Below are 143,346 nucleotides of genomic sequence, written 5' to 3' on the forward strand. Positions count from 1 at the left end.
CAGTGTCCCTATGTCACATAAGAAAACATTGCCCTAATGAACAACACTGTTTCCAGGGGAACACAACATTGAGTTAGACGAGGGCACCGAGCAGAGGATCCCCGTTGCCAGAGCCATACCCTACAACCTGTACGACCCGGCAACAGGTGACAGTGACATCGCCCTGCTGCGTCTGAGCGAGCCTGTAACTCTGGGCCCTAACGCTGTACCCGTCTGCCTGCCTCAGCAACACTTCGCCAAGAGTGAGCTTGCGGCCGTCCGCTTCCACACCCTCAGCGGCTGGGGGAGGCACACCAACGGGGGCAACGATCCCCAACCCGGCACCAAGCCAGCCCCCTCCTCGCCCTTCCTCCGCAGGCTAGCCACACCCATCCTGCCCAACTCCGAGTGCACCCTCAAGAGCGGCTTCAACTTCACCCAGAACATGCTGTGTGCCGGCTACTTGGTGGGGAACCAGGAGGCCTGTAGGGGGGACGATGGGAGCCCCCTGGTCACTTACTATGGGGCCACCCACTTCCTGATGGGCGTGGTGGCCTGGGGGAAGGGCTGCCCCAAACAGGGTTACTATGGCGTCTACACTAACGTAGCCAACTACCTGGACTGGGCTGAGGAGGTGATGAATGCTCCTCCAGTCAGTGCCCCGGTGCCTTCAGTCAGTGCCCCGGTGATGCCATTCCTGCTAGAGATGGCATTAGATGAGGTTCAGATTCAGCAGGCTACGGAGAAGTTAGTGCCACCACCTCCCATTGAATATGAGTAGCGAATATGGCTAACTCCCATTAGATTTGTCACCAGTCACCACACAACACCAAACGTCACTACAGTGATTCTAATGCTAGGTGTTGTCACATCACATCAATAAAGATTTTCATATTAGATGGAAGCTACAGTATATCATGCTACTGGTGTAGCATATCGTCCTGTTTCATCGCTTTGTAAACAGACATCTTTTCACTCTGCTATTCTTTTCATTTGACTCTTAATGTAAAGTGTAAGTTTCATGACCACTTCATGAAGTGGTGATTCAGATGACCTGATGCCATACGGTATGTTTGACCTGATGCCATACAGAATGTTTGACCTGATGCCATACAGAATGTTTGACCTGATGCCATACAGAATGATTGACATGATGCCATACAGTATGTTTGACCTGATGCCATACAGAATGTTTGACCTGATGCCATACAGTAATGTTTGACCTGATGCCATACAAAATGTTTGACCTGATGCCATACAGAATGTTTGACCTGATGCCATACGGTATGTTTGACCTGATGCCATACGGTATGTTTGACCTGATGCCATACAGAATGTTTGACCTGATGCCATACAAAATGTTTGACCTGATGCCATATAGTATGTTTGACCTGATGCCATACAGTATGTTTGACCTGATGCCATACAGTATATTTGACCTGATGCCATACAGTATGTTTGACCTGATGCCATACAGAATGTTTGACCTGATGCCATACAGAATGTTTGACATGATGCCATACAGTATGTTTGACCTGATGCCATACAGAATGTTTGACCTGATGCCATACAGTATGTTTGACCTGATGCCATACAGAATGTTTGACCTGATGCCATACAGAATGTTTGCTTCCCAAGACGTACATTTACTTCCAAAGATTCCTCTCTGATATCTGAAGAATAAATATTACTTGCTGACAAACTAAATAATTGGCTCATTTGTGTTGCTTGTGTGTGTGAATGAATGAAAAGTCCAAATGTATCCATAGCCACACTTCAGCAATAGCTTATCTACATGGTTGTTTTTTCTCTGAAATGCATATTAACTGAATCATACGCATTTCTTTAGATTTGCCATTTAAGGCTCTCACCACAACACAGCAGTGTTGACCATTGGAATAGATGTCACAGATCCTTTAGTGTCAATATTAGCTCAGTGATTTGGACCTCAGAACACTGATCACATGATCACTGGGGACTTTCTGCCCCTTCCTGAGAGCTGTTCTGATTGGCTCAAATAAGGGCTGTTTGTCATGCTGAAGAGTGCAGAGCAAAATGGTGGAGTAGACACGGCCTTGCGTCTCTGAGTGGCGAAGACTGGATTTGAAGTGAGTTCTCCCTTTCTCTTTCTCTCTCTCTCCCCTTCTCTCTCCACCCTTTCTCTCTCAAACATCCCTCTTTTTTTACCCTCTCCATTGTCCTCCCGCTTTCTCTCCCTCTTCCCCCCCACACACACACATTCCCCCCTCTCCCTCTCCCTTCAGCATGTTCTCTCCCTGTTTCTCAGGTCATTGCCCTCCCTCTCCGCCTGCTCTCTCCAGAGTTGTGCTCCACAGAGCAGCCAGGAGTAGAGAGGCGCCTCACCCAGAGATTCGGCCATGTTTTGGCTCTCCCAGACCTGTTTCTTTCTCCTGCTGCTGCACAGCGTGGCCTCCGAGGGTACGTTCAAACACCCCACCATATCAAACGGTTGACAAATGGTTATGTAGAGAGAAAGTGAGGGAAACTCTGGGGTTTAGTCAGTGTCAGTGATTGGGGTCAGTGTGTGAGTACGGGTGAGGGCAAGTGACTGGGATGTTTTGGTGTGTCTGTATCTCTGCTTGCTTTGATGATTGTGATGACTGTGTGCAAGACAAGCATGTTAAGATGACAACAGCCTAATTGATGATCAAGGTGAGAAAGATGATGATGGTGATGATGATAATGATGATGGTGATGATGATAGTGATGATGATGAAAATAGTGATGATGGTGATGATGATGATGATAATGATGATAGTGATGATGATGATGATGTGGTGATGATGGTGATGGTGATGATGATGATAGTGATGATGATGATGATGATGATGATGATGGTGATGATGATGGCAGTGGTGATGATGATAGTGATGATGATGATGGTGATAATGATAATGGTGATGATGATGGTGCTGATGATGATGATAATGGTGATGATGGTGATGATGATGATGTGATGGTGATGATTGGTGATGATGGTGATGATGATGATGATGATGATGATGATGATCACAACAACGCCCTGCTGCCACTGATGATGATTTTTCCCTGTGTCCCCAGTCTTCCTGAACAGTGACGATGCTAGCCAGATTCTGAACCGGCGGCGGCGGGCCAACAGCCCATTTGAGGAGTGGCGGAAGGGAAACATGGAGAGAGAGTGTATCGAGGAACGCTGTGACAGAGAGGAGGCTAGGGAGATCTTTGAGGATGACAAACTGACTGTAAATTCCCTTTCTCCATCTTGGTTTCTCTCTATCTATCTCTCTTTAAACCAGAAACACTTACATGTCTGTTCGCGTCACATTCACATAAATCACATTCCTGTTTAGTCACTCACTCACTTTGCACTCATTCACACCACCTTTACACGCTCATGATTCCAACCCGAAATTCCTGTGTGTTTGGAATCATGACCTTTCTGGTTTGAATTTGTGACGGTTGTGTTTCTTTTTACCTCTTTCCCTCAGACTGAATTCTGGAACAAATATTACGGTAAGGCCCAGGAGTCTGTTGAGGCTAAGGGTTGGCGCAAGAGGCTGGGGTTGGGATCACATGGGGTTTGCTGATTAGCGCTGGGTTGGAGTCAGGTTGGGGTCAGATTGGGGTCAACCTAGTCAGTTCAGGAATTGAAGGACTCACGACCACAAACCAAAATAATGGGCCATTTTCAATTCATGAATTGATTGTTTGCAGTGTGTTTGGTGTTGCTGTGCTGGTAGGTCCATGGCGAGAAATAAACTATGTTTCATACAGTGAGGGAAAAAAGTATTTGATCCCCTGCTGATTTTGTACGTTTGCCCACTGACAAAGAAATGATCTGTCTATAATTTTAATGGTAGGTTTATTTGAACAGTGAGAGACAGAATAACAAAACAAAAAATCCAGAAAAACGCATGTCAAAAATGTTATAAATTTATTTGCATTTTAATGAGGGAAATAAGTATTTGACCCCCTCTCTATCAGAAACATTTCTGGCTCCCAGGTGTCTTTTATACAGGTAACGAGCTGAGATTAGGAGCACACTCTTAAAGGGAGTGCTCCTAATCTCAGCTTGTTACCTGTATAAAAGACACCTGTCCACAGAAGCAATCAATCAATCAGATTCCAAACTCTCCACCATGGCCAAGACCAAAGAGCTCTCCAAGGATGTCAGGGACAAGATTGTAAACCTACACAAGGCTGGAATGGGCTACAAGACCATCGCTAAGTAGCTTGGTGAGAAGGTGACAACAGTTGGTGCGATTATTTGCAAATGGAAGAAACACAAAAGAACTGTCAATCTCCCTCGGCCTGGGACTCCATGCAAGATCTCACCTCGTGGAGTTGCAATGATCGTGAGAACGGTGAGGAATCAGCCCAGAACTACACGGGAGGATCTTGTCAATGATCTCAAGGCAGCTGGGACCATAGTCACCAAGAAAACAATTGGTAACACACTACGCCGTGAAGGACTGAAATCCTGCAGCGCCCGCAAGGTCCCCCTGCTCAAGAAAGCACATATACAGGCCCGTCTGATGTTTGCCAATGAACATCTGAATGATTCAGAGGAGAACTGGGTGAAAGTGTTGTGGTCAGATGAGACCAAAATGGAGCTCTTTGGCATCAACTCAACTCACCGTGTTTGGAGGAGGAGGAATGCTGCCTATGACCCCAAGAACACCTTCCCCACCGTCAAACATGGAGGTGGAAACATTATGCTTTGGGGGTGTTTTTCTGCTAAGTGGACAGGACAACTTCACCGCATCAAAGGGACGATGGACGGGGCCATGTACCGTCAAATCTTCGGTGAGAACCTCCTTCCCTCAGCCAGGGCATTGAAAATGGGTCGTGGATGGATATTCCAGCATGACAATGACCCAAAACACACAGCCAAGGCAACAAAGGAGTGGCTCAAGAAGACGCACATTAAGGTCCTGGAGTGGCCTAGCCAGTCTCCAGACCTTAATCCCATAGAAAATATGTGGAGGGAGCTGAAGGTTCAAGTTGCCAAACGTCAGCCTCGAAACCTTAATGACTTGGAGAAGATCTGCAAAGAGGAGTGGGACAAAATCCCTCCTGAGATGTGTGCAAACCTGGTGGCCAACTACAAGAAACGTCTGACCTCTGTGATTGCCAACAAGGGTTTTGCCACCAAGTACTAAGTCATGTTTTGCAGAGGGGTCAAATACTTATTTTGTATATATTGTCTCTCACTGTTCAAATAAACCTACCATTAAAATTATAGACTGATCATGTCTTTGTCAGTGGGCAAACATACAAAATCAGCAGGGGATCAAATACTTTTCTCCCTCACTGTAGATGGAGATGCCTGTGAGTCTAAGCCATGTGTCCACAACGGGGTCTGCAAGGATGGGATTGGGACGTACACCTGCTTCTGTCTCGCTGGATTCCAGGGGTACAACTGTGAGATTGGTACGTCTCTGTCTTCTTCTCCCTTTCCTCTTCAACTTTGATGATCAATCTCATTCCCGACTCCAACACAGACGCTAGAAATATCCCGACTCCAGGTCACTCCGTAGTCAGGAACAACACCTGGCCCTAATCATGACTCTAGTTTGTCTAATCTGTATCCTTGATGTGATGCTGTTCTGCAGACATTCCTGAGCTGTGTGAGAATAACAATGGAGACTGTGATCACTTCTGCCACGTGAAGAAGGACAGTGTGCAATGCTCCTGTGCCGATGGCTACTATCTGGACACAGACGACAAGTCCTGCCTTTCCAACGGTGAGAGGAGGGAGAGATGGAGAGAGAGAAAGAGAGAGAGAGAGAGAGAGAGACAGAACAAAAGACAGACAGACAGACAGACAGAATGACAGAGACAGAGACAGAGAGAGATAGAGACAGAGAGAGACAGACAGACATAACGACAGAGAGACAGAGAGAGGGAGAGAGACAGACAGAACAACAGAGAAACAGACAGACAGAATGACAGAGACAGAGACAGAGAGAGATAGAGACAGCGAGAGACAGAAACAGAGGGAAACAGACAGACATAACGACAGAGAGACAGAGAGAGGGAGAGAGACAGACAGAACAACAGAGAGAGGGACATATACAAATTATCTATGGGGGTAGAGAAGCTGCAGCATCGTTGATCTCCATTAGTAGGTTGTAGGTTGGGCTTAGTTAGTACCTAATAACATTGTTGTCCTTTTGTCATTGAAGAGGCCTTTAAGTGTGGCTTCGTGGTATCCAAGAACACCCGCACCATCTTCATCTACCAGCCTAACACCACTGCCACCAACACCACTGAAAAGACCAACATGATGGAGGACCCTATCAGGGAAACGGCCAGGAACGTAACCCAACAGAGAGAAATCCAATTTACATTTGAGGATGGAGTTATCGACATGGTGAAGGAGAAGCCAATCTTTGCCGAGGCGAGAGGCGAAACCCGTATTGTCAATGGGGAGGAGTGTCCCCCAGGAGAATGTCCCTGGCAGGTATAGGAGAGTAGATACACCTCTAGTGGGGTTCCCTCTAAATAGCATTCAGGGTTGTTCGTTTCTGCAACTCTCTCTTTCTTTCTCTCTCCCTCTCTCTCTCTCTTTCATTCTTTCTTTCTTTCTTTCTTTCTTTCTTTCTTTCTTTCTTTCTTTCTTTCTTTCTTTCTTTCTTTCTTTCTTTCTTTCTTTCTTTCTTTCTTTCTTTCTTTCTTTCTTTCTTTCTTTCTTTCTTTCTTTCTCCTTCTCTGTCTATCTATCTCTCTTTCTCTCTTTCTCTCGCTCCCTCTATCTTTCTCTCTATATATATATCTCTCTCTCTTTCATTCTTTCTCTCTATTCTCTCCCTCTCTCTCTCTCAACAGGCTTTCCTGGTAAACCACGAGGACAGGGGCTTCTGTGGAGGAACAATCCTGAATAAGTACTTCATCTTAACTGCAGCACATTGCATGAACCAGACACGCTCCTTTTACGTTGTCCTCGGTAGGTACCGTTAACCAAACACCTTTAACTGTGGTCTCTACATCTAGGAATGCATTCGGAAAGTATTCAGACCCCTTGACTTTTTCCTCATTTTGTTACGTTACAGCATTATTCTAAAATGGATTACGTCGTTTTCCCCCCCTCATCAATCTACACACAATACCCCATAATGACAAAGCAGAAAACAGGTTTTTAGATTCCCCCCCCCAAAAAAAAATTAAATTAAACAAAAATGAAATATCACATTTACATAAGTATTCAGACCATTTACTCAGTCCTTTGTTGAAGCACCTTTGGCAGCGATTACAGCCTCGATTTTTCTTGGGTATGACGCTACAAGCTTGGCACGCCTGTATTTGGGGAGTTTCTCCCATTCTTCTCTGCAGATCCTCTCAAGCTCTGTCAGGTTGGATGGGGAGCGTCACTGCACAGCTATTTTCAGGTCACTCCAGAGATGTTAGATCAGGTTCAAGTCCGGCCTCTAGCTGGGCCACTCAAGGACATTCAGAGACTTGTCCCAAAGCCACTCCTGCATTGTCTTGGCTGTGTGCTTAGGGTCGTTGTCCTGTTAGAAGGTGAACCTTCACCCCAGTCTGAGGTCCTGAGTGCTCTGGAGCAGGTTTTCATCAAGGATCTCTCTGTAATTTGCTCCGTTCATCTTTCCCTCGATCCTGACTAGTCTCCCAGTCCCTGCTGCTGAAAAACATCCCCACAGCATGATGCTGCCACCACAATGCTTCACTGTACATTTACATTACATTTTAGTCATTTAGCAGACGCTCTTATCCAGAGCGACTTACAGGAGCAATTAGGGTTAAGTGCCTTGCTCAAGGGCACATTTACGTCATTTAGCAGACGCTCTTATCCAGAGCGACTTACAAATTGGTGCATTCACCCTATAGCCAGTGGGATAACCACTTTACAATTTTTTTTTTAAAATTATTATTATTATTATTATTATTATTATTATTATTATTATTATTATTATTATTATTATTATTATTATTATTATTATTTATTTATTTATTTATTTTGGGGGGTAGAAGGATTACTTTATCCTATCCCAGGTATTCCTTAAAGAGGTGGGGTTTCAAATGTCTCCGGAAGGGAGGGATGGTAGGGATGGTGTAGGGATGGTGTAGGGATACTCACTGTAGGGATGGTGCCAGGTTTCCTCCAGACGTGACACTTGGCATTCAGGCCGAAGAGTTCAATCTTGGTTTCATCAAACCACAGAATCTTGTTTCTCATGGTTTAAGAGTCTTTAAGTGGCTTTTGGCAAACTCCAAGCAGGCTGTCATGTGTCTTTTACTGAGGAGTGGCTTCCATCTGGTCACTCTACCATAAAGGCCTGATTGGTGGAGTGCTGCAGAGATGGTTGTCCTTCTGGGAGTTTCTCCTATCTCCACAGAGGAACTCTGGAGCTCTGTCAGAGTGACCATCGGGTTCTTGGTCACCTCCCTGACCAAATCAAATCAAATCAAATCAATCTTATTGGTCACATGCGACGAATACAACAGGTGCAGACATTACAGTGAAATGCTTACTTACAGCCCTTAACCAACAGTGCATTTATTTTTTACAAAAAAAGTAAAAATAAAACAACAACAAAAAAAGTGTTGAGAGAAAAAAGAGCAGAAGTAAAATAAAGTGACAGTAGGGAGGCAATATATACAGGGGGGTACCGTTGCAGAGTCAATGTGCGGGGGCACCGGCTAGTTGAGGTAGTTGAGGTAATATGTACATGTGGGTAGAGTTAAAGTGACTATGCATAAATAATTAACAAGGCCCTTCTCCCCCGATTGCTCAGTTTGGCTGGGCGTTCATAAAGGCAAAGGGTGTCTACTTTGAAGAATCTCAAATATAAAATATATTTTGATTTGTTGAACACTTTTTTGGTTACTACATGATTCCATATGTGTTATTTCATAGTTTTGATGTCTTCACTATTATTCTACAATGTAGAAAATAGTACAACTAAAGAAAAACCCTGGAATGACTAGGTGTGTCTTTTGACAGTATGTAAATAAGGTATTTCTGTTTTTTATTTTTAATACATTTGCAAAAATGTCTAAAAACATTTGCAAAAATGTCTAAAAACATTTGCAAAAATGTCTAAAAACTGGGTATTGTGTGTAGTTTGCTGAGTAAAGAATGTTATTTAATCAATTTTAGAATAAGGCTGTAACAAAACAAAATGTAGAAAAAGTGAAGGGGTCTGAATGCATTGTAAATTGCTGTGTACAGCATAGTTGTTTATGGGGTGAAATAAGAACAGTCAATAACCATACCACACACACATAGCCTAAGTTGTAGCAGCCTATCAAGTTAATTGAATTCAATTGATTGAAATCAAACCTCCCCATTGGTCCGTCTGTCTGCAGGAGAGTTTGATACGGAGGTGAAGGATGGACGGGAGGCCATACACCAGGTGGAACAGGTGTTCATCCACAAGGCCTACATCTCCACCACCTATCACAACGACATCTCCCTCATCATGCTGAAGGACCCTATCAAGTTCACCGAGTTCATCCTCCCCGCCTGCCTGCCCGAACGCAACTTTGCCGAGAAGGTCTGTAGCATGATGTACTACCCATAATGCTCTGTGTAACATATCCAGTTTTATCCAATGATGCATATAAACATACAGTATATAATTAATCTGTCTATGTTTCATATCTTAGTAAAGATGTTCCTGAACCTAACATAATGGTGTCCTGTCTACTTATCAATACAAGGTGTTGATGAAACAGTCAGACGGCCTGGTGAGTGGGTTCGGTCGTGTGGGGGAGGCCAAACAGCCGTCCACCATCCTACTGCGTCTGACCGTGCCCTACGTACCCCGGGCCACCTGCCTTCAGTCCAGCCAGCACAAGATCTCCAACCGCATGTTCTGCGCCGGCTACGATAAGGAGAAGAAGGACGCGTGCCAGGGGGACAGCGGCGGACCCCACGTCACCCGTTATGGGGACACCTGGTTCGTCACGGGCGTGGTGAGCTGGGGCGAAGGGTGCGCCCGCGAGGGCAAGTACGGCATCTACACGCAGGTGTCCAAGTACATCGACTGGATCCGGGCAGTCATGGGGAAGTTTCTCCCCAAGGAGGGGGGGAGGAAGACGAGGGGGGCGGGTCAAATGCACTCAATGATGTGGGTTTGAGGGAGACAGAGGAGAGAGGAGAACCAATCAATAAAGAGGCTTGAGGAATTATGGGCAAGAAACTTGTGTGTTTTGTTGTTTTTTCATTGTTTTTCACAAAATGTCTCTGAGACCAAGTAACTTATGCTAAAAAAACAAACATGTTTTGTTTGAATGTCCATTCATCACATACCAACATGAAACTACATCACACACTATAAAGTTGAGTCAGGACTGCCATTAGGCAGACATTTTCCTACTGTTCCAGTTTTTTAAAAGTACAAACTGAATCGATCGCATCAGAAAAACAGCAGGGTTCAAAGGTCACCAGTGACTTGAATCACTGCTGGTGTAAGTACCGAGCACACACGGATAGGTGGGTTCTCTGTTTGCTCTATTGTGTGTACAGACTAGAGTCCATCTGTGGGACGTTGTGTTTGTGAAGCCCTAATGTGATACAATGAGTTTTACTGAGTATTCAGAACGTTTCATCTCAATTTATCTTCATAACATATTAGCATATTAGTAGCATATTTGGTAGCTATTACATTACATACAATTACTAATGAGGTACCATCTTTAAAATGTCTAGAGCTGGCACCAGCTACATTAACTACGTCAGGTGACAGGGAGGTCCACATAAATGACACTATCCTGGAGAAATTCACGACATAAGCACAACTTTGTTGGCGTATACAGCAATGACTAAAAACGGACATTTCGGCTGGCAAGCGGGTGGGGGGTTTACCTGGCAATGTTAACCTGGCAGCGTGGATGTGTGTGTCAGACAGAAAGGGAGTGAGAGAGCGCAAGAGAGAGAGAGATAGACAGGGCTGCAGACAGGATCTTGGCACAGGCAGAGAGGCTTGTGGGCACTGTGTGGATGTGTATTATAATGGGCTCGTGGAGGCGATGGTGGTTTCTGTCTCTCTCTCTTCTGAGCAGTGTCCTCCTGGTCCACAGCTATGGGAGAGGTAAGCCGCTGCACTGTGAAAGCTACAGGACCAACATTTAGTTAATCATACGTTCAGGCTGACAATGACTTTGCTAGCATGGTTTTCCAGTCTACCGCTATGGTTAGCATGGTGTTGGGTATACAGCAGTGGAGGCTGCTGAGGGGAGAATGGCTCATAATAATGGCTGGAATGGAGCGTAATGGATGGAATGGAGTGAATGAAATGGTATCAAACCCATGAAAACCATGTTTTTGATACAATTCCATTGACTCCATTCCAGCCATTATTATGAGCCGTTGTCCCCTCAGCAGCCTCCACTGGTATACAGGAAACAAACTGTTCTGTATTTAATTCAGTGGCATGAACTCAGTGATGGGACCACTTAAAGTGAATCATCTTCACCATAATCCCATTGCTCTATGTATTATTTTCCACCATTTGCAATATTCTCCTCAACCTGGAAGTTAAAAAAAAAATACTGAGTCACTTCTGGTTTGTCTCACTTTCAGTTGTTGTTGTTCCCTATGTCTTCCTCCTCCTCCTTCTCCTTCCCCTCCTCTGCATGCTCCTCCTCTCCTCCTCTTCATCCACCTCATCCTCTCCATCCACCTCCTCCTCCTCCCCCTCCTTCCCCTCCTCTCCTCTCCTTCATCCACCTCCCCCTCCTCCTCCTACCCCGCCTCCTTCCCCTCCTCCATCATGCTCCTCCTCTCCTCCTCTTCATCCACCTCCCCCTCTTCCTCCTACCCCGCCTCCTTCCCCTCCTCCTCATGCTCCTCCTCTCCTCCCACCTCCTCCTCCTTCTGCTCCTCCTCTCCTCCTCTTCATCCACCTCCTCCTCCTCCTACCCCTCCTCCTTTTCATCCACCTCCTCCTCCTCCTCCTCCTCCCCTTCATTCACCTCCTCCTCCTCCTCCTCTTCATCCACCTCCTCCTCCTCCTCCTCCTACCCCTCCTCCTTCCCCTCCCCCCCTCCCTCCTCTCCTCTTCATTCACCTCCTCCTCCTCTTCATCCACCTCCTCCTCCTCCTCTTCATTCACCTCCTCCTCCTCTTCATCCACCTCCTCCTCCTCCTACCCCTCCTCCTTCCCCTCTCCTCCTCTCCTCCTCTCCATCCTCCTCCTCTTCCCTGACCCTCAGTGTTCAGACCCCCTGCGCACGCCAGCACGGTCTTCCTACGATCGAAGCGAGCGAACGCGTTCTTCTTGGAGGAGATGCTTCAGGGGAACCTGGAGAGGGAGTGTTATGAGGAGTCCTGCAACTACGAGGAGGCCAGGGAGTACTTTGAAGACACACCCAAAACTGTGAGCAGTTTAGGCCTATAGGGTGCATCTCAATAGTCTAAAATGTATTCCTTTCCTTCAACTGCACTGATCTGACAACATAGGCTATCCCCTTATCCATAACTAATGCAGTAGTTTTCTGATTTAAACCCTGTGTCCATTGTCTCTCTCTCTCTGTTATACCTCAATAGGACACTTTCTGGAATGTCTATGTCGGTAAGTCTCGTTCTTTTGAATCGCAGCAGAGGGGTGTTGGGTTTTCTCCCGAGTCCAGATATTGAATCCTTTCCTCCCCCTCTTCTTCTTCCTCCTCCTCCCCAGATGGGGACCAGTGCAAACCCAATCCCTGTCTCCATGGCGGCAGCTGCAAGGACGGCGTTGGAGGTTACACCTGTAGCTGCACAGACCTGTACCATGGGAAGAACTGTGAAATAGGTCAACAGAACACCTACCTTAGAACTCTTTATGAGTGTGTGTGCGTGCATGCGTGTGTTCATAGTTGTGTGAGTAGGCTAAGAGATATGTTTGTGTGTCACAACAGATAAATCTCAGTGCCCCACCAAGGGGCCCTTTTCCTGTGACCACTTCTGCAGTCCCAAGTTTGAAGCATACCAGTGCTCCTGCACCACGGGGTACAAGATTCACAGTGATAATGTCACGATCGTCTGAAGAAGCGGACCAATACGCAGCGCGTGGAGTGAACATGATGACTTTATTTATTAAAGCAACCACGAAAAAACAACAAACAAATGACGATAGTGAAGTCCTCTGTAACACTGACAGAAACATGGAACAAAAACCCACAAACACACAGTGAAACACAACAGTTTAAATATGGCTCCCAATCAGAGATAACGAGCCGACAGCTGACACTCGTTACCTCCGATTGGGAGTCATTGACCAAACATAGAAAAAACAACCTAGACTAACCAACATAGAAATACACCCAAGTGAAATGAACAACCCTGGCTCAAAATAAAAGTCCATAGAGCCAGAGTGTCACAGTACCCCCCCCTAAAGGTGCGAATTCCGGGCGCACCAGCATACCGTCTAGGGGGGGGTCTGGGTGGGCGTCTGTCCATGGTGGCGGCTCTGGCACTGGTCGCGGTCCCCACCCCACCATAGTCACTACCTGCTTACGTAGCCTCCTCCAAATGACCACCCCCCAACTAAACCCCACAGGATTAAGGGGCAGCACTGGACTAAGAGGCAGCACCGGACTCAGGGGCAGCACCGGACTAAGGGGCAGCACCGGGCTAAGGGGCAGTACCGGACTCAGGGGCAGCACCGGACTAAGGGGCAGCACCGGACTAAGGGGCAGCACCAGACTAAGGGGCAGCACCAGGATAAGGGACAGCACCAGGATAAGGGGCAGCACCAGGATAAGGGACAGCACCGGGCTAAGGGGCAGTACCGGACTAAATGGCGGATCCTGGCTGGCTGGCTCTGGCGGATCCTGGCTGGCTGGCGGATCCCGGCTGGACGGCTCTGGCGGATCCTGGCTGGCGGAAGGCTCTGGCTGATCCTGTCTGGCGGAAGGCTCTGGCTGATCCTGTCTGGCGGAAGGCTCTGGCTGATCCTGTCTGGCGGACGGCTCTGGCTCCTGTCTGGCGGAAGGCTCTGGCTGATCCTGTCTGGCGGAAGGCTCTGGCTGATCCTGTCTGGCGGAAGGCTCTGGCTGATCCTGTCCGGCGGAGAGCTCTAGCGGCTCCGGTCTGGCGGACGGCTCTGAAGGCTCATGGCAGACGGGCGGCTTTGCAGGCTCAGTACAGACGGGCAGTTCAGACGGCGTTGGGCAGACGGACAGTTCAGACGGCGTTGGGCAGACGGGCAGTTCAGGCGCCGTTGGGCAGACGGGCAGTTCAGACGGCGTTGGGCAGACGGACAGTTCAGGCGCCGTTGGGCAGACGGGCAGTTCAGACGGCGTTGGGCAGACGGACAGTTCAGGCCCCCTTAGGCAGACGGCAGACTCTGGCCGTCTGAGGCGCACCGTAGGCCTGGTGCGTGGTGCCGGAACTGGAGGTACCGGGCTGAGGACACGCATCTCAGGGCTAGTGCGGGGAGAAGCAACAGGGCATGCTTGGCCCTGGGGACGCACCGTAGGCCTGATGCGTGGTGCCGGAACTGGAGGTACCGGGCTGAGGACACGCATCTCAGGGCTAGTGCGGGAAGCAGCAACAGGGCATGCTTGGCCCTGGGGACGCACCGTAGGCCTGATGCGTGGTGCCGGAACTGGAGGTACCGGGCTGAGGACACGCATCTCAGGGCTAGTGCGGGGAGAAGCAACAGGGCATGCTGGACCCTGGGAACGCACATAAGGGCTAGTGCGGAGAGCCGGAACAGGGCATGCTGGACCCTGGGGACTCACATTAAGCCTAGTGCGGAGAGCAGCAACAGGACGCACAGGACTCTGGGGACACACAGGAGGCTTGGTGCGAATAGCCGGAACGGGCTGGACCAGGCTGGCGACTCGCACCCCTGGTTTGGTGCGAGTGGCAGGAACAGGCCGGGCCGGGCTGGCGACGCACACCGTAGGCTCCGTGACGTGACGCAGGGACAGGCCGGGCTGGGCTGGCGACGCACACCGTAGGCTTCGTGACGTGGCGCAGGAACAGGCCGGGCTGGGCTGGCGACGCACACCGTAGGCTTCCTACGTGGCGCAGGGACAGGCCGGGCTGGGCTGGCGACGCACACCGTAGGCTTCGTGACGTGGCGCAGGAACAGGCCGGGCTGGGCTGGCGACGCATACCGTGGGCTTGACGCGTGGAGTAGACACAGGCCGGTCCGTACTGGGAACACACACCACTGGCCTTAACCGGGGCTCAGGAACGGGCCGGACCGGACTGGTAACACACTTCAGCCTCTCACGCCGTGCCACAACAACTTCCCTCCCTCTACTCGCCAATGGCTCCCGTACTCGGTAGCCTTCTCTCCACGTCTACCTGTGGCAGCCTCCTGCTGCCCAGCCGCCCAAGTCATGTGCCCCCCCCCAAAAATTTCTTGGGGTTGCCTCTCGTCCACGGGCTTCCAGCCTCGCCTCCGTGCTGCCTCCTCATACCACCTCCTCTCGGCTTTGGCTGCCTCCAGCTCTTCACGAGGGCGGCGATATTCTCCCGGTTGTGCCCAAGGACCCTCTCCAGCCAGTATCTCCTCCCATGTCCATGAATCCTTTACAGGTGGATACTGTTGCCGCTTGACACGCCGCTTGGTCCTTTGGGGGTGGGTTTTTCTGTCACGATCATCTGAAGAAGCGGACCAATACGCAGCGCGTGGAGTGAACATGATGACTTTATTTATTAAAGCAACCACGAAAAAACAACAAACAAATGACGATAGTGAAGTCCTCTGTAACACTGACAGAAACATGGAACAAAAACCCACAAACACACAGTGAAACACAACAGTTTAAATATGGCTCCCAATCAGAGATAACGAGCCGACAGCTGACACTCGTTACCTCCGATTGGGAGTCATTGACCAAACATAGAAAAAACAACCTAGACTAACCAACATAGAAATACACCCAAGTGAAATGAACAACCCTGGCTCAAAATAAAAGTCCATAGAGCCAGAGTGTCACAGATAAGAGGAGCTGCATACCTGCAGGTTAACGTCTACCTATTCTTTTGAATTAGACATCTGCAACACTCCCGCTCTCACACACACTTTATATAGAGACGTCTCTGTTTCCTTAGTTAAGCACCCCTGTGGAAGACTCCAGCCAACAAACCAAATAAACATAGCCTATCACGTCTGTCCACACAACCGCTGTCCGTGGCAAGTAAGTCCCTCCCCTACCAGCACAACGTAGAGCAAGGTGAGTTAAAGGGGAAGTTTGGGACCATGGATTACAGTTTCTCCTGGCCTATAGACTACTTTCAAGGTGAGGAACATTAAGTTGTGAAATATTGAACTTCCCCTTTTAACCTGTGGCTTTGTGATTGGCAGGTGGTGTTTGTGGATGATGCTGGTGCGGAGCTGTGTAGCGGGGTGATCCTAGGGCGTCATGCAGTCCTGACATCAGCTAGCTGCCTGTACATGGGAAAGAAACTCCACAGCATGCATACAGGTGAGTCCCACAGCGATCAAAACACTGAGGTTTGATATGGTTAGTGTATAAACCTCCAGCTCAGGCAGATTCAAATCTTTCTGAAATCTAACAGTTTCCTTCATCCCCTAAGGTGCCTCAAATAATAGTGTGAGGATCCCTCTATCGACCCAACTGTACATTCACAACCGCCACAAGAGGGGCAGTCTGGAGGACGACCTGGCCTTGGTGAGACTAAATGAGCCCTTCCCCTTCGGCCCCTCTGTCTCCCACCTGTGCCTGCCCACTAAGGATTTCTGTGAGAATGTGTTGATGAGTCCAGGAAGGGAGGGGGTGGCCAGGGGTCCGGACAAACTCCGGGGGGAATCCCACGGCCACCCTGTTCTCTCCTACCTGCATGTGGAGGGCTGTCAAAACCAGGTGAACTTCTCCCAGCTGCTCAGTAACAAGATGTTCTGTATGGGTCGCCAAAAGTGCTTCTGTCGGACTGAGTTGACTAGGTTTAATGAGACAGACCTCAAACCAGGACTAACGAGGAACCGCAGCCTCTTGTCCGGGACCCCCGTTGTGACTGTGGAGAGGCATACAGCGTTCCTCACAGGCCTGCTCCTTTCACCACCCACATCACATGACTGTGGACAAACCCTGGTGTTCACAAAGCTGTCTCGCTACTTGCACTGGATCCAGCAGCACCTGGACATGACAGAGGTGAGGATGACACCACAAATTACCCAAGATCCACCTGGACCTTATGGGGTAACCCCAACCTAGGGTTAGCCTGATCCCTACCTGCACTGGACTTAAAGCCAACAGGGCTGCGTTCAAGATTGAAGTTGTTTCTGCAAGGTTAACAATGTAAATGAGTGTAGTTATATTGTAACGTGTACTATAATTATATACAATTATTAATCTCCCACACTTCCTTTATAAACAAAAATATTGTACAAGGAGTACAAACAATCACTTTTATTCCAAAATCACAAAATATGACAAAATAAAATGCAACCTAAATAATAAGGAAATATATTTCTGGGAACATTTTCTGGGTGAAGGGGATTCTGGGATACGTAGATTAGGAAGATGATGAAAGCAGGGGGAATGGATTGGCCTTGCTGACGACCAGTTTCTGGTGCTGGTGAGAGATGTAGCCCTTGATGTGACCCTAGAAGAGGAACAAGAAGGGAGGTAATCTGCTGCTTCATGTCTTACGACTTTCTGAAATATCAGGTGTAGCGCTTAGTATGGTCAGAGAAAAAGGTCAGTGTGTGTGTGTGTGTTAGTGGTGGTATCTCACCTCACAGATTAGGTTGGCCAGGATACACTGCACCTCGTCAATGTCCACCTCTTCCACCTGCATCATTTTTAGAGCTACCAGGAAGGCATCTAGGGGTAACTGGTGAGTCTTCAGCAGCTGGTACCTTACACAAACATGTTAACAAAGAGTCAATATCGCTCTTAGGTTAACACACATTAAGTTCATACCACAAACACGTTAACAAAGAGTCAATATCGCTCTTAGGTTAACACACATGAAGGTCATACCACAAACATGTTAACAAAGAATCAATATCGCTCTTAGGTTAACACACATGAAGTTCATACCACAAACATGTTAACAAAGAGTCAATATCGCTCTTAGGTTAACACACATGAAGTTCATACCACAAACATGTTAACAAAGAGTCAATATCGCTCTTAGGTTAACACACATGAAGTTCATACCACAAACATGTTAACAAAGAGTCAATATCGCTCTTAGGTTAACACACATGAAGTTCATACCACAAACATGTTAACAAAGAGTCAAAATCGCTCTTAGGTTAACACACACACACCAATTCCTACTCCACTAATGCAGATTCACACTATAGGGCTGAACCTGAATCGTACTGTGCTGGCTCAGATCATTTATTTTCACACTGACCTTTCAGTGCGGTTCCAGCAACTATGATGGATGTGTAACCAGGCCAGCCCAGTACAGCTGGACTTGGCTCAGTAGTGTGAAAATTGTACAAGACTCACACTTTCTTGAAGAGGTTCCGGTAGGTGATGATCTTGAGCTTCTCGAGGATGAGGAAGATGCCACAGCGGATGAAGAAGGTCTCGTGCTTGGCCAAGGCCTCGTTCAGCAGCAGCAGGTTGCCCTCACTGTTACACAGACAGACAGACAGACAGAGAGACAGACAGACAGAGAGAGAGATGAATGATAGAAAAAGAGAGGAGGAAGTAGAGAGAGAGATGGCGAGGAGTGGGAGGGTGGTGACTCACCTCACAGCTTTCGTGACGTCGGCAAACTGCATGAGGTCATACTTCCTGAGCAGCTGGTGATTAGGCATGTGACCCTGAAACAACATGAGCAACACCAGTCTCAGTCTCTGATTGACAATCAAGCTTTTTGAATTTGATTTGAATTGAGACGTGTGTGGCTAGATGAGCACATGTTAAGGCTCTCTCAGTAAAGCTCTGTCTCACCAGCAACATCTTGACAGGCAGTAGGTAGATGAGGATCATGCGTTTGTTCCTCTGGCTGGAGCGGTGGCAGTGCTGGAAGGAGAAGGACAGGTACTCCTCGGCTGGTTTGTAGTCGCTGTCGAACATGGCCTTACGGCCTACGTAGTATTTGTAGGTGACTCTCTGGGCCATACTGTAATCATCCTTCAGGTTGGAGCTGTCGATGGCCCGGATCAGTGGCTTACACAGGTGTAGCTTGTTGATCTGGACACACAGAACCATTTAGACACACAGAGATGTACACACATACACACACACGAAGTAGGCCCTATTCACACTACTGCCTTACCTTGAAGTATATCTTGAAGAGCTGATTGATGAGAAACAACATCCCCCACTTCTTGGAGTCGTCAATACCAGCCCGACTGTAAACGATAACAGTCAAGACATAATGGGTAAGGGGCTATGGTTGCTACAGTAAAGGCTGTGAGATATATAGTTTAATATGCTGTCAATGGTGTCCAATGCTGTGAGATATATAGTTTAATATGCTGTCAATAGTGTCCAATGCTGTGAGATATATAGTTTAATATGCTGTCAATAGTGTCCAATGCTGTAAGATATATAGTTTAATATGCTGTCAATAGTGTCCAATGCTATAAGATGTATAGTTTAATATGCTGTCAATAGTGTCCAATGCTGTGAGATATATAGTTTAATATGCTGTCAATAGTGTCCAATGCTGTGAGATATATAGTTTAATATGCTGTCAATAGTGTCCAATGCTGTGAGATATATAGTTTAATATGCTGTCAATAGTGTCCAATGCTATAAGATATATAGTTTAATATGCTGTCAATAGTGTTCAATGCTGTGAGATATATAGTTTAATATGCTGTCAATAGTGTTCAATGCTGTGAAATATATAGTTTAATATGCTGTCAATGGTGTCCAATGCTGTGAGATATATAGTTTAATATGCTGTCAATAGTGTCCAATGCTGTAAGATATATAGTTTAATTTGCTGTCAATAGTGTCCAATGCTGTGAGATATATAGTTTAATATGCTGTCAATGGTGTCCAATGCTGTGAGATATATAGTTTAATATGCTGTCAATAGTGTCCAATGCTGTAAGATATATAGTTTAATATTGTCACAGTTCCCTCAGCCAGAACCCAGAAGCAGACCAGGACAAGGAGAGTTGAACGAAAGTGAGGGTTTATTCGGATACAACAAAAGGTGCAGAATAATCCAGGGACAGAGCGGGCGGCGTGGATGAGTAGTTGGGGGTGCAGTATAGGTCAGTGATGGCTCGGGCAGCCGGACCATCAGGCAGAGGTGGGGGTGAAGGTTCGGACGGTGATGCAGGTGGAACAAAAACGGAGGTAAGGACACAAAAACTCAACAAAGTACAAAAATAACAAAACTCACGCTAGATATCTGAACTGATACACAGATACACCTACTGTTCATGGCTAACGATCCGGCAGGAACTGGATGTTGGGCCAGAGCCAAGAAGGGGATGATTAGGCCCAGGTGTGCAGATTGCTGATGGGAAGCAGGTGCGGAAACCAGAGCGCCCGAGCGTCCGAACCCTCGGAAACTGAGATTACGACAGGAACACAGTAAGAAGGAGACTCAGACAGCGGATAAACCGACGAACGCCACCGGGTGGACTCCCGGAGCGCCAGGATGGAGGGGAAGAAGTCCTGATGAGATCCGGATCTAGGACCCGTCGCCGCGAATCAACCCTCTCTTCAGGACCATACCCTCCCAGTCCACGAGATACTGGAAACCCCGGCCCCGCCGTCTGGAATCATAACGCGACGCACCGTAGGCAGGACCACCTCCAATCATCCGAGGAGGAGGAGGAGGAGGCGGAGGAGGCAACAGAGGACTGAGGAAGACAGGCTTGAGGCAGGAGACATGAAAGGTGGGATGGACTCTGAGCGCCCTCGGTAGTTTGAGCTCGAACTGCCACTGGATTGATCACCTTCTCCACCACAAACGGACCAATGAACTTCGGTAACAATTCCTAGACTCAGTCCGTAACGGAAGATCCCGGGTGGCCAACCAAACCCCATCTCCGACGGTATAGGTGGGAGCGGGATCCGCGACGATTCGCGGAGCGATAGGAACCCTAAGGAGGCCTTCTGGCCCGATGCCAGGTCCGGTGGCAACGACGAATATGGGCCTGAACAGAAGGCACTGAGAGCCCTTCTCCGAGAAGGGAACAGGGGAGGTTGGTAGCCATACAGGCACTGGAAGGGAGACATCCCAGTGGCAGATGTAGGAGAGTATTGTGGGCATACTCAACCCAAGGCAACTGAGAGGCCCAGGAGGTGGGGTTGGAAGAGACCAGACAGCGTAGCGTGGATTCATCTTCTGGTTGGCTCTTCCGCCTGACCATTGGATTGGGGGTGAAAACCAGATGTGAGACTGACTGTAGCTCCAATGGCCGAACAGAAGGACTTCCAGACAGCAGAGGTAAACTGAGGGCCACGGTGGAAACGATATACTGGGCAAAACCGGGGACCCTGAAAACCTCCCCTAACCAGGATCTCGGACGTCTCCGAGGCAGAGGGAAGCTTGGCAATAGGCACAAAGTGGGGCGAACTTGCTGAACCTGTCCACGAGTAGTCAGAACGACCGGTCTCAGAATCGGGCAACCCCGTGACGAAGTCCAGGGCCAGATGCGACCATGGACGCCCGGGAATAGGAAGGGGGTGAAGTAGTCCAGAGCTGGGGCGATTGGTACTCTTATTCTGCGCACACACTGGACAGGCAGCAACAAAACCCCGAGTATCCCGGCCATGGCAGGCCACCAAAAACGTCTGCGAAGAAACGCCATTGTCCGAGCCACGCCAGGGTGACAAGCCATCTTACTGGCGTGGGATACCATTTGAGAACAGCAGGACGAACCGACTCAGGCACAAACAACCGACCGGGTGGACTGCACCGGGACCGGGCTGAGTCCGAAGGGCCGCCAGCACCCTCCCCTCAATCTTCCACATAACGCTCCCACGACGCAGTTCCGGGGGAGAATTGTCTCGGTCTTGGACCCACTCTCCTCCGTCTTGGAGAACATCCGGGACAAGGCGTCCGCCTGCCGTAGATCCAGGTCGGAACGCCAGGACAAACTTGAATCGTTCCGAAAAACAACGCCACCTGGCCTGACGGGAGTTGAGACGTTAGCCGATTGCACGTAAGCAAGATTCTTGTGGTCAGTCCAGACAATAAACGGTTGCTCCGCCCTCCAACCAGTGGCGCCACCCTCCAAGGCAAGTTTCACCGCGAGAAGCTCCCGGTTACCCACATCGTAATTCCTCTCCGCAGGTGAAAGGCGACGAGAGTAGTAGGCGCAGGGATGGAGTTTACTGTCCGTGGAGCATCGCTGCGACAGGATGGCGCCAACTCCCACATCAGACGCGGCCCACTTCAACGACTGAACTGACGGGCCGTGTCCGGTTGAGAGAGAATCGGTGCGTTGGTGAATCGCCTCTTCAAATCCAGAAACGTCGATCCGCCTCCGGATTCCACTTGAAGGTCCTGATGCTGGAAGTCAAGGCAGTTAATGGAGCGGCCACACGGCTGTAATCCCGGATGAATCTGCGGTAGAAATTCGCAAACCCCAAAAATCTCTGGAGCTGCAATCTCGCACCGGGCTGGGCCCATTCCAGAACCGCTCTAACCTTCTCCTGGTCCATCCCTAATCTCACCCCTGGAGATGATGTACCCGAGAAAGGATGTCGTGTGGGCGTGAAACTCGCACTTCTCGGCCTTCACGAACAGGCGATTCTCCAATAATCGCTGCAGAACCTGCCGGACATGCTGGACGGGTCGGAAGGTTCCTTCGAGAAGATCAGAATGTCATCCAGGTAAACAAACACGAAGAGACCGATCATATCTCTCAGGACGCCGTTCACCATACTCTGGAATACAGCGGAGCATTGGTCAGTCCAAACGGCATCACCTGATACTCGAGTGCCCCATCGGGTGTATTGAAACCCGCCAACCACTCGTCCCCCTCTGATCCGGACCAGGTGATACGCATTGCGAGGTCTAACTTGGTGAACACCGCAGCACCCTGTAAGGAGTCGAAGGCAGAACTCATCAAGGGCAGGGGATACTTGTTCTTGACCGTGATGTCATTCAACCCCCGATAATCAATACATGGTCGAAGAGAGCCATCCTTCTTACCCACAAAGAAGAATCCTGCCCCAGGGGTGATGACGAGGGACGAACCGAGACCAGCAGCTAGGGACTCTTGATGTAGGTCTCCAACGCCTCACGTTCAGGTCGGGAGATACTGTATAACCTTCCCTTGGGGTAGACAGCTCCAGGGACCAGGTTGATGGCACAATCATATGGTCGGGTGGGGAGGGAGTGACAGAGCCTTCTGCTTACTGAAAACTTCCCCCAAATCGTGATATGTCTCGGGAACCAGGGACAAATCTGGAGGTTTAGCCTCAATCACCTGACTGGGAACCGAATGGGGGCAGGCAGTCTTGAGACAGTTAGCATGACAATCCAGGCTCCAATCTCGTTACCTTGCCCGTCACCCAATCGAACGTGGGATTGTGTTCCCTTCAGCCAGGGGTATCCAAGGACCAGAGGAACATGGGAAGACGGCAGAATGAAAAAATGAAATCATCTCAGAATGATTCCTGACAACCGGATCTTAACCGGTTCAGTCCTCATCGTGATACGTGCCAGACTACTGCCGCTCAGAGTGGTCGCTTCAATGGCTTCCGCAATTGCTCCTTGGAAAGCCCCAGCTGTTCCACCAACTCGGCATCAAGAAAGCTTCCATCGGCACCTGAATCGATAAAAGCGTTAAGCGCTAAGCTCTGATTCCTGTTCACAAGGGTAGCCGGGAAGCGGGGTCTGACAGAGGTACTGAGAGGTTGAAACTGGCTCAAGCTAAAAGTCCTCCCAACTTTAGCGAGCCGGGCAGTTTGACGACCGCAGGGAGCAAGTGGAGATGTAATGTCCCGAGCGACCACAGTAGAGGCAGCAGTTGGTCCCACGTCCATGTTGACGCTCCTCCTTGGTTAACCCGGCGCGCCCCCACTTGCATGGGTTCAGAATCGGGAGAGAGGTCCTCTCCACTACTCCTTTGTGGTGGAGAATGATCGACGTGTTCTGGTCCACCACCCGACCCGACTGGGAACTGAGAAGCTGATCGATTGGACGGACCCCATTGCTTCTCCCTCCTTCGCTCTCGGACTCGATTATCCACCCGAATAGACAAGGCTACCAAGCTGTCCAGGTCACTAGGCTCCGGATAGGAGATCAACTCATCCTTGCTGCTCCGACAGACCCTGGTAAAAGGCCGCTTGCAAAGACTCCTCGTTCCACCCACTCTCCACAGCCAACGTCTTGAACTCGATCACGAAGTCGGCCACGCATGCGAGTTCCTTGGTGAAGAGAAAACAGGCGCCTAGCTGCGCCCCTCCCTCGGACGGGAATGGTCGAAGAGCTTCCTCATCTCGGCCGTGAACCCCCTGGTATGAAGCCATGCAGGGATCCTGTGTTCCCAAACGGCTGAAGCCCACTCCAGCGCCGACCACGCAGCAACTCAATCACAAAGGCTATCCCTAGCCTTGTCTGTGGCATAAGAGTAGGGCTGTAGATCGAACACTAATCCACACTGCATAAGGAAGGAACGGCATCCTCCCCAGCTCCCCCTCATATTTATCCGGCGCCGGAACCTTGGGCTCACGGAGGGACACAACTTCAGAAGCGGCAGGCGAGATGGGTGAAACCGGTAGTGGATCCTCCACCGGACACTGGCGTTGGTTCTGGACCTCCATCAGGCCGGTAGATAGGTTCCGAACTGACAACGCGATCTCCCTGTAGTACGTGCTAGATGGCCCAACATCTTCTCCTGCTGGGTAATGGCATGGCGAACTGAGTCCAGGTCCGCTGGGTTCATAATTGGCCGGATCGTTCTGTCACAGTTCCCTCAGCCAGAACCCAGAAGCAGACCAGGACAAGGAGAGTTGAACGAAAGTGAGGGTTTATTCGGATACAACAAAAGGTGCAGAATAATCCAGGGACAGAGCGGGCGGCGTGGATGAGTAGTTGGGGGTGCGAGTATAGGTCCAGTGATGGCTCGGCAGCCGCCGACCATCAGGCAGAGGTGGGGGTGAAGGTTCCGGACGGTGACTGCAGGTGGAACAAAAACGGAGGTAAGGACACAAAACTCAACAAAGTACAAAATAACAAAACTCACGCTAGATACTCTGAACTGATACACAGATACACCTACTGTTCATGGCTAACGATCCGGCAGGAACTGGATGTTGGGCCAGAGCCTAAGAAGGGTGATGATTAGGCCCAGGTGTGCAGATTGCTGATGGGAAGCAGGTGCGGAAACCAGAGCGCTCCCCGGAGCGTTCCCGAACCCTCGGGAAACTGGAGATTACGACCAGGAACACTAGTCACCAGACAGGACCCGACTCAGACAGCCGGGATCGTTACAAATATGCTGTCAAGAGTGTCCAATGCTGTGAGATATATAGTTTAATATGCTGTCAATAGTGTTCAATGCTGTGATATATATAGTTTAATATGCTGTCAATAGTGTCCAATGCCGTAAGATATATAGTTTAATACGCTGTCAATAGTGTTCAATGCCGTAATATATATAGTTTAATATGCTGTCAATATTGTCCAATGCTGTGAGATATATAGTTTAATATGCTGTCAATAGTGTCCAATGCTATAAGATATATAGTTTAATATGCTGTCAATAGTGTCCAATGCTATAAGATATATAGTTTAATATGCTGTCAATAGTGTCCAATGCTGTGAGATATATAGTTTAATATGCTGTCAATAGTGTTCAATGCTGTGAGATATATAGTTTAATATGCTGTCAATAGTGTCCAATGCTGTGAGATATATAGTTTAATATGCTGTCAATAGTGTTCAATGCTGTGAGATATATAGTTTAATATGCTGTCAATAGTGTCCAATGCTGTGAGATATATAGTTCAATATGCTGTCAATAGTGTCCAATGCTGTGAGATATATAGTTTAATATGCTGTCAATAGTGTCCAATGCTGTGAGATATATAGTTTAATATGCTGTCAATAGTGTCCAATGCTGTGAGATATATAGTTTAATATGCTGTCAATAGTGTCCAATGCTATAAGATATATAGTTTAATATGCTGTCAATGGTGTCCAATGCCGTAAGATATATAGTTTAATATGCTGTCAATAGTGTTCAATGCCGTAAGATATATAGTTTAATATGCTGTCAATAGTGTCCAATGCTGTGAGATATACAGTTTAATATGCTGTCAATAGTGTCCAATGCTATAAGATATATAGTTTAATATGCTGTCAATAGTGTCCAATGCTGTAAGATATATAGTTTAATATGCTGTCAATGGTGTCCAATGCTGTGAGATATATAGTTTAATATGCTGTCAATAGTGTTCAATGCTGTGAGATATATAGTTTAATATGCTGTCAATAGTGTTCAATGCTGTGAAATATATAGTTGAATATGCTGTCAATGGTGTCCAATGCTGTGAGATATATAGTTTAATATGCTGTCAATAGTGTCCAATGCTGTAAGATATATAGTTTAATATGCTGTCAATAGTGTCCAATGCTGTGAGATATATAGTTTAATATGCTGTCAATGGTGTCCAATGCTGTGAGATATATAGTTTAATATGCTGTCAATAGTGTCCAATGCTGTAAGATATATAGTTTAATATGCTGTCAAGAGTGTCCAATGCTGTGAGATATATAGTTTAATATGCTGTCAATAGTGTTCAATGCTGTGAGATATATAGTTTAATATGCTGTCAATAGTGTCCAATGCCGTAAGATATATAGTTTAATACGCTGTCAATAGTGTTCAATGCCGTAATATATATAGTTTAATATGCTGTCAATATTGTCCAATGCTGTGAGATATATAGTTTAATATGCTGTCAATAGTGTCCAATGCTATAAGATATATAGTTTAATATGCTGTCAATAGTGTCCAATGCTATAAGATATATAGTTTAATATGCTGTCAATAGTGTCCAATGCTGTGAGATATATAGTTTAATATGCTGTCAATAGTGTTCAATGCTGTGAGATATATAGTTTAATATGCTGTCAATAGTGTCCAATGCTGTGAGATATATAGTTTAATATGCTGTCAATAGTGTTCAATGCTGTGAGATATATAGTTTAATATGCTGTCAATAGTGTCCAATGCTGTGAGATATATAGTTCAATATGCTGTCAATAGTGTCCAATGCTGTGAGATATATAGTTTAATATGCTGTCAATAGTGTCCAATGCTGTGAGATATATAGTTTAATATGCTGTCAATGGTGTTCAATGCTGTGAGATATATAGTTTAATATGCTGTCAATAGTGTTCAATGCTAGAAGATATATAGTTGAATATGCTGTCAATAGTGTTCAATGCTGTAAGATATATAGTTTAATATGCTGTCAATAGTGTCCAATGCTGTGAGATATATAGTTTAATATGCTGTCAATAGTGTTCAATGCTATAAGATATATAGTTTAATATGCTGTCAATAGTGTCCAATGCTATAAGATATATAGTTTAATATGCTGTCAATAGTGTCCAATGCTGTGAGATATATAGTTTAATATGCTGTCAATAGTGTCCAATGCTGTGAGATATATAGTTTAATATGCTGTCAATAGTGTCCATGTCCTGTGAGACTCACTTGTCGCTGGCACACTGTCACGATCGTCGTATTGAATAGACCAAGGCGCAGCGTGATGAACGAACATGGTTAACTTTATTATCTTTAGTGATAATAGAAACAACAATCAACAAAACAACAAACGACTCGTAACGTCCTAGGTAACAATGACCAACTGGAACAAGAACCCACAAACACAAAGGGAAAATAGACAGTATAAATATGGCTCCCAATCAGAGACAACCAACGACAGCTGACACTCGTTGCCTCTGATTGGGAGTCACTCTAGCCAACATAGAAATAAACACAACTAGAACTACCAACATAGAAATCTAACACATAGAATGAACACACCCTGGCTCAACATATAGAGTCCCAGAGCCAGGGTGTGACAGTACCCCCCCCTAAAGGCGCCGACTGCGACCGCGCCTCAACTAGAGCAAAACAGGGGAGGGCTGGGCGGGCATACCTCCTCGGCGGCGGTTCTGGCTCCGGCCTTGACCACCACCCTCCAATAAACCCCCCATAGCGCCCCTGGTCCAGTCTGGCCCCGCTGGCTGGAGCTGAACTGGACGTAGCAGGGGCGGTTAGCTTCAGCTCCGTAGTGGAGCAGTTGACCGGTACCTTCCCAGGCACCGGTGACCCAGGCACGGGTTGTGCTGGACTGACGACGCGCACCCCGGGCTTAGTGCGTGGAGGAGGAACGGGCCTTACCAGGCTGACGACTCGCACCCCTGGCCTGGTGCGTGGAGGAGGGACGGGCCTTACCAGGCTGACGACTCGCACCCCTGGCTTGGTGCGTGGAGGAGGAACGGGCCTTACCAGGCTGACGTCTCGCACCCCTGGCTTAGTGCGAGTGGCAGGAACAGGCCGGGTCGGGCTGGCGACGTGCACCGTAGACTTGGTGCGAGTGGCAGGAACAGGCCGGGCCGGGCTGGCGACGCGCACCATATACTTGGTGCGAGTGGCAGGAACAGGCCGGGCCGGGCTGGCGAGCCAGCACCGTAGACTTGGTGCGAGTGGCAGGAACAGGCTGGGCCGGGCTGGCGACCCGCACCGTAGACTTGGTGCGAGTGGCAGGAACAGGCCGGGCCGGGCTGGCGACGCGCACCGTAGACTTGGTGCGAGTGGCAGGAACATGCCGGGCCGGGCTGGCGACGCGCACCGTAGACTTGGTGCGAGTGGCAGGAACAGGCCGGGCCGGGCTGGCGACGCGCACCGTAGACTTGGTGCGAGTGGCAGGACCAGGCCGGGCCGGGCTGGCGACGCACACCGTAGGCTTGGTGCGTGGAGCAGGGACAGGCCGGACTGGGCTGGCGACACACACCGTAGGCTTGGTGCGTGGACCAGGGACAGGCCGAACCGGGCTGTGGAGACGGATAGGAGACCTGGAGTGAAGAGCGGCCACAACCCGGTCCTGGCTGAATGCCTACCCTCACACACTCTGTGTGAGGCATCCGCACAGGACGTACAGGGCGGTGTACCCGTACTGGCATAACAGCACGTGACACTGGAGCAGGATATCCGGGACCGCGGAGAGGCATTGGAGACCACGAGCGTTGAGCCGGCACACTCCGTCCTGGCTGCATACCCCCCTTCGCACGACACGTGCGGGGTGCTCGCACAGGACGTACAGGACTATGCCGGACCACTCGTGGCACAGTACGCCGCTCCGCATACCGCGGAACCTGCCCCGTCCCATGCTGCCATGCCTGAGTACGGGAAGTTGGTTCCGCTCTCCATCCAGGCTCCGCCAACCTGCCTTCTGGCCCCCCTAACCCGGTGGCCTCCTCTCCAAATCGCCCTGTGGCAGCCTCCTGCTGCCCAGCCGCCCATGCCGTGTGCCCCCCCCTAAAAATTATTTGGGGTTGCCTCTCGACCGTCCGACGACGACCCTGATCACGCCGTTGCTCCTCTCTCCGTCGCCTCTCTACAGTCTCACTCCATGGCCGGCGATCCATCCCGGCCAGGATTTCTTCCCAGGTCCAGGACCCCTGCCCGTCCAGAATCTGCTCCCACGTCCAGGCTGCCTGCTCCTGGACACGCTGCTTGGTCCTTGTATGGTGGGTTCTTCTGTCACGATCGTCATATTGAATAGACCAAGGCGCAGCGTGATGAACGAACATGGTTAACTTTATTATCTTTAGTGATAATAGAAACAACAATCAACAAAACAACAAACGACTCGTAACGTCCTAGGTAACAATGACCAACTGGAACAAGAACCCACAAACACAAAGGGAAAATAGACAGTATAAATATGGCTCCCAATCAGAGACAACCAACGACAGCTGACACTCGTTGCCTCTGATTGGGAGTCACTCTAGCCAACATAGAAATAAACATAACTAGAACTACCAACATAGAAATCTAACACATAGAATGAACACACCCTGGCTCAACATATAGAGTCCCAGAGCCAGGGTGTGACACACACACTCTGAAACAGCCCATCAGTTGTTCAGCAGCTTTCTCCAGCATGTCTCCCAGCTTGCCTTTTCCCTTCCTCGGGAGCTGCTGCTCCGCCTGGACAATAAACACTACAATCATCAAACCCCTCCTATAGGACATGACTTATCCATCACTGGATCAGAAGCATTCTAGAGCACAACTGTTTATGTTCACTTACATTATTGGCAAATATCCGTAAGTCCAGCGTAACAGCGAACATCACTTGCAAGGCCCTAAACAGCACATATAGAGCAGTTATCCCACAGACGTGTATATGTAGAATAGAAAAACATTAAGGCCAAATTGATATTTTTTGGCATGCTTATCCTTACCAGTTCTCCTCTTTGTGAGATTGGAAGGCCCTCAAGAATGACGTAGAAAGTCAAGGAGGAACCGCAGAGAAACCATGACAGAACAGTTTGGAAATGTACTAGTCTACATTTTTGTGTGTTATAAGAAAGGGATAGTCCATTGGCTAGCAGGCCAAAATGTACATATTTGTCCGCTTTGGGGTGGCAAAATTAAATGATGATTTTCATTAAGGTCCATATCTTTGGGTTACATTTTAGTATGATAGCCACATATCGGAGGTAGCTAAATGTGGCTATCACTGCATTATATGTTATGACCCCTATGTGGTTAGTTGGGCCAACAGGATTGAGGGTATGAAATGTAATTTTGTATTATCAGGGAACAATCTCCTCAAACTAAGGCAATTTGATAAGTTATTAACTTCATGATACAACACATTAAGGGTTGAAACAATAAGAATGGTAATGACGTTTTTTGGGGGGCCCACCTTGGGGGTCAAAGGTCCTACATGTATGCATTTTGGGGTATATCAAGCCAGAATGGACAGTACTGGGATGTGATCTGTTATCACATGGTACCATAGATGATACCCTAGATTATAACTAAATTCACACAGAACAAGGGAGACCAATTGGGGCAGTTGTTTAGCTATATAGAGTCATCATAGATTTGGTCTATAATCAGTCCCAGCAGCCTATTTTCAAAATGGCAGCCATTAATTTCAATGGGGAGGAACTGCATTGATTTTGCATGGACATAACTGAATAAATAATTGCAATAATGGCTTAAAATGTGTGTTACAATGAGGACACCTCAAAATGATGGCCCAAGTATGTCAGTTATATGTATTTAGGTAAATATGACCAGAATAGTGGTAAAAATATGACAAAAAAGCTGTCGGAATTGCTGAGTGTTGTAGGCGTTTCAAATATATTACGTTAAAACACTTAGAAAATGTTGATATGAAATGCAATACGATTATGTAAATTGTGTTAAAATGAAGAAATGTGATGTGAAACCTTCCCTGTATATTGAACCCTAAATGATATCCCACACAAATGTATTACGTCCAGCAAAGAGGTACAGGCAACCCTTTTTGGCAAAATGCCTTCATAATGAGTGTGTAGCACATGGGGATGTGTGAAACATACTCCTCAGCCTGAAGTGTCCTCACAAGAGCCATCAAATAGCTAGCTTTTCAGGTGGGGCTGACTGGTAAGACGCTTTAGGAGGGCGGTCGAGTGTGCTGGGCAGAGGTCCAAAGTTCACACCAGGTGTGGGCCGAATCGGGAGGATGTGGTACTCACTAAGCAAGCAGCGTGACGTCCTTTACAAGTGCACCACCGAACTTTACATAAAGCTAGTAAAATTCTAAACAATGATGCCTAGCTATTAGTGATTTAGCATAGTGTACACATTTACCCAAATGGCTGCCAATCAGCTCCAATTGGTTTTAATTGGATTGGTCTGTCATTGACAGGTGTAATATGCCTAATCATAATAACAAATATATTATAGTTATGCTGATAACACAACCAAATTAGGCAGGGTTGCAAAATGAATAATCTTTGTAAAATATTAGCAAAATTGTTCCAAAAATGTGCAAAAAACACTATTCATATAATTGGTTCTGGTTATCATTTACATCCCTAATTTCTGTATTTTATTTTCAAACAATTAAAAATGGATTTATACAATTCCTAAAGGGTTCTTTCACTGGTTTGTAGTGATTATAATGATTTACAATATTATGCCATATTGTTAAATGTCAAATCTAAGTCTTGAATCCTGACATTCCAACATAACATTCTAACAAACTGCCTGATGATGAGGCTGGTTAAGTATTAAAGCCTTTATAGATAGTGTCTAGTTACACTATTTATGGTGAAAAATGATATTGTAGTATAAGGCCATCTGAAATATGTATTGGTTAATGGCTACTGAGGGTTGTTGAGGGCATCAGCAAACCAATTGCTTAAAGGCTGGATTTTTACTAATCACCAATTGCATCATTTCTATTACATTTTTCAGCTAGCAACTGAACTAATGGCTACAAAATGATTAGGTAACATATTTCATGAAATAACTTGTAAGGTTAGAGAGCATAATTTCAAAATCATGATGGTCAGTGACAGAAGAGATTATAATCACCGGTGTTAATTTTTTGAGATAATTTGTGTTTACATAAATCTTCATGTTAACTTGCTGGAACAACTCAACAAATGGCAGATCACACCTTTAATTTTAGCATGCTGAGTATTGCTATACAACAGACTATTACAGGTGGCAACAATAAAACCAATATGCTACCAGATTTAGATCTCTTGGACATAGATCTCTTGGACTCCCAGTTTGACCAATTTCCCTAAAACAAATATGTAGATCTGCTATTTGTAACATTGTTGTTTCAATGATGAGCCAGTCTAGGTAAATTATTAGATCAAATGGCAAACATTAACCAAATCCCGTGGTTTTTAAGATGAGATCCACTCAATAGAATGTTCCATTATTGTTTCATATAGTCATTTTCAATGACCATGTGAACATTCCAACTTGTCTCAACATTCCTTTATCAGCCTGCGAACATTCTATTGCTTAAACTCCCATACAACAAGATATCTAAAGGTGTGGAAAACATAGAAAGCTACTTTTTGGGAGAGAGGCTATCATATATTAATTTGATCAGGGGCTTGTGGGGAACAATTTAATACTATCAAACCTTTGCCACCCCAAAGTGGATTTTTTTTTCCCGCTGGCCCATGGACTAGGACAGGCATTGAAGCAAGCAAGCAATTCTATAAAGTTGGTTGAATCCTTTGTAGCCTAGCTACTTTCTCCTGTTGTGCATCAGTTGGTCTATTTACACTGGAGGTACTTTTGGACCCTCCAAACAAGCGATAGGCCATAGCTACATCATTCAATGATGCATATCATGAAATCACATACACTGTTTGTTCAGTTCTAATGAATGAGACTGAGACGTTCAGAGTTCCACTTAAAATGTGAACGATTATGATATTGCAAAGTATAGTGAAATGCATTATAACAGGTAAATATAGTGTTCAAACAGATAAACTGCATGGCCAAAAGTATTTGGACAGCTGCTCGTCGAACATCTCATTCAAAAACTATTGCCACAAAGTTGGAAGCACAGAATTGTCTAGAATGTCAATGTATGTTGTAGCGTTAAGATTTCCCTTCACTGGAACTAAGGGGCCTATTCCGAACCATGAAAAACAGCCCCATACCATTATTCCTCCTCCACCAAACTTTACAGTTGGCACCTAACTTTACAGGTGGCACTATGCATTGGGGCAGGTAGCGTTCTCCTGGCATCTGCCAAACCCAGATTCGTCCATCGGACTGCCAGATGGTGAAGCGTGATTCATCACTCCAGAGAACGCATTTCCACTGCTCCAGAGTTCAATGGCGGCAAGCTTTACATCACTCCAGCCAACGGTTGGCATTGTGCATGGTGATCTTAGGCTTTTGTGCGTCTGCTCGCCCATTTCATGAAGCTCCCGACTAACAGTTATTGTGCTGATGTTGCTTCCAGAGTCCGTTTGGAACTCGGTAGCGAGTGTTGCAGCCGAGGACAGAAAATGTTTAAGCGCTATGCGCTTCAGCACTCGTGGTTATGTTCTGTGAGCTTGTGTGGCCTACCAGCTCCCGGCTGAGCCGTTTTTGCTCCTAGAAGTTTCCACTACACAATAACAGCACTTACAGTTGACCAGGTCAGCTCTAGCAGAGCAGAAATTTGAAGAACTGACTTGTTGGAAAGGTGGCATCCTATGATGGTGCCACCTTATAAATCACTGAGCTCTTCAGAATGGGCCATTCTACTGCCAATGTTTTTGTCTATGGAGATTGCATGGCTGTGTGCTCGATTTTATACACCTGTCAGCAACTGGTGTGGCTGAAATAGCCGAATCCACTAATTTGAAGGTGCGTCCACATCCTTTTGGCCATGTAGTATAAGACATAGGCCTAATCCTCTGGTTCAGCTCCGGTCACCATCACCCAGCTGTGGCAACTGTTTCTAGAGCAGTGGTAGTGAGATGTTGGAGTGAATGGGAGTCATATGAGCAGGCAACGTTTTAAAAGCTGGCAATGTACCTCAAATCTCTTCAGTTTTGGGTGATTCATGTCCGACACGATGCTGCTGAAAACATTTTGCGGACTTTGGTCCATTTCAACTGTCATTTCTGCCGCTGGTAAGTTTGTTTCACAAACATATCTTTTGAATCTAGCATTACAGTTAGTTAAATTAGAAAGTCATTTTTTTTAAGATGAAGAGATGCCAAATTTCAGTTTTCTTTCTTTTATGGCTTGTCAATTTAATGCTGAAGTGTTCTTGGAGAGGGATGATGCGCACGTGGTGCTTGACAGATCCAGGCGCGCCAACAGCGGCTACTTGGAGGAGATGAAACAGGGCAACCTCGAGCGTGAGTGTGTCGAGGAAATTTGTGACTATGAAGAGGCTCGGGAAGTTTTCGAGGACGACGGCCGAACGGTGCAATTTTGTAGTAATTTCAGTTGGGAAAATATTTGCAATTACTCTGATTGAAGGACTATTTTAATTACACTTAATGAAATATTTAGCAATACATAGGAACATGTGAGAATTCCAGAGATAACTCTTAAAACTGACAATGTATGTTTGTATGTTTGTTTCCATAGAAAAGTTTTTGGTTGACATACACTGGTAAGTCGGATTTTTGCATGTGGACTGTACACAAATAGTTCCAACCAGCCTACAAGATATGATAGAGTATTGCTTTCAAATGGGCTTTCAGTCATTTTCATAAAATGCTAATGTTATTGTTGTTTAAAATCCAATATGGTGCTACCATGTCTGTTATCACATTCCTAATTTATTTGCACAAGATATGTCCAGCATGTCAAATAGCAAATGTCATAACCTTTACCCTATTGATCGCTCTAAGGTCGTGACCCCTGCCTGGTCAACCCATGCAAAAACAATGGAACTTGTGTTAACATGGACAACTCTTACTCATGTCAGTGTCCTGAAGGCTATGAAGGAAAATACTGTCAGACAGGTAGGAAGAGAATTCCTAGCTGCCATTTTTATACTAATAGGTTACGCCAGTGTTTTTTAATCCTGGTCCTGGGGACCCAAAGGGGTGCACATTTCGTTTTTTGCCCTAGCACTGCACACCTGATTCCACTAATCAAATGTTAGATGATGAGTTGATTAGTGGAATCAGGTGTGCAGTGCTAGGGCGAAGACCAAAATGTGTACCCCTTTGGGTTCCCAGGACCAGGATAAAAAAACACTGGTTTTCACAATAGTTTTATACCAATAGATGATTGTAATTACACAGCAATAAGAGCACTGTAATGTGAAGTGTTGCCCACATTTGCTAATGAGCTGATATTATACGTTGACCTCATTCTGCTTATCCTACTTGCCTTTCCCCTATCTTCCAACATAGTATTTGAGGCCACCCTGAAATGCCTCTACCTTAACGGGGAGTGCGAGCACTTCTGTGACGATTCTGGGCCAAGACGCAAGTGTTCCTGTGCTCCTGGTTACGCCCTGGGAGAGAATGGAACAAATTGTGTCGCCCAAGGTACTAACTGTAACTGACCGTAGATGAGCCCAGATGTTTTGTTAAAGACTGGAAATCCCTGTTTCTTACAAACAGACTGTAATATTTACAATACCAAAAGGAGCCAACATGTGTATGATGTTAATGTATGAATAGACTTAGAAACAGCAGCTCACATGTCTGTCTGTCCATTATCAGTTCAGTATCCGTGTGGTAAAATCCCAAGCTCGGACGCTCAGATGGGCCAGGCACAAGCCAGGATAGTCGGTGGGAACCACTGTCCGAAAGGAGCCTGTCCATGGCAGGTAACGCATCAACACCTGGCTGTGGAGCACAACGGCTCCATCCACCTCATTCACATTTGATTAGCCAATACTACCCTTCTAGTCATTTAGCAGACACTCTTATCCAGAGTGACTTAGAGTAGTGAGTGCATTGCTTGTGCTTGTCCCCCATGGAAATCGATCCCACAACCCTGGCGCCATGCTCTACCAACTGAGCCACACAGGGCATTATGATACAGTAACTTAACTACAGTCATTCCCATACAACCACTGTCCTTGAATGCAAGTCAAAGGGTGTAACTTGGTTAGTATCTATTACCACCTCATCCATAAGGCATTATATAATTCCACAGTATTATTTTGGTTTATGTGCAATGAGATGTGATGGATAAGAGTGGCCAATTTGTCTTTGTGATGGGACTGGTGGTTGCAGGTCCTGTTGAAGCATAAAGGCTCTAGTCTGTGTGGTGGGGTCATAGTTCATCCTGACTGGGTCATCACTGCTGCCCACTGTGTCCTGGATAGAGACAACAAGGACCTAATGGTGGTCGCAGATAGGTTACGGTGTGGGTGTGGGTGTGGGTGTGTGCCTTTCATAGAGTTTCTAGAAACATATAGTGAGGACATTGTGCATTGTTTGTGTCCCTATGTCACATAAGAAAACATTGCCCTAATGAACAACACTGTTTCCAGGGGAACACAACATTGAGTTAGACGAGGGCACCGAGCAGAGGATCCCCGTTGCCAGAGCCATACCCTACAACCTGTACGACCCGGCAACAGGTGACAGTGACATTGCCCTGCTGCGTCTGAGCGAGCCTGTAACTCTGGGCCCTAACACTGTACCCGTCTGCCTGCCTCAGCAACACTTCGCCAAGAGTGAGCTTGCGGCCGTCCGCTTCCACACCCTCAGCGGCTGGGGGAGGCACACAAACGGGGGCAACGATCCCCAACCCGGCACCAAGCCAGCCCCCTCCTCGCCCTTCCTCCGCAGGCTAGCCACACCCATCCTGCCCAACTCCGAGTGCACCCTCAAGAGCGGCTTCAACTTCACCCAGAACATGCTGTGTGCCGGCTACTTGGTGGGGGAACCAGGAGGCCTGTAGGGGGTAACGCGATGGGAGCCCCTGGTCACTAACTATGGGGCCACCCACTTCCTGATGGGCGTGGTGGCCTGGGGGAAGGGCTGCCCCAAACAGGGTTACTATGGCGTCTACACTAACGTAGCCAACTACCTGGACTGGGCTGAGGAGGTGATGAATGCTCCTCCAGTCAGTGCCCCGGTGCCTTCAGTCAGTGCCCCGGTGATGCCATTCCTGCTAGAGATGGCATTAGATGAGGTTCAGATTCAGCAGGCTACGGAGAAGTTAGTGCCACCACCTCCCATTGAATATGAGTAGCGAATATGGCTAACTCCCATTAGATTTGTCACCAGTCACCACACAACACCAAACGTCACTACAGTGATTCTAATGCTAGGTGTTGTCACATCACATCAATAAAGATTTTCATATTAGATGGAAGCTACAGTATATCATGCTACTGGTGTAGCATATCGTCCTGTTTCATCGCTTTGTAAACAGACATCTTTTCACTCTGCTATTCTTTTCATTTGACTCTTAATGTAAAGTGTAAGTTTCATGACTCAAGTGGTGATTCAGATGACCTGATGCCATAGAGAATGTTTGACCTCATGCCATACAGAATGTTTGACCTGATGCCATACAGAATGTTTGACCTGATGCCATACAGAATGTTTGACCTGATGCCATACGGTATGTTTGACCTGATGCCATACAGAATGTTTGACCTGATGCCATACAGAATGTTTGACCTGATGCCATACGGTATGTTTGACCTGATGCCATACGGTATGTTTGACCTGATGCCATACAGAATGTTTGACCTGATACCATACAGAATGTTTGACCTGATGCCATACAGAATGTTTGACCTGATGCCATATAGTATGTTTGACCTGATGCCATACAGTATGTTTGACCTGATGCCATACAGTATGTTTGACCTGATGCCATACAGTATATTTGACCTGATGCCATACAGTATGTTTGACCTGATGCCATACAGAATGTTTGACCTGATGCCATACAGAATGTTTGACATGATGCCATACAGTATGTTTGACCTGATGCCATACAGAATGTTTGACCTGATGCCATACAGTATGTTTGACCTGATGCCATACAGAATGTTTGACCTTTTGCTATACAGTATGTTTGACCTGATGCCATACGGAATGTTTGCTTCCCAAGACGTACATTTACTTCCAAAGATTCCTCTCTGATATCTGAAGAATAAATATTACTTGCTGACAAACTAAATAATTGGCTCATTTGTGTTGCTTGTGTGTGTGAATGAATGAAAAGTCCAAATGTATCCATAGCCACACTTCAGCAATAGCTTACCTACATGGTTGTTTTTTCTCTGAAATGCATATTATCTGAATCAAACGCATTTCTTTAGATTTGCCATTTTAGGCTCTCACCACAACACAGCAGTGTTGACCATTGGAATAGATGTCACAGATCCTTTAGTGTCAATATTAGCTCAGTGATTTGGACCTCAGAACACTGATCACATGATCACTGGGGACTTTCTGCCCCTTCCTGAGAGCTGTTCTGATTGGCTCAAATAAGGGCTGTTTGTCATGCTGAAGAGTGCAGAGCAAAATGGTGGAGTAGACACGGCCTTGCGTCTCTGAGTGGCGAAGACTGGTTTGAAGTGAGTCCTCCCTTTCTCTTTCTCTCTCTCTCCCCTTCTCTCTCCACCCTTTCTCTCTCAAACATCCCTATTTTTTTACCCTCTCCATTGTCCTCCCCCTTTCTCTCCCTCTTCCCCCACACACACACATTCCCCCCTCTCCCTCTCCCTTCAGCATGTTCTCTCCCTGTTTCTCAGGTCATTGCCCTCCCTCTCCGCCTGCTCTCTCCAGAGTTGTGCTCCACAGAGCAGCCAGGAGTAGAGAGGCGCCTCACCCAGAGATTCTGCCATGTTTTGGCTCTCCCAGACCTGTTTCTTTCTCCTGCTGCTGCACAGCGTGGCCTCCGAGGGTACGTTCAAACACCCCACCATATCAAACGGTTGACAAATGGTTATGTAGAGAGAAAGTGAGGGAAACTCTGGGGTTTAGTCAGTGTCAGTGATTGGGGTCAGTGTGTGAGTACGGGTGAGGGCAAGTGACTGGGATGTTATGGTGTCTGTATCTCTGCTTGCTTTGATGATTGTGATGACTGTGTGCAAGACAAGCATGTTAAGATGACAACAGCCTAATTGATGATCAAGGTGAGAAAGATGATGATGGTGATGATAGCTCAGCTGGTCCTCTGTAGCTCAGCTGGTAGAGCACGGCGCTTCTAACGCCAAGGTAGTGGGTTCGATCCCCGGGACCACCCATACACAAAAAAAAATGTATGCACGCATGACTGTAAGTCGCTTTGGATAAAAGCGTCTGCTAAATGGCATATTATTATTATTATTATTATTATGATGATAATGATGATGGTGATGATGATAGTGATGATGATGATGATAGTGATGATGATAATGATGATAGTGATGGTGATGATGATGATGATGATGATGGTGATGATGATGGCAGTGGTGATGATGATAGTGATGATGATGATGATGGTGATTATGATAATGGTGATGATGATGGTGCTGATGATGATGATAATGGTGATGATGGTGATGATGATGTGATGGTGATGATGGTGATGATGATGGTGATGATGATGGTGATGATGTGAATGATGATGATGATGATGATGATGATGATGATGATCACAACAACGTCCTGCTGCCACTGATGATGATTTTTCCCTGTGTCCCCAGTCTTCCTGAACAGTGACGATGCTAGCCAGATTCTGAACCGGCGGCGGCGGGCCAACAGCCCATTTGAGGAGTTACGGCAGGGAGACATGGAGAGAGAGTGTATCGAGGAACCCTGTGACAGAGAGGAGGCTAGGGAGATCTTTGAGGATGACAAACTGACTGTAAATTCCCTTTCTCCATCTTGGTTTCTCTCTATCTATCTCTCTTTAAACCAGAAACACTTACATGTCTGTTCACGTCACATTCACATAAATCACATTCCTGTTTAGTCACTCACTCACTTTGCACTCATTCACACCACCTTTACACGCTCATGATTCCAACCCGAAATTCCTGTGTGTTTGGAATCATGACCTTTCTGGTTTGAATTTGTGACGGTTGTGTTTCTTTTTACCTCTTTCCCTCAGACTGAATTCTGGAACAAATATTACGGTAAGGCCCAGGGAGTCTGTTGAGGCTAAGGGTGAGCGCAAGAGGCTGGGGTTGGGATCACATGGGGTTTGCTGATTAGCGCTGGGTTGGAGTCAGGTTGGGGTCAGATTGGGGTCAACCTAGTCAGTTCAGGAAGTGAAGGACTCACGACCACACACCAAAATAATGGGCCATTTTCAATTCATGAATTGATTGTTTGCAGTGTGTTTGGTGTTGCTGTGCTGGTAGGTCCATGGCGAGAAATAAACTGTGTTTCATACAGTGAGGGAAAAAAGTATTTGATCCCCTGCTGATTTTGTACGTTTGCCCACTGACAAAGAAATGATCTGTCTATAATTTTAATGGTAGGTTTATTTGAACAATGAGAGACAGAATAACAAAACAAAAAATCCAGAAAAAACGCATGTCAAAAATGTTATACATTTATTTGCATTTTAATGAGGGAAATAAGTATTTGACCCCCTCTCTATCAGAAACATTTCTGGCTCCCAGGTGTCTTTTATACAGGTAACGAGCTGAGATTAGGAGCACACTCTTAAAGGGAGTGCTCCTAATCTCAGCTTGTTACCTGTATAAAAGACACCTGTCCACAGAAGCAATCAATCAATCAGATTCCAAACTCAATACTCCAAAAATGGCCAAGACCAAAGAGCTCTCCAAGGATGTCAGGGACAAGATTGTAGACCTACACAAGGCTGGAATGGGCTACAAGACCATCGCTAAGCAGCTTGGTGAGAAGGTGACAACAGTTGGTGCGATTATTTGCAAATGGAAGAAACACAAAAGAACTGTCAATCTCCCTCGGCCTCGGACTCCATGCAAGATCTCACCTCGTGGAGTTGCAATGATCGTGAGAACGGTGAGGAATCAGCCCAGAACTACACGGGAGGATCTTGTCAATGATCTCAAGGCAGCTGGGACCATAGTCACCAAGAAAACAATTGGTAACACACTACGCCGTGAAGGACTGAAATCCTGCAGCGCCCGCAAGGTCCCCCTGCTCAAGAAAGCACATATACAGGCCCGTCTGAAGTTTGCCAATGAACATCTGAATGATTCAGAGGAGAACTGGGTGAAAGTGTTGTGGTCAGATGAGACCAAAATGGAGCTCTTTGGCATCAACTCAACTCGCCGTGTTTGGAGGAGGAGGAATGCTGCCTATGACCCCAAGAACACCATCCCCACCGTCAAACATGGAGGTGGAAACATTATGCTTTGGGGGTGTTTTTCTGCTAAGGGGACAGGACAACTTCACCGAATCAAAGGGACGATGGAGAGGGGCCATGTACCATCAAATCTTCGGTGAGAACCTCCTTCCCTCAGCCAGGGCATTGAAAATGGGCCGTGGATGGATATTCCAGCATGACAATGACCCAAAACACACAGCCAAGGCAACAAAGGAGTGGCTCAAGAAGAAGCACATTAAGGTCCTGGAGTGGCCTAGCCAGTCTCCAGACCTTAATCCCATAGAAAATCTGTGGAGGGTGCTGAAGGTTCAAGTTGCCAAACGTCAGCCTCAAAACCTTAATGACTTGGAGAAGATCTGCAAAGAGGAGTGGGACAAAATCCCTCCTGAGATGTGTGCAAACCTGGTGGCCAACTACAAGAAACGTCTGACCTCTGTGATTGCCAACAAGGGTTTTTCCACCAAGTACTAAGTCATGTTTTGCAGAGGGGTCAAATACTTATTTTGTATATATTGTCTCTCACTGTTCAAATAAACCTACCATTAAAATTATAGACTGATCATGTCTTTGTCAGTGGGCAAACATACAAAATCAGCAGGGGATCAAATACTTTTCTCCCTCACTGTAGATGGAGATGCCTGTGAGTCTAAGCCATGTGTCCACAACGGGGTCTGCAAGGATGGGATTGGGACGTACACCTGCTTCTGTCTCGCTGGATTCCAGGGGTACAGCTGTGAGATTGGTACGTCTCTGTCTTCTTCTCCCTTTCCTCTTCAACTTTGATGAACAATCTCATTCCCGACTCCAACACAGACGCTAGAAATATCCCGACTCCAGGTCACTCCGTAGTCAGGAACAACACCTGGCCCTAATCATGACTCTAGTTTGTCTAATCTGTATCCTTGATGTGATGCTGTTCTGCAGAAATTCCTGAGATGTGTGAGAATAACAATGGAGACTGTGATCACTTCTGCCACGTGAAGAAGGACAGTGTGCAATGCTCCTGTGCCGATGGCTACTATCTGGACACAGACGACAAGTCCTGCCTTTCCAACGGTGAGAGGAGGGAGAGATGGAGAGAAAGAGAGAGAGAGAGAGACAGAACAAAAGACAGACAGACAGACAGACAGAATGACAGCGACAGAGACAGAGAGAGATAGACAGAGAGAGACAGAGAGAAACAGACAGACATAACGACAGAGAGACAGAGGGAGAGAGACAGACAGAACAACAGACAGACAGACAGACAGAATGACACAGAGAGAGACAGAGAGAAACAGACAGACATAATGACAGAGAGACAGAGAGAGGGAGAGAGACAGACAGAACAACAGAGAAACAGACAGACAGAATGACAGAGACAGAGACAGAGAGAGATAGAGACAGCGAGAGACAGAAACAGAGAGAAACAGACAGACATAACGACAGAGAGGGAGAGAGAGGGAGAGAGACAGACAGAACAACAGAGAGAGGGACATATACAAATGATCTATGGGGGTAGAGAAGCTGCAGCATCGTTGATCTCCATTAGTAGGTTGTAGGTTGGGCTTAGTTAGTACCTAATAACATTGTTGTCCTTTTGTCATTGAAGAGACCTTTAAGTGTGGCTTCGTGGTATCCAAGAACACCCGCACCATCTTCATCTACCAGCCTAACACCACTGCCACCAACACCACTGAAAAGACCAACATGATGGAGGACCCTATCAGGGAAACGGCCAGGAACGTAACCCAACAGAGAGAAATCCAATTTACATTTGAGGATGAAGTTATCGACATGGTGAAGGAGAAGCCAATCTTTGCCGAGGCGAGAGGCGAAACCTGTATTTTCAATGGGAAGGAGTGTCCCCCAGGAGAATGTCCCTGGCAGGTATAGTAGAGTAGATACACCTCTAGTGGGGTTCCCTCTAAATAGCATTCAGGGTTGTTCGTTTCTGCAACTCTCTCTTTCTTTCTCTTTCTCTCTCTTTCATTCTTTCTTTCTCTCTTTCTTTCTTTCTTTCTTTCTTTCTTTCTTTCTTTCTTTCTTTCTTTCTTTCTTTCTTTCTTTCTTTCTTTCTTTCTTTCTTTTTCTCCCTCTTTCTTTCTTTCTTTCTTTCTTTCTTTCTTTCTTTCTTTCTTTCTTTCTTTCTTTCTTTCTTTCTTTCTCTCCCCTTCTCTGTCTATCTATCTCTCTATCTCTTTCTCTCTTTCTCTCGCTCCCTCTATCTTTCTCTCTCTATATATCTCTCTCTCTCTTTCATTCTTTCTCTCTATTCTCTCCCTCTCTCTCTCTCAACAGGCTTTCCTGGTAAACCACGAGGACAGGGGCTTCTGTGGAGGAACAATCCTGAATAAGTACTTCATCTTAACTGCAGCACATTGCATGAACCAGACACGGTCCTTTTACGTTGTCCTCGGTAGGTACCGTTAACCAAACACCTTTAACTGTGGTCTCTACATCTAGGAATGCATTCGGAAAGTATTCAGACCCCTTGACTTTTTCCACATTTTGTTACGTTACAGCATTATTCTAAAATGGATTACGTTGTTTTTCCCCCCTCATCAATCTACACACAATACCCCATAATGACAAAGCAGAAAACAGGTTTTTAGATTCCCCCCAAAAATAAAATTAAACAAAAATGAAATATCACATTTACATAAGTATTCAGACCATTTACTCAGTCCTTTGTTGAAGCACCTTTGGCAGCGATTACAGCCTAGATTTTTCTTGGGTATGACGCTACAAGCTTGGCACCCCTGTATTTGGGGAGTTTCTCCCATTCTTCTCTGCAGATCCTCTCAAGCTCTGTCAGGTTGGATGGGGAGCGTCACTGCACAGCTATTTTCAGGTCACTCCAGAGATGTTAGATCAGGTTCAAGTCCGGCCTCTAGCTGGGCCACTCAAGGACATTCAGAGACTTGTCCCAAAGCCACTCCTGCATTGTCTTGGCTGTGTGCTTAGGGTCGTTGTCCTGTTAGAAGGTGAACCTTCACCCCAGTCTGAGGTCCTGAGTGCTCTGGAGCAGGTTTTCATCAAGGATCTCTCTGTAATTTGCTCCGTTCATCTTTCCCTCGATCCTGACTAGTCTCCCAGTGTCTGCCGCTGAAAAACATCCCCACAGCATGATGCTGTCACCACAATGCTTCACCGTAGGGATGGTGCCAGGTTTCCTCCAGACGTGACACTTGGCATTCAGGCCGAAGAGTTCAATCTTGGTTTCATCAAACCACAGAATCTTGTTTCTCATGGTTTAAGAGTCTTTAGGTGGCTTTTGGCAAACTCCAAGCAGGCTGTCATGTGTCTTTTACTGAGGAGTGGCTTCCATCTGGTCACTCTACCATAAAGGCCTGATTGGTGGAGTGCTGCAGAGATGGTTGTCCTTCTGGAAGTTTCTCCTATCTCCACAGAGGAACTCTGGAGCTCTGTCAGAGTGACCATCGGGTTCTTGGTCACCTCCCTGACCAAGGCCCTTCTCCCCCGATTGCTCAGTTTGGCTGGGCGTTCATAAAGGCAAAGGGTGTCTACTTTGAAGAATCTCAAATATAAAATATATTTTGATTTGTTGAACACTTTTTTGGTTACTACATGATTCCATATGTGTTATTTCATAGTTTTGATGTCTTCACTATTATTCTACAATGTAGAAAATAGTACAACTAAAGAAAAACCCTGGAATGACTAGGTGTGTCTTTTGACTGTATGTAAATAAGGTATTTCTGTTTTTTATTTTTAATACATTTGCAAAAATGTCTAAAAACATTTGCAAAAATGTCTAAAAACTGGGTATTGTGTGTAGTTTGCTGAGTAAAGAATTTTATTTAATCAATTTTAGAATAAGGCTGTAACAAAACAAAATGTAGAAAAAGTGAAGGGGTCTGAATGCATTGTAAATTGCTGTGTACAGCATAGTTGTTTATGGGGTGAAATAAGAACAGTCAATAACCATACCACACACACATAGCCTACGTTGTAGCAGCCTATCAAGTTAATTGAATTCAATTGATTGAAATCAAACCTCCCCATCGGTCCGTCCGTCTGCAGGAGAGTTTGATACGGAGGTGAAGGATGGACGGGAGGCCATACACCAGGTGGAACAGGTGTTCATCCACAAGGCCTACATCTCCACCACCTATCACAACGACATCTCCCTCATCATGCTGAAGGACCCTATCAAGTTCACCGAGTTCATCCTCCCCGCCTGCCTGCCCGAACGCGACTTTGCCGAGAAGGTCTGTAGCATGATGTACTACCCATAATGCTCTGTGTAACATATCCAGTTTTATCCAATGATGCATATAAACATACAGTATATAATTAATCTGTCTATGTTTCATATCTTAGTAAAGATGTTCCTGAACCTAACATAATGGTGTCCTGTCTACTTATCAATACAAGGTGTTGATGAAACAGTCAGACAGCCTGGTGAGTGGGTTCGGTCGTGGGGGGGAGGCCAAACAGCCGTCCACCATCCTACTGCGTCTGACCGTGCCCTACGTACCCCGGGCCACCTGCCTTCAGTCCGGCCAGCACAAGATCTCCAACCACATGTTCTGCGCCGGCTACGATAGGGAGAAGAAGGACGTGTGCCAGGGGGACAGAGGCGGACCCCACGTCACCCGTTATGGGGACACCTGGTTCGTCACGGGCGTGGTGAGCGAGGGGTGCGCCCGTGAGGGCAAGTACAGCATCTACACGCAGGTGTCCAAGTACATCGACTGGATCCGGGCAGTCATGGGGACGTTTCTCCCCAAGGAGGGGGGGAGGAGGAAGACGAGGGGGGCGGGTCAAATGCACTCAATGATGTGGGTTTGATGGAGACAGAGGAGAGAGGAGAACCAATCAATAAAGAGGCTTGAGGAATTATGGGCAAGAAACTTGTGTGTTTTGTTGTTTTTTCATTGTTTTTCACAAAATGTCTCAGAGACCAAGTAACTTATGCTAAAAAAACAAACATGTTTTGTTTGAATGTCCATTCATCACATACCAACATGAAACTACATCACACACTATAAAGTTGAGTCAGGACTGCAATTAGGCAGACATTTTCCTACTGTTCCAGTTTTTTTTAAGTACAAACTGAATCGATCGCATCAGAAAAACGGCAGGGTTCAAAGGTCACCAGTGACTTGAATCACTGCTGGTGTAATTACCGAGCACACACGGATAGGTGGGTTCTCTGTTTGCTCTATTGTGTGTACAGACTAGAGTCCATCTGTGGGACGTTGTGTTTGTGAAGCCCTAATGTGATACAATGAGTTTTACTGAGTATTCAGAACGTTTCATCTCAATTTATCTTCATAACATATTAGCATATTAGTAGCATATTTGGTAGCTATTACATTACATACAATTACTAATGAGGTACCATCTTTAAAATGTCTAGAGCTGGCACCAGCTACATTAACTACGTCAGGTGACAGGGAGGTCCACATAAATGACACTATCCTGGAGAAATTCACGACATAAGCACAACTTTGTTGGCGTATACAGCAATGACTAAAAACGGACATTTCGGCTGGCAAGCGGGTGGGGGGTTTACCTGGCAATGTTAACCTGGCAGCGTGGATGTGTGTGTCAGACAGAAAGGGAGTGAGAGAGCGCAAGAGAGAGAGAGATAGACAGGGCTGCAGACAGGATCTTGGCACAGGCAGAGAGGCTTGTGGGCACTGTGTGGATGTGTATTATAATGGGCTCGTGGAGGCGATGGTGGTTTCTGTCTCTCTCTCTTCTGAGCAGTGTCCTCCTGGTCCACAGCTATGGGAGAGGTAAGCCGCTGTACTGTGAAAGCTACAGGACCAACATTTAGTTAATCATACGTTCAGGCTGACAATGACTTTGCTAGCATGGTTTTCCAGTCTACCGCTATGGTTAGCATGGTGTTGGGTATACAGCAGTGGAGGCTGCTGAGGGGAGAATGGCTCATAATAATGGCTGGAATGGAGCGTAATGGATGGAATGGAGTGAATGAAATGGTATCAAACCCATGAAAACCATGTTTTTGATACAATTCCATTGACTCCATTCCAGCCATTATTATGAGCCGTTCTCCCCTCAGCAGCCTCCACTGGTATACAGGAAACAAACTGTTCTGTATTTAATTCAGTGGCATGAAACTCAGTGATGGGACCACTTAAAGTGAATCATCTTCACCATAATCCCATTGCTCTATGTATTATTTTCCACCATTTGCAATATTCTCCTCAACCTGGAAGTTAAAAAAATAATACTGAGTCACTTCTGGTTTGTCTCACTTTCAGTTGTTGTTGTTGTTCCCTATGTCTTCCTCCTCCTCCTTCTCCTTCCCCTCCTCTGCATGCTCCTCCTCTCCTCCTCTTCATCCACCTCCTCCTCCCCATCCACCTCCTCCTCCTCCCCCTCCTTCCCCTCCTCTCCTCTCCTTCATCCACCTCCCCCTCCTCCTCCTACCCCGCCTCCTTCCCCTCCTCCTCATGCTCCTCCTCTTCATCCACCTCCCCCCCTCCTCCTACCCCGCCTCCTTCCCCTCCTCCATCATGCTCCTCCTCTCCTCCTCTTCATCCACCTCCCCCTCTTCCTCCTACCCCGTCTCCTTCCCCTCCTCCTCATGCTCCTCCTCTCCTCCCACCTCCTCCTCCTTCTGCTCCTCCTCTCCTCCTCTTCATCCACCTCCTCCTCCTCCTCCCCTCTTCATCCACCTCCTCCTCCTCCTCCTCTTCATCCACCTCCTCCTCCTCCTACCCCTCCTCCTTTTCATCCACCTCCTCCTCCCCTTCATTCACCTCCTCCTCCTCCTCCTCCTCTTCATCCACCTCCTCCTCCTCCTCCTACCCCTTCTTCTTCCCCTCCCCTCCCCTCCTCTCCTCTTCATTCACCTCCTCCTCCTCTTCATCCACCTCCTCCTCCTCCTCTTCATTCACCTCCTCCTCCTCTTCATCCACCTCCTCCTCCTCCTCCTACGCCTCCTCCTTCCCCTCTCCTCCTCTCCATCCTCCTCCTCTTCCCTGACCCTCAGTGTTCAGACCCCCTGCGCACGCAAGCACGGTCTTCCTACGGTCGAAGTGAGCGAACGCGTTCTTCTTGGAGGAGATGCTTCAGGGGAACCTGGAGAGGGAGTGTTATGAGGAGTCCTGCAACTACGAGGAGGCCAGGGAGTACTTTGAAGACACACCCAAAACTGTGAGCAATTTAGGCCTATAGGGTGCATCTCAATAGTCTAAAATGTATTCCTTTCCTTCAACTGCACTGATCTGACAACATAGGCTATCCCCTTATCCATAACTAATGCAGTAGTTTTCTGATTTAAACCCTGTGTCCGTTGTCTCTCTCTCTGTTATACCTCAATAGGACACTTTCTGGAATGTCTATGTCGGTAAGTCTCGTTCTTTTGAATCGCAGCAGAGGGGTGTTGGGTTTTCTCCCGAGTCCAGATATTGAATCCTTTCCTCCCCCTCTTCTTCTTCCTCCTCCTCCTCCTCCCCAGATGGGGACCAGTGCAAACCCAATCCCTGTCTCCATGGCGGCAGCTGCAAGGACGGCGTTGGAGGTTACACCTGTAGCTGCACAGAGCTGTACCACGGCAAGAACTGTGAAATAGGTCAACAGACCACCTACCTTAGAACTCTTTATGAGTGTGTGTGCGTGCATGCGTGTGTTCATAGTTGTGTGAGTAGGCTAAGAGATATGTTTGTGTGTCACAACAGATAACTCTCAGTGCCCCACCAAGGGGCCCTTTTCCTGTGACCACTTCTGCAGTCCCAAGTTTGAAGCATACCAGTGCTCCTGCACCACGGGGTACAAGATTCACAGTGATAAGAGGAGCTGCATACCTGCAGGTTAACGTCTACCTATTCTTTTGAATTAGACATCTGCAAAACTCCCGCTCTCACACACACTTTATATAGAGATGTCTCTGTTTCCTTAGTTAAGCACCCCTGTGGAAGACTCCAGCCAACAAACCAAATAAACATAGCCTATCACGTCTGTCCACACAACCGATGTCCATGGCAAGTAAGTCCCTCCCCTACCAGCACAACGTAGAGCAAGGTGAGTTAAAGGGGAAGTTTGGGACCATGGATTACAGTTTCTCCTGGCCTATAGACTACTTTCAGTAGTTGAACTTCCCCTTTTAACCTGTGGCTTTGTGATTGGCAGGTGGTGTTTGTGGATGAGGCTGGTGCGGAGCTGTGTAGCGGGGTGATCCTAGGGCCTCACGCAGTCCTGACATCAGCTAGCTGCCTGTACATGGGAAAGAAACTCCACAGCATGCAGACAGGTGAGTCCCACAGCGATCAAAACACTGAGGTTTGATATGGTTAGTGTATAAACCTGCAGCTCAGGCAGATTCAAATCTTTCTGAAATCTAACAGTTTCCTTCATCCCCTAAGGTGCCTCAAATAATAGTGTGAGGATCCCTCTATCGACCCAACTGTACATTCACAACCGCCACAAGAGGGGCAGTCTGGAGGACGACCTGGCCTTGGTGAGACTAAATGAGCCCCTCCCCCTTCGGCCCCTCTGTCTCCCACCTGTGCCTGCCCACTAAGGATTTCTGTGAGAATGTGTTGATGAGTCCAGGAAGGGAGGGGTGGCCAGGGGGTCGGACAAACTCCGGGGGAATCCCACGGCCACCCTGTTCTCTCCTACCTGCATGTGGAGGGCTGTCGAAACCAGGTGAACTTCTCCCAGCTGCTCAGTAACAAGATGTTCTGTATGGGTCGCCAGAAGGGCTTCTGTCGGACTGAGTTGACTAGGTTTAATGAGACAGACCTCAAACCAGGACTAACGAGGAACCGCAGCCTCTTGTCCGGGACCCCCGTTGTGACTGTGGAGAGGCATACAGCGTTCCTCACAGGCCTGCTCCTTTCACCACCCACATCACATGACTGTGGACAAACACTGGTGTTCACAAAGCTGTCTCGCTACTTGCACTGGATCCAGCAGCACCTGGACATGACAGAGGTGAGGATGACACCACAAATTACCCAAGATCCACCTGGACCTTATGGGGTAACCCCAACCTAGGGTTAGCCTGATCCCTACCTGCACTGGACTTAAAGCCAACAGGGCTGCGTTCAAGATTGAAGTTGTTTCTGCAAGGTTAACAATGTAAATGAGTGTAGTTATATTGTAACGTGTACTATAATTATATACAATTATTAATCTCCCACACTTCCTTAATAAACTAATATATTGTACAAGGAGTACAAACAATCACTTTTATTCCAAAATCACAAAATATGACAAAATAAAATGCAACCTAAATAATAAGGAAATATATTTCTGGGAACATTTTCTGGGTGAAGGGGATTCTGGGATCCGTAGATTAGGAAGATGATGACAGCAGGGGGAATGGATTGGCCTTGCTGACGACCAGTTTCTGGTGCTGGTGAGAGATGTAGCCCTTGATGTGTCCCTAGAAGAGGAACAAGAAGAGAGGTAATCTGCTGCTTCATGTCTTACGACTTTCTGAAATATCAGGTGTAGCGCTTAGTATGGTCAGAGAAAAAGGTCAGTGTGTGTGTGTGTGTGTTAGTGGTGGTATCTCACCTCACAGATTAGGTTGGCCAGGATACACTGCACCTCGTCAATGTCCACCTCTTCCACCTGCATCATTTTTAGAACTACCAGGAAGGCATCTAGGGGTAACTGGTGAGTCTTCAACAGCTGGTACCTTACACAAACATGTTAACAAAGAGTCAATTTCGCTCTTAGGTTAACACACATGAAGGTCATACCACAAACATGTTAACAAATAGTCAATATCGCTCTTAGGTTAACACACACACACCAATTCCTACTCCACCAATGCAGATTCACACTATAGGGCTGAACCTGAATCGTACTGTGCTGGCTCAGATCATTTATTTTCACACTGACCTTTCAGTGCGGTTCCAGCAACTATGATGGATGTGTAACCAGGCCAGCCCAGTACAGCTGGACTTGGCTCAGTAGTGTGAAAGTTGTACAAGACTCACACTTTCTTGAAGAGGTTCCGGTAGGTGATGATCTTGAGCTTCTCGAGGATGAGGAAGATGCCACAGCGGATGAAGAAGGTCTCGTGCTTGGCCAAGGCCTCGTTCAGCAGCAGCAGGTTGCCCTCACTGTTACACAGACAGACAGACAGAGAGACAGACATACAGAGAGAGAGATGAATGATAGAAAGAGAGAGGAGGAAGTAGAGAGAGAGATGGCGAGGAGCGGGAGGGTGGTGACTCACCTCACAGCTTTCGTGACGTCGGCAAACTGCATGAGGTCATACTTCCTGAGCAGCTGGTGATTAGGCATGTGACCCTGAAACAACATGAGCAACACCAGTCTCAGTCTCTGATTGACAATCAAGCTTTTTGAATTTGATTTGAATTGAGACGTGTGTGGCTAGATGAGCACATGTTAAGGCACTCTCAGTAAAGCTCTGTCTCACCAGCAACATCTTGACAGGCAGTAGGTAGATGAGGATCATGCGTTTGTTCCTCTGGCTGGAGCGGTGGCAGTGCTGGAAGGAGAAGGACAGGTACTCCTCGGCTGGTTTGTAGTCGCTGTCGAACATGGCCTTACGGCCTACGTAGTATTTGTAGGTGACTCTCTGGGCCATACTGTAATCATCCTTCAAGTTGGAGCTGTCGATGGCCCGGATCAGTGGCTTACACAGGTGTAGCTTGTTGATCTGGACACACAGAACCATTTAGACACACAGAGATGTACACACATACACACACACGAAGTAGGCCCTATTCACACTACTGCCTTACCTTGAAGTATATCTTGAAGAGCTGATTGATGAGAAACAACATCCCCCACTTCTTGGAGTCGTCAATACCAGCCCGACTGTAAACGATAACAGTCAAGACATAATGGGTAAGGGGCTATGGTTGCTACAGTAAAGGCTGTAAGATATATAGTTTAATATGCTGTCAATAGTGTCCAATGCTGTAATATATATAGTTTAATATGCTGTCAATAGTGTCCAATGCTATAAGATATATAGTTTAATATGCTGTCAATAGTGTCCAATGCTGTGAGATATATAGTTTAATATGCTGTCAATAGTGTCCAATGCTGTAAGATATATAGTTTAATATGCTGTCAATAGTGTCCAATGCTATAAGATGTATAGTTTAATATGCTGTCAATAGTGTCCAATGCTGTGAGATATATAGTTTAATATGCTGTCAATAGTGTCCAATGCTGTGAGATATATAGTTTAATATGCTGTCAATAGTGTTCAATGCTGTGAGATATATAGTTTAATATGCTGTCAATAGTGTCCAATGCTGTGAGATATATAGTTTAATATGCTGTCAATAGTGTCCAATGCTATAAGATATATAGTTTAATATGCTGTCAATAGTGTCCAATGCTGTGAGATATATAGTTTAATATGCTGTCAATAGTGTTCAATGCTGTGAGATATATAGTTTAATATGCTGTCAATAGTGTCCAATGCTGTGAGATATATAGTTGAATATGCTGTCAATAGTGTCCAATGCTGTAAGATATATAGTTTAATTGTCACGCTCTGGCTCCGGGACTTTGTATTATTGAGCCAGGGTGTGTTCATTTTTGTTGTGTTTGGGGATTAGTTGGGTTGTTATTGGTGGTTTCATTGTTTGGTCCAGTGACTCCCAATCAGTGGTAACGAGTGTCAGCTTTCGGCTCGTTATCTCTGATTGGGAGCCATATTTAAACTGTCATTGTTCACCTTGGGGTTGTGGGTTTTTGTTCTATGTTCAGTCGTTGTCACTGAGGACTTCATGATCGTGTTTTGTTTTGTATTCTCGTGTATTGCATTAAAGTCAATATGTTCGCTACCAACGCTGCGCTTTGGTCCTACTTCATAGACGGTCGTGACAGAAAAACCCACCACAACGAGACCAAGCAGCGTTTCCAGGAGTTGGATGACGAGTGGTGGAGACAGAAGAGCGAAGGTTGGGAGAGGACTATAGAGGCCTGGTCCACGGAGAGGAGAGACCCCCAGAAAATTTTTAGGGGGGCTCACGACGTCGGGGCAGCAGGAGTACGGGGGTAGAGGAGTGCAGTAGGTTGGCAGAAAAGGCCGCCAGGTTAAAGGGGGCCACTGGTCACGAAGGGGAAGGAAGGTGTGGAGGCACGGCGAAGGGTACTGGGGTGTGTTACCAGTCCGGTCCGGCCCGTTCCTGATCCCGTGTAGGGCCAGGGGTGTGTGTCCTCAGTGCGGTCCTGTCTGTTCCTGTGCCTCGCATGGAGCCTGTGGTGCGCGCCGCCAGCCCGACTCGGTCTGTTCCTGCTCCCTGCACCAAGTCTGTGGTGCGTTTCGTCGGCCCTGTTCGGCCCGTGCCTGCTCCCCACACCAAGCCAACGGTGTGCGTCGCTAGGCCAGCTCGACCTGTTCCTGCTCCCCGCACCAAGTCTGTGGTGCGTTTCGTCAGCCCTGTCCGGCCCGTCCCTGCTCCCCGCACCAAGCCAATGGTGCGCGTCGCCAGCCCAGCCCGGCCTGTCCCTGCTCTACGCATCAAAACTACGGTGTGCGTCGCCGGCCCAACCCGGACTGTTCCTGCCACTCGCACCAGGCTAAGGGTGCGAGTCGTCAACCTGGGTCAGCTCGTTCCGGCTACTCGCACCAAACCAAGGGGGCGAGTCGTCAACCTGGTTCAGCCTATTCCTGCTACGCGCACCAAGCCAGGGAGGCGAGTCGTCCAGCCTGAGGAGGTCCGTTCGGCTGCACGCACCAAGCCGAGGATGCGTATCGTCAGCCAGGTCCGGTCCGTCCCTGCCTCACGCGCCAAGCTAGGGGTGCGGCGTCATCAGTCCGGATCCAGCCAGCTGGGTTGGATCGGACCGGGGGCCATTACGGGGGATGGATGTAGGATGGTGGTCAAGCCCGGAGCCAGAACCGGAGCCGCCTCCGAGGAGCAACACCCACCCAGCCCTCCCCTATTTGGGTTCTTTGAGGCGCGGTCACAGTCCGCGCCTTTAGGGGGGGGTACTGTCACGCTCTGGCTCCGGGACTTTGTATTATTGAGCCAGGGTGTGTTCATTTTTGTTATGTTTGGGGATTAGTTGGGTTGTTATTGGTGGTTTCATTGTTTGGTCCAGTGACTCCCAATCAGTGGTAACGAGTGTCAGCTGTCGGCTCGTTATCTCTGATTGGGAGCCATATTTAAACTGTCATTGTTCACCTTGGGGTTGTGGGTTTTTGTTCTATGTTCAGTCGTTGTCACTGAGGACTTCATGATCGTGTTTTGTTTTGTATTCTCGTGTATTGCATTAAAGTCAATATGTTCGCTACCAACGCTGCGCTTTGGTCCTACTTCATAGACGGTCGTGACATTAATATGCTGTCAATAGTGTCCAATGCTGTGAGATATATAGTTTAATATGCTGTCAATAGTGTCCAATGCTGTGAGATATATAGTTTAATATGCTGTCAATAGTGTCCAATGCTGTGAGATATATAGTTTAATATGCTGTCAATAGTGTCCAATGCTGTAAGATATATAGTTTAATATGCTGTCAATAGTGTCCAATGCTGTAAGATATATAGTTTAACATGCTGTCAATGGTGTCCAATGCTGTGAGATATATAGTTTAATATGCTGTCAATAGTGTCCAATGCTGTGAGATATATAGTTTAATATGCTGTCAATAGTGTCCAATGCTGTGAGATATATAGTATAATATGCTGTCAATGGTGTCCAATGCTGTGAGATATATAGTTTAATATGCTGTCAATAGTGTCCAATGCTGTGAGATATATAGTTTAATATGCTGTCAATAGTGTCCAATGCTATAAGATATATAGTTTAATATGCTGTCAATAGTGTCCAATGTTGTGAGATATATAGTTTAATATGCTGTCAATAGTGTCCAATGCTATATGATATATAGTTTAATATGCTGTCAATAGTGTCCAATGCTGTAAGATATATAGTTTAATATGCTGTCAATGGTGTCCAATGCTGTGAGATATATAGTTTAATATGCTGTCAATAGTGTTCAATGCTGTGAGATATATAGTTTAATATGCTGTCAATAGTGTTCAATGCTGTGAGATATATAGTTTAATATGCTGTCAATAGTGTCCAATGCCGTTAGATATATAGTTTAATATGCTGTCAATAGTGTCCAATGCTATAAGATATATAGTTTAAAATGCTGTCAATGGTGTCCAATGCTGTGAGATATATAGTTTAATATGCTGTCAATAGTGTCCAATGCTGTGAGATATATAGTTTAATGTAACGATCCCGGCTGTCTGAGTCGGGTCCTGTCTGGTGACTAGTTTTCCGGTTCGTAATCTCCAGTTTCCCGGGTTCGAGGAAGCTCGGGGGAGCGCTCTTGTTTTCCGCACCTGCATCCCATCAGCAATCTGCACACCTGGTCCTGATCATCACCCTTCTTAGGCTCTGGCCCAACATCCAGTTCCTGCCGGATCGTTAGCCATGAACAGTATGTTTGTCAGCGTATCAGTCTCTGAGCCATTAGTGTTAGTTTTGTTGTTTTGCACCTTTTTTGACTTGCTGTGTACTGACCTCCGTTTTGTTCTGTCTGCAGTCTCTCACCCGGAACCTTCACCCAACCTCTGCCTGATGGTCGGCGGCTGCCGAGCCAGTACTGGACCAACCACTGCACCCTCAACAACCCATCCACGCCACCCGCTCTGTTCCCTGGATTATTCAGCCTCACTCGGAATCTATTAATAAACACTCACCTTTGTCCCAACGTACCTTGTCCTGGTCTGCTTCTGGGTTCTGGCTTAGTTAACCGTGACAGAACGATCCGGCCAGTATGAACCCAGCGGACCTGGACTCTGTTCGCCATGCTATTACCCAGCAGGAGAAGATGTTGGGCCATCATAGCACGGTACTACAGGAGATCGCGTTGTCAGTTCGGAACCTTTCTACCGGTCTGACGGAGGTCCAGAACCAACGCAAGTGTCCGGTGGAGGATCCACTACCGGTTTCAACCATCTCGCCTGCCGCTTCTGAAGCTGTGTCCATCCGTGAGCCCAAGGTTCCGACGCCGGATAAATATGAGGGGGAGCTGGGAAGATGCCGTTCCTTCCTTATGCAGTGTGGACTAGTGTTCGATCTACAGCCCTACTCTTATGCCACAGACAAGGCTAGGGGTAGCCTTTGTGATTGAGTTGCTGCGTGGTCGAGCGCTGGAGTGGGCTTCAGCCGTTTGGGAACGACAGGATCCCTGCATGGCTTCATACCAGGGGTTCACGGCCGAGATGAGGAAGCTCTTCGACCATTCCGTCCGGAGGGGACGAGCTAGGCGCCTGTTTCGCTCGCCAAGGAACTCGCTGGCGTGGCCGACTTCGTGATCGAGTTCAAGACGTTGGCTGTGGAGAGTGGGTGGAACGAGGAGTCTCTGCAAGCGGCCTTTTACCAGGGTCTGTCGGAGCAGCTCAAGGATGAGTTGATCTCCTATCCGGAGCCTAGTGACCTGGACAGCTTGGTAGCTTTGTCTATTCGGGTGGATAATCGAGTCCGAGAGCGAAGGAGGGAGAAGCAATGGGGTCCGTCCAATCGATCAGCTTCTCAGTTCCCAGTCGGGTCGGGTGGTGGACCAGAACACGTCGATCATTCTCCACCACAATGGATTAGTGGAGAGGTCCTCTCTCCCGATTCTGAACCCATGCAAGTGGTGGCACGGGTTAACCAAGGAGGAGCGTCAACATAGGCGTAAGACCAACTGCTGCCTCTACTGTGGTAGCTCGGGACATTACATCTCCACTTGTTCCCGGCGGTCGTCAAACTGCCCGGCTCGCTAAAGTTGGGAGGACTTTTAGCGAGCCAGTTTCAACTCTCTCAGTACCTCTGTCAGACCCCGTTTCCCGGCTACCCCTTGTGAACAGGAATCAGAGCTTAGCGCTTAACGCTTTTATCGATTCAGGTGCCGATGGAAGCTTTCTTGATGCCGAGTTGGTGGAACAGCTGGGGCTTTCCAAGGAGCAATTGCCGGAAGCCATTGAAGGCGACCACTCTGAACGGCAGTAGTCTGGCACGTATCACGATGAGGACTGAACCCGGTTAAGATGCGGTTGTCGGGGAATCATTCTGAGATGATTTCATTCTTCATTCTGCCGTCTTCCCATGTTCCTCTGGTCCTTGGATACCCCTGGCTGAAGGAACACAATCCCACGTTCGATTGGGTGACGGGCAAGGTAACAGTTGGAGCCTTGATTGTCATGCTAACTGTCTCAAGACTGCCTGCCCCCATTCGGTTCCCAGTCAGGTGATTGAGGCTAAACCCCTAGATTTGTCCCTGGTTCCCGAGACATATCACGATTTGGGGGAAGTTTTCAGTAAGCAGAAGGCTCTGTCACTCCCTCCCCACCGACCATATGATTGTGCCCATCAACCTGGTCCCTGGAGCTGTCTACCCCAAGGGAAGGTTATACAGTATCTCCCGACCTGAACGTGAGGCGTTGGAGACCTACATCAAGGAGTCCCTAGCTGCTGGTCTCGTTCGTCCCTCGTCATCACCCCTGGGGCAGGATTCTTCTTTGTGGGTAAGAAGGATGGCTCTCTTCGACCGTGTATTGATTATCGGGGTTGAATGACATCACGGTCAAGAACAAGTATCCCCTGCCCTTGATGAGTTCTGCCTTCGACTCCTTACAGGGTGCTACGGTGTTCACCAAGCTAGACCTACGCAATGCGATCACCTGGTCCGGATCAGAGAGGGGACGAGTGGTTGACGGGTTTCAATACACCGATGGGTCACTTCGAGTATCAGGTGATGCCGTTTGGACTGACCAATGCTCCAGCGGTATTCCAGAGTATGGTGAACGACGTCCTGAGAGATATGATCGGTCTCTTTGTGTTTGTTTACCTGGATGACATTCTGATCTTCTCGAAGGAACCTTCCGACCACGTCCAGCATGTCCGGCAGGTTCTGCAGCGATTGTTGGAGAATCGCCTGTTCGTGAAGGCCGAGAAGTGCGAGTTTCACGCCCACACGACATCCTTTCTCGGGTACATCATCTCCAGGGGAGAGATTAGGATGGACCAGGAGAAGGTTAGAGCGGTTCTGGAATGGGCCCAGCCCGGTTGCGAGATTGCAGCTCCAGAGATTTTTGGGGTTTGCGAATTTCTACCGCAGATTCATCCGGGATTACAGCCGTGTGGCCGCTCCGTTAACTGCCTTGACTTCCAGTATCAGGACCTTCAAGTGGAATCCGGAGGCGGATCGAAGCGTTTCTGGATTTGAAGAGGCGATTCACCAACGCACCGATTCTCTCTCAACCGGACCACGGCCCGTCAGTTAAATCGTTGAAGTGGGCCGCGTCTGATGTGGGAGTTGGCGCCATCCTGTCGAGCGATGCTCCACGGACAGTAAACTCCATCCCTGCGCCTACTATCTCGTCGCCTTTCGCCTGGAGAGGAATTACGATGTGGGTAACCGGGAGCTTCTCGCGGTGAAACTTGCCTTGGAGGAGTGGCGCCACTGGTTGGAGGCGGAGCAACCGTTTATTGTCTGGACTGACCACAAGAATCTTGCTTACGTGCAATCGGCTAAGCGTCTCAACTCCCGTCAGGCCAGGTGGGCGTTGTTTTGGGACGATTCAAGTTTGCCCTGACGTTCGACCTGGATCTAAGAACGGCAAGGCGGACGCCCTGTCCCGGATGTTCTCCAAGACGGAGGAGAGTGGGTCCAAGACCGAGACAATCCTCCCCGGAACTGCGTCGTGGAGCAGTTATGTGGAAGATTGAGGAGGAGGTGCTGGCGGCCCTTCGGACTCAGCCCGGTCCCGGTAACGGTCCACCCGGTCGGTTGTTTGTGCCTGAGTCGGTTCGTCCTGCTGTCCTCAAATGGTCCCACGCCAGCAAGATGGCTTGTCACCTTGGCGTGGCTCGGACAATGGCGTTTCTTCGCAGACGTTTTTGGTGGCCTGCCATGGCCGAGGATACTGGGGGTTTTGTTGCTGCCTGTCCAGTGTGTGCGCGAGAGAATAAGAGTACCAATCGGCCCAGCTCTGGACTACTTCACCCCCTTCCTATTCCCCGGCGACCATGGTCGCATCTGGCCCTGGACTTCGTCACTGGGTTGCCCGCTTCTGAGGGGAACACGGTCGTTCTGACTATCGTGGACAGATTCAGCAAGTTCGCCCACTTTGTGCCTATTGCCAAGCTCCCTCTGCCTCGGAGACGTCCGAGATCCTGGTTAAGGGAGGTTTTCAGGGTCCACGGTTTGCCCAGTGATATCGTTTCCGACCGTGGCCCTCAGTTTACCTCTGCTGTCTGGAAGTCCTTCTGTTTGGCCATTGGAGCTACAGTCAGTCTCACATCTGGTTTTCACCCCCAATCCAATGGTCAGGCGGAGAGAGCCAACCAGAAGATGGAATCCACGCTACGCTGTCTGGTCTCTTCCAACCCCACCTCCTGGTCTCTCAGTTGCCTTGGGTTGAGTATGCCCACAATACTCTTCCCTACATCTGCCACTGGGATGTCTCCCTTCCAGTGCCTGTATGGCTACCAACCTCCCCTGTTTCCTTCTCAGGAGAAGGAGCTCTCAGTGCCTTCTGTTCAGGCCCATATTCGTCGTTGCCACCGGACCTGGCATCGGGCCAGAAAGGCACTCCTTAGAGTTTCGGACGGTATCAGCTCCAGGCGAATCGTCGCCGGATCCCCGCTCCCACCTATACCATCGGAGATAGGGTTTGGTTGGCCACACGGGATCTTCCGTTACGGACTGAGTCTGGAAGTTGTTACCGAAGTTCATTGGTCCGTTTGTGGTGGAGAAGGTGATCAATCCAGTGGCAGTTCGACTCAAACTACCGAGGACGCTCAGAGTCCATCCCACCTTTCATGTCTCCTGCCTCAAGCCTGTCTTCCTCAGTCCTCTGTTGCCTCCTCCGCCTCCTCCTCCTCCTCCTCGGATGATCGGAGGTGGTCCTGCCCTACACGGTGCGTCGCATCATGGATTCCAGGCAGACGGGGCCGGGGTTTCCAGTATCTCGTGGACTGGGAGGGGTTGGCCCTGAAGAGAGGAGTTGGATTCCGCGGCGACAGGTCCTAGACGCGGACCTCATCAGTGACTTCTACCGCCTCCATCCTGGCGCTCCGGGAGTCCGCCCGGTGGCGTTCGATCGGAGGGGGTACTGTAACGATCCCGGCTGTCTGAGTCGGGTCCTGTCTGGTGACTAGTTTTCCGGTTCGTAATCTCCAGTTTCCCGAGGGTTCGGGAACGCTCGGGAGCGCTCTTGTTTTCCGCACCTGCATCCCATCAGCAATCTGCACACCTGGTCCTGATCATCACCCTTCTTAGGCTCTGGCCCAACATCCAGTTCCTGCCGGATGCGTTAGCCATGAACAGTATGTTTGTCAGGCGTATCAGTCTCTGAGCCATTAGTGTTAGTTTTGTTGTTTTGCACCTTTTTGACTTGCTGTGTACTGACCTCCGTTTTGTTCTGTCTGCAGTCTCTCACCCGGAACCTTCACCCAACCTCTGCCTGATGGTCGGCGGCTGCCGAGCCAGTACTGGACCAACCACTGCACCCTCAACAACCCATCCACGCCACCCGCTCTGTTCCCTGGATTATTCAGCCTCACTCGGAATCTATTAATAAACACTCACCTTTGTCCCAACGTACCTTGTCCTGGTCTGCTTCTGGGTTCTGGCTTAGTTAACCGTGACAGTTTAATATGCTGTCAATAGTGTTCAATGCTGTGAGATAAATAGTTTAATATGCTGTCAATAGTGTCCAATGCTGTGAGATATATAGTTCAATATGCTGTCAATAGTGTCCAATGCTGTGAGATATATAGTTTAATATGCTGTCAATAGTGTCCAATGCTGTGAGATATATAGTTTAATATGCTGTCAATAGTGTTCAATGCTGTGAGATATATAGTTTAATATGCTGTCAATAGTGTCCAATGCTGTGAGATATATAGTTCAATATGCTGTCAATAGTGTCCAATGCTGTGAGATATATAGTTTAATATGCTGTCAATAGTGTCCAATGCTGTGAGATATATAGTTTAATATGCTGTCAATAGTGTTCAATGCTGTGAGATATATAGTTTAATATGCTGTCAATAGTGTCCAATGCTGTGAGATATATAGTTCAATATGCTGTCAATAGTGTCCAATGCTGTGAGATATATAGTTTAATATGCTGTCAATAGTGTCCAATGCTGTAAGATATATAGTTTAATATGCTGTCAATAGTGTCCATGTCCTGTGAGACTCACTTGTCGCTGGCACACACTCTGAAACAGCCCATCAGTTGTTCAGCAGCTGTCTCCCAGCTTGCCTTTTCCCTTCCTCAGGAGCTGCTGCTCCGCCTGGACAATAACACTACAATCATCAAACCCCTCCTATAGGACATGACTTATCCATCATTGGATCAGAAGCATTCTAGAGCACAACTGTTTATGTTCACTTACATTATTGGCAAATATCCGTAAGTCCAGCGTAACAGCGAACATCACTGGCAAGGCCCTAAACAGCACATATAGAGCAGTTATCCCACAGACGTGTATATGTAGAATAGAAAAACATTAAGGCCAAATTGATATTTTTTGGCATGCTTATCCTTACCAGTTCTCCTCTTTGTGAGATTGGAAGGCCCTCAAGAATGACGTAGAAAGTCAAGGAGGAACCGCAGAGAAACCATGACAGAACAGTTTGGAAATGTACTAGTCTACATTTTTGTGTGTTATAAGAAAGGGATAGTCCATTGGCTAGCAGGCCAAAATGTACATATTTGTCCGCTTTGGGGTGGCAAAATTAAATGATGATTTTCATTAAGGTCCATATCTTTGGGTTACATTTTGGTATGATAGCCACATATCGGAGGTAGCTAAATGTGGCTATCACTGCATTATATGTTATGACCCCTATGTGGTTAGTTGGGCCAACAGGATTGAGGGTATGAAATGTAATTTTATATTATCAGGGAACAATCTCCTCAAACTAAGGCAATTTGATAAGTTATTAACTTCATGATACAACACATTAAGGGTTGAAACAATAAGAATGGTAATGACGTTTTTTGGGGGGCCCACCTTGGGGGTCAAAGGTCCTACATGTATGCATTTTGGGGTGTATCAAGCCAGAATGGACAGTACTGGGATGTGATCTGTTATCACATGGTACCATAGATGATACCCTAGATTATAACTAAATTCACACAGAACAAGGAGACCAATTGGGGCAGTTGTTTAGCTATATAGAGTCATCATAGATTTGGTCTATAATCAGTCCCAGCAGCCTATTTTCAAAATGGCAGCCATTAATTTCAATGGGGAGGAACTGCATTGATTTTGCATGGACATAACTGAATAAATAATTGCAATAATGGCTTAAAATGTGTGTTACAATGAGGACACCTCAAAATGATGGCCCAAGTATGTCAGTTATATGTATTTAGGTAAATATGACCAGAATAGTGGTAAAAATATGACAAAAAAGCTGTCGGAATTGCTGAGTGTTGTAGGCTGTAGGTTTCAAATATATTACGTTAAAACACTTAGAAAATGTTGATATGAAATGCAATACGATTATGTAAATTGTGTTAAAATGTGATGTGAAACCTTCCCTGTATATTGAACCCTAAAGGATATCCCATACAAATGTATTACGTCCAGCAAAGAGGTAAAGGCAACCCTTTTTGGCAAAATGCCTTCATAATGAGTGTGTAGCACATAGGGATGTGTGAAACATAGTCCTCAGCCTGAAGTGTCCTCACAAGAGCCATCAAATAGCTAGCTTTTCAGGTGGGGCTGACTGGTAAGACGCTTTAGGAGGGCGGTCGAGTGTGCTGGGCAGAGGTCCAAAGTTCACACCAGGTGTGGGCCGAATCGGGAGGATGTGGTACTCACTAAGCAAGCAGCGTGACATCCTTTACAAGTGCACCACCAAACTTTACATAAAGCTTGTAAAATTCTAAACAATGATGCCTAGCTATTAGTGATTTAGCATAGTGTACACATTTACCCAAATGGCTGCCAATCAGCTCCAATTGGTTTTAATTGGATTGGTCTGTCATTGACAGGTGTAATATGCCTAATCATAATAACAAATATATTATAGTTATGCTGATAACACAACCAAATTAGGCAGGGTTGCAAAATGAATCATCTTTGTAAAATATTAGCAAAATTGTTCCAAAAATGTGCAAAAAACACTATTCATATAATTGGTTCTGGTTATCATTTGCATCCCTAATTTCTGTATTTTATTTTCAAACAATTAAAAATGGATTTATACAATTCCTAAAGGGTTCTTTCACTGGTTTGTAGTGATTATAATGATTTACAATATTATGCCATACTGTTAAATGTCAAATCTAAGTCTTGAATCCTGACATTCCAACATAACATTCTAACAAACTGCCTGATGATGAGGCTGGTTAAGTATTAAAGCCTTTATAGATGGTGTCTAGTTACACTATTTATGGTGAAAAATGATAATGTAGTATAAGGCCATCTGAAATATGTATTGGTTAATGGCTACTGAGGGTTGTTGAGGGCATCAGCAAACCAATTGCTTAAAGGCTAGATTTGTTCTAATCACCAATTACATCATTTCTATTAAAATTTTCAACTAGCAACTGAACTAATGGCTACAAAATGATTAGGTAACATATTTCATGAAATAACTTGTAAGGTTAGAGAGCATAATTTCAAAATCATGATGGTCAGTGACAGAAGAGATTATAATCACCGATGTTAATTTTTTGAGATAATTTGTGTTTACATAAATCTTCATGTTAACTTGCTGGAACAACTCAACAAATGGCAGATCACACCTTTAATTTTAGCATGCTGAGTATTGCTATACAACAGACTATTACAGGTGGCAACAATAAAACCAATATGCTACCAGATTTAGATCTCTTGGACATAGATCTCTTTGACTCCCAGTTTGACCAATTTCCCTAAAACAAATATGTAGATCTGCTATTTGTAACATTGTTGTTTCAATGATGAGCCAGTCTAGGTAAATTATTAGATCAAATGGCAAACATTAACCAAATCCCGTGGTTTTTAAGATGAGATCCACTCAATAGAATGTTCCATTATTGTTTCATATAGTCATTTTCAATGACCATGTGAACATTCCAACTTGTCTCAACATTCCTTTATCAGCCTGCGAACATTCTATTGCTTAAACTCCCATACAACAAGATATCTAAAGGTGTGGAAAACATAGAAAGCTACTTTTTGGGAGAGAGGCTATCATATATCAATTTGATCAGGGGCTTGTGGGGAACAATTTAATACTATCAAACCTTTGCCACCCCAAAGTGGATTTTTTTTTCCCGCTGGCCCATGGACTAGGACAGGCATTGAAGCAAGCAAGCAATTCTATAAAGTTGGTTGAATCCTTTGTAGCCTAGCTACTTTCTCCTGTTGTGCATCAGTTGGTCTATTTACACTGGAGGTACTTTTGGACCCTCCAAACAAGCGATAGGCCATAGCTACATCATTCAATGATGCATATCATGAAATAACATACACTGTTTGTTCAGTTCTAATGAATGAGACTGAGACGTTCAGAGTTCCACTTAAAATGTGAATGATTATGATATTGCAAAGTATAGTGAAATGCATTATAACAGGTAAATATAGGGTTCAAACAGATAAACTGCATGGCCAAAAGTATTTGGACAGCTGCTCGTCGAACATCTCATTCAAAAACTATTGCCACAAAGTTGGAAGCACAGAATTGTCTAGAATGTCAATGTATGTTGTAGCGTTAAGATTTCCCTTCACTGGAACTAAGGGGCCTATTCCGAACCATGAAAAACAGCCCCATACCATTATTCCTCCTCCACCAAACTTTACAGTTGGCACCTAACTTTACAGGTGGGACTATGCATTGGGGCAGGTAGCGTTCTCCTGGCATCTGCCAAACCCAGATTCGTCCATCGGACTGCCAGATGGTGAAGCGTGATTCATCACTCCAGAGAACGCATTTCCACTGCTCCAGAGTTCAATGGCGGCAAGCTTTACATCACTCCAGCCGACGGTTGGCATTGTGCATGGTGATCTTAGGCTTTTGTGCGTCTGCTCGCCCATTTCATGAAGCTCCCGACTAACAGTTATTGTGCTGATGTTGCTTCCAGAGTCCGTTTGGAACTCGGTAGCGAGTGTTGCAACCGAGGACAGAAAATGTTTAAGCGCTATGCGCTTCAGCACTCGGTGGTTATGTTCTGTGAGCTTGTGTGGCCTACCACCTCCCGGCTGAGCCGTTTTTGCTCCTAGAAGTTTCCACTTCACAATAACAGCACTTACAGTTGACCAGGTCAGCTCTAGCAGAGCAGAAATCTGAAGAACTGACTTGTTGGAAAGGTGGCATCCTATGATGGTGCCACCTTATAAATCACTGAGCTCTCCAGAATGGGCCATTCTACTGCCAATGTTTTTGTCTATGGAGATTGCATGGCTGTGTGCTCGATTTTATACACCTGTCAGCAACTGGTGTGGCTGAAATAGCCGAATCCACTAATTTGAAGGTGCGTCCACATCCTTTTGGCCATGTAGTATAAGACATAGGCCTAATCCTCTGGTTCAGCTCCGGTCACCATCACCCAGCTGTGGCAACTGTTTCTAGAGCAGTGGTAGTGAGATGTTGGAGTGAATGGGAGTCATATGAGCAGGCAACGTTTAAAAGCTGACAATGTACCTCAAATCTCTTCAGTTTTGGGTGATTCATGTCCGACACGATGCTGCTGAAAACATTTTGCGGACTTTGGTCCATTTCAACTGTCATTTCTGCCGCTGGTAAGTTTGTTTCACAAACATATCTTTTGAATCTAGCATTACAGTTAGTTAAATTAGAAAGTCTTTTTTTTAAGATGAAGAGATGCCAAATTTCAGTTTTTATTCTTTTATGGCTTGTCAATTTAATGCTGAAGTCTTCTTGGAGAGGGATGATGCGCACGTGGTGCTTGACAGATCCAGGCGCGCCAACAGCGGCTACTTCGAGGAGATGAAACAGGGCAACCTCGAGCGTGAGTGTGTCGAGGAAATTTGTGACTATGAAGAGGCTCGGGAAGTTTTCGAGGACGACGGCCGAACGGTGCAATTTTGTAGTAATTTCAGTTGGGAAAATATTTGCAATTACTCTGATTGAAGGACTATTTTAATTACACTTAATGAAATCTTTAGCAATACATAGGAACATGTGAGAATTCCAGAGATAACTCTTAAAACTGACAATGTATGGTTTGTTTCCATAGAAAAGTTTTTGGTTGACATATACTGGTAAGTCGGATTTTTGCATGTGGACTGTACACAAATAGTTCCAACCAGCCTACAAGATATGATAGAGTATTGCTTTCAAATGGGCTTTCAGTCATTTTCATAAAATGCTAATGATATTGTTGTTTAAAATCCAATATGGTGCTACCCAGGGACGGCTTGTTCAATAGGGCGATATGGGCGACGCACTGCCAAACGGGAAAAGGAAGGGATTTTTTTTCTAATCAATTATATCACGGCAACAGCAGTTATCAGTGTTCACGTCTGATCTGCCAGCCACTAAATGTCAAATCAGGCTAAAGTCGTGCTTCAAATGGCCCCGCCCGTTTTTGGGGCGATTTCAGTCAAGTTGAAAATCGCCCAGAAGTCTCTCATAGCCTGTCATGTAAAATCTATTTTTTTCTCATTTCAAAGCTTTCAATACATTCTCTATGGGTGTCTGTGGGCTTGCACTTACGCGCTTTCGTCATACGTGACGTAACGTTGAACGTAACTAAGACAATGGCGGCTATCAGCGTCTCTGTTGCGACCTGCAGTGCGGCGTTATTTTATGTTTTTAATTTGTAGACTTAGTTTACAAACATTCTGCCAACCATGGATTTCCAGTGGTTGGTTTTGGACTGATCTTGTTGATCGTGTACATACCCGCTACGAACGGACTAAATAATGAAAACGCTGCTGGCAGCTGAATCCCAATACAGCTGGGAGACTTGGCTGGATGAGTCCCGGACAGAGAAGTGGAGCCGGCCACCTTCACCCTGGTCAGAGCGGACCGCGATCCTGGTAAGAGAGCGACTCTGTACCCCGACATTGAACTGCTTTCTGTGTCATTGCGACCTTACTATCAATTCAATTCAATTTAAGGGCTTTATTGGCATGGGAAACGTGTGTTAACATTGCCAAAGCAAGGGAAGTAGATAGTAAACAAAAGTGAAATAAACAATAAATATTAACAGTAAACATTACACTCAGAAGTTTCAAAAGAATAAAGACATTTCAAATGTCATATTATGTATATATACAGTGTTGTTACAATGTGCAAATAGTTAAAGTACAAATGGGAAAATAAATAAACATAAATATGGGTTGTATTTACAATGGTGTTTGTTCTTCACTGGTTGCCCTTTTCTTGTGGCAACAGGTCACAAATCTTGCAGCTGTGATGGCACACTGTGGTTTTTCACCCAGTAGATAAGGGAGTTTATCAAAATTGGGTTTGTTTTCGAATTCTTTGTGGATCGCTGTAATCTGAGGGAAATATGTGTCTCTAATATGGTCATACATTTGGCAGGAGGTTAGGAAGTGCAGCTCAGTTTCCACCTCATTTTGTGGGCAGTGTGCACATAGCCTGTCTTCTCTTGAGAGCCAGGTCTGCCTACGGCGGCCTTTCTCAATAGCAAGGCTATGGTCACTGAGTCTGTACATAGTCAAAGCTTTCCTTAAGTTTGGGTCAGTCACAGTGGTCAGGTATTCTGCCATTGTGTACTCTCTGTTTAGGGCCAAATAGCATTCTAGTTTGCTCTGTTTTTTTGTTTGTTCTTTCCAATGTGTCAAGTAATTCTCTTTTTGTTTTCTCATGATTTGGTTGGGTCTAATTGTGATGTTGTTGTTGTTGTTGTTGTTGTCCTGGGGCTGTGTGGGGTCTGTTTGTGTTTGTGAACAGAGGCCCAGGACAAGCTTACTTAGGGGACTCTTCTCCAAGTTCATCTCTCTGTAGGTGATGGCTTTGTTATGGAAGGTTTGGGAATCGCTTCCTTTTAAGTGGTTACTATCTGCCCCGTGAGTTCCCCCAATTGTTTGTTACCGTTGTGTACTGTTGATAATCACAAGTTTACTGGAGAACTGAGACCAAGTAGAGACTTTGGACAGGGTGGATATGGTATAATAAAGGCAGTTTATTCAGAGGTAAAGATATCTGGAATCGCGTGCACGGACTCGTGCACGTGTGTAGGTCACCTAAATCATCAGAAAAATTGCCCCTCCTGAGAATTTTTTCAGGAGCCGCCACTGGTGCTACCATGTCTGTTATCATGTCGTATATGATGAATGGTGGTCATTATTGCTGTCAACAAAAGGAGTCTGCTCATACTGAACGTTGATCATAAGGTTTATTCAGACCACAAGCTTCAGCATGAGTAACAGACTCGCGAGGTCTGGAGAACGGCTCCTCAGATTGCTATGGCCGTTCTAACTCTCCGCCGTTCTTCCCCCCTTTATATAGCCTTCCAAGAGTTGAATGGCTCCCTCTACTGTTCAATCCCCGTATCTTACAACCCACTTCCTGTCTGTCATATGTGGCGTCACGCTAAAACCTTCCTTCTTGATACCAAAAATCAACCTTCTTTCAGTTCCATTTAAACAACATTTAACACCATCATATTGTCAATACACTACATTCCCCCCTTTCGAGACAACCTAAACGTCTCGAAACCAAACAGAATAAGATTATAACAAGTAACAATTTATCTCATTGAGTATCTTTAACATTAAACCAAAACATTCTTCTCTAGAGCGTAAATTCCTTTCTATGCAATAACTGTTTATGAAGTGGGAATACATTACTATGGCATATGAAGAAATCTCTATGGAGTGTAAGAGCGAAAAACTGTCTGGCAGCCATCCATCCATATCAATCAAGACAGTAAAATTCTCTCACGGTCCCTCTGCCCCAGGCCACCACCGTCGGTACTCCAGATAACCTCATTAACCATGTAAATGCATTTGAAACTATGATGCAATTAAATACACATGTAAGCCCCTGCAAACAAAATCCTATCCATAAACATCCATTGTACGGCTGGTCAACCCATTGGACCGGACAATGAAACTCTCCCTTCCTAGCCTCTCTGTCCCTAAACATTCACCGAAATAAACAAAAACATCTAAGATCCTTACATGTAGTCAATAACATCAAACATCATTCTACCAAAATTAATACCTAAAAATATGACACAATTATGTATTACACATGTCTATATTTCATTGCAAACACTGGAATGTAGTCCACTACACTTCATCTCCCTGTAGTGTCCTCTTCCAATGGACTTGTTGATGATGGAATCAGCCACACCCTCCTTGTTTCATCTCCTCCAGTCATATTGTCCCTTCATATTGTCTTTGTTTGAGTATTCTAATCTCCACATGTTCTCCCAAATGCTTCTGGAATGACAAGAAAATAAACGACCAAACAGTATCTTTTGCAAAACAAACACTTTCAAATTAAACCTCAATTTCACCTAAGAATTTAAAAAATGATATATAAATGATGCATGAATCACATAAACCTATTCCCCCCTTTGATTCATAAATCATACCAACATCACCCCAATATTGAAAAAATTTTTTTTTTGAAAAATCATCAAAATGATATTTATCCATCAGTAGTCCATCCATCTTCCTCCAGATCCGGAACAGTCAACACCGGCATCTGAGTGTTGTCTCCAGGAATCACTCTCCAACCTATCTCAATATCATAACTTTCTCAAAGACCAGTAACAAATTACAAACATCACAGTGTTATCAAAGCTGAAACTAAAATCTGACCCATCACTGCCCCTACTGGCCTAATTGATCTTGCAACCAAATCTTCTCAGATCTCCCAAACACATCCCTTATAATGCATCTATAACCCCAGTGATCTTATCTGAACTATCTGGACTCAAAGTATAACTAATATTTATCAATATGATCTTCCCAAATGTTACACCATACCATGAATAAAGTCCCCCCTTCTCCCTGACCTTATCCTTCAATGATAGGCTTGAAGACTATGACATGTCGCCATGTCACCCTTTTAACCCTAGATTTAGCTGTGTCCAATGCTATCCCTCTTATAATGGTAAAACCTCATATGGAAGCTTCAACGTTGACATGTAACAAAATCCATAATGTAAGAATATATATTTTATCATCACAAACCCACCAAATATCTCAAATTCTCCATAGTTACATTGTCAGTCAAAAGCTAATCGTTCAACCATCAAAGTCCTGCTCTTCTTACTCCCTGGTATATTAAAAATTACATTATATTTGTCATCTCTAACCTTATGTTCATGCTCATCCAAAGTTATCATATAACATCCCAATCTAATCTTCCCATAAACATACCCTTTACCTCATATGTTTTATTAGAACAAAAACAACTTTTAGCCCTCAATGTTTCACCTGAATACTTCAGGGTTCCGTTGTTACCTGATTTTCCTTTCCCATTTAACAATTCCCATAGGGTAATGAATTTAACCAAGAACAATTAAACCTAGGCTTAAACCACTGTTCTGACAACGACATTATTTTATCTGTCAATGACTGTTGCTAATACCACAGCCATGACAAAGCATAAGACTGACCCATACCTGATAGAGGCCGCGCGACCGTCTAACACGTTTGGGCTGGAATTCTCAACAGACATGGACCCTCAAGATTCCTCACTGATCTTACAGAATGAGTTAATCTATCTCTAATTTCCACAACAGAAGAACGAGCGGTACTGATCAGATACCTCTCCCTGTCTGTCATCAAAATCAAAGATCTCATCCTGTCCTCCATGATGAATCTATATTCTCTCTACTACTATCTGTTTTCCTATTTTAACCCCATTCGTACTATCATTGACAGCACTCTCCATCCGTAACATAACCCATGAGTCTAAAATTCCCCATTTAATTTCAGAAAAGTTGTTGTCGATGTCATACTCCCTCTTTTGCTATTGCCATCGTATCACTAATCCCTTCCAAAGTTACCATTAAAGTAGTTGATTTAGCTACTGTATCAACCCTAATTACTTCTAGTGCAAAAGTTCCCATTATCCTCTGTGTCTTATCTACTGTTGGAGTGACTGTAATCTACTCTTCCTGAACTCCTTTGGTGACTGTGGAGGCTACAAACCTTAACTCTTCCATTATAAGCGTTACTTTATGAATTACATAGCCCTTTAACCCATAATTCTTAACCGGAACAAATTCTAATGCTTGCACTAGATAAGTATACATCTATTCTCCCTGACCTTTCTCTGTAACATTACGCAACATAAGTGAACAGTCACTCCTAACATCTTCCACTTCATATCGTTGTACAAACTATCCCTCCTTTGACTAGGTGCAACAGCTTCTACTCCTGGTCCTGATAACAATACTTATTCTCCATAATTATCTCTCCATATGGGAGGAACGTCCCCATCCTAAACCCTAATAAGTATTTTTCCCCCTAAAATTGGTGCTGTATTGGTTCCCTTATAATCAAATGCGATATATTTATGACTTTAATACCTATCAATGTTGAAAGAGTTAACTTGCTTCTCACTGTTGTTATAATAGACTGAAGTGTGAATGTCCTTAGTTACTCCTAGTTCTTCCCCCAATATAAAAGTTGTCTTTGCTTGTCCTTCCATCTATCACCACTAGTGTCACTTTTTCCCCAAATCTCAGTCCTTTCTCTAAATCCCTGACTTTCAAACTTTTGATTACACAAAATACACCTATAATTACCTTGATCTTCCTGCTGGGAACTATAACTATAGATACTCAATCACCCTTAATCTTTTCTTATCATTCAGCAACACATACTTTCTCAATGCATCTGCTCCTAACCGATTTAAACTCCTACCATATCTTCCCACTAAACTTTAAAATGTCCTTCCTCACTGTTCTCTCTCTGTCTTACTACTAACTTTGAAACTTAGCTTACTGTCTCAGAGTTCCTTCAACCCTAATCTACTCCTAACTTATTTTAATCTAATATTTTCTCTCATAACATTTACAACTTTTCCCCCTGATTTTCCACACAATCCCTTACCACCAAATGTTTAGAATATGTGATTGGGAAAGTTCCCCACCTGCTTCTGACTCATTACACACAGACTTGGCAAACGTCTAAACACCTTTTAGCCTAGCCTGAAATCCCTTAGTGTAAGAATGTAACCCAGAATAATAGTCACCCCCTTTTAACTTTATTTTCCCAGACAGATCGTCTAATAGACAGTCGTCTAGTGTACATTTTATTGTACAATTCAATTCAAACCATGCATCTCTTCCCAACACTGCCATAACAGCATCTTCTAATATTAGTACCTTAAGAGTAAGTAACTGTTTTACTACCTCAAATCCCTATCCTAATTAGTTATCAATTAGTGAGATGTTTAACCTCTTTAGGCTGAACACAGATAAGTTTTCACACTATTCACCATTATTTCTCATAGTCCTCTGGTCGGTTGTTTCAACTGTTAGCTATTTTCTCTTCTTCTCTAATCGATGCTCTCAGCAATGCACCCCCCTCCATCTCTTCTAGAACAGGTGATCTTCACTTGCTCCTTCATCTTCCTCTGTTGTTTTCTCCTGGCGCATTTCCATCCCAGGTAAAGTCTGAGAGTTGCTGGAAGTGTAGCCGAAATCTTCCTCCTCCTAAGTCTTCTCATCCTCTTCCTCTCATTCTGTGTCTGTCCAGAAACTGATTGTGGATATGGAACATCTGGTACCCCCCCTTGGCTGGTACAATTGCATTTGATATTGTTCAGTTGAAGCTGTAACCGTGATTGTTGATTTGGTTCATTCTGATTCTTCATAACCAAAACTTATTTTCTCCTTCTCCAACTCTTGAGATTATTTTCTCAGCAGGTTTTCTTGGTCCTGTTCCTTCTCGTCGTTGACATATCAGTATTCTTCAACCTTAGTTCTAAGTTCTGTCCTCGAAATATCATCTTCCATCATCTTCTTACTTTTCTTCTGTGCCAGTCCTTGTAGGACAAACTCCTATGCCATAATCACCATGCTAGATGATCACTGAAAGCTTCCTTCTCGTAAGGTGGGTGTGTTTTTGCTGAATCCGTATGTGAGAAAGGTGTATTAACATCTGCCATTAGTCTTTCTAACACTACTCTCTAACCCTACTTTGATTAAAAAATGACTATTTTAATCAATTTTCCCCTATATCAAGCCTTTTATATTCCTTTATTGTGAACTATGTTATTTTAGACTGTATAGCCTATGGCTTCCCCCCTTAAATTATTAATATAACCCTAACAACCCCCAAAAAAAATTTAAAAATAAAAAATAAAATAAAATAAAATATGAATATTAAAAAATTCAATTAAATGCCTTATTCAAAAACCATTTAATTAAAAATAAAAAACAAATTAAAACCTCAATCAAAAATTAGGAATAATTTAAAACCAATTTTTTATTCCTATATTCTATGTCACCAATTTATCAATGAGTGTTGGCTATCTTACCACAACCCATCAACTGCCAGTAAATGCAAGTTAGTCATCTTCAGACTAAAATACCCATAACCTGTCACGAGTTACAAAGCCAGAACCCAGAAGCAGACCAGGACAAGGTAAGTTGAAACGAAGGTGAGTGTTTATTTACAAATTCAAGAGTGATGCTGAATAATCCAGGGAACAGAGCGGGCGGCGTTGATTAGTTGTTGGGGGTGCAGTGGTTGATCCCATCATGGCTCGGCAGCCGCCGACCACCAGGCAGAGGTTGGATGAAGGTTCCGGACGAGTGACTGCAGATGGAACAAAACGGAGGTAAGTAAACAACAAACCAACAAGGTGCAAAAACAACAAAACTAACGCTAGAAGCTCTAAGACTGATACTCTGGTAAACCTACTGTTCATGGCTAACGATCCGGCAGGGAATGGATGTTAGGCCAGAGCCTAAGAAGGGTGATGATCAGGACCAGGTGTGCAGATTGCTGATGGGATGCAGGTGCGGAAATCAAGAGAGCTCCCCGGAGCGTTCCAGAACCCTCGGGAAACTGGAGATCACGAACAGAAAAACTAGTCCACAGACAGGACCCGACTCAGACTGCCGGGATCGTTACAGTACCCCCCCTCCGCCGAAACGCCACCGGGCGGACTCCCGGAGCGCCAGGATGGAGGCGGTAGAAGTCACGGATGAGGTCAGCATCTAGGATCTGTCGCCGCGGAATCCAACTCCTCTCTTCAGGACCATACCCCTCCCAGTCCACGAGATACTGGGAAACCCCGGCCCCGCCGTCTGGAATCCATGATGCGTCGCACCGTGTAGGCAGGACCACCTCCGATCATCCGAGGAGGAGGAGGAGGAGGCGGAGGAGGCAACAGAGGACTGAGGAAAACAGGCTTGAGGCAGGAGACATGAAAGGTGGGATGGACTCTGAGCGTCCTCGGTAGTTTGAGTCGAACTGCCACTGGATTGATCACCTTCTCCACCACAAACGGACCAATGAACTCGGTAACAACTTCCTAGACTCAGTCCGTAACGGGAAGATCCCGAGTGGCCAACCAGACCCTATCTCCGATGGTATAGGTGGGAGCGGGGATCCGCGACGATCGCCTGGAGCTGATACCGGTCGAGAAACTCTAAGGAGTGCCTTTCTGGCCCGATGCCAGGTCCGGTGGCAACGCGAATATGGGCCTGAACAGAAGGCACTGAGAGCTCCTTCTCCTGAGAAGGGAACAGGGGAGGTTGGTAGCCATACAGGCACTGGAAGGGAGACATCCCAGTGGCAGATGTAGGGGAGAGTATTGTGGGCATACTCAACCCAAGGCAACTGAGAGACCCAGGAGGTGGGGTTGGAAGAGACCAGGCAGCGTAGCGTGGATTCCATCTTCTGGTTGGCTCTCTCCGCCTGACCATTGGATTGGGGGTGAAAACCAGATGTGAGACTGACTGTAGCTCCAATGGCCAAACAGAAGGACTTCCAGACAGCAAGAGGTAAACTGAGGGCCACGGTCGGAAACGATATCACTGGGCAAACCGTGGACCCTGAAAACCTCCCCTAACCAGGATCTCGGACGTCTCCGAGGCAGAGGGAAGCTTGGCAATTGGCACAAAGTGGCGAACTTGCTGAATCTGTCCACGATAGTCAGAACGACCGTGTTCCCCTCAGAAGCGGGCAACCCAGTGACGAAGTCCAGGGCCAGATGCGACCATGGTCGCCGGGGAATAGGAAGGGGGTGAAGTAGTCCAGAGCTGGGCCGATTGGTACTCTTATTCTGCGCACACACTGGACAGGCAGCAACAAAACCCCGAGTATCCTCGGCCATGGCAGGCCACCAAAACGTCTGCGAAGAAACGCCATTGTCCGAGCCACGCCAGGGTGACAAGCCATCTTGCTGGCGTGGGACCATTTGAGGACAGCAGGACGAACCGACTCAGGCACAAACAACCGACCCGGGTGGACCGTTACCGGGACCGGGCTGAGTCCGAAGGGCCGCCAGCACCTCCTCCTCAATCCTCCACATAACTGCTCCCACGACGCAGTTCCGGGGGAGAATTGTCTCGGTCTTGGACCCACTCTCCTCCGTCTTGGAGAACATCCGGGACAAGGCGTCCGCCTTGCCGTTCTTAGATCCAGGTCGGAACGTCAGGGAAAACTTGAATCGTCCGAAAAACAACGCCACCTGGCCTGACGGGAGTTGAGACGTTTAGCGATTGCACGTAAGCAAGATTCTTGTGGTCAGTCCAGACAATAAACGGTTGCTCCGCCCCTTCCAACCAGTGGCGCCACTCCTCCAAGGCAAGTTTCACCGCGGAGAAGCTCCCGGTTACCCACATCGTAATTCCTCTCCCGCAGGCGAAGGCTGACGAGTAGTAGGCGCAGGGATGGAGTTTACTGTCCGTGGAGCATCGCTGCGACAGGATGGCGCCAACTCCCACATCAGGCGCGTCCACTTCAACGGCGAACTGACGGGCCGTGTCCGGTTGAGAGAGAATCGGTGCGTTGGTGAATCGCCTCTTCAAATCCAGAAACGCTCGATCCGCCTCCGGATTCCACTTGAAGGTCCTGATACTGGAAGTCAAGGCAGTTAACGGAGGCGGCCACACGGCTGTAATCCCGGATGAATCTGCGGTAGAAATTCGCAAACCCCCAAAAATCTCTGGAGCTGCAATCTCGTACCGGGCTGGGCCCATTCCAGAACCGCTCTAACCTTCTCCTGGTCCATCCTAATCTCTCCCCTGGAGATGATGTACCCAGAAAGGATGTCGTGTGGGCGTGAAACCGCACTTCTCGGCCTTCACGAACAGGCGATTCTCCAACAATCACTGCAGAACCTGCCGGACATGCTGGACGTGGTCGGGAAGGTTCCTTCGAGAAGATCAGAATGTCATCCAGGTAAACAAACACAAAGAGACCGATCATATCTCTCAGAGGCGTCGTTCACCATACTCTGGAATACCGCTGGAGCATTGGTCAGTCAAAACGGCATCACCTGATACTCGAAGTGACCCATCGGTGTATTGAAACCCGTCAACCACTCGTCCCCCTCTCTGATCCGGACCATGTGATACGCATTGCGTGGGTCTAGTTTGGTGAACACCGTAGCACCCTGTAAGGAGTCGAAGGCAGAGCTCATCAAGGGCAGGGGATACTTGTTCTTGACCGTGATGTCATTCAACCCCCGATAATCAATACACGGTCGAAGAGAGCCATCCTTCTTACCCACAAAGAAGAATCCTGCCCCCCAGGGGGTGATGACGAAGGGACGAAACGAGACCAGCAGCTAGGGACTCCTTGATGTAGGTCTCCAAAGCCTCACGTTCAGGTCGGGAGATACTGTATAACCTTCCCTTGGGGTAGACAGCTCCAGGGAACAGGTTGATGGCACAATCATATGGTCGGTGGGGGAGGGAGTGACAGAGCCTTCTGCTTACTGAAAACTTCCCCCAAATCGTGATATGTCTCGGGAACCAGGGACAAATCTGGGGGTTTAGCCTCAATCACCTGACTGGGAACCGAATGGGGACAGGCAGTCTTGAGACAGTTAGCATGACAATCAAGGCTCCAACTCGTTACCTTGCCCGTCACCCAATCGAACGTGGGATTGTGTTCCTTCAGCCAGGGGTATCCAAGGACCAGAGGAACATGGGAAGACGGCAGAATGAAGAATGAAATCATCTCAGAATGATTCCCCGACAACAGCATCTTAACCCGGTTCCAGTCCTCATCGTGATCGTGCCAGACTACTGCCGTCCAGAGTGGTAGCTTCAATGGCTTCCGGCAATTGCTCCTTGGAAAGCCCCAGCTGTTCCACCAACTTCGGCATCTAGAAAGCTTCCATCGGCACCTGAATCGATAAAGCGTTAATCGCTAAGCTCTGATTCCTGTTCATAAGGGTAGCCGGAAACGGGGTCTGACAGAGGTATTGAGAGGTCGAAACTGGCTCGCTAAAAGTCCTCCCAACTTTAGCGAGCCGCGCAGTTTGGCGACCGCCGGGAACCAGTGGCGAGGTAATGTCCCGAACCACCACAGTAGAGGCAACCGTTAGTCCTACGTCTGTGTTGGCGCTCCTCCTTGGTTAACCCGTGCCGCCCCCACTTGCATGGGTTCAGAATCGGGAGACAGAACCTCTCCACTAATCCTGTGTGGTGGCCGATGATCGACGTATTCTGATCCAATCCCCGACCCGACTGGAACCTGAGAAGCTGATCGGTTGGACGGAACCCATTGCTTCTCCCTCCTTCGCTCTCGGACTCGATTATCCACCCGAATAGACAAGGCTACCAAGCTGTCCAGGTCACTAGGCTCCGGATAGGGAGATCAACTCATCCTTGAGCTGCTCCGACAGACCCTGGTAAAAGGCCGCTTGCAGAGACTCCTCATTCCACCCACTCTCCACAGCCAACGTCTTGAACTCGATCACGAAGTCGGCCACGCTGCGAGTTCCTTGGCGAAGCGAAAACAGGCGCCCTAGCTGCGTCCCTCCCTCGGACGGAATGGTCGAAGAGCTTCCTCATCTCGGCCGTGAACCCCTGGTATGAAGCCATGCAGGGATCCTGTCGTTCCCAAACGGCTGAAGCCCACTCCAGCGCTCGACCACGCAGCAACTCAATCACAAAGGCTATCCTAGCCTTGTCTGTGGCATAAGAGTAGGGCTGTAGATCGAACACTAATCCACACTGCATAAGGAAGGAACGGCATCTTCCCAGCTCCCCCCCTCATATTTATCCGGCGTCGGAACCTTGGGCTCACGGAAGGACACAGCTCCAGAAGCGGCAGGCGAGATGGGTGAAACCGGTAGTGGATCCTCCACCGGAAACTTGCGTTGGTTCTGGACCTCCGTCAGACCGGTAGAAAGGTTCGAACTGACAACGCGATCTCCTGTAGTACTGTGCTATGATGGCCCAACATCTTCTCCTGATGGGTAATGGCATGGCGAACAGAGTCCAGGTCCGCTGGGTTCATTACTGGCCGGATCGTTCTGTCACGAGTTACAAAGCCAGAACCCAGAAGCAGACCAGGACAAGGTAAGTTGAAACGAAGGTGAGTGTTTATTTACAAATTCAAGAGTGATGCTGAATAATCCAGGGAACAGAGCGGGCGGCGTTGATTAGTTGTTGGGGGTGCAGTGGTTGATCCCATCATGGCTCGGCAGCCGCCGACCACCAGGCAGAGGTTGGATGAAGGTTCCGGACGAGTGACTGCAGATGGAACAAAACGGAGGTAAGTAAACAACAAACCAACAAGGTGCAAAAACAACAAAACTAACGCTAGAAGCTCTAAGACTGATACTCTGGTAAACCTACTGTTCATGGCTAACGATCCGGCAGGGAATGGATGTTAGGCCAGAGCCTAAGAAGGGTGATGATCAGGACCAGGTGTGCAGATTGCTGATGGGATGCAGGTGCGGAAATCAAGAGAGCTCCCCGGAGCGTTCCAGAACCCTCGGGAAACTGGAGATCACGAACAGAAAAACTAGTCCACAGACAGGACCCGACTCAGACTGCCGGGATCGTTACATAACCAAAGCCTTCTAACCTTACAACCCTTCAATACTCCAATTCCCATCAAACCCCAGTGATACACAGAGCCTCCAAAATGCAATTTTTAATGAAATAGTATTTGCCAAGCCTATGTGAAATTGTCATAACATCACATATTTTGTTAGGATGACTTTGTGTACTAGCCTGATCTGATCCTCTCGTCTGCCTCGTCACACCTTGTCACGTGACGCACCCGTCAGCCCCTCCTCTCTCCTGTCGTATCGTATCGCTCCACTCATATGACAGGAAAAAAACAGAGACACAGAATAACATCTTAGTAGTTAATGCAATCCCTGAGTTATTTCAACCATTCAATATTCGTTCGTTCTACATTATTCACTCTAAGACTAAACTCAGAACTAAATAGATCGCTCAAAAACATTATTTTATTTTATTTTAACAAAACATTTTTATTTTAATCCGTCATTTAATTCAATGCATTATACTTCGTCAACATATAGTCAATTTATAAATTTACTACATCTCTACAAATAGTTTAACGTTCACATAACAGTTACTTTAACGATTTTAAAAGATTCGTGTTCACCTTTCTTTTCCGGTAGCCATTAAACCCCTGAAAAGAAACGCCACCATTTTGTTTTGTAGGCTCAACGCGACCACATGTCGTAGTTTTAGCCCTGTAAAATCCCGCGCATGCGCACATCCAATCAAAAACACGTTTTCACCTCCACTAAACGGATAACAGTCCAGCTGTACCTTCCGTTCCCCTCCTAGTCAAACAACATTTAACAGCGCTCACCAAACATACAACCTGACTTACAGACAGTGACAAGTTTAAGAGACTTTAATCCATCGCAATGGAATCTCTAAGGATATCCGTTAGCATGTAGCACGCAACACAATTAGCATGTAGCATTAGCATTTAGCTTAGCCTAAGGTACACTGTGACACAAAACACAATTAGCATGTAGCATTAGCATCCACCTCAGCCACCATGTAGAATGTAGCATGATTCACACTTTAGCCTTACAAAAATTAGCCTTAGCAACGATGTACCACGTGGCCTGAAACAATCAAGCATTAGCCCTAGCCTCCAGCTAACTGCGGCCTACTAGCTATACAAATGAACACCCCGCACCGTGGCCAAATCATCATCATCGCAATTATCTCCGTCTAACTTTTTGTTGCCGTAAGTTCTGGATAATCATAGAGAGGTTACCCCATACATTATAGTTCGTCAACCATACGATGAGTATATAACATGCATATAATTCGTCCAGCTTAATAATTCCCAGAATCAACCTTACACCACCTAACGCGTTGCAAGGATTTTATGGCCCATTCCTAAAGAATCGCCTCGGTCCGAGGTCTTTTCCGTATTCACGGTGCCCTAACTATGCAGACGTCTTCCAACATTTATTCTCTACCAATCCATTGTCTATTATTCCCCGTTTACCCATCAACCAAATTTAGAAATTTTCAGACTCCTAGTCAACAGCCATAACGCCACCCGAAACACGGTCGTAATGGTACACTCCTCCAGTGTACACAAGCAGTAACAAAACCAACAACTTAGCTGTATGTAGTCGGGTCATGACTCCAAACCGAAGTCAGCTTGAGTTAGTTTGGCGACTCCAAATGCAGCAAAGAAGGACTGCATAACCATCTCCTGGCAAGCTCGCCATTATGTCGTATATGATGAATGGTGGTCATTATTGCTGTCAACAAAAGGAGTCTGCTCATACTGAACGTTGATCATAAGGTTTATTCAGACCACAAGCTTCAGCATGAGTAACAGACTCGCGAGGTCTGGAGAACGGCTCCTCAGATTGCTATGGCCGTTCTAACTCTCCGCCGTTCTTCCCCCCTTTATATAGCCTTCCAAGAGTTGAATGGCTCCCTCTACTGTTCAATCCCCGTATCTTACAACCCACTTCCTGTCTGTCATATGTGGCGTCACGCTAAAACCTTCCTTCTTGATACCAAAAATCAACCTTCTTTCAGTTCCATTTAAACAACATTTAACACCATCATATTGTCAATACACTACAATCACATTCCTAATTTATTTGCACAAGATATGTCCAGCATGTCAAATAGCAAATGTCATAACCTTTACCCTATCGATCGCTCTAAGGTCGTGACCCCTGCCTGGTCAACCCATGCAAAAACAACGGAACTTGTGTTAACATGGACAACTCTTACTCATGTCAGTGTCCTGAAGGCTATGAAGGAAAATACTGTCAGACAAGTAGGAAGAGAATTCCTAGCTGCCATTTTTTTACCAATAGTTTACGCCAGTGTTTCTTAATCTAGGTCCTGGGGACCCAAAGGGGTGCACATTTTGTTTTTTTCCATAGCACTGCACACCTGATTCCACTAATCAAATGTTAGATGATGAGTTGATTAGTGGAATCAGGTGTGCAGTGCTAGGGCGAAGACCAAAATGTGTACCCCTTTGGGTTCCCAGGACCAGGATAAAAAAACACTGGTTTTCACAATAGTTTTATACCAATAGATGATTGTAATTACACAGCAATAAGAGCACTGTAATGTGAAGTGTTGCCCACATTTGCTAGTGAGCTGATATTATACGTTGACCCCATTCTGCTTATCCTACTTGCCTTTCCCCTATCTCCCAACATAGTATTTGAGGCCACCCTGAAATGCCTCTACCTTAACGGGGAGTGCGAGCACTTCTGTGACGATTCTGGGCCAAGACGCAAGTGTTCCTGTGCTCCTGGTTACGCCCTGGGAGAGAATGGAACAAATTGTGTCGCCCAAGGTACTAACTGTAACTGACCGTAGATGAGCCCAGATGTTTTTTTAAAGACTGGAAATCCCTGTTTCTTACAACAGACTGTAATATTTACAATACCAAAAGGAGCCAACATGTGTATGATGTTAATGTATGAATAGACTTAGAAACAGCAGCTGTCCATGGCAGGTAACGCATCAACACCTGGCTGTGGAGCACAATGGCTCCATCCACCTCATTCACATTTGATTAGCCAATACTACCCTTCTAGTCATTTAGCAGACACTCTTATCCAGAGTGACTTAGAGTAGTGAGTGCATTGCTTGTGCTTGTCCCCCATGGAAATCGATCCCACAACCCTGGCGCCTTGCTCTACCAACTGAGCCACACAGGGCATTATGATACAGTAACTTAACTACAGTCATTCCCATACAACCACTGTCCTTGAATGCAAGTCAAAGGGTGTAATATTAACTTGGTTAGTATCTATTACCACCTCATCCATAAGGCATTATATAATTCCACAGTATTATTTTGGTTTATGTGCAATGAGATGTGATGGATAAGAGTGGCCAATTTGTCTTTGTGATGGGACTGGTGGTTGCAGGTCCTGTTGAAGCATAAAGGCTCTAGTCTGTGTGGTGGGGTCATAGTTCATCCTGACTGGGTCATCACTGCTGCCCACTGTGTCCTGGATAGAGACAACAAGGATCTAATGGTGGTCGCAGATAGGTTACGGTGTGGGTGTGGGTGTGGGTGTGTGCCTTTCATAGAGTTTGTAGAAACATATAGTGAGGACATTTTGCATTGTTTGTGTCCCTATGTCACATAAGAAAACATTGCCCTATTGAACAACACTGTTTCCAGGGGAACACAACATTGAGTTAGACGAGGGCACCGAGCAGAGGATCCCCGTTGCCAGAGCCATACCCTACAACCTGTACGACCCGGCAACAGGTGACAGTGACATCGCCCTGCTGCGTCTGAGCGAGCCTGTAACTCTGGGCCCTAACGCTGTACCCGTCTGCCTGCCTCAGCAACACTTCGCCAAGAGTGAGCTTGCGGCCGTCCGCTTCCACACCCTCAGCGGCTGGGGGAGGCACACAAACGGGGGCAACGATCCCCAACCCGGCACCAAGCCAGCCCCCTCCTCGCCCTTCCTCCGCAGGCTAGCCACACCCATCCTGCCCAACTCCGAGTGCACCCTCAAGAGCGGCTTCAACTTCACCCAGAACATGCTGTGTGCCGGCTACTTGGTGGGGAACCAGGAGGCCTGTAGGGGGTACGATGGGAGCCCCCTGGTCACTAACTATGGGGCCACCCACTTCCTGATGGGCGTGGTGGCCTGGGGGAAGGGCTGCCCCAAACAGGGTTACTATGGCGTCTACACTAACGTAGCCAACTACCTGGACTGGGCTGAGGAGGTGATGAATGCTCCTCCAGTCAGTGCCCCGGTGATGCCATTCCTGCTAGAGATGGCATTAGATGAGGTTCAGATTCAGCAGGCTACGGAGAAGTTAGTGCCACCACCTCCCATTGAATATGAGTAGCGAATATGGCTAACTCCCATTAGATTTGTCACCAGTCACCACACAACACCAAACGTCACTACAGTGATTCTAATGCTAGGTGTTGTCACATCACATCAATAAAGATTTTAATATTAGATGGAAGCTACAGTATATCATGCTACTGGTGTAGCATATCGTCCTGTTTCATCGCTTTGTAAACAGACATCTTTTCACTCTGCTATTCTTTTCATTTGACTCTTAATGTAAAGTGTAAGTTTCATGACTCAAGTGGTGATTCAGATGACCTGATGCCATAGAGAATGTTTGACCTGATGCCATACAGAATGTTTGACCTGATGCCATACAGAATGTTTGACCTGATGCCATACAGAATGTTTGACCTGATGCCATACGGTATGTTTGACCTGATGCCATACAGAATGTTTGACCTGATGCCATACAGAATGTTTGACCTGATGCCATACGGTATGTTTGACCTGATGCCATACGGTATGTTTGACCTGATGCCATACAGAATGTTTGACCTGATACCATACAGAATGTTTGACCTGATGCCATACAGAATGTTTGACCTGATGCCATATAGTATGTTTGACCTGATGCCATACAGTATGTTTGACCTGATGCCATACAGTATGTTTGACCTGATGCCATACAGTATATTTGACCTGATGCCATACAGTATGTTTGACCTGATGCCATACAGAATGTTTGACCTGATGCCATACAGAATGTTTGACATGATGCCATACAGTATGTTTGACCTGATGCCATACAGAATGTTTGACCTGATGCCATACAGTATGTTTGACCTGATGCCATACAGAATGTTTGACCTTTTGCCATACAGTATGTTTGACCTGATGCCATACGGAATGTTTGCTTCCCAAGACGTACATTTACTTCCAAAGATTCCTCTCTGATATCTGAAGAATAAATATTACTTGCTGACAAACTAAATAATTGGCTCATTTGTGTTGCTTGTGTGTGTGAATGAATGAAAAGTCAAAATATATCCATAGCCACACTTCAGCAATAGCTTACCTACATGGTTGTTTTTTCTCTGAAATGCATATTATCTGAATCAAACGCATTTCTTTAGATTTGCCATTTAAGGCTCTCACCACAACACAGCAGTGTTGACCATTGGAATAGATGTCACAGATCCTTTAGTGTCAATATTAGCTCAGTGATTTGGACCTCAGAACACTGATCACATGATCACTGGGGACTTTCTGCCCCTTCCTGAGAGCTGTTCTGATTGGCTCAAATAAGGGCTGTTTGTCATGCTGAAGAGTGCAGAGCAAAATGGTGGAGTAGACACGGCCTTGCGTCTCTGAGTGGCGAAGACTGGATTTGAAGTGAGTCCTCCCTTTCTCTTTCTCTCTCTCTCCCCTTCTCTCTCCACCCTTTCTCTCTCAAACATCCCTATTTTTTTACCCTCTCCAATGTCCTCCCCCTTTCTCTCCCTCTTCCCCCCCACACACACACATTCCCCCCTCTCCCTCTCCCTTCAGCATGTTCTCTCCCTGTTTCTCAGGTCATTGCCCTCCCTCTCCGCCTGCTCTCTCCAGAGTTGTGCTCCACAGAGCAGCCAGGAGTAGAGAGGCGCCTCACCCAGAGATTCTGCCATGTTTTGGCTCTCCCAGACCTGTTTCTTTCTCCTGCTGCTGCACAGCGTGGCCTCCGAGGGTACGTTCAAACACCCCACCATATCAAACGGTTGACAAATGGTTATGTAGAGAGAAAGTGAGGGAAACTCTGGGGTTTAGTCAGTGTCAGTGATTGGGGTCAGTGTGTGAGTACGGGTGAGGGCAAGTGACTGGGATGTTATGGTGTCTGTATCTCTGCTTGCTTTGATGATTGTGATGACTGTGTGCAAGACAAGCATGTTAAGATGACAACAGCCTAATTGATGATCAAGGTGAGAAAGATGATGATGGTGATGATGATAATGATGATGGTGATGATGATAGTGATGATGATGATGATGATAGTGATGATGATATTGATGATAGTGATGGTGATGATGATGATGATGGTGATGATGATGGCAGTGGTGATGATGATAGTGATGATGATGATGATGATGGTGATTATGATAATGGTGATGATGATGGTGCTGATGATGATGATAATGGTGATGATGGTGATGATGATGTGATGGTGATGATGGTGATGATGATGGTGATGATGATGGTGATGATGATGATGATGATGATGATGATGATGATGATGATGATGATGATGATGATCACAACAACGTCCTGCTGCCACTGATGATGATTTTTCCCTGTGTCCCCAGTCTTCCTGAACAGTGACGATGCTAGCCAGATTCTGAACCGGCGGCGGCGGGCCAACAGCCCATTTGAGGAGTTACGGCAGGGAGACATGGAGAGAGAGTGTATCGAGGAACCCTGTGACAGAGAGGAGGCTAGGGAGATCTTTGAGGATGACAAACTGACTGTAAATTCCCTTTCTCCATCTTGGTTTCTCTCTATCTATCTCTCTTTAAACCAGAAACACTTACATGTCTGTTCGCGTCACATTCACATAAATCACATTCCTGTTTAGTCACTCACTCACTTTGCACTCATTCACACCACCTTTACACGCTCATGATTCCAACCCGAAATTCCTGTGTGTTTGGAATCATGACCTTTCTGGTTTGAATTTGTGACGGTTGTGTTTCTTTTTACCTCTTTCCCTCAGACTGAATTCTGGAACAAATATTACGGTAAGGCCCAGGAGTCTGTTGAGGCTAAGGGTTGGCGCAAGAGGCTGGGGTTGGGATCACATGGGGTTTGCTGATTAGCGCTGGGTTGGAGTCAGGTTGGGGTCAGATTGGGGTCAACCTAGTCAGTTCAGGAAGTGAAGGACTCACGACCACACACCAAAATAATGGGCCATTTTCAATTCATGAATTGATTGTTTGCAGTGTGTTTGGTGTTGCTGTGCTGGTAGGTCCATGGCGAGAAATAAACTGTGTTTCATACAGTGAGGAAAAAAAGTATTTGATCCCCTGCTGATTTTGTACGTTTGCCCACTGACAAAGAAATGATCTGTCTATAATTTTAATGGTAGGTTTATTTGAACAATGAGAGACAGAATAACAAAACAAAAAATCCAGAAAAACGCATGTCAAAAATGTTATACATTTATTTGCATTTTAATGAGGGAAATAAGTATTTGACCCCCTCTCTATCAGAAATATTTCTGGCTCCCAGGTGTCTTTTATACAGGTAACGAGCTGAGATTAGGAGCACACTCTTAAAGGGAGTGCTCCTAATCTCAGCTTGTTACCTGTATAAAAGACACCTGTCCACAGAAGCAATCAATCAATCAGATTCCAAACTCCAAAACTCCAAAAATGGCCAAGACCAAAGAGCTCTCCAAGGATGTCAGGGACAAGATTGTAGACCTACACAAGGCTGGAATGGGCTACAAGACCATCGCTAAGCAGCTTGGTGAGAAGGTGACAACAGTTGGTGTGATTATTTGCAAATGGAAGAAACACAAAATAACTGTCAATCTCCCTCGGCCTGGGACTCCATGCAAGATCTCACCTCGTGGAGTTGCAATGATCGTGAGAACGGTGAGGAATCAGCCCAGAACTACACGGGGAGGATCTTGTCAATGATCTCAAGGCAGCTGGGACCATAGTCACCAAGAAAACAATTGGTAACACACTACGCCGTGAAGGACTGAAATCCTGCAGCGCCCGCAAGGTCCCCCCTGCTCAAGAAAGCACATATACAGGCCCGTCTGAAGTTTGCCAATGAACATCTGAATGATTCAGAGGAGAACTGGGTGAAAGTGTTGTGGTCAGATGAGACCAAAATGGAGCTCTTTGGCATCAACTCAACTCGCCGTGTTTGGAGGAGGAGGAATGCTGCCTATGACCCCAAGAACACCATCCCCACCGTCAAACATGGAGGTGGAAACATTATGCTTTGGGGGTGTTTTTCTGCTAAGGGGACAGGACAACTTCACCGAATCAAAGGGACGATGGAGAGGGGCCATGTACCATCAAATCTTCGGTGAGAACCTCCTTCCCTCAGCCAGGGCATTGAAAATGGGTCGTGGATGGATATTCCAGCATGACAATGACCCAAAACACACAGCCAAGGCAACAAAGGAGTGGCTCAAGAAGAAGCACATTAAGGTCCTGGAGTGGCCTAGCCAGTCTCCAGACCTTAATCCCATAGAAAATCTGTGGAGGGAGCTGAAGGTTCAAGTTGCCAAACGTCAGCCTCAAAACCTTAATGACTTGGAGAAGATCTGCAAAGAGGAGTGGGACAAAATCCCTCCTGAGATGTGTGCAAACCTGGTGGCCAACTACAAGAAACGTCTGACCTCTGTGATTGCCAACAAGGGTTTTGCCACCAAGTACTAAGTCATGTTTTGCAGAGGGGTCAAATACTTATTTTGTATATATTGTCTCTCACTGTTCAAATAAACCTACCATTAAAATTATAGACTGATCATGTCTTTGTCAGTTGGCAAACATACAAAATCAGCAGGGGATCAAATACTTTTCTCCCTCACTGTAGATGGAGATGCCTGTGAGTCTAAGCCATGTGTCCACAACGGGGTCTGCAAGGATGGGATTGGGACGTACACCTGCTTCTGTCTCGCTGGATTCAAGGGGTACAGCTGTGAGATTGGTACGTCTCTGTCTTCTTCTCCCTTTCCTCTTCAACTTTGATGAACAATCTCATTCCCGACTCCAACACAGACGCTAGAAATATCCCGACTCCAGGTCACTCCGTAGTCAGGAACAACACCTGGCCCTAATCATGACTCTAGTTTGTCTAATCTGTATCCTTGATGTGATGCTGTTCTGCAGACATTCCTGAGATGTGTGAGAATAACAATGGAGACTGTGATCACTTCTGCCACGTGAAGAAGGACAGTGTGCAATGCTCCTGTGCCGATGGCTACTATCTGGACACAGACGACAAGTCCTGCCTTTCCAACGGTGAGAGGAGGGAGAGATGGAGAGAAAGAGAGAGAGAGAGAGACAGAACAAAAGACAGACAGACAGACAGACAGAATGACAGCGACAGAGACAGAGAGAGATAGACAGAGAGAGACAGAGAGAAACAGACAGACATAACGACAGAGAGACAGAGAGAGGGAGAGAGACAGACAGAACAACAGACAGACAGACAGAATGACACAGAGAGAGACAGAGAGAAACAGACAGACATAACGACAGAGAGACAGAGAGAGGGAGAGAGACAGACAGAACAACAGAGAAACAGACAGACAGAATGACAGAGACAGAGACAGAGAGAGATAGAGACAGCGAGAGACAGAAACAGAGAGAAACAGACAGACATAACGACAGAGAGGGAGAGAGAGGGAGAGAGACAGACAGAACAACAGAGAGAGGGACATATACAAATGATCTATGGGGGTAGAGAAGCTGCAGCATCGTTGATCTCCATTAGTAGGTTGTAGGTTGGGCTTAGTTAGTACCTAATAACATTGTTGTCCTTTTGTCATTGAAGAGACCTTTAAGTGTGGCTTCATGGTATCCAAGGACACCCGCACCATCTTCATCTACCAGCCTAACACCACTGCCACCAACACCACTGAAAAGACCAACATGATGGAGGACCCTATCAGGGAAACGGCCTTGAATGTAACCCAACAGAGTGAAATCCAATTTGTATATGAGGATGAAGTTATCGACATGGTGACGGAGAAGCCAATCTTTGCCGAGGCGAGAGGCGAAACCCGTATTTTCAATGGGAAGGAGTGTCCCCCAGGAGAATGTCCCTGGCAGGTATAGGAGAGTAGATACACCTCTAGTGGGGTTCCCTCTAAATAGCATTCAGGGTTGTTCGTTTCTGCAACTCTCTCTTTCTTTCTCTCTCCCTCTCTCTCTCTCTCTCTTTCTCTCTCTTTCTTTCTTTCTTTCTTTCTTTCTTTCTTTCTTTCTTTCTTTCTTTCTTTCTTTCTTCTTTCTTTCTTTCTTTCTTTCTTTCTTTCTTTCTTTCTTTCTTTCTTTCTTTCTTTCTTTCTTTCTTTCTTTCTTTCTCTCTCCTTCTCTGTCTATCTATCTCTCTATCTCTTTCTCTCTTTCTCTCGCTCCCTCTATCTTTCTCTCTCTATATATATCTCTCTCTCTCTTTCATTCTTTCTCTCTATTCTCTCCCTCTCTCTCTCTCAACAGGCTTTCCTGGTAAACCACGAGGACAGGGGCTTCTGTGGAGGAACAATCCTGAATAAGTACTTCATCTTAACTGCAGCACATTGCATGAACCAGACACGGTCCTTTTACGTTGTCCTCGGTAGGTACCGTTAACCAAACACCTTTAACTGTGGTCTCTACATCTAGGAATGTATTCGGAAAGTATTCAGACCCCTTGACTTTTTCCTCATTTTGTTACGTTACAGCATTATTCTAAAATGGATTACGTCGTTTCCCCCCCCTCATCAATCTACACACAATACCCCATAATGACAAAGCAGAAAACAGGTTTTTAGATTCCCCCCCCCCCAAAAAAATAAAACTAAACAAAAATGAAATATCACATTTACATAAGTATTCAGACCATTTACTCAGTCCTTTGTTGAAGCACCTTTGGCAGCGATTACAGCCTCGATTTTTCTTGGGTATGACGCTACAAGCTTGGCACGCCTGTATTTGGGGAGTTTCTCCCATTCTTCTCTGCAGATCCTCTCAAGCTCTGTCAGGTTGGATGGGGAGCGTCACTGCACAGCTATTTTCAGGTCACTCCAGAGATGTTAGATCAGGTTCAAGTCCGGCCTCTAGCTGGGCCACTCAAGGACATTCAGAGACTTGTCCCAAAGCCACTCCTGCATTGTCTTGGCTGTGTGCTTAGGGTCGTTGTCCTGTTAGAAGGTGAACCTTCACCCCAGTCTGAGGTCCTGAGTGCTCTGGAGCAGGTTTTCATCAAGGATCTCTCTGTAATTTGCTCCGTTCATCTTTCCCTCGATCCTGACTAGTCTCCCAGTCCCTGCTGCTGAAAAACATCCCCACAGCATGATGCTGCCACCACAATGCTTCACTGTACATTTACATTACATTTTAGTCATTTAGCAGACGCTCTTATCCAGAGCGACTTACAGGAGCAATTAGGGTTAAGTGCCTTGCTCAAGGGCACATTTACGTCATTTAGCAGACGCTCTTATCCAGAGCGACTTACAAATTGGTGCATTCACCCTATAGCCAGTGGGATAACCACTTTACAATTTTTGGTGTAGGGATGGTGTAGGGATACTCACTGTAGGGATGGTGCCAGGTTTCCTCCAGACGTGACACTTGGCATTCAGGCCGAAGAGTTCAATCTTGGTTTCATCAAACCACAGAATCTTGTTTCTCATGGTTTAAGAGTCTTTAGGTGGCTTTTGGCAAACTCCAAGCAGGCTGTCATGTGTCTTTTACTGAGGAGTGCTTTCCATCTGGTCACTCTACCATAAAGGCCTGATTGGTGGAGTGCTGCAGAGATGGTTGTCCTTCTGGGAGTTTCTCCTATCTCCACAGAGGAACTCTGGAGCTCTGTCAGAGTGACCATCGGGTTCTTGGTCACCTCCCTGACCAAATCAAATCAAATCAAATCAAATCAAATCTTATTGGTCACATGCGCCGAATACAACAGGTGCAGACAATACAGTGAAATGCTTACTTACAGCCCTTAACCAACAGTGCATTTATTTTTTACAAAAAAAGTAAAAATAAAACAACAACAAAAAAAGTGTTGAGAGAAAAAAGAGCAGAAGTAAAATAAAGTGACAGTAGGGAGGCAATATATACAGGGGGGTACCGTTGCAGAGTCAATGTGCGGGGGCACCGGCTAGTTGAGGTAGTTGAGGTAATATGTACATGTGGGTAGAGTTAAAGTGACTATGCATAAATAATTAACAAGGCCCTTCTCCCCCGATTGCTCAGTTTGGCTGGGCGTTCATAAAGGCAAAGGGTGTCTACTTTGAAGAATCTCAAATATAAAATATATTTTGATTTGTTGAACACTTTTTTGGTTACTACATGATTCCATATGTGTTATTTCATAGTTTTGATGTCTTCACTATTATTCTACAATGTAGAAAATAGTACAACTAAAGAAAAACCCTGGAATGACTAGGTGTGTCTTTTGACAGTATGTAAATAAGGTATTTCTGTTTTTTATTTTTAATACATTTGCAAAATGTCTAAAAACATTTGCAAAAATGTCTAAAAACATTTGCAAAAATGTCTAAAAACTGGGTATTGTGTGTAGTTTGCTGAGTAAAGAATGTTATTTAATCAATTTTAGAATAAGGCTGTAACAAAACAAAATGTAGAAAAAGTGAAGGGGTCTGAATGCATTGTAAATTGCTGTGTACAGCATAGTTGTTTATGGGGTGAAATAAGAACAGTCAATAACCATACCACACACACATAGCCTAAGTTGTAGCAGCCTATCAAGTTAATTGAATTCAATTGATTGAAATCAAACCTCCCCATTGGTCCGTCCGTCTGCAGGAGAGTTTGATACGGAGGTGAAGGATGGACGGGAGGCCATACACCAGGTGGAAAAGGTGTTCATCCACAAGGCCTACATCTCCACCACCTATCACAACGACATCTCCCTCATCATGCTGAAGGACCCTATCAAGTTCACCGAGTTCATCCTCCCCGCCTGCCTGCCCGAACGCAACTTTGCCGAGAAGGTCTGTAGCATGATGTACTACCCATAATGCTCTGTGTAACATATCCAGTTTTATCCAATGATGCATATAAACATACAGTATATAATTAATCTGTCTATGTTTCATATCTTAGTAAAGATGTTCCTGAACCTAACATAATGGTGTCCTGTCTACTTATCAATACAAGGTGTTGATGAAACAGTCATACGGCCTGGTGAGTGGGTTCGGTCGTGTGGGGGAGGCCAAACAGCCGTCCACCATCCTACTGCGTCTGACCGTGCCCTACGTACCCCGGGCCACCTGCCTTCAGTCCAGCCAGCACAAGATCTCCAACCGCATGTTCTGCGCCGGCTACGATAAGGAGAAGAAGGACGCGTGCCAGGGGGACAGCGGCGGACCCCACGTCACCCGTTATGGGGACACCTGGTTCGTCACGGGCGTGGTGAGCTGGGGCGAAGGGTGCGCCCGCGAGGGCAAGTACGGCATCTACACGCAGGTGTCCAAGTACATCGACTGGATCCGGGCAGTCATGGGGAAGTTTCTCCCCAAGGAGGGGGGGAGGAGGAAGACGAGGGGGGCGGGTCATATGCACTCAATGATGTGGGTTTGAGGGAGACAGAGGAGAGAGGAGAACCAATCAATAAAGAGGCTTGAGGAATTATGGGCAAGAAACTTGTGTGTTTTGTTGTTTTTTCATTGTTTTTCACAAAATGTCTCTGAGACCAAGTAACTTATGCTAAAAAAACAAACATGTTTTGTTTGAATGTCCATTCATCACATACCAACATGAAACTACATCACACACTATAAAGTTGAGTCAGGACTGCCATTAGGCAGACATTTCCCCTACTGTTCCAGTTTTTTAAAAGTACAAACTGAATCGATCGCATCAGAAAAACAGCAGGGTTCAAAGGTCACCAGTGACTTGAATCACTGCTGGTGTAAGTACCGAGCACACACGGATAGGTGGGTTCTCTGTTTGCTCTATTGTGTGTACAGACTAGAGTCCATCTGTGGGACGTTGTGTTTGTGAAGCCCTAATGTGATACAATGAGTTTTACTGAGTATTCAGAACGTTTCATCTCAATTTATCTTCATAACATATTAGCATATTAGTAGCATATTTGGTAGCTATTACATTACATACAATTACTAATGAGGTACCATCTTTAAAATGTCTAGAGCTGGCACCAGCTACATTAACTACGTCAGGTGACAGGGAGGTCCACATAAATGACACTATCCTGGAGAAATTCACGACATAAGCACAACTTTGTTGGCGTATACAGCAATGACTAAAAACGGACATTTCGGCTGGCAAGCGGGTGGGGGTTTACCTGGCAATGTTAACCTGGCAGCGTGGATGTGTGTGTCAGACAGAAAGGGAGTGAGAGAGCGCAAGAGAGAGAGAGATAGACAGGGCTGCAGACAGGATCTTGGCACAGGCAGAGAGGCTTGTGGGCACTGTGTGGATGTGTATTATAATGGGCTCGTGGAGGCGATGGTGGTTTCTGTCTCTCTCTCTTCTGAGCAGTGTCCTCCTGGTCCACAGCTATGGGAGAGGTAAGCCGCTGCACTGTGAAAGCTACAGGACCAACATTTAGTTAATCATACGTTCAGGCTGACAATGACTTTGCTAGCATGGTTTTCCAGTCTACCGCTATGGTTAGCATGGTGTTGGGTATACAGCAGTGGAGGCTGCTGAGGGGAGAATGGCTCATAATAATGGCTGGAATGGAGCGTAATGGATGGAATGGAGTGAATGAAATGTTATCAAACCCATGAAAACCATGTTTTTGATACAATTCCATTGACTCCATTCCAGCCATTATTATGAGCCGTTGTCCCCTCAGCAGCCTCCACTGGTATACAGGAAACAAACTGTGTGATGGGACCACTTAAAGTGAATCATCTTCACCATAATCCCATTGCTCTATGTATTATTTTCCACCATTTGCAATATTCTCCTCAACCTGGAAGTTAAAAAAATAATACTGAGTCACTTCTGGTTTGTCTCACTTTCAGTTGTTGTTGTTGTTCCCTATGTCTTCCTCCTCCTCCTTCTCCTTCCCCTCCTCTGCATGCTCCTCCTCTCCTCCTCTTCATCCACCTCCTCCTCTCCATCCACCTCCTCCTCCTCCCCCTCCTTCCCCTCCTCTCCTCTCCTTCATCCACCTCCCCCTCCTCCTCCTACCCCGCCTCCTTCCCCTCCTCCATCATGCTCCTCCTCTCCTCCTCTTCATCCACCTCCCCCTCTTCCTCCTACCCCGCCTCCTTCCCCTCCTCCTTATGCTCCTCCTCTCCTCCCACCTCCTCCTCCTTCTGCTCCTCCTCTCCTCCTCTTCATCCACCTCCTCCTCCTCTTACCCCTCCTCCTTTTCATCCACCTCCTCCTCCTCCTCCTCCTCCCCTTCATTCACCTCCTCCTCCTCCTCCTCTTCATCCACCTCCTCCTCCTCCTCTTCATCCACCTCCTCCTCCTCCTACCCCTCCTCCTTTTCATCCACCTCCTCCTCCCCTTCATTCACCTCCTCCTCCTCCTCCTCCTCTTCATCCACCTCCTCCTCCTACCCCTCCTCCTTCCCCTCCCCTCCCCTCCTCTCCTCTTCATTCACCTCCTCCTCCTCTTCATCCACCTCCTCCTCCTCCTCTTCATTCACCTCCTCCTCCTCTTCATCCACCTCCTCCTCCTCCTACCCCTCCTCCTTCCCCTCTCCTCCTCTCCTCCTCTCCATCCTCCTCCTCTTCCCTGACCCTCAGTGTTCAGACCCCCTGCGCATGCCAGCACGGTCTTCCTACGGTCGGGCGAGCGAACGCGTTCTTCTTGGAGGAGATGCTTCAGGGAACCTGGAGAGGGAGTGTTATGAGGAGTCCTGCAACTACGAGGAGGCCAGGGAGTACTTTGAAGACACACCCAAAACTGTGAGCAGTTTAGGCCTATAGGGTGCATCTCAATAGTCTAAAATGTATTCCTTTCCTTCAACTGCACTGATCTGACAACATAGGCTATCCCCTTATCCATAACTAATGCAGTAGTTTTCTGATTTAAACCCTGTGTCCGTTGTCTCTCTCTCTGTTATACCTCAATAGGACACTTTCTGGAATGTCTATGTCGGTAAGTCTCGTTCTTTTGAATCGCAGCAGAGGGGTGTTGGGTTTTCTCCCGAGTCCAGATATTGAATCCTTTCCTCCCCCTCTTCTTCTTCCTCCTCCTCCCCAGATGGGGACCAGTGCAAACCCAATCCCTGTCTCCATGGCGGCAGCTGCAAGGACGGCGTTGGAGGTTACACCTGTAGCTGCACAGAGCTGTACCATGGGAAGAACTGTGAAATAGGTCAACAGAACACCTACCTTAGAACTCTTTATGAGTGTGTGTGCGTGCATGCGTGTGTTCATAGTTGTGTGAGTAGGCTAAGAGATATGTTAATGTGTCACAACAGATAAATCTCAGTGCCCCACCAAGGGGCCCTTTTCCTGTGACCACTTCTGCAGTCCCAAGTTTGAAGCATACCAGTGCTCCTGCACCACAGGGTACAAGATTCACAGTGATAAGAGGAGCTGCATACCTGCAGGTTAACGTCTACCTATTCTTTTGAATTAGACATCTGCAACACTCCCGCTCTCACACACACTTTATATAGAGACGTCTCTGTTTCCTTAGTTAAGCACCCCTGTGGAAGACTCCAGCCAACAAACCAAATAAACATAGCCTATCACGTCTGTCCACACAACCGCTGTCCGTGGCAAGTAAGTCCCTCCCCTAGCAGCACAACGTAGAGCAAGGTGAGTTCAAGGGGAAGTTTGGGACCATGGATTAGTTTCTCCTGGCCTATAGACTACTTTCAAGGTGAGGAACATTAAGTTGTGAAATATTGAACTTCCCCTTTTAACCTGTGGCTTTGTGATTGGCAGGTGGTGTTTGTGGATGAGGCTGGTGCGGAGCTGTGTAGCGGGGTGATCCTAGGGCCTCACGTAGTCCTGACATCAGCTAGCTGCCTGTACATGGGAAAGAAACTCCACAGCATGCAGACAGGTGAGTCCCACAGCGATCAAAACACTGAGGTTTGATATGGTTAGTGTATAAACCTCCAGCTCAGGCAGATTCAAATCTTTCTGAAATCTAACAGTTTCCTTCATCCCCTAAGGTGCCTCAAATAATAGTGTGAGGATCCCTCTATCGACCCAACTGTACATTCACAACCGCCACAAGAGGGGCAGTCTGGAGGACGACCTGGCCTTGGTGAGACTAAATGAGCCCCTCCCCTTCGGCCCCTCTGTCTCCCACCTGTGCCTGCCCACTAAGGATTTCTGTGAGAATGTGTTGATGAGTCCAGGAAGGGAGGGGGTGGCCAGGGGTCCGGACAAACTCCGGGGGGAATCCCACGGCCACCCTGTTCTCTCCTACCTGCATGTGGAGGGCTGTCGAAACCAGGTGAACTTCTCCCAGCTGCTCAGTAACAAGATGTTCTGTATGGGTCGCCAGAAGGGCTTCTGTCGGACTGAGTTGACTAGGTTTAATGAGACAGACCTCAAACCAGGACTAACGAGGAACCGCAGCCTCTTGTCCGGGACCCCCGTTGTGACTGTGGAGAGGCATACAGCGTTCCTCACAGGCCTGCTCCTTTCACCACCCACATCACATGACTGTGGACAAACCCTGGTGTTCACAAAGCTGTCTCGCTACTTGCACTGGATCCAGCAGCACCTGGACATGACAGAGGTGAGGATGACACCACAAATTACCCAAGATCCACCTGGACCTTATGGGGTAACCCCAACCTAGGGTTAGCCTGATCCCTACCTGCACTGGACTTAAAGCCAACAGGGCTGCGTTCAAGATTGAAGTTGTTTCTGCAAGGTTAACAATGTAAATGAGTGTAGTTATATTGTAACGTGTACTATAATTATATACAATTATTAATCTCCCACACTTCCTTAATAAACAAAAATGTTGTACAAGGAGTACAAACAATCACTTTTATTCAAAAATCACAAAATATGACAAAATAAAATGCAACCTAAATAATAAGGAAATATATTTCTGGGAACATTTTCTGGGTGAAGGGGATTCTGGGATACGTAGATTAGGAAGATGATGACAGCAGGGGGAATGGATTGGCCTTGCTGATGACCAGTTTCTGGTGCTGGTGAGAGATGTAGCCCTTGATGTGACCCTAGAAGAGGAACAAGAAGAGAGGTAATCTGCTGCTTCATGTCTTACGACTTTCTGAAATATCAGGTGTAGTGCTTAGTATGGTCAGAGAAAAAGGTCAGTGTGTGTGTGTGTGTTAGTGGTGGTATCTCACCTCACAGATTAGGTTGGCCAGGATACACTGCACCTCGTCAATGTCCACCTCTTCCACCTGCATCATTTTTAGAGCTACCAGGAAGGCATCTAGGGGTAACTGGTGAGTCTTCAGCAGCTGGTACCTTACACAAACATGTTAACAAAGAGTCAATATCGCTCTTAGGTTAACACACATGAAGTTCATACCACAAACACGTTAACAAAGAGTCAATATCGCTCTTAGGTTAACACACATGAAGTTCATACCACAAACATGTTAACAAAGAGTCAATATCGCTCTTAGGTTAACACACATGAAGTTCATAAAACAAACATGTTAACAAAGAGTCAAAATCGCTCTTAGGTTAACACACATGAAGTTCATACCACAAACATGTTAACAAAGAGTCAAAATCGCTCTTAGGTTAACACACACACACCAATTCCTACTCCACCAATGCAGATTCACACTATAGGGCTGAACCTGAATCGTACTGTGCTGGCTCAAATCATTTATTTTCACACTGACCTTTCAGTGCGGTTCCAGCAACTATGATGGATGTGTAACCAGGCCAGCCCAGTACAGCTGGACTTGGCTCAGTAGTGTGAAAATTGTACAAGACTCACACTTTCTTGAAGAGGTTCCGGTAGGTGATGATCTTGAGCTTCTCGAGGATGAGGAAGATGCCACAGCGGATGAAGAAGGTCTCGTGCTTGGCCAAGGCCTCGTTCAGCAGCAGCAGGTTGCCCTCACTATTACACAGACAGACAGACAGAGAGACAGACAGACAGACAGAGAGAGAGATGAATGATAGAAAGAGAGAGGAGGAAGTAGAGAGGGAGATGGCGAGGAGCGGGAGGGTGGTGACTCACCTCACAGCTTTCGTGACGTCGGCAAACTGCATGAGGTCATACTTCCTGAGCAGCTGGTGATTAGGCATGTGACCCTGAAACAACATGAGCAACACCAGTCTCAGTCTCTGATTTACAATCAAGCTTTTTGAATTTGATTTGGATTGAGACGTGTGTGGCTAGATGAGCACATGTTAAGGCTCTCTCAGTAAAGCTCTGTCTCACCAGCAACATCTTGACAGGCAGTAGGTAGATGAGGATCATGCGTTTGTTCCTCTGGCTGGAGCGGTGGCAGTGCTGGAAGGAGAAGGACAGGTACTCCTCGGCTGGTTTGTAGTCGCTGTCGAACATGGCCCTTACGGCCTACGTAGTATTTGTAGGTGACTCTCTGGGCCATACTGTAATCATCCTTCAGGTTGGAGCTGTCGATGGCCCGGATCAGTGGCTTACACAGGTGTAGCTTGTTGATCTGGACACACAGAACCATTTAGACACACAGAGATGTACACACATACACACACGAAGTAGGCCCTATTCACACTACTGCCTTACCTTGAAGTATATCTTGAAGAGCTGATTGATGAGAAACAACATCCCCCACTTCTTGGAGTCGTCAATACCAGCCCGACTGTAAACGATAACAGTCAAGACATCATGGGTAAGGGGCTATGGTTGCTACAGTAAAGGCTGTGAGATATATAGTTTAATATGCTGTCAATAGTGTCCAATGCTGTGAGATATATAGTTTAATATGCTGTCAATAGTGTCCAATGCTGTGAGATATATAGTTTAATATGCTGTCAATAGTGTCCAATGCTGTAAGACATATAGTTTAATATGCTGTCAATAGTGTCCAATGCTATATGATATATAGTTTAATATGCTGTCAATAGTGTCCAATGCTGTGAGATATATAGTTTAATATGCTGTCAATAGTGTCCAATGCTGTAAGATATATAGTTTAATATGCTGTCAATAGTGTCCAATGCTATAAGATGTATAGTTTAATATGCTGTCAATAGTGTCCAATGCTGTGAGATATATAGTTTAATATGCTGTCAATAGTGTCCAATGCTGTGAGATATATAGTTTAATATGCTGTCAATAGTGTCCAATGCTGTGAGATATATAGTTTAATATGCTGTCAATAGTGTCCAATGCTATAAGATATATAGTTTAATATGCTGTCAATAGTGTCCAATGCTATAAGATATATAGTTTAATATGGTGTCAATAGTGTCCAATGCTGTGAGATATATAGTTTAATATGCTGTCAATAGTGTCCAATGCTGTGAGATATATAGTTGAATATGCTGTCAATAGTGTCCAATGCTGTAAGATATATAGTTTAATATGCTGTCAATAGTGTCCAATGCTGTGAGATATATAGTTTAATATGCTGTCAATAGTGTCCAATGCTGTGAGATATATAGTTTAATATGCTGTCAATAGTGTCCAATGCTGTGAGATATATAGTTTAATATGCTGTCAATAGTGTCCAATGCTGTAAGATATATAGTTTAATATGCTGTCAATATTGTCCAATGCTGTAAGATATATAGTTTAACATGCTGTCAATGGTGTCCGATGCTGTGAGATATATAGTTTAATATGCTGTCAATAGTGTCCAATGCTGTGAGATATATAGTTTAATATGCTGTCAATAGTGTCCAATGCTATAAGATATATAGTTTAATATGCTGTCAATGGTGTCCAATGCCGTAAGATATATAGTTTAATATGCTGTCAATAGTGTTCAATGCCGTAAGATATATAGTTTAATATGCTGTCAATAGTGTCCAATGCTGTGAGATATATAGTTTAATATGCTGTCAATAGTGTCCAATGCTATAAGATATATAGTTTAATATGCTGTCAATAGTGTCCAATGCTGTAAGATATATAGTTTAATATGCTGTCAATGGTGTCCAATGCTGTGAGATATATAGTTTAATATGCTGTCAATAGTGTTCAATGCTGTGAGATATATAGTTTAATATGCTGTCAATAGTGTTCAATGCTGTGAGATATATAGTTTAATATGCTGTCAATAGTGTCCAATGCCGTAAGATATATAGTTTAATATGCTGTCAATGGTGTCCAATGCTATAAGATATATAGTTTAATATGCTGTCAATGGTGTCCAATACTGTGAGATATATAGTTTAATATGCTGTCAATAGTGTCCAATGCTGTGAGATATATAGTTTAATATGCTGTCAATGGTGTCCAATGCTGTGAGATATATAGTTTAATATGCTGTCAATAGTGTCCAATGCTGTAAGATATATAGTTTAATATGCTGTCAAGAGTGTCCAATGCTGTGAGATATATAGTTTAATATGCTGTCAATAGTGTCCAATGCCGTAAGATATATAGTTTAATATGCTGTCAATAGTGTTCAATGCCGTAAGATATATAGTTTAATATGCTGTCAATAGTGTCCAATGCTGTGAGATATATAGTTTAATATGCTGTCAATAGTGTCCAATGCTATAAGATATATAGTTTAATATGCTGTCAATGGTGTCCATTGCCGTAAGATATATAGTTTAATATGCTGTCAATAGTGTTCAATGCCGTAAGATACAGTGGCGGCTGGCCGATAGAGGGCGCTAGGGCGCCGCCCTTAAATAAAATTATTTTTAAAAAAAAATAAAAAAATAAAAATAATAATAATAATTATAAAAACATCAGTATGTCAATATTTGTGTGTTTGAAATATGGAATGCACACAGTAATATGTGTAAGATATGATAGAAAATCATATTCGCAACCTTTCCTCTGCCTGTCAAACGCCTCGTCAGCTCTGGGCGATACAGAAAGTGCCCCGAGGAGGCGGGTCTACGTAGCAGTTAAGCCAATTGCTAATTTAAGATATGAATGTATGACATAAAATGTAGCTAATCAGCGATTTTAATTCGAATCCAAGGAGGGCGATTATTTTATCGCCCCAAGCTCGCCCCTGATAAAATAAGGACCGGGCTCCAGTGGCGCCATTTTTACTAGACGACAATGGCGAACGCAAACGTTACTCCTCCAAGACCCAACCCTAACTCGGTGAAATCTCTCCTCCAAGATCCGTTTGAGAGGAGAACTTTGTCAGAGAAAGTTCGGGTGAAAGAGCTGGGCCCAGATCAACCTGACCTCTCAATCAGACAGCAGGCTAGCGAGAAAGGGAAGCAGTATATGCGCGGCTTCTCCCGTAGCTGGTACACCAGGAAGGCTTGGCTAGCTGGGTGCACTGATGCTAATGCTTTATTTTGCTTTCCGTGCTTGCTTTTTTAAAACGGGGGTCAGATTCAGCATGGACAGGTACCGGAGTGAGGGATATGAAGCACCTGTCAGAGAAGGTAAAGAAACATGAGAACACCAGGGCACACATGGACAACTCTGTAAAGCTAGCTGTATTAGGAAGGGTGAACATTGCTACGCAGCTGGATGACGGCCACAGGATTGCGGTGAGGAAACACAATGAGGAGGTGGATAAAAACAGGCACATTCTATCCAAAATTATCGATTGTGTGAAGTTCTGTGGGGCTTTTGAGTTGGCCTTGCGTGGGCACGAGGAGACTCCCCAGAGCCTCTACAACACGGTGGAACTTCCACAGTCGCGCTGTAAACACTGTGTACGAGTACAGGGATGACCTCCTAACGTGTTTCCAGACCATCAGAGACTCTGGGAACTTTGATGCCCCGACTGTCAGAGAGGCGGGGGGCTTTGTGAGGATGCTCGAAGACGAGGCTTTCTGTTTTTCCTGGCACTGTTCCACAAGATCATGCCAAATGTGGACATGCTTTTCAGCCAGCTGCAGAAGAGGAACATCGACCCTGTCTTCATTAAAGCACTTGTCCAGAGGTTCACAGAAAGCATGCTAACAATCAGGTAAATAACTATATTTACTATTGGCTGATAAAGATGCTGTTAGAAAGATGAATAGTTCACTTACAACAGTTTAAAAGCCTAAATGTGTCTGGTCATCAAAGTGAGTGATTATCATAGAGCCGTCACAATTATATTTGTTTTAGTATTTTAAAAGGAAAGAGAAGACATTTACATTACATTTTAGTCATTTAGCAGACGCTCTTATCCAGAGCGACTTACAGTTAAGAGTGCATACATTTTTTTCATACTGGCCCCCGTGGGGAAACGAACCCACAACCCTGGCGTTGCAAGCGCCATGCTCTACCAACTGAGCTACACGGGACCACATTAGTTTTGGCAAGATCTGAAAAAAGAAGTTGGTGGAGTGCAACCCTCAAACATTGAAGAATTACAGCAGTTTGCTGCTGAAGAATGGGCCAAATTGCCAGCAGAAAAGGTGCAGCAAGCTCATTGATGTCTACAATAAGCATATGTTGGCAGCTATCTTGGCCAAAAGCTGTGCAACCAAGTACTAGCTCCAGGGTGCCAATAATTTAGTCCATGACATTTGTCTATATTTTCTAAATTACAATTGTAAACTTAAGTTTACAGAAATATAATTAAAGGTGTGGAGACCCATTTTTTCCTCTCAAATTTCAACTGATTTTAGAAGAAATAGGGAATTATTTAAGAAAAAGCCCAAGGGTGCCAATATATTTGGACACAACTGTATGCCTTCAGTCTAATTGGAATGTATGGCAGTAGAGTTGTTTGTATTTCTCCCTAACCAAAATGGCTGCCATTAGGATACCATTCAGGATTTTTTTCACCTGTGTTACCACGACAATCACGCCAAATGAGCATTGCATTTGTGTGCTCCTTCAGTGTGAATGCGCAAATTTGATATGGGTCACATGTAAAACTGATACATAATTGATACAGATTTACGGTATGTTGCCTATATATTACTATATACCGGTATTGATGCACAGACCAGTTTGGGTTTTTACTTTACCTTCTATAACGGTATTTCAATGTTTGGTTTGTTAAATGTGGTAATGCCACTCCGCCATGTGTAACGTCCGTTTTTCTAGTTTACTCCGCAATTTGGGTCGTCTCTCTCCCTCTCTCACCAAGTACCACCCCGTCACTCAAGGAGCGCAGTTGTTGTTACTCGACCACGAGAACAAGTGTTTGTCCAAAAAGACACAATCAGACGTTGATAATAATGCAGGAAAGTACTACACAGTTTGTAATAATTATTCAGGTGTCCACCAGGTCAATTTCTAGAAGAGGCCTAGTTGTTATTGAAGATTAACTTTATTGCTAAGTGCACAGCAGAACAAAATTATGTTGCATCCCTCTCACAAATGTAATAGAAAAAGGCTTTAAAACGTAATAACATCAGTTAATTATGTACATCACAGGTTAAAAGCAGTTACTAGACATAGTTTGTGTGTATATACACACTATCTGTCTGTCTGTCTGTCTGTCTGTCTATATATATATATATATATATATATATATAAGTCACTGGTTGTGTGTTGAGGGGGGAATTACAGTGAGCTAAGAAGTCTGATTGCAAGTTATCAAATTAAACTTTATTTTTTGGACCCAGGGCCTCAATTCCCTCTTTGTGTGGGGACAGCGCATCTGACGAGCAGCAACAGCCCATCAAGCGACGGAGGATGCTGGGACCAGGAGAACAACAGAGGTTGGCTATAGAGGTAAGTTGTGATGTAATTGTCAGTGTTTCCCCATAGAACTTTTTTCAGGCCTGGTAGTATGTAGCCAAAACCCTGAACAATCAGCACCTTGGTAATCATATACTTGAGTTGGACATAGGCATGTGTCAGTCAGGATCACTTGCATCAAAATAGCTTAATTGCAAATTAAAGCTGATGATGTATCTTTTACAGGTATGTGATACCATCCTGAGTCATGCCAAAGAGAGGTTCTCCTTCACCCAGCACCTCATCAGCGCAACACTATTGCACGGAGAGTTGTTCCCACAACACAGTGTGAAGTTCCCCGATACAGCGCTTGAAACAACCGTGGAGGCGTACCCCATGTTGAACAAGGCCAAGCTCAAAAACCGAACTGTCCCTCATCTATGAGAACAGTGAGTTCAAGGCTTGTAGTGGTGCAGTGCCCCTGTACCAGTTCTTCATGGAGAACAACCTTCAGAGCACTTTCACAGAGACTGCCAGCCTCCTCAAGATCCTCATCACCACACCCATGACAACTGCTGAGTCAGAAAGGTGCTTCTCTACACTGAAAAGGATCAAGACCTTCCTGAGAAACAGCATGACACAGGATCGCCTGAACGCTCTGGCCATGCTCTCCATGGAGAAGAAACTTGTCAGGGACATTCCTGACTTTAATCAAAGGGTCATTGAGAGGTTTGCCACTCAGAAGGACAGACGGGCAAAATTCCTGTACAAATAAGATGACAGACACACACACACAGAGCAGCTCTGGCCGCATGTTTCTTTGTATATAGTTGACCTTAGCATAAAAAATCCAGTTATATATGGTACTCTAGAAAGTCTTAATAGTGTCTTTGCTAATATTACTGTATATATGTTGTTTTGTATCAATTAATTGTTGCAGTTCTGGAGCACATTAACAATTAGTCACATTTAGTATGATCATAAAATACTGTATGCTATTCTTCCAGTCAAAGGTTTGAGTTCATCCACTTGATATCCATTTCTATATTATACATCCTTTTATACAGTGTAAGATTTCCTATAAACTTTATAATAATTTCATGTTATTGTCCACTTTCCACTCTGTTCTGACAGCATGCCTGTTGCGTTGCCTGTTTACTACCAATGGTAAAAAGTTCACTTTAAATGCAAATGAAAGGCTTGGGTTTGTGTAATATGTTTTTGTGTAAGAATGCCTCAACTTTTTAATATTGGCATTAAATAATTACTGAATGTTTCACTGAGCACTGCTGTCCTGCAGTTTGTGTTAAAATATATCGCGATGGTTACAGGAAAAAAAGTATGGCACAGCCCCACCGAGAATATTTTTCACCAGCCGCCACTGGTAAGATATATAGTTTATTATGCTGTCAATAGTGTCCAATGCTGTGAGATATATAGTTTAATATGCTGTCAATAGTGTCCAATGCTATAAGATATATAGTTTAATATGCTGTCAATAGTGTCCAATGCTGTAAGATATATAGTTTAATATGCTGTCAATGGTGTCCAATGCTGTGAGATATATAGTTCAATATGCTGTCAATAGTGTTCAATGCTGTGAGATATATAGTTTAATATGCTGTCAATAGTGTTCAATGCTGTGAGATATATAGTTTAATATGCTGTCAATAGTGTCCAATGCCGTAAGATATATAGTTTAATATGCTGTCAATGGTGTCCAATGCTATAAGATATATAGTTTAATATGCTGTCAATGGTGTCCAATGCTGTGAGATATATAGTTTAATATGCTGTCAATAGTGTCCAATGCTGTGAGATATATAGTTTAATATGCTGTCAATGGTGTCCAATGCTGTGAGATATATAGTTTAATATGCTGTCAATAGTGTCCAATGCTGTAAGATATATAGTTTAATATGCTGTCAAGAGTGTCCAATGCTGTGAGATATATAGTTTAATATGCTGTCAATAGTGTCCAATGCCGTAAGATATATAGTTTAATATGCTGTCAATAGTGTTCAATGCCGTAAGATATATAGTTTAATATGCTGTCAGTAGTGTCCAATGCTGTGAGATATATAGTTTAATATGCTGTCAATAGTGTCCAATAATGTAAGATATATAGTTTAATATGCTGTCAATAGTGTCCAATGCTGTGAGATATATAGTTTAATATGCTGTCAATAGTGTCCAATGCCGTAAGATATATAGTTTAATATGCTGTCAATAGTGTTCAATGCCGTAAGATATATAGTTTAATATGCTGTCAATAGTGTCCAATGCTGTGAGATATATAGTTTAATATGCTGTCAATGGTGTCCAATGCTGTAAGATATATAGTTTAATATGCTGTCAATAGTGTCCAATGCCGTAAGATAAATAGTTTAATATGCTGTCAATAGTGTCCAATGCCGTGAGATATATAGTTTAATATGCTGTCAATAGTGTTCAATGCTGTAAGATATATAGTTTAATATGCTGTCAATAGTGTTCAATGCTGTGAGATATATAGTTTAATATGCTGTCAATAGTGTTCAATGCTGTGAGATATATAGTTTAATATGCTGTCAATAGTGTCCAATGCTGTGAGATATATAGTTTAATATGCTGTCAATAGTGTTCAATGCTGTGAGATATATAGTTTAATATGCTGTCAATAGTGTCCAATGCTGTGAGATATATAGTTTAATATGCTGTCAATAGTGTCCAATGCTATAAGATATATAGTTTAATATGCTGTCAATAGTGTCCAATGCTGTGAGATATATAGTTTAATATGCTGTCAATAGTGACCAATGCTGTGAGGTATATAGTTTAATATGCTGTCAATAGTGTTCAATGCTGTGAGATATATAGTTTAATATGCTGTCAATAGTGTCCAATGCTGTGAGATATATAGTTCAATATGCTGTCAATAGTGTCCAATGCTGTGAGATAAATAGTTTAATATGCTGTCAATAGTGTTCAATGCTGTGAGATATATAGTTTAATATGCTGTCAATAGTGTCCAATGCTGTGAGATATATAGTTTAATATGCTGTCAATAGTGTTCATGTCACGAGTTGCTAAGCCAGAACCCAGAAGCAGACCAGGACAAGGTAAGTTGAAACGAAGGTGAGTGTTTATTACAAATTCAAGAGTGATGCTGAATAATCCAGGGAACAGGGCGGGCGGCGTTGATTAGTTGTTGGGGGTGCAGTGGTTGATCCCATCCTGGGTCGGCAGCCGCCGACCACCGGGCAGAGGTTGGATGAAGGTTCCGGACGGGTGACTGCAGATGGAACAAAACGGGGGTAAGTAAGCAACAAACCAACAAGGTGCAAAAACAACAAAACTAACGCTAGGCTCTAAGACTGATACTCTGGTAAACCTACTGTTCATGGCTAACGATCCGGCAGGGAATGGATGTTAGGCCAGAGCCTAAGAAGGGTGATGATCAGGACCAGGTGTGCAGATTGCTGATGGGATGCAGGTGCGGAAATCAAGAGAGCTCCCCGGAGCGTTCCCGAACCCTCGGGAAACTGGAGATCACGAACAGAAAAAACTAGTCCACAGACAGGACCCGACTCAGACTGCCGGGATCGTTACAGTACCCCCCCCCCTCCGGCCGACGCCACCGGGCGGACTCCCGGAGCGCCAGGATGGAGGCGGTAGAAGTCACGGATGAGGTCAGCATCTAGGATCTGTCGCCGCGGAATCCAACTCCTCTCTTCAGGACCCTACCCCTCCCAGTCCACGAGATACTGGAAACCCCGGCCCCGCCGTCTGGAATCCATGATGCGTCGCACCGTGTAGGCAGGACCACCTCCGATCATCCGAGGAGGAGGAGGGGGAGGCGGAGGAGGCAACAGAGGACTGAGGAAAACAGGCTTGAGGCAGGAGACATGAAAGGTGGGATGGACTCTGAGCGTCCTCGGTAGTTTGAGTCGAACTGCCACTGGATTGATCACCTTCTCCACCACAAACGGACCAATGAACTTCGGTAACAACTTCCTAGACTCAGTCCGTAACGGAAGATCCCGTGTGGCCAACCAAACCCTATCTCCGATGGTATAGGTGGGAGCGGGGATCCGGCGACGATTCGCCTGGAGCTGATACCGGTCCGAAACTCTAAGGAGTGCCTTTCTGGCCCGATGCCAGGTCCGGTGGCAACGACGAATATGGGCCTGAACAGAAGGCACTGAGAGCTCCTTCTCCTGAGAAGGGAACAGGGGAGGTTGGTAGCCATACAGGCACTGGAAGGGAGACATCCCAGTGGCAGATGTAGGGAGAGTATTGTGGGCATACTCAACCCAAGGCAACTGAGAGACCCAGGAGGTGGGGTTGGAAGAGACCAGGCAGCGTAGCGTGGATTCCATCTTCTGGTTGGCTCTCTCCGCCTGACCATTGGATTGGGGGTGAAAACCAGATGTGAGACTGACTGTAGCTCCAATGGCCAAACAGAAGGACTTCCAGACAGCAGAGGTAAACTGAGGGCCACGGTCGGAAACGATATCACTGGGCAAACCGTGGACCCTGAAAACCTCCCTAACCAGGATCTCGGACGTCTCCGAGGCAGAGGGAAGCTTGGCAATAGGCACAAAGTGGGCGAACTTGCTGAATCTGTCCACGATAGTCAGAACGACCGTGTTCCCCTCAGAAGCGGGCAACCCAGTGACGAAGTCCAGGGCCAGATGCGACCATGGTCGCGGGGAATAGGAAGGGGGGTGAAGTAGTCCAGAGCTGGGCCGATTGGTACTCTTATTCTGCGCACACACTGGACAGGCAGCAACAAAACCCCGAGTATCCTCGGCCATGGCAGGCCACCAAAAACGTCTGCGAAGAAACGCCATTGTCCGAGCCACGCCAGGGTGACAAGCCATCTTGCTGGCGTGGGACCATTTGAGGACAGCAGGACGAACCGACTCAGGCACAAACAACCGACCGGGTGGACCGTTACCGGGACCGGGCTGAGTCCGAAGGGCCGCCAGCACCTCCTCCTCAATCTTCCACATAACTGCTCCCACGACGCAGTTCCGGGGGAGAATTGTCTCGGTCTTGGACCCACTCTCCTCCGTCTTGGAGAACATCCGGGACAAGGCGTCCGCCTTGCCGTTCTTAGATCCAGGTCGGAACGTCAGGGAAAACTTGAATCGTCCGAAAAACAACGCCCACCTGGCCTGGCCGGGAGTTGAGACGTTTAGCCGATTGCACGTAAGCAAGATTCTTGTGGTCAGTCCAGACAATAAACGGTTGCTCCGCCCCCTCCAACCAGTGGCGCCACTCCTCCAAGGCAAGTTTCACCGCGAGAAGCTCCCGGTTACCCACATCGTAATTCCTCTCCGCAGGCGAAAGGCGACGAGAGTAGTAGGCGCAGGGATGGAGTTTACTGTCCGTGGAGCATCGCTGCGACAGGATGGCGCCAACTCCCACATCAGACGCGTCCACTTCAACGACGAACTGACGGGCCGTGTCCGGTTGAGAGAGAATCGGTGCGTTGGTGAATCGCCTCTTCAAATCCAGAAACGCTCGATCCGCCTCCGGATTCCACTTGAAGGTCCTGATACTGGAAGTCAAGGCAGTTAACGGAGCGGCCACACGGCTGTAATCCCGGATGAATCTGCGGTAGAAATTCGCAAACCCCAAAAATCTCTGGAGCTGCAATCTCGTACCGGGCTGGGCCCATTCCAGAACCGCTCTAACCTTCTCCTGGTCCATCCTAATCTCTCCCCTGGAGATGATGTACCCGAGAAAGGATGTCGTGTGGGCGTGAAACTCGCACTTCTCGGCCTTCACGAACAGGCGATTCTCCAACAATCGCTGCAGAACCTGCCGGACATGCTGGACGTGGTCGGAAGGTTCCTTCGAGAAGATCAGAATGTCATCCAGGTAAACAAACACAAAGAGACCGATCATATCTCTCAGGACGTCGTTCACCATACTCTGGAATACCGCTGGAGCATTGGTCAGTCCAAACGGCATCACCTGATACTCGAAGTGACCCATCGGTGTATTGAAACCCGTCAACCACTCGTCCCCCCTCTCTGATCCGGACCATGTGATACGCATTGCGTAGGTCTAGCTTGGTGAACACCGTAGCACCCTGTAAGGAGTCGAAGGCAGAACTCATCAAGGGCAGGGGATACTTGTTCTTGACCGTGATGTCATTCAACCCCCGATAATCAATACACGGTCGAAGAGAGCCATCCTTCTTACCCACAAAGAAGAATCCTGCCCCCCAGGGGGTGATGACGAGGGACGAACGAGACCAGCAGCTAGGGACTCCTTGATGTAGGTCTCCAAAGCCTCACGTTCAGGTCGGGAGATACTGTATAACCTTCCCTTGGGGTAGACAGCTCCAGGGAACAGGTTGATGGCACAATCATATGGTCGGTGGGGAGGGAGTGACAGAGCCTTCTGCTTACTGAAAACTTCCCCAAATCGTGATATGTCTCGGGAACCAGGGACAAATCTGGGGGTTTAGCCTCAATCACCTGACTGGGAACCGAATGGGGGCAGGCAGTCTTGAGACAGTTAGCATGACAATCAAGGCTCCAACTCGTTACCTTGCCCGTCACCCAATCGAACGTGGGATTGTGTTCCTTCAGCCAGGGGTATCCAAGGACCAGAGGAACATGGGAAGACGGCAGAATGAAGAATGAAATCATCTCAGAATGATTCCCCGACAACCGCATCTTAACCGGTTCAGTCCTCATCGTGATACGTGCCAGACTACTGCCGTCCAGAGTGGTAGCTTCAATGGCTTCCGGCAATTGCTCCTTGGAAAGCCCCAGCTGTTCCACCAACTCGGCATCTAGAAAGCTTCCATCGGCACCTGAATCGATAAAAGCGTTAATCGCTAAGCTCTGATTCCTGTTCATAAGGGTAGCCGGGAAACGGGGTCTGACAGAGGTATTGAGAGGTCGAAACTGGCTCGCTAAAAGTCCTCCCAACTTTAGCGAGCCGCGCAGTTTGACGACCCGACTGGAACCTGAGAAGCTGATCGGTTGGACGGAACCCATTGCTTCTCCCTCCTTCGCTCTCGGACTCGATTATCCACCCGAATAGACAAGGCTACCAAGCTGTCCAGGTCACCAGGCTCCGGATAGGAGATCAACTCATCCTTGAGCTGCTCCGACAGACCCTGGTAAAAGGCCGCTTGCAGAGCCTCCTCATTCCACCCACTCTCCACAGCCAACGTCTTGAACTCGATCACGAAGTCGGCCCACGCTGCGAGTTCCTTGGCGAAGCGAAAACAGGCGCCTAGCTGCGTCCCTCCCTCGGACGGAATGGTCGAAGAGCTTCCTCATCTCGGCCGTGAACCCCTGGTATGAAGCCATGCAGGGATCCTGTCGTTCCCAAACGGCTGAAGCCCACTCCAGCGCTCGACCACGCAGCAACTCAATCACAAAGGCTATCCTAGCCTTGTCTGTGGCATAAGAGTAGGGCTGTAGATCGAACACTAATCCACACTGCATCAGGAAGGAACGGCATCTTCCCAGCTCCCCCTCATATTTATCCGGCGTCGGAACCTTGGGCTCACGGAAGGACACAGCTTCAGAAGCGGCAGGCGAGATGGGTGAAACCGGTAGTGGATCCTCCACCGGACACTTGCGTTGGTTCTGGACCTCCGTCAGACCGGTAGAAAGGTTCCGAACTGACAACGCGATCTCCTGTAGTACCGTGCTATGATGGCCCAACATCTTCTCCTGCTGGGTAATGGCATGGCGAACAGAGTCCAGGTCCGCTGGGTTCATTACTGGCCGGATCGTTCTGTCACGAGTTGCTAAGCCAGAACCCAGAAGCAGACCAGGACGAGGTAAGTTGAAACGAAGGTGAGTGTTTATTACAAATTCAAGAGTGATGCTGAATAATCCAGGGAACAGGGCGGGCGGCGTTGATTAGTTGTTGGGGGTGCAGTGGTTGATCCCATCCTGGGTCGGCAGCCGCCGACCACCAGGCAGAGGTTGGATGAAGGTTCCGGACGGGTGACTGCAGATGGAACAAAACGGGGGTAAGTAAGCAACAAACCAACAAGGTGCAAAAACAACAAAACTAACGCTAGGCTCTAAGACTGATACTCTGGTAAACCTACTGTTCATGGCTAACGATCCGGCAGGGAATGGATGTTAGGCCAGAGCCTAAGAAGGGTGATGATCAGGACCAGGTGTGCAGATTGCTGATGGGATGCAGGTGCGGAAATCAAGAGAGCTCCCCGGAGCGTTCCCGAACCCTCGGGAAACTGGAGATCACGAACAGAAAAAACTAGTCCACAGACAGGACCCGACTCAGACTGCCGGGATCGTTACAGTTCAATGCTGTGAGATATATAGTTTAATATGCTGTCAATAGTGTCCAATGCTGTGAGATATATAGTTTAATATGCTGTCAATAGTGTCCAATGCTGTGAGATATATAGTTTAATATGCTGTCAATAGTGTCCAATGCTGTGAGATATATAGTCTAATATGCTGTCAATAGTGTCCAATGCTGTGAGATATATAGTTTAATATGCTGTCAATAGTGTCCAATGCTGTGAGATATATAGTTTAATATGCTGTCAATAGTGTCCAATGCTGTGAGATATATAGTTTAATATGCTGTCAATAGTGTCCAATGCTGTGAGATATATAGTTTAATATGCTGTCAATAGTGTTCAATGCTGTGATATATATAGTTTAATATGCTGTCAATAGTGTCCATGTCCTGTGAGACTCACTTGTCGCTGGCACACACTCTGAAACAGCCCATCAGTTGTTCAGCAGCTTTCTCCAGCATGTCTCCCAGCTTGCCTTTTCCCTTCCTCAGGAGCTGCTGCTCCGCCTGGACAATATCACTACAATCATCAAACCCCTCCTATAGTGTCACGATCGTCTAATGAGGGAGACCAAGGCGCAGCGTTGCGAGTGAACATATTCTATTTATTAAATGCTCACATGAACAAAACAATAAACAACGAATGCGTGACGTCTATGGTACAACACGAACACACACAAACAAAATCCCACAACCCGAAAGAAAAACAGACAGATTAAATATGGCTCCCAATCAGAGACAACCAGCCGACAGCTGACACTCGTTGCCTCTGATTGGGAGTCACACCGGCAAACATAGAAAATAGACAACCTAGAACACCCACCAACGAAACAGAAAACATAGAATGAACACACCCTGGCTCAACATAATGAGTCCCCGAGCCAGGGTGTGACAGTACCCCCCCCTAAAGGCGCGGACTGCGACCGCGCCTAAATACGAGCAAAAACAGGGGAGGGCTGGGTGGGCATTCCTCCTCGGCGGCTCCGGCTCCGGGCTTGATCCCCACTTCCTCTCCAACCCCCCAAAGTACCCCTGGTCCTGTCTAGCCCCGCTGGCCGGAGCCGGACTGACGACATGCGCCCCTGGCTTGGTGCGTGGAACAGGAACGGACCGGACCGGGCTGACGATACACACCCCTGGCTTGGTGCGTGGAGCAGGAATGGACAGGAATGGGCTGGTGACGCGCACCACAGACTTGGTGCGGAGAGCAGGAACGAGCCGGACAGGGCTGACGAAACGCACCACAGACTTGGTGCGGGGAGCAGGAACAGGCCGGGCCGGGCTGGCGACGCGCACCACAGGTTTGGTGCGGGGAGCAGGAACAGGCCGGGCCGGGCTGGCGACGCGCACCACAGACTTGGTGCGGAGAGCAGGAACGGGCCGGACCGGGCTGGCGACGCGCACCACAGGTTTGGTGCAGAGAGCAGGAACAGGCCGGGCCGGGCTGGCGACGCGCACCATAGGCTCGGTGCGGGAAGCAGGAACATGCCGGGCCGGGCTGACGACACGCACCACAGGCTCGATGCGAGGAACAGGAACAGGCCGCACCGTACTGGGGACACACACCACTGGCCCTACGCAGGGATCAGGAACGGGCCGGACCGGACTGGTAACACACCCCAGTACCTCTCGCCGTGCCTCCACACTTTCCCTCTCCTCTGTGACCAGTGGCCCCCTTAACCTGGCGGCCTCCTCTTCACACCCGCTGGACCGCTCCCTCGCGGCCTCCTGCTGCCCCGTCGTCCACGTCGTGAGCCCCCCCCTAAAAAATTTCTGGGGGTCTCTCCTCCCCGTGGGCCATGCCTCCATTGTTCTCGCCCACCTCTCGCTCCTCTGTCTCCAACCCTCGTCACTCAGCTCCTCAATGGGCTTGACCCAGTCGAAGCTCTTGATCCATTGCTCCATAGACCAGCCTCTCTTCTCTTCACTTAGCGGGGCCCAGCCGAAACTCCTACTCCACTGATCCCAGGTCCTTCCTCTCTCCTCCTCACGCTGCTTGGTCTGGTACTGGTGGGATTTTCTGTCACGATCGTCTAATGAGGGAGACCAAGGCGCAGCGTTGCGAGTGAACATATTCTATTTATTAAATGCTCACATGAACAAAACAATAAACAACGAATGCGTGAGCGTCTATGGTACAACACGAACACACACGAACAAAATCCCACAACCCGAAAGAAAAACAGACAGATTAAATATGGCTCCCAATCAGAGACAACCAGCCGACAGCTGACACTCGTTGCCTCTGATTGGGAGTCACACCGGCACACATAGAAAATAGACAACCTAGAACACCCACCAACGAAACAGAAAACATAGAATGAACACACCCTGGCTCAACATAATGAGTCCCCGAGCCAGGGTGTGACATATAGGACATGACTTATCCATCACTGGATCAGAAGCATTCTAGAGCACAACTGTTTATGTTCACTTACATTATTGGCAAATATCCGTAAGTCCAGCGTAACAGCGAACATCACTGGCAAGGCCCTAAACAGCACATATAGAGCAGTTATCCCACAGACGTGTATATGTAGAATAGAAAAACATTAAGGCCAAATTGATATTTTTTGGCATGCTTATCCTTACCAGTTCTCCTCTTTGTGAGATTGGAAGGCCCTCAAGAATGACGTAGAAAGTCAAGGAGGAACCGCAGAGAAACCATGACAGAACAGTTTGGAAATGTACTAGTCTACATTTTTGTGTGTTATAAGAAAGGGATAGTCCATTGGCTAGCAGGCCAAAATGTACATATTTGTCCGCTTTGGGGTGGCAAAATGAAATGATGATTTTCATTAAGGTCCATATCTTTGGGTTACATTTTGGTATGATAGCCACATATCGGAGGTAGCTAAATGTGGCTATCACTGCATTATATGTTATGACCCCTATGCAGTTAGTTGGGCCAACAGGATTGAGGGTATGAAATGTAATGTTGTATTATCAGGGAACAATCTCCTCAAACTAAGGCAATTTGCTAAGTTATTAACTTCATGATACAACACATTAAGGGTTGAAACAATAAGAATGGTAATGACATCTCTATGGGCCCACCTTGGGGGTCAAAGGTCCTACATGTATGCATTTTGGGGTATATCAAGCCAGAATGGACAGTACTGGGATGTGATCTGTTATCACATGGTACCATAGATGATACCCTAGATTATAACTAAATTCACACAGAACAAGGAGACCAATTGGGGCAGTTGTTTAGCTATATAGAGTCATCATAGATTTGGTCTATAATCAGTCCCAGCAGCCTATTTTCAAAATGGCAGCCATCAATTTCAATGGGGAGGAACTGCATTGATTTTGCATGGACATAACTGAATAAATAATTGCAATAATGTCTTAAAATGTGTGTTACAATGAGGACACCTCAAAATGATGGCCCAAGTATGTCAGTTATATGTATTTAGGTAAATATGACCAGAATAGTGGTAAAAATATGATAAAAAAGCTGTCGGAACGGCTGAGTGTTGTAGGCGTTTCAAATATATTACGTTAAAACACTTAGAAAATGTTGATATGAAATGCAATACGATTATGTAAATTCTGTTAAAATGAAGAAATGTGATGTGAAACCTTCCCTGTATATTGAACCCTAAAGGATATCCCATACAAATGTATTACGTCCAGCAAAGAGGTACTGGCAACCCTTTTTGGCAAAATGCCTTCATAATGAGTGTGTAGCACATAGGGATGTGTGAAACATAGTCCTCAGCCTGAAGTGTCCTCACAAGAGCCATCAAATAGCTAGCTTTTCAGGTGGGGCTGACTGGTAAGACGCTTTAGGAGGGCGGTCGAGTGTGCTGGGCAGAGGTCCAAAGTTCACACCAGGTGTGGGCTGAATCGGGAGGATGTGGTACTCACTAAGCAAGCAGCGTGACGTCCTTTACAAGTGCACCACCGAACTTTACATAAAGCTTGTAAAATTCTAAACAATGATGCCTAGCTATTAGTGATTTAGCATAGTGTACACATTTACCCAAATGGCTGCCAATCAGCTCCAATTGGTTTTAATTGGATTGGTCTGTCATTGACAGGTGTAATATGCCTAATCATTATAAAAAATATATTATAGTTATGCTGATAACACAACCAAATTAGGCAGGGTTGCAAAATGAATAATCTTTGTAAAATATTAGCAAAATTGTTCCAAAAATTTGCAAAAAACACTTCATATAATTGGTTCTGGTTATCATTTGCATCCCTAATTTCTGTATTTTATTTTCAAACAATTAAAAATGGATTTATACAATTCCTAAAGGGTTCTTTCACTGGTTTGTAGTGATTATAATGATTTACAATATTATGCCATATTGTTAAATGTCAAATCTAAGTCTTGAATCCTGACATTCCAACATAACATTCTAACAAACTGCCTGATGATGAGGCTGGTTAAGTATTAAAGCCTTTATAGATGGTGTCTAGTTACACTATTTATGGAGAAAAATGATATTGTAGTATAAGGCCATCTGAAATATGTATTGGTTAGTGGCTACTGAGGGTTGTTGAGGGCATCAGCAAACCAATTGCTTAAAGGCTGGATTTTTTCTAATCACCAATTGCATAATTTCTATTACATTTTTCAACTAGCAACTGAACTAATGGCTACAAAATGATTAGGTAACATATTTCATGAAATAACTTGTAAGGTTAGAGAGCATAATTTCAAAATCATGATGGTCAGTGACAGAAGAGATTATAATCACAAATGTTAATTTTTTGAGATAATTTGTGTTTACCTAAATCTTCATGTTAACTTGCTGGAACAACTCAACAAATGGCAGATCACACCTTTAATTTTAGCATGCTGAGTATTGCTATACAACAGACTATTACAGGTGGCAACAATAAAACCAATATGCTACCAGATTTAGATCTCTTGGACATAGATCTCTTGGACTCCCAGTTTGACCAATTTCCCTAAAACAAATATGTAGATCTGCTATTTGTAACATTGTTGTTTCAATGATGAGCCAGTCTAGGTAAATTATTAGATCAAATGGCAAACATTAACCAAATCCCGTGGTTTTTAAGATGAGATCCACTCAATAGAATGTTCCATTATTGTTTCATATAGTCATTTTCAATGACCATGTGAACATTCCAACTTGTCTCAACATTCCTTTATCAGCCTGCGAACATTCTATTGCTTAAACTCCCATACAACAAGATATCTAAAGGTGTGGAAAACATAGAAAGCTACTTTTTGGGAGAGAGGCTATCATATATTAATTTGATCAGGGGCTTGTGGGGAACAATTTAATACTATCAAACCTTTGCCACCCCAAAGTGGATTTTTTTTTCCGCTGGCCCATGGACTAGGACAGGCATTGAAGCAAGCAAGCAATTCTATAAAGTTGGTTGAATCCTTTGTAGCCTAGCTACTTTCTCCTGTTGTGCATCAGTTGGTCTATTTACACTGGAGGTACTTTTGGACCCTCCAAACAAGCGATAGGCCATAGCTACATCATTCAATGATGCATATCATGAAATCACATACACTGTTTGTTCAGTTCTAATGAATGAGACTGAGACGTTCAGAGTTCCACTTAAAATGTGAACGATTATGATATTGCAAAGTATAGTGAAATGCATTATAACAGGTAAATATAGGGTTCAAACAGATAAACTGCATGGCCAAAAGTATTTGGACAGCTGCTCGTCAAACATCTCATTCAAAAACTATTGCCACAAAGTTGGAAGCACAGAATTGTCTAGAATGTCAATGTATGTTGTAGCGTTAAGATTTCCCTTCACTGGAACTAAGGGGCCTATTCCGAACCATGAAAAACAGCCCCATACCATTATTCCTCCTCCACCAAACTTTACAGTTGGCACCTAACTTTACAGGTGGCACTATGCATTGGGGCAGGTAGCGTTCTCCTGGCATCTGCCAAACCCAGATTCGTCCATCGGACTGCCAGATGGTGAAGCGTGATTCATCACTCCAGAGAACGCATTTCCACTGCTCCAGAGTTCAATGGCGGCAAGCTTTACATCACTCCAGCCGACGGTTGGCATTGTGCATGGTGATCTTAGGCTTTTGTGCGTCTGCTCGCCCATTTCATGAAGCTCCCGACTAACAGTTATTGTGCTGATGTTGCTTCCAGAGTCCGTTTGGAACTCGGTAGCGAGTGTTGCAGCCGAGGACAGAAAATGTTTAAGTGCTATGCGCTTCAGCACTCGTGGTTATGTTCTGTGAGCTTGTGTGGCCTGCCACCTGCCGGCTGAGCCGTTTTTGCTCCTAGAAGTTTCCACTACACAATAACAGCACTTACAGTTGACCAGGTCAGCTCTAGCAGAGCAGAAATTTGAAGAACTGACTTGTTGGAAAGGTGGCATCCTATGATGGTGCCACCTTATAAATCACTGAGCTCTTCAGAATGGGCCATTCTACTGCCAATGTTTTTGTCTATGGAGATTGCATGGCTGTGTGCTCGATTTTATACACCTGTCAGCAACTGGTGTGGCTGAAATAGCCGAATCCACTAATTTGAAGGTGCGTCCACATCCTTTTGGCCATGTAGTATAAGACATAGGCCTAATCCTCTGGTTCAGCTCCGGTCACCATCACCCAGCTGTGGCAACTGTTTCTAGAGCAGTGGTAGTGAGATGTTGGAGTGAATGGGAGTCATATGAGCAGGCAACGTTTAAAAGCTGGCAATGTACCTCAAATCTCTTCAGTTTTGGGTGATTCATGTCCGACACGATGCTGCTGAAAACATTTTGCGGACTTTGGTCCATTTCAACTGTCATTTCTGCCGCTGGTAAGTTTGTTTCACAAACATATCTTTTGAATCTAGCATTACAGTTAGTTAAATTAGAAAGTCATTTTTTTTAAGATGAAGAGATGCCAAATTTCAGTTTTCTTTCTTTTTATGGCTTGTCAATTTAATGCTGAAGTCTTCTTGGAGAGGGATGATGCGCACGTGGTGCTTGACAGATCCAGGCGCGCCAACAGCGGCTACTTCGAGGAGATGAAACAGGGCAACCTCGAGCGTGAGTGTGTCGAGGAAATTTGTGACTATGAAGAGGCTCGGGAAGTTTTCGAGGACGACGGCCGAACGGTGCAATTTTGTAGTAATTTCAGTTGGGAAAATATTTGCAATTACTCTGATTGAAGGACTATTTTAATTACACTTAATGAAATCTTTAGCAATACATAGGAACATGTGAGAATTCCAGAGATAACTCTTAAAACTGACAATGTATGTTTGTATGTTTGTTTCCATAGAAAAGTTTTTGGTTGACATACACTGGTAAGTCGGATTTTTGCATGTGGACTGTACACAAATAGTTCCAACCAGCCTACAAGATATGATAGAGTATTGCTTTCAAATGGGCTTTCAGTCATTTTCATAAAATGCTAATGTTATTGTTGTTTAAAATCCAATATGGTGCTACCATGTCTGTTATCACATTCCTAATTTATTTGCACAAGATATGTCCAGCATGTCAAATAGCAAATGTCATAACCTTTACCCTATCGATCGCTCTAAGGTCGTGACCCCTGCCTGGTCAACCCATGCAAAAACAACGGAACTTGTGTTAACATGGACAACTCTTACTCATGTCAGTGTCCTGAAGGCTATGAAGGAAAATACTGTCAGACAGGTAGGAAGAGAATTCCTAGCTGCCATTTTTATACTAATAGGTTACGCCAGTGTTTTTTAATCTAGGTCCTGGGGACCCAAAGGGGTGCACATTTCGTTTTTTGCCCTAGCACTGCACACCTGATTCCACTAATCAAATGTTAGATGATGAGTTGATTAGTGGAATCAGGTGTGCAGTGCTAGGGCGAAGACCAAAATGTGTACCCCTTTGGGTTCCCAGGACCAGGATAAAAAAACACTGGTTTTCACAATAGTTTTATACCAATAGATGATTGTAATTACACAGCAATAAGAGCACTGTAATGTGAAGTGTTGCCCACATTTGCTAGTGAGCTGATATTATACGTTGACCCCATTCTGCTTATCCTACTTGCCTTTCCCCTATCTCCCAACATAGTATTTGAGGCCACCCTGAAATGCCTCTACCTTAACGGGGGAGTGCGAGCACTTCTGTGACGATTCTGGGCCAAGACGCAAGTGTTCCTGTGCTCCTGGTTACGCCCTGGGAGAGAATGGAACAAATTGTGTCGCCCAAGGTACTAACTGTAACTGACCGTAGATGAGCCCAGGTGTTTTGTTAAAGACTGGAAATCCCTGTTTCTTACAAACACACTGTAATATTTACAATACCAAAAGGAGCCAACATGTGTATGATGTTAATGTATGAATAGACTTAGAAACAGCAGCTCACATGTCTGTCTGTCCATTATCAGTTCAGTATCCGTGTGGTAAAATCCCAAGCTCGGACGCTCAGATGGGCCAGGCACAAGCCATGATATTCGGTGGGAACCACTGTCCGAAAGGAGCCTGTCCATGGCAGGTAACGCATCAACACCTGGCTGTGGAGCACAACGGCTCCATCCACCTCATTCACATTTGATTAGCCAATACTACCCTTCTAGTCATTTAGCAGACACTCTTATCCAGAGTGACTTAGAGTAGTGAGTGCATTGCTTGTGCTTGTCCCCCATGGAAATCGATCCCACAACCCTGGCGCCTTGCTCTACCAACTGAGCCACACAGGGCATTATGATACAGTAACTTAACTACAGTCATTCCCATACAACCACTGTCCTTGAATGCAAGTCAAAGGGTGTAATATTAACTTGGTTAGTATCTATTACCACCTCATCCATAAGGCATTATATAATTCCACAGTATTATTTTGGTTTATGTGCAATGAGATGTGATGGATAAGAGTGGCCAATTTGTCTTTGTGATGGGACTGGTGGTTGCAGGTCCTGTTGAAGCATAAAGGCTCTAGTCTGTGTGGTGGGGTCATAGTTCATCCTGACTGGGTCATCACTGCTGCCCACTGTGTCCTGGATAGAGACAACAAGGACCTAATGGTGGTCGCAGATAGGTTACGGTGTGGGTGTGGGTGTGGGTGTGTGCCTTTCATAGAGTTTGTAGAAACATATAGTGAGGACATTGTGCATTGTTTGTGTCCCTATGTCACATAAGAAAACATTGCCCTAATGAACAACACTGTTTCCAGGGGAACACAACATTGAGTTAGACGAGGGCACCGAGCAGAGGATCCCCGTTGCCAGAGCCATACCCTACAACCTGTACGACCCGGCAACAGGTGACAGTGACATCGCCCTGCTGCGTCTGAGCGAGCCTGTAACTCTGGGCCCTAACGCTGTACCCGTCTGCCTGCCTCAGCAACACTTCGCCAAGAGTGAGCTTGCGGCCGTCCGCTTCCACACCCTCAGCGGCTGGGGGAGGCACACAAACGGGGGCAACGATCCCCAACCCGGCACCAAGCCAGCCCCCTCCTCGCCCTTCCTCCGCAGGCTAGCCACACCCATCCTGCCCAACTCCGAGTGCACCCTCAAGAGCGGCTTCAACTTCACCCAGAACATGCTGTGTGCCGGCTACTTGGTGGGGAACCAGGAGGCCTGTAGGGGGTACGATGGGAGCCCCCTGGTCACTAACTATGGGGCCACCCACTTCCTGATGGGCGTGGTGGCCTGGGGGAAGGGCTGCCCCAAACAGGGTTACTATGGCGTCTACACTAACGTAGCCAACTACCTGGACTGGGCTGAGGAGGTGATGAATGCTCCTCCAGTCAGTGCCCCGGTGCCTTCAGTCAGTGCCCCGGTGATGCCATTCCTGCTAGAGATGGCATTAGATGAGGTTCAGATTCAGCAGGCTACGGAGAAGTTAGTGCCACCACCTCCCATTGAATATGAGTAGCGAATATGGCTAACTCCCATTAGATTTGTCACCAGTCACCACACAACACCAAACGTCACTACAGTGATTCTAATGCTAGGTGTTGTCACATCACATCAATAAAGATTTTAATATTAGATGGAAGCTACAGTATATCATGCTACTGGTGTAGCATATCGTCCTGTTTCATCGCTTTGTAAACAGACATCTTTTCACTCTGCTATTCTTTTCATTTGACTCTTAATGTAAAGTGTAAGTTTCATGACTCAAGTGGTGATTCAGATGACCTGATGCCATACAGAATGTTTGACCTGATGCCATACAGAATGTTTGACCTGATGCCATACAGAATGTTTGACCTGATGCCATACAGAATGTTTGACCTGATGCCATACAGAATGTTTGACCTGATGCCATACGGTATGTTTGACCTGATGCCATACAGAATGTTTGACCTGATACCATACAGAATGTTTGACCTGATGCCATACAGAATGTTTGACCTGATGCCATATAGTATGTTTGACCTGATGCCATACAGTATGTTTGACCTGATGCCATACAGTATGTTTGACCTGATGCCATACAGTATATTTGACCTGATGCCATACAGTATGTTTGACCTGATGCCATACAGAATGTTTGACCTGATGCCATACAGAATGTTTGACATGATGCCATACAGTATGTTTGACCTGATGCCATACAGAATGTTTGACCTGATGCCATACAGTATGTTTGACCTGATGCCATACAGAATGTTTGCTTCCCAAGACGTACATTTACTTCCAAAGATTCCTCTCTGATATCTGAAGAATAAATATTACTTGCTGACAAACTAAATAATTGGCTCATTTGTGTTGCTTGTGTGTGTGAATGAATGAAAAGTCCAAATGTATCCATAGCCACACTTCAGCAATAGCTTATCTACATGGTTGTTTTTTCTCTGAAATGCATATTAACTGAATCATACGCATTTCTTTAGATTTGCCATTTAAGGCTCTCACCACAACACAGCAGTGTTGACCATTGGAATAGATGTCACAGATCCTTTAGTGTCAATATTTGCTCAGTGATTTGGACCTCAGAACACTGATCACATGATCACTGGGGACTTTCTGCCCCTTCCTGAGAGCTGTTCTGATTGGCTCAAATAAGGGCTGTTTGTCATGCTGAAGAGTGCAGAGCAAAATGGTGGAGTAGACACGGCCTTGCGTCTCTGAGTGGCGAAGACTGGATTTGAAGTGAGTTCTCCCTTTCTCTTTCTCTCTCTCTCCCCTTCTCTCGCCACCCTTTCTCTCTCAAACATCCCTATTTTTTTACCCTCTCCAATGTCCTCCCGCTTTCTCTCCCTCTTCCCCCCCACACACACACATTCCCCCCTCTCCCTCTCCCTTCAGCATGTTCTCTCCCTGTTTCTCAGGTCATTGCCCTCCCTCTCCGCCTGCTCTCTCCAGAGTTGTGCTCCACAGAGCAGCCAGGAGTAGAAAGGCGCCTCACCCAGAGATTCGGCCATGTTTTGGCTCTCCCAGACCTGTTTCTTTCTCCTGCTGCTGCACGGCGTGGCCTCCGAGGGTACGTTCAAACACCCCACCATATCAAACGGTTGACAAATGGTTATGTAGAGAGAAAGTGAGGGAAACTCTGGGGTTTAGTCAGTGTCAGTGATTGGGGTCAGTGTGTGAGTACGGGTGAGGGCAAGTGACTGGGATGTTATGGTGTCTGTATCTCTGCTTGCTTTGATGATTGTGATGACTGTGTGCAAGACAAGCATGTTAAGATGACAACAGCCTAATTGATGATCAAGGTGAGAAAGATGATGATGGTGATGATGATAATGATGATGGTGATGATGATAGTGATGATGATGATGATAGTGATGATGATAATGATGATAGTGATGGTGATGATGATGATGATGATGGTGATGATGATGGCAGTGGTGATGATGATAGTGATGATGATGATGATGATGGTGATAATGATAATGGTGATGATGATGGTGCTGATGATGATGATAATGGTGATGATGGTGATGATGATGTGATGGTGGTGATGATGATGGTGATGATGATGGTGATGATGATGATGATGATGATGATGATGATGATGATGATGATGATGATCACAACAACGTCCTGCTGCCACTGATGATGATTTTTCCCTGTGTCCCCAGTCTTCCTGAACAGTGACGATGCTAGCCAGATTCTGAACCGGCGGCGGCGGGCCAACAGCCCATTTGAGGAGTGGCGGCAGGGAGACATGGAGAGAGAGTGTAACGAGGAACCCTGTGACAGAGAGGAGGCTAGGGAGATCTTTGAGGATGACAAACTGACTGTAAATTCCCTTTCTCCATCTTGGTTTCTCTCTATCTATCTCTCTTTAAACCAGAAACACTTACATGTCTGTTCGCGTCACATTCACATAAATCACATTCCTGTTTAGTCACTCACTCACTTTGCACTCATTCACACCACCTTTACACGCTCATGATTCCAACCCGAAATTCCTGTGTGTTTGGAATCATGACCTTTCTGGTTTGAATTTGTGACGGTTGTGTTTCTTTTTACCTCTTTCCCTCAGACTGAATTCTGGAACAAATATTACGGTAAGGCCCAGGAGTCTGTTGAGGCTAAGGGTTGGCGCAAGAGGCTGGGGTTGGGATCACATGGGGTTTGCTGATTAGCGCTGGGTTGGAGTCAGGTTGGGGTCAGATTGACGTCAATCTAGTCAGTTCAGGAAGTGAAGGACTCACGACCACACACCAAAATAATGGGCCATTTTCAATTCATGAATTGATTGTTTGCAGTGTGTTTGGTGTTGCTGTGCTGGTAGGTCCATGGCAAGAAATAAACTGTGTTTCATACAGTGAGGGAAAAAAGTATTTGATCCCCTGCTGATTTTGTACGTTTGCCCACTGACAAAGAAATGATCTGTCTATCATTTTAATGGTAGGTTTATTTGAACAATGAGAGACAGAATAACAAAACAAAAAATCCAGAAAAACGCATGTCAAAAATGTTATACATTTATTTGCATTTTAATGAGGGAAATAAGTATTTGACCCCCTCTCTATCAGAAATATTTCTGGCTCCCAGGTGTCTTTTATACAGGTAACGAGCTGAGATTAGGAGCACACTCTTAAAGGGAGTGCTCCTAATCTCAGCTTGTTACCTGTATAAAAGACACCTGTCCACAGAAGCAATCAATCAATCAGATTCCAAACTCCAAAACTCCAAAAATGGCCAAGACCAAAGAGCTCTCCAAGGATGTCAGGGACAAGATTGTAGACCTACACAAGGCTGGAATGGGCTACAAGACCATCGCTAAGCAGCTTGGTGAGAAGGTGACAACAGTTGGTGCGATTATTTGCAAATGGAAGAAACACAAAAGAACTGTCAATCTCCCTCGGCCTGGGACTCCATGCAAGATCTCACCTCGTGGAGTTGCAATGATCATGAGAACGGTGAGGAATCAGCCCAGAACTACACGGGAGGATCTTGTCAATGATCTCAAGGCAGCTGGGACCATAGTCACCAAGAAAACAATTGGTAACACACTACGCCGTGAAGGACTGAAATCCTGCAGCGCCCGCAAGGTCCCCCTGCTCAAGAAAGCACATATACAGGCCCGTCTGAAGTTTGCCAATGAACATCTGAATGATTCAGAGGAGAACTGGGTGAAAGTGTTGTGGTCAGATGAGACCAAAATGGAGCTCTTTGGCATCAACTCAACTCGCCGTGTTTGGAGGAGGAGGAATGCTGCCTATGACCCCAAGAACACCATCCCCACCGTCAAACATGGAGGTGGAAACATTATGCTTTGGGGGTGTTTTTCTGCTAAGGGGACAGGACAACTTCACCGCATCAAAGGGACGATGGAGAGGGGCCATGTACCATCAAATCTTCGGTGAGAACCTCCTTCCCTCAGCCAGGGCATTGAAAATGGGTCGTGGATGGATATTCCAGCATGACAATTGACCCAAAATACACAGCCAAGGCAACAAAGGAGCGGCTCAAGAAGAAGCACATTAAGGTCCTGGAGTGGCCTAGCCAGTCTCCAGACCTTAATCCCATAGAAAATCTGTGGAGGGAGCTGAAGGTTCAAGTTGCCAAACGTCAGCCTCAAAACCTTAATGACTTGGAGAAGATCTGCAAAGAGGAGTGGGACAAAATCCCTCCTGAGATGTGTGCAAACCTGGTGGCCAACTACAAGAAACCTCTGACCTCTGTGATTGCCAACAAGGGTTTTGCCACCAAGTACTAAGTCATGTTTTGCAGAGGGGTCAAATACTTATTTTGTATATATTGTCTCTCACTGTTCAAATAAACCTACCATTAAAATTATAGACTGATCATGTCTTTGTCAGTGGGCAAACATACAAAATCAGCAGGGGATCAAATACTTTTCTCCCTCACTGTAGATGGAGATGCCTGTGAGTCTAAGCCATGTGTCCACAACGGGGTCTGCAAGGATGGGATTGGGACGTACACCTGCTTCTGTCTCGCTGGATTCCAGGGGTACAGCTGTGAGATTGGTACGTCTCTGTCTTCTTCTCCCTTTCCTCTTCAACTTTGATGAACAATCTCATTCCCGACTCCAACACAGACGCTAGAAATATCCCGACTCCAGGTCACTCCGTAGTCAGGAACAACACCTGGCCCTAATCATGACTCTAGTTTGTCTAATCTGTATCCTTGATGTGATGCTGTTCTGCAGACCTTCCTGAGATGTGTGAGAATAACAATGGAGACTGTGATCACTTCTGCCACGTGAAGAAGGACAGTGTGCAATGCTCCTGTGCCGATGGCTACTATCTGGACACAGACGACAAGTCCTGCCTTTCCAACGGTGAGAGGAGGGAGAGATGGAGAGAAATAGAGAGAGAGAGAGACAGAACAAAAGACAGACAGACAGACAGACAGAATGACAGAGACAGAGACAGAGAGAGATAGACAGAGAGAGACAGAGAGAAACAGACAGACATAACGACAGAGAGACAGAGAGAGGGAGAGAGACAGACAGAACAACAGACAGACAGACAGAATGACACAGAGAGAGACAGAGAGAAACAGACAGACATAACGACAGAGAGACAGAGAGAGGGAGAGAGACAGACAGAACAACAGAGAAACAGACAGACAGAATGACAGAGACAGAGACAGAGAGAGATAGAGACAGCGAGAGACAGAAACAGAGAGAAACAGACAGACATAACGACAGAGAGACAGAGAGAGGGAGAGAGACAGACAGAACAACAGAGAGAGGGACATATACAAATTATCTATGGGGGTAGAGAAGCTGCAGCATCGTTGATCTCCATTAGTAGGTTGTAGGTTGGGCTTAGTTAGTACCTAATAACATTGTTGTCCTTTTGTCATTGAAGAGGCCTTTAAGTGTGGCTTCGTGGTATCCAAGAAGACCCGCACCATCTTCATCTACCAGCCTAACACCACTGCCACCAACACCACTGAAAAGACCAACATGATGGAGGACCCTATCAGGGAAACGGCCTTGAATGTAACCCAACAGAGTGAAATCCAATTTGTATATGAGGATGAAGTTATGGTGAAGGAGAAGCCAATCTTTGCCGAGGCGAGAGGCGAAACCCGTATTGTCAATGGGGAGCAGTGTCCCCCAGGAGAATGTCCCTGGCAGGTATAGTAGAGTAGATACACCTCTAGTGGGGTTCCCTCTAAATAGCATTCAGGGTTGTTCGTTTCTGCAACTCTCTCTTTCTTTCTCTCTCCCTCTCTCTCTCTCTTTCTCTCTCTTTCATTCTTTCTTTCTTTCTTTCTTTCTTTCTTTCTTTCTTTCTTTCTTTCTTTCTTTCTTTCTTTCTTTCTTTCTTTCTTTCTTTCTTTCTTTCTTTCTCTCGCTCCCTCTATCTTTCTCTCTATATATATATCTCTCTCTCTTTCATTCTTTCTCTCTATTCTCTCCCTCTCTCTCTCTCAACAGGCTTTCCTGGTAAACCACGAGGACAGGGGCTTCTGTGGAGGAACAATCCTGAATAAGTACTTCATCTTAACTGCAGCACATTGCATGAACCAGACACGGTCCTTTTACGTTGTCCTCGGTAGGTACCGTTAACCAAACACCTTTAACTGTGGTCTCTACATCTAGGAATGCATTCGGAAAGTATTCAGACCCCTTGACCTTTTCCACATTTTGTTACGTTACAGCATTATTCTAAAATTGATTACGTTGTTTTTCCCCCCTCATCAATCTACACACAATACCCCATCATGACAAAGCAGAAAACAGGTTTTTAGATTCCCCCAAAAAAAAAAAATTAAACAAAAATGAAATATCACATTTACATAAGTATTCAGACCATTTACTCAGTCCTTTGTTGAAGCACCTTTGGCAGCGATTACAGCCTCGATTTTTCTTGGGTATGACGCTACAAGCTTGGCACCCCTGTATTTGGGGAGTTTCTCCCATTCTTCTCTGCAGATCCTCTCAAGCTCTGTCAGGTTGGATGGGGAGCGTCACTGCACAGCTATTTTCAGGTCACTCCAGAGATGTTAGATCAGGTTCAAGTCCGGCCTCTAGCTGGGCCACTCAAGGACATTCAGAGACTTGTCCCAAAGCCACTCCTGCATTGTCTTGGCTGTGTGCTTAGGGTCGTTGTCCTGTTAGAAGGTGAACCTTCACCCCAGTCTGAGGTCCTGAGTGCTCTGGAGCAGGTTTTCATCAAGGATCTCTCTGTAATTCGCTCCGTTCATCTTTCCCTCGATCCTGACTAGTCTCCCAGTGTCTGCCGCTGAAAAACATCCCCACAGCATGATGCTGTCACCACAATGCTTCACCGTAGGGATGGTGCCAGGTTTCCTCCAGACGTGACACTTGGCATTCAGGCCGAAGAGTTCAATCTTGGTTTCATCAAACCACAGAATCTTGTTTCTCATGGTTTAAGAGTCTTTAGGTGGCTTTTGGCAAACTCCAAGCAGGCTGTCATGTGTCTTTTACTGAGGAGTGGCTTCCATCTGGTCACTCTACCATAAAGGCCTGATTGGTGGAGTGCTGCAGAGATGGTTGTCCTTCTGGAAGTTTCTCCTATCTCCACAGAGGAACTCTGGAGCTCTGTCAGAGTGACCATCGGGTTCTTGGTCACCTCCCTGACCAAGGCCCTTCTCCCCCGATTGCTCAGTTTGGCTGGGCGTTCATAAAGGCAAAGGGTGTCTACTTTGAAGAATCTCAAATATAAAATATATTTTGATTTGTTGAACACTTTTTTGGTTACTACATGATTCCATATGTGTTATTTCATAGTTTTGATGTCTTCACTATTATTCTACAATGTAGAAAATAGTACAACTAAAGAAAAACCCTGGAATGACTAGGTGTGTCTTTTGACTGTATGTAAATAAGGTATTTGTGTTTTTTATTTTTAATACATTTGCAAAAATGTCTAAAAACATTTGCAAAAATGTCTAAAAACTGGGTATTGTGTGTAGTTTGCTGAAAAAAAAGAATTTTATTTAATCAATTTTAGAATAAGGCTGTAACAAAACAAAATGTAGAAAAAGTGAAGGGGTCTGAATGCATTGTAAATTGCTGTGTACAGCATAGTTGTTTATGGGGTGAAATAAGAACAGTCAATAACCATACCACACACACATAGCCTAAGTTGTAGCAGCCTATCAAGTTAATTGAATTCAATTGATTGAAATCAAACCTCCCCATCGGTCCGTCCGTCTGCAGGAGAGTTTGATACGGAGGTGAAGGATGGACGGGAGGCCATACACCAGGTGGAACAGGTGTTCATCCACAAGGCCTACATCTCCACCACCTATCACAACGACATCTCCCTCATCATGCTGAAGGACCCTATCAAGTTCACCGAGTTCATCCTCCCCGCCTGCCTGCCTGAACGCGACTTTGCCGAGAAGGTCTGTAGCATGATGTACTACCAATAATGCTCTGTGTAACATATCCAGTTTTATCCAATGATGCATATAAACATACAGTATATAATTAATCTGTCTATGTTTCATATTTTAGTAAAGATGTTCCTGAACCTAACATAATGGTGTCCTGTCTACTTATCAATACAAGGTGTTGATGAAACAGTCATACGGCCTGGTGAGTGGGTTCGGTCGTGTGGGGGAGGCCAAACAGCCGTCCACCATCCTACTGCGTCTGACCGTGCCCTACGTATCTCCAACCACATGTTCTGCGCCGGCTACGATAAGGAGAAGAAGGACGCGTGCCAGGGGGACAGAGGCGGACCCCACGTCACCCGTTATGGGGACACCTGGTTCGTCACGGGCGTGGTGAGCTGGGGCGAGGGGTGCGCCCGTGAGGGCAAGTACGGCATCTACACGCAGGTGTCCAAGTACATCGACTGGATCCGGGCAGTCATGGGGACGTTTCTCCCCAAGGAGGGGGGGAGGAGGAAGACGAGGGGGGCGGGTCAAATGCACTCAATGATGTGGGTTTGATGGAGACAGAGGAGAGAGGAGAACCAATCAATAAAGAGGCTTGAGGAATTATGGGCAAGAAACTTGTGTGTTTTGTTGTTTTTTCATTGTTTTTCACAAAATGTCTCAGAGACCAAGTAACTTATGCTAAAAAAACAAACATGTTTTGTTTGAATGTCCATTCATCACATACCAACATGAAACTACATCACACACTATAAAGTTGAGTCAGGACTGCCATTAGGCAGACATTTTCCTACTGTTCCAGTTTTTTTAAAGTACAAACTGAATCGATCGCATCAGAAAAACGGCAGGGTTCAAAGGTCACCAGTGACTTGAATCACTGCTGGTGTAAGTACCGAGCACACACGGATAGGTGGGTTCTCTGTTTGCTCTATTGTGTGTACAGACTAGAGTCCATCTGTGGGACTTTGTGTTTGTGAAGCCCTAATGTGATACAATGAGTTTTACTGAGTATTCAGAACGTTTCATCTCAATTTATCTTCATAACATATTAGCATATTAGTAGCATATTTGGTAGCTTTTGCTATTACAATTACTATTACAATTACTAATGAGGTACCATCTTTAAAACGTCTAGAGCTGGCACCAGCTACATTAACTACGTCAGGTGACAGGGAGGTCCACATAAATGACACTATCCTGGAGAAATTCACGACATGAGCACAACTTTGTTGGCGTATACAGCAATGACTAAAAACGGACATTTCGGCTGGCAAGCGGGTGGGGGTTTACCTGGCAATGTTAACCTGGCAGCGTGGATGTGTGTGTCAGACAGAAAGGGGAGTGAGAGAGCGCAAGAGAGAGAGAGATAGACAGGGCTGCAGACAGGACCTTGGCACAGGCAGAGAGGCTTGTGGGCACTGTGTGGATGTGTATTATAATGGGCTCGTGGAGGCGATGGTGGTTTCTGTCTCTCTCTCTTCTGAGCAGTGTCCTCCTGGTCCACAGCTATGGGAGAGGTAAGCCGCTGCACTGTGAAAGCTACAGGACCAACATTTAGTTAATCATACGTTCAGGCTGACAATGACTTTGCTAGCATGGTTTTCCAGTCTACCGCTATGGTTAGCATGGTGTTGGGTATACAGCAGTGGAGGCTGCTGAGGGGAGAATGGCTCATAATAATGGCTGGAATGGAGCGTAATGGATGGAATGGAGTGAATGAAATGGTATCAAACCCATGAAAACCATGTTTTTGATACAATTCCATTGACTCCATTCCAGCCATTATTATGAGCCGTTGTCCCCTCAGCAGCCTCCACTGGTATACAGTAAACAAACTGTTCTGTATTTAATTCAGTGGCATGAAACTCAGTGATGGGACCACTTAAAGTGAATCATCTTCACCATAATCCCATTGCTCTATGTATTATTTTCCACCATTTGCAATATTCCCCTTAACCTGGAAGTTAAAAAAATAATACTGAGTCACTTCTGGTTTGTCTCACTTTCAGTTGTTGTTGTTGTTCCCTATGTCTTCCTCCTCCTCCTCCTTCTCCTTCCCCTCCTCCGCATGCTCCTCCTCTCCTCCTCTTCATCCACCTCCTCCTCCCCATCCACCTCCTCCTCCTCCCCCTCCTTCCCCTCCTCTCCTCTCCTTCATCCACCTCCCCCTCCTCCTCCTTCCCCTCCTCCTCATGCTCCTCCTCTTCATCCACCTCCCCCTCCTCCTCCTACCCCGCCTCCTTCCCCTCCTCCATCATGCTCCTCCTCTCCTCCTCTTCATCCACCTCCCCCTCTTCCTCCTACCCCGCCTCCTTCCCCTCCTCCTCATGCTCCTCCTCTCCTCCCACCTCCTCCTCCTTCTGCTCCTCCTCTCCTCCTCTTCATCCACCTCCTCCTCCCCTCTTCATCCACCTCCTCCTCCTCCTCCTCTTCATCCACCTCCTCCTCCTCCTCTTCATCCACCTCCTCCTCCTCCTACCCCTCCTCCTTTTCATCCACCTCCTCCTCCTTCATTCATTCCCTCTTCATCACCTCCTCCTCTACCCCTCCTCCTTCCCCTCCCCTCCCCTCCTCCCTCTTCATTCACCTCCTTCCTCTTCATCCACCTCCTCCTCCTCCTCTTCATTCACCTCCTCCTCCTCTTCATCCACCTCCTCCTCCTCCTACCCCCCTCCTTCCCCTCTCCTCCTCTCCTCCTCTCCATCCTCCTCCTCTTCCCTGACCCTCAGTGTTCAGACCCCCTGCGCACGCCAGCACGGTCTTCCTACGGTCGAAGCGAGCGAACAGCGTTCTTCTTGGAGGAGATGCTTCAGGGGGAACCTGGAGAGGGAGTGTTATGAGGAGTCCTGCAACTACGAGGAGGCCAGGGAGTACTTTGAAGACACACCCAAAACTGTGAGCAGTTTAGGCCTATAGGGTGCATCTCAATAGTCTAAAATGTATTCCTTTCCTTCAACTGCACTGATCTGACAACATAGGCTATCCCCTTATCCATAACTAATGCAGTAGTTTTCTGATTTAAACCCTGTGTCTGTTGTCTCTCTCTCTGTTATACCTCAATAGGACACTTTCTGGAATGTCTATGTCGGTAAGTCTCGTTCTTTTGAATCGCAGCAGAGGGGTGTTGGGTTTTCTCCCGAGTCCAGATATTGAATCCTTTCCTCCCCCTCTTCTTCTTCCTCCTCCTCCTCCTCCCCAGATGGGGACCAGTGCAAACCCAATCCCTGTCTCCATGGCGGCAGCTGCAAGGACGGCGTTGGAGGTTACACCTGTAGCTGCACAGAGCTGTACCACGGCAAGAACTGTGAAATAGGTCAACAGACCACCTACCTTAGAACTCTTTATGAGTGTGTGTGCGTGCATGCGTGTGTTCATAGTTGTGTGAGTAGGCTAAGAGATATGTTTGTGTGTCACAACAGATAACTCTCAGTGCCCCACCAAGGGGCCCTTTTCCTGTGACCACTTCTGCAGTCCCAAGTTTGGAGCATACCAGTGCTCCTGCACCACGGGGTACAAGATTCACAGTGATAAGAGGAGCTGCATACCTGCAGGTTAACGTCTACCTATTCTTTTGAATTAGACATCTGCAACACTCCCGCATTCACACACACTGTATATAGAGACCTCTCTGTTTCCTTAGTTAAGCACCCCTGTGGAAGACTCCAGCCAACAAACCAAATAAACATAGCCTATCACGTCTGTCCACACAACCGCTGTCCATGGCAAGTAAGTCCCTCCCCTACCAGCACAACGTAGAGCAAGGTGAGTTAAAGGGGAAGTTTGGGACCATGGATTACAGTTTATCCTGGCCTATAGACTACTTTCAAGGTGAGGAACATTAAGTTGTGAAATATTGAACTTCCCCTTTTAACCTGTGGCTTTGTGATTGGCAGGTGGTGTTTGTGGATGAGGCTGGTGCGGAGCTGTGTAGCGGGGTGATCCTAGGGCCTCACGCAGTCCTGACATCAGCTAGCTGCCTGTACATGGGAAAGAAACTCCACAGCATGCAGACAGGTGAGTCCCACAGCGATCAAAACACTGAGGTTTGATATGGTTAGTGTATAAACCTCCAGCTCAGGCAGATTCAAATCTTTCTGAAATCTAACAGTTTCCTTCATCCCCTAAGGTGCCTCAAATAATATGTGAGGATCCCTCTATCGACCCAACTGTACATTCACAACCGCCACAAGAGGGGCAGTCTGGAGGACGACCTGGCCTTGGTGAGACTAAATGAGCCCCTCCCCTTCGGCCCCTCTGTCTCCCACCTGTGCCTGCCCACTAAGGATTTCTGTGAGAATGTGTTGAGTCCAGGAAGGGAGGGGGTGGCCAGGGGTCCGGACAAACTCCGGGGGGAATCCCACGGCCACCCTGTTCTCTCCTACCTGCATGTGGAGGGCTGTCGAAACCAGGTGAACTTCTCCCAGCTGCTCAGTAACAAGATGTTCTGTATGGGTCGCCAAAAGGGCTTCTGTCGGACTGAGTTGACTAGGTTTAATGAGACAGACCTCAAACCAGGACTAACGAGGAACCGCAGCCTCTTGTCCGGGACCCCCGTTGTGACTGTGGAGAGGCATACAGCGTTCCTCACAGGCCTGCTCCTTTCACCACCCACATCACATGACTGTGGACAAACCCTGGTGTTCACAAAGCTGTCTCGCTACTTGCACTGGATCCAGCAGCACCTGGACATGACAGAGGTGAGGATGACACCACAAATTACCCAAGATCCACCTGGACCTTATGGGGTAACCCCAACCTAGGGTTAGCCTGATCCCTACCTGCACTGGACTTAAAGCCAACAGGGCTGCGTTCAAGATTGAAGTTGTTTCTGCAAGGTTAACAATGTAAATGAGTGTAGTTATATTGTAACGTGTACTATAATTATATACAATTATTAATCTCCCACACTTCCTTAATAAACAAAAATGTTGTACAAGGAGAGTACAAACAATCACTTTTATTCCAAAATCACAAAATATGACAAAATAAAATGCAACCTAAATAATAAGGAAATATATTTCTGGGAACATTTTCTGGGTGAAGGGGATTCTGGGATACGTAGATTAGGAAGATGATGACAGCAGGGGGAATGGATTGGCCTTGCTGACGACCAGTTTCTGGTGCTGGTGAGAGATGTAGCCCTTGATGTGACCCTAGAAGAGGAACAAGAAGAGAGGTAATCTGCTGCTTCATGTCTTACGACTTTCTGAAATATCAGGTGTAGCGCTTAGTATGGTCAGAGGAAAAGGTCAGTGTGTGTGTGTGTGTTAGTGGTGGTATCTCACCTCACAGATTAGGTTGGCCAGGATACACTGCACCTCGTCAATGTCCACCTCTTCCACCTGCATCATTTTAGAGCTACCAGGAAGGCATCTAGGGGTAACTGGTGAGTCTTCAGCAGCTGGTACCTTACACAAACATGTTAACAAAGAGTCAATATCGCTCTTAGGTTAACACACATGAAGTTCATACCACAAACATGTTAAGAAAGAATCAATATCGCTCTTAGGTTAACACACATGAAGTTCATACCACAAACATGTTAACAAAGAGTCAATATCGCTCTTAGGTTAACACACACACACCAATTCCTACTCCACCAATGCAGATTCACACTATAGGGCTGAACCTGAATCGTACTGTGCTGGCTCAGATCATTTATTTTCACACTGACCTTTCAGTGCGGTTCCAGCAACTATGATGGATGTGTAACCAGGCCAGCCCAGTACAGCTGGACTTGGCTCAGTAGTGTGAAAATTGTATAAGACTCACACTTTCTTGAAGAGGTTCCGGTAGGTGATGATCTTGAGCTTCTCGAGGATGAGGAAGATGCCACAGCGGATGAAGAAGGTCTCGTGCTTGGCCAAGGCCTCGTTCAGCAGCAGCAGGTTGCCCTCACTGTTACACAGACAGACAGACAGAGAGACAGACAGACAGAGAGAGAGATGAATGATAGAAAAAGAGAGGAGGAAGTAGTTAGAGAGATGGCGAGGAGCGGGAGGGTGGTGACTCACCTCACAGCTTTCGTGACGTCGGCAAACTGCATGAGGTCATACTTCCTGAGCAGCTGGTGATTAGGCATGTGACCCTGAAACAACATGAGCAACACCAGTCTCAGTCTCTGATTGACAATCAAGCTTTTTGAATTTGATTTGAATTGAGACGTGTGTGGCTAGATGAGCACATGTTAAGGCTCTCTCAGTAAAGCTCTGTCTCACCAGCAACATCTTGACAGGCAGTAGGTAGATGAGGATCATGCGTTTGTTCCTCTGGCTGGAGCGGTGGCAGTGCTGGAAGGAGAAGGACAGGTACTCCTCGGCTGGTTTGTAGTCGCTGTCGAACATGGCCTTACGGCCTACGTAGTATTTGTAGGTGACTCTCTGGGCCATACTGTAATCATCCTTCAGGTTGGAGCTGTCGATGGCCCGGATCAGTGGCTTACACAGGTGTAGCTTGTTGATCTGGACACACAGAACCATTTAGACACACAGAGATGTACACACATACACACACACGAAGTAGGCCCTATTCACACTACTGCCTTACCTTGAAGTATATCTTGAAGAGCTGATTGATGAGAAACAACATCCCCCACTTCTTGGAGTCGTCAATACCAGCCCGACTGTAAACGATAACAGTCAAGACATCATGGGTAAGGGGCTATGGTTGCTACAGTAAAGGCTGTGAGATATATAGTTTAATATGCTGTCAATGGTGTCCAATGCTGTGAGATATATAGTTTAATATGCTGTCAATAGTGTCCAATGCTGTGAGATATATAGTTTAATATGCTGTCAATGGTGTCCAATGCTGTGAGATATATAGTTTAATATGCTGTCAATAGTGTCCAATGCTATAAGATGTATAGTTTAATATGCTGTCAATAGTGTCCAATGCTGTGAGATATATAGTTTAATATGCTGTCAATAGTGCCCAATGCTGTGAGATATATAGTTTAATATGCTGTCAATAGTGTCCAATGCTGTAAGATATATAGTTTAATATGCTGTCAATAGTGTCCAATGCTGTGAGATATATAGTTTAATATGCTGTCAATAGTGTTCAATGCTGTGAGATATATAGTTTAATATGCTGTCAATAGTGTTCAATGCTGTGAGATATATAGTTTAATATGCTGTCAATAGTGCCCAATGCTGTGAGATATATAGTTTAATATGCTGTCAATAGTGTCCAATGCTGTGAGATATATAGTTTAATATGCTGTCAATAGTGTCCAATGCTGTGAGATATATAGTTTAATATGCTGTCAATAGTGTTCAATGCTGTGAGATATATAGTTTAATATGCTGTCAATAGTGTCCAATGCTGTGAGATATATAGTTTAATATGCTGTCAATAGTGTCCAATGCTGTGAGATATATAGTTTAATATGCTGTCAATAGTGTCCAATGCTGTGAGATATATAGTTTAATATGCTGTCAATAGTGTCCAATGCTATAAGATATATAGTTTAATATGCTGTCAATAGTGTCCAATGCTGTGAGATATATAGTTTAATATGCTGTCAATAGTGTCCAATGCTGTGAGATATATAGTTTAATATGCTGTCAATAGTGTTCAATGCTGTGAGATATATAGTTTAATATGCTGTCAATATTGTCCAATGCTGTGAGATATATAGTTCAATATGCTGTCAATAGTGTCCAATGCTGTGAGATATATAGTTTAATATGCTGTCAATAGTGTCCAATGCTGTGAGATATATAGTTTAATATGCTGTCAATAGTGTCCAATGCTGTGAGATATATAGTTTAATATGCTGTCAATAGTGTCCAATGCTATAAGATATATAGTTTAATATGCTGTCAATAGTGTCCAATGCTGTGAGATATATAGTTTAATATGCTGTCAATAGTGTCCAATGCTGTGAGATATATAGTTTAATATGCTGTCAATAGTGTTCAATGCTGTGAGATATATAGTTCAATATGCTGTCAATAGTGTCCAATGCTGTGAGATATATAGTTTAATATGCTGTCAATAGTGTCCAATGCTGTGAGATATATAGTTTAATATGCTGTCAATAGTGTCCAATGCTGTGAGATATATAGTTTAATATGCTGTCAATAGTGTCCAATGCTATAAGATATATAGTTTAATATGCTGTCAATAGTGTCCAATGCTGTGAGATATATAGTTTAATATGCTGTCAATAGTGTCCAATGCTGTGAGATATATAGTTTAATATGCTGTCAATAGTGTTCAATGCTGTGAGATATATAGTTCAATATGCTGTCAATAGTGTCCAATGCTGTGAGATATATAGTTTAATATGCTGTCAATAGTGTCCATGTCCTGTGAGACTCACTTGTCGCTGGCACACACTCTGAAACAGCCCATCAGTTGTTCAGCAGCTTTCTCCAGCATGTCTCCCAGCTTGCCTTTTCCCTTCCTCAGGAGCTGCTGCTCCGCCTGGACAATAACACTACAATCATCAAACCCCTCCTATAGGACATGACTTATCCATCACTGGATCAGAGGCATTCTAGAGCACAACTGTTTATGTTCACTTACATTATTGGCAAATATCCGTAAGTCCAGCGTAACAGCGAACATCACTGGCAAGGCCCTAAACAGCACATATAGAGCAGTTATCCCACAGACGTGTATATGTAGAATAGAAAAACATTAAGGCCAAATTGATATTTTTTGGCATGCTTATCCTTACCAGTTCTCCTCTTTGTGAGATTGGAAGGCCCTCAAGAATGACGTAGAAAGTCAAGGAGGAACCGCAGAGAAACCATGACAGAACAGTTTGGAAATGTACTAGTCTACAGTATGTGCTTGAGTACGTAGCCTATGTAGGGTTGTACAATTCTGCGAACTTTAAATAAATTCCCTGGTTTTGCCAAAATCCCGGTTGGAGGTTCCCTGGAATCAGGAGGGAATAAGTATGAAATCCGGTATCCTCCAACCAGGATTTCTGGAAAACCAGGAAATTTATTGAAAATTTCTGGAATTTTTGCAACCCTAATAAGCCCATGTACATGTACAGTGAGGGAAAAAAGTATTTGATCCCCTGCTGATTTTGTACGTTTGCCCACTGACAAAGAAATGATCAGTCTATAATTTTAATGGTAGGTTTATTTGAACAGTGAGAGACAGAATAACAACAAAGAAATCCAGAAAAACGCATGTCAAAAATGATATAAATTGATTTGCATTTTAATGAGGGAAATAGGTATTTGACCCCCTCTCAATCAGAAAGATTCCTGGCTCCCAGGTGTCTTTTATATAGGTATCGAGCTGAGATTAGGAGCACACTCTTAAAGGGAGCGCTCCTAATCTCAGCTTGTTACCTGTATAAAAGACACCTGTCCACAGAAGCAATCAATCAGATTCCAAACTCTCCACCATGGCCAAGACCAAAGAGCTCTCTAAGGATGTCAGGGACAAGATTGTAGACCTACACAAGGCTGGAATGGGCTACAAGACCATCGCCAAGCAGCTTGGTGAGAAGGTGACAAGAGTTGGTGCGATTATTCGCAAATGGAAGAAACACAAAATAACTGTCAATCTCACCTCGTGGAGTTGCAATGATCATGAGAATGGTGAGGAATCAGCCCAGAACTACACGGGAGGATCTTGTCAATGATCTCAAGGCAGCTGGGACCATAGTCACCAAGAAAACAATTGGTAACACACCACGCCGTGAAAGACTGAAATCCTGCAGCGCCCGCAAGGTCCCCCTGCTCAAGAAAGCACATATACAGGCAGGTCTGAAGTTTGCCAATGAACATCTGAATGATTCAGAGGAGAACTGGGTGAAAGTGTTGTGGTCAGATAAGACCAAAATCGAGCTCTTTGGCATCAACTCAACCCGTCGTGTTTGGAGGAGGAGGAATGCTACCTATGACCCCAAGAACACCATCCCCACCGTCAAACATGGAGGTGGAAACATTATGCTTTGCGGGCTTTATTTGTACCGTCAAATCTTGGGTGAGAACCTCCTTCCCTCAGCCAGGGCATTGAAAATGGGTCATGGATGGGTATTCCAGCATGACAATGACCCAAAACACACGACCAAGGCAACAAAGGAGTGGCTCAAGAAGAAGCACATTAAGGTCCTGGAGTGGCCTAGCCAGTCTCCAGACCTTAATCCCATAGAAAGTCTGTGGAGGGAGCTGAAGGTTTGAGTTGCCAAACGTCAGCCTCGAAACCTTAATGACTTGGAGAAGATCTGCAAAGAGGAGTGGGACAGAATCTCCCCTGAGATGTGTGCAAACCTGGTGGCCAACTACAAGAAACGTCTGACCTCTGTGATTGCCAACAAGGGTTTTGCCACCAAGTACTAAGTCAAATTTTTGACATGCGTTTTTCTGGATTTTGTTGTTGTTATTCTGTCTCTCACTGTTCAAATAAACCTACCATTAAAATTATAGACTGGTCATGTCTTTGTCAGTGGGCAAACATACAAAATCAGCAGGGGATCAAATTATTTTTTCCCTCACTGTATATATTTGTCAGGCAGGGACGGGGAGTGATGAGAAAATGTATCCAAAGTAATCTCCAGAAATGCCAAAAGGATATTGAACCACCAATGTCTGACATTTGTACGCCTCAACAAAGTCGTGGTTGGACACTGCATAGGTGCACCTCAAGTGTGCTGCAACCATCTCATCGTATGGGACCTCCAGCACCTGTTGGCACTTCTCCTCTGGACTGGCGAGCTGCAGGCATACATACAGTCATGTTGTTAGAGCAAAACACAGAGGGTGTAATCTGAAGAGATACAAGTGTAACAGGTCAGCAGGACTTGAAGGCATGGAAGGTTCTGGCAGCCTGTATAGCCTTACCTGGAGACGTGGGTTAGCCACATGTGGGTGTTTGAATGACAGCAGTTCTGCACAAAAGCTCCCCTCATGATTATCAATGGCCTCACACACCTGGGAAGAGGTAGGTAACATGGTGTGAACTGAGCATGCGCGACTAGTGCTGAACATTGTGAACACAAAGAATAGCTAAATGAAAGTTTATGCGAAGGAAGCAGACTGAAGGGTTCACTTGATAACCAGTAAGATAAAATAGAAAAATGACTACCTGTTGGAGATACTGGTTGATTGTTATGTGCGCCATTGCGGCCCGGGATGTGAACCTTCGAAAAAGTTTAAATAATAAAACAGATATTCAAGCAAACCCGCTAAGCAGCAAGAGCTGTTTATTGCTATTGGCAATTCATTTAGCTAGCTACTAGTAGATTAGCTAAGAATCCAATTCAGCATCACGAGTGTGATGATTAAATTGTGATAATATAACATAACGTTTTATATCACTTTAACTAACGCTAGCTAGATAGCTAAAATTGTTTAATAGCAGATTAACCTAGCATTGCTAAGCTATCATGCATTAATTCATTGACTGTCAAGGACTGCTAGCTTGCTAGATTGTGGCTGATAAGATACATCAACGTGTAACTAGCTAGCAAGTTTACTAAACCAGTGGTTCCCAACCTTTTTCGGTTATTGTACCACCAACAAAATGTTGCTCTGCCCAGAGTAGTGTACTCCTGAAGTACCCCCATATGTTACCCCCACCCATATGTGCATTTTACCAGTAAAAGCCTATGGTCTCATGAGTCTACTCAAGTACCCCCTGTGGATAGGCAAAGTAAGCCAGGGCTCCTAGTACCCCTGGTTGGGAACCACTGTACTAAGCTAATGGCATAATTCCAATGTATCCGTCTATAGCTACCTGTTGTAGTTAAACTTCTTTATCTCGAAGTGCTCTATTTAAAATGTATTCATGTTGTTGAACTGTAGCTTCACGAATCACTTCCGGGTCAATTTATTCCTTCAGCCTTCAAAATAAAAGTCCCCCATGTACTACAATAGTCTAGATATAACTTTGTCGCCTCCCTGTGGTTATTAGAAGCTATGCACAATGAAATCTTTGCTCTCGCAATCAAGCTCTCTCAAGCACACACACACAAACACACACTGCGCCTCCGTGATCTATGATGTGTCTGGATGTGCGCCTGTGGGAGGGAGTGTTTCACGCTGCACTGTGTGATTAATGGAGGAGTGAGAATGGGCTCTTAAAATAGATTGTGCAGAGTGCCAATAGCCTCGCGCTAGTCTGTGTGTCCTGCAAACCGGTTCACAATGTTATCACAGTGATTCTACCTTCCTCAGCTCAGCACGTGGCCCAGTCCCGCTCCACTCCCTCTAACAGCTCCTCTTCTCAGGTTGCTAGGTATCACAGCAACATATTGGATCCCAGCCGGGGAATGGATTGCCGGCATGCCCTCTAAAGTGACTTTGGTATAGGCCATGAAACCCTGTGTGTGTGTCAGAGAGGGAGCCTTGCAACATCCAGAGATGCCGACACAGCACAGCAAGGACACTACATTTACATTTTAGTCATTTAGCAGACGCTCTTATCCAGAGCGACTTACATGAGCAATTAGGGTTAAGTGCCTTGCTTAAGGGCACATCAACAGATTTTTCACCTAGTCGGCTCGGGGATTAGAACCAGCGACCTTATGGTTACTGGCACAACACTCTTACCCACTAAGCTACCTGCCGACACTATAGGTTACACTGCAGTAACTTCAGTTCTCTGAAAGACCTGTCAAAATCATCCATTTTAAATCTCTTTGCCCTCATAAAACAACCGATCTGCCATTACATCGAACATCTGCTTACTGTAGATTTCACAGCTGTCCCCTCTGTTGCCTAGCAACCTGCTGCCCCTGTTTTTATGATGGCAAACTCCGGAGTCACATCAGTAATAGCCAGGCGTCTATTTGGGGTCGCTGCTGGGCAGAATTGTGACATGGTGTTTGAAGATCTTCAATTTCGGCACACCACAGCTCTTCACCACTCCTTCAACCGTCCCCAGTCTGTGTCTTTGTGCAGACGCAACATAAATGCCACCAATGTACGTACACTGACTGCAAATGACTCTCCTTACTAGGACTCAAATTACTGTCTCAATCCATGTTCAGGGGAGCTGTATGAGAAACTCTCTTTTTGTCCCCACAATACCTCAGAGAGCATCTTTTTTTTGCATACCTCTGATGGGAAAGACAGGGTAAAGTGTCACAGTGAACGCTGCTACACAGAGCCAAACGTTAGGACACTGTACTCTGTACTGTAAAACCTGTTTGGCATAGCAACATATAAGGAGCCCGAAAAACTCTTAATATAGCTTTGTATTTACAGGGAGGCATACAGTCTGTGTACTGTAAATAATACCTCTATTTGATCTTTCTCTACATCTAGTT

General features: G+C 45.9%; 8 protein-coding genes, 1 long non-coding RNA gene and 8 pseudogenes across 11 annotated transcripts; 13 read left to right on the forward strand and 4 right to left on the reverse strand.

The window, feature by feature from the left end:
- Positions 1-43: 43 nt before the first annotated feature.
- LOC123486061 (vitamin K-dependent protein C-like) lies at positions 44-1,686 on the forward strand (the record flags this gene model as incomplete). The annotated part of the gene is made up of 1 exon (XM_045217265.1): positions 44-1,686. A coding segment is annotated over one exon (717 nt), but the record flags the coding sequence as incomplete, so codon positions are not given.
- A 293-nt stretch (positions 1,687-1,979) lies between these two features.
- Positions 1,980-10,148, forward strand: LOC121547782 (coagulation factor X-like). The gene is made up of 10 exons (XM_041859203.2): positions 1,980-2,087; positions 2,267-2,418; positions 3,061-3,221; positions 3,468-3,492; positions 5,299-5,412; positions 5,595-5,726; positions 6,168-6,445; positions 6,811-6,928; positions 9,313-9,500; positions 9,667-10,148. The coding sequence occupies exons 2-10, from the start codon at positions 2,358-2,360 to the stop codon at positions 10,084-10,086; spliced, it is 1,497 nt and encodes a 498-aa protein (XP_041715137.2). The 5' UTR covers positions 1,980-2,087; positions 2,267-2,357; the 3' UTR covers positions 10,087-10,148.
- Positions 10,149-10,808: 660 nt separating this feature from the next.
- On the forward strand, positions 10,809-37,789 carry LOC121547786 (annotated as a pseudogene).
- LOC121547792 (coagulation factor X-like) lies at positions 15,819-17,375 on the forward strand. Its single transcript, XM_045217270.1, has 3 exons — positions 15,819-15,911; positions 16,001-16,374; positions 16,487-17,375. The coding sequence occupies exons 2-3, from the start codon at positions 16,344-16,346 to the stop codon at positions 17,122-17,124; spliced, it is 669 nt and encodes a 222-aa protein (XP_045073205.1). The 5' UTR covers positions 15,819-15,911; positions 16,001-16,343; the 3' UTR covers positions 17,125-17,375.
- LOC121547797 (PCI domain-containing protein 2-like) lies at positions 17,305-19,343 on the reverse strand. The gene is made up of 6 exons (XM_041859216.2): positions 19,154-19,343; positions 18,826-19,068; positions 18,622-18,695; positions 18,376-18,501; positions 17,648-17,771; positions 17,305-17,515 (listed from the first exon to the last, which is right to left on the reverse strand). Exons 1-6 carry the CDS (start codon positions 19,193-19,195, stop codon positions 17,426-17,428), a joined length of 699 nt encoding a protein of 232 aa, XP_041715150.2. The 5' UTR covers positions 19,196-19,343; the 3' UTR covers positions 17,305-17,425.
- A 990-nt stretch (positions 37,790-38,779) lies between the features above and the next one.
- LOC121547784 (coagulation factor X) lies at positions 38,780-46,456 on the forward strand. Its single transcript, XM_041859204.2, has 10 exons — positions 38,780-38,865; positions 39,043-39,194; positions 39,979-40,139; positions 40,386-40,410; positions 42,226-42,339; positions 42,522-42,653; positions 43,189-43,466; positions 43,878-43,995; positions 45,624-45,811; positions 45,978-46,456. The coding sequence occupies exons 2-10, from the start codon at positions 39,134-39,136 to the stop codon at positions 46,392-46,394; spliced, it is 1,494 nt and encodes a 497-aa protein (XP_041715138.1). The 5' UTR covers positions 38,780-38,865; positions 39,043-39,133; the 3' UTR covers positions 46,395-46,456.
- Positions 46,457-47,116: 660 nt separating this feature from the next.
- On the forward strand, positions 47,117-50,743 carry LOC121547794 (annotated as a pseudogene).
- Positions 50,744-50,762: 19 nt separating this feature from the next.
- LOC121547796 lies at positions 50,763-62,140 on the reverse strand (annotated as a pseudogene).
- A 3,859-nt stretch (positions 62,141-65,999) lies between these two features.
- On the forward strand, positions 66,000-66,581 carry LOC123486064. The gene is made up of 2 exons (XR_006659237.1): positions 66,000-66,283; positions 66,418-66,581. It is a non-coding gene; the product is annotated as an uncharacterized LOC123486064 (long non-coding RNA).
- Positions 66,582-82,532: 15,951 nt separating this feature from the next.
- LOC121547890 (vitamin K-dependent protein C-like) lies at positions 82,533-84,149 on the forward strand. 2 transcript variants are annotated; one of them, XM_045217269.1, is made up of 2 exons: positions 82,533-82,835; positions 83,096-84,149. In XM_045217269.1, exons 1-2 carry the CDS (start codon positions 82,787-82,789, stop codon positions 83,776-83,778), a joined length of 732 nt encoding a protein of 243 aa, XP_045073204.1. In that variant the 5' UTR covers positions 82,533-82,786; the 3' UTR covers positions 83,779-84,149. The 2 variants fall into 2 exon arrangements, with proteins under 2 accessions (XP_045073204.1, XP_041715247.2); XM_041859313.2 differs by having other exon boundaries at positions 82,537-82,956.
- Positions 84,150-85,014: 865 nt separating this feature from the next.
- Positions 85,015-93,096, forward strand: LOC121547783 (coagulation factor X-like). Of its 2 annotated transcripts, XM_045217267.1 has the most exons (10): positions 85,015-85,121; positions 85,301-85,452; positions 86,066-86,226; positions 86,473-86,497; positions 88,314-88,427; positions 88,610-88,741; positions 89,277-89,554; positions 89,945-90,062; positions 92,258-92,445; positions 92,612-93,096. In XM_045217267.1, the coding sequence occupies exons 2-10, from the start codon at positions 85,392-85,394 to the stop codon at positions 93,032-93,034; spliced, it is 1,500 nt and encodes a 499-aa protein (XP_045073202.1). In that variant the 5' UTR covers positions 85,015-85,121; positions 85,301-85,391; the 3' UTR covers positions 93,035-93,096. The 2 variants fall into 2 exon arrangements, with proteins under 2 accessions (XP_045073202.1, XP_045073203.1); XM_045217268.1 differs by lacking the exon at positions 88,314-88,427.
- A 367-nt stretch (positions 93,097-93,463) lies between these two features.
- LOC123486063 lies at positions 93,464-97,386 on the forward strand (annotated as a pseudogene).
- Positions 97,387-97,457: 71 nt separating this feature from the next.
- Positions 97,458-115,097, reverse strand: LOC121547795 (annotated as a pseudogene).
- A 3,953-nt stretch (positions 115,098-119,050) lies between these two features.
- LOC121547787 lies at positions 119,051-123,048 on the forward strand (annotated as a pseudogene).
- Positions 123,049-123,340: 292 nt separating this feature from the next.
- Positions 123,341-130,717, forward strand: LOC121547785 (annotated as a pseudogene).
- Positions 130,718-131,462: 745 nt separating this feature from the next.
- LOC121547888 lies at positions 131,463-135,039 on the forward strand (annotated as a pseudogene).
- Positions 135,040-135,042: 3 nt separating this feature from the next.
- LOC121547793 (PCI domain-containing protein 2) lies at positions 135,043-141,917 on the reverse strand. The gene is given in 14 exon segments (XM_041859211.2): positions 135,043-135,253; positions 135,386-135,450; positions 135,453-135,508; positions 135,873-135,998; positions 136,115-136,188; positions 136,319-136,561; positions 136,647-136,722; positions 138,430-138,533; positions 138,636-138,690; positions 138,790-138,831; positions 140,652-140,791; positions 140,918-141,007; positions 141,162-141,216; positions 141,813-141,917. Coding segments are annotated over 13 exon segments (1,197 nt in total). The 5' UTR covers positions 141,198-141,216; positions 141,813-141,917; the 3' UTR covers positions 135,043-135,163.
- Positions 141,918-143,346: the final 1,429 nt, after the last annotated feature.

Source organism: Coregonus clupeaformis, unplaced genomic scaffold (genome assembly GCF_020615455.1).
Source record: "Coregonus clupeaformis isolate EN_2021a unplaced genomic scaffold, ASM2061545v1 scaf0987, whole genome shotgun sequence".
In the NCBI taxonomy this organism is placed as follows: domain Eukaryota; kingdom Metazoa; phylum Chordata; class Actinopteri; order Salmoniformes; family Salmonidae; genus Coregonus; species Coregonus clupeaformis.

Coding starts and splice junctions, on each gene's coding strand:
- LOC121547782 (XM_041859203.2), top strand. CDS start 2,358: ATGTTTTGGCTCTCCCAGACCTGTTTCTTTCTCCTGCTGCTGCACAGC. Junction 2,419..3,060: donor GCACAGCGTGGCCTCCGAGG/GTACGTTCAAAC, acceptor CTGTGTCCCCAG/TCTTCCTGAACAGTGACGAT. Junction 9,501..9,666: donor AACGCAACTTTGCCGAGAAG/GTCTGTAGCATG, acceptor TATCAATACAAG/GTGTTGATGAAACAGTCAGA.
- LOC121547792 (XM_045217270.1), top strand. CDS start 16,344: ATGGGAAAGAAACTCCACAGCATGCATACAG. Junction 16,375..16,486: donor ACTCCACAGCATGCATACAG/GTGAGTCCCACA, acceptor TCATCCCCTAAG/GTGCCTCAAATAATAGTGTG.
- LOC121547797 (XM_041859216.2), bottom strand. CDS start 19,195: ATGTTGTTTCTCATCAATCAGCTCTTCAAGATATACTTCAAG. Junction 19,069..19,153: donor TCTTCAAGATATACTTCAAG/GTAAGGCAGTAG, acceptor CTGTGTGTCCAG/ATCAACAAGCTACACCTGTG. Junction 17,516..17,647: donor TGGCCAACCTAATCTGTGAG/GTGAGATACCAC, acceptor TTCCTCTTCTAG/GGTCACATCAAGGGCTACAT.
- LOC121547784 (XM_041859204.2), top strand. CDS start 39,134: ATGTTTTGGCTCTCCCAGACCTGTTTCTTTCTCCTGCTGCTGCACAGC. Junction 39,195..39,978: donor GCACAGCGTGGCCTCCGAGG/GTACGTTCAAAC, acceptor CTGTGTCCCCAG/TCTTCCTGAACAGTGACGAT. Junction 42,654..43,188: donor CAAGTCCTGCCTTTCCAACG/GTGAGAGGAGGG, acceptor TTGTCATTGAAG/AGACCTTTAAGTGTGGCTTC.
- LOC121547890 (XM_045217269.1), top strand. CDS start 82,787: ATGGATAAGAGTGGCCAATTTGTCTTTGTGATGGGACTGGTGGTTGCA. Junction 82,836..83,095: donor GATGGGACTGGTGGTTGCAG/GTCCTGTTGAAG, acceptor CACTGTTTCCAG/GGGAACACAACATTGAGTTA.
- LOC121547783 (XM_045217267.1), top strand. CDS start 85,392: ATGTTTTGGCTCTCCCAGACCTGTTTCTTTCTCCTGCTGCTGCACAGC. Junction 88,742..89,276: donor CAAGTCCTGCCTTTCCAACG/GTGAGAGGAGGG, acceptor TTGTCATTGAAG/AGACCTTTAAGTGTGGCTTC. Junction 90,063..92,257: donor GTCCTTTTACGTTGTCCTCG/GTAGGTACCGTT, acceptor GTCCGTCTGCAG/GAGAGTTTGATACGGAGGTG.